Source organism: Geotrypetes seraphini, chromosome 5 (genome assembly GCF_902459505.1).
Source record: "Geotrypetes seraphini chromosome 5, aGeoSer1.1, whole genome shotgun sequence".
Classification (NCBI taxonomy): domain Eukaryota; kingdom Metazoa; phylum Chordata; class Amphibia; order Gymnophiona; family Dermophiidae; genus Geotrypetes; species Geotrypetes seraphini.
Window position 1 is genome coordinate 148220185 of NC_047088.1, and position 144179 is coordinate 148364363.

The window sequence follows — 144179 nt, forward strand, 5'->3', positions numbered from 1 at the left end:
TGTAGAAACTGGTGAAAAGATTCAAGCGTGTTAATCCATATCAAAAATACATCATCGATGTATCGCTTCCAAACGTAAATGTCAGAAACATATGTGGAAGAATAAATATGTGTTTCCTCAAAGTCAGTGACGTAAAGACATGCTAAAGATGGGGCCATGGTTGCCCCCATCGCAGTACCTTTTATTTGCAAAAAAAATTTGGAATCAAACATAAAATAATTATGCTGTAAAGCTATGGTGGCTAAGGTGACTAGAAAGTCTACTCTAGCTACAGATAACTGTAAAGATTCCAGATATTTCCTCACGGTCTCAATCGCACTGGATTGAGGGATGTTGGTGTATAAGGCTTGAATATCTAAAGTAACCAATAAGGCTCCCTGAGGTATGGATTGAGCCTCCTGGAGCCAAGCCAGCATGCTAGTGGTGTCCTTAACATATGACTTCGCGGTGGTGACTAAAGGTTTAAGATATTGGTCCACAAAGGTGGACAGAGGCTCCAAAATGGAGCCAATGCCCGAAACTATGGGACGCCCAGGAGGATTGGTAGCATGTTTGTGTATTTTTGGGACGAAGTATATCACGGGGATGACCGGGTAATTTTGATGAAGATAACGGTACTCCTTCTCAGTGATGATACCTTTTTCCAAGGCCTGTACAAGGACATGCTGAATAAAATCTGCAATGTCCACTGTAGGGTCTCCTGGCAAGGGCTGGTAGTAATGAGGATCACTCAATTGTCTATGAGCTTCCATTATGTAGGAGGAAGTGTCTAAAATCACTATACCACCACCCTTATCAGCTGACCGTATAACGATGTCGGAATCTTGGGCCAAGCTTCGTAACGCCCGGGTCATCTCAAGAGACATATTCCGTCTTATGTAAGACTGCTGTGCCTCTAAAGTAACTATGTCCTTTTCAACCAAATTATAAAACACCGTTAAGTGTGGATCCAAATTGCCTGGAGGATTCCAGGTAGACGGCCTATGAAGACCAGTTAACTCCAGGTCACTGGGTTTATCTTGAAAGAATAATTTTAAATTGCATTTCCTAATGAGTTTATACAGACTTATCCTAGTATCCAATGGATTGTAATTCGTGAAAGGAACGAATGACAGCCCCTTGGATAAAACTGTCAATTCACTGGTAGATAGCCTCCGAGTGGATAGGTTAAACACGTTATTATTGGTCCCTGTCAGGGCTTCGGTGGACGTCTCCCCTTGGCCATCCGGGGGCCTCCTTGTTTGTGGGAGGCCGTCCCTTGAAAATTTACAGTGGCAGAACGGGTTTGTATCGAACCTGATGTTGTGGAAGTGCTAGAGTCAGTGCTAGAATCATCCCCTCCTGACCCACTCGATGTTTGTGTGTACGTGGGTTTTTTTGGCTGGCGGGAACGTTTATTGCGATCCATCCAGGGATAAACATATCCCCGGATGTAATCGCCCTCGTCCCGTCTGAATTTACCTATTTTGGTCTTTTTGATATCTGCTCTGAAAACCTCCATTTCTTTCTTAAAATTATCCATCTTGGTGGTAAATTCCTCTAGTTGTAGTGTACTTTGTACTAAAGCAACTTTCTCTTGAAAGTCAGTGTGGTAAGTATCTAGCTCTTGTTTAGTAGTGTCGATGATCAACAACATTAGATCATGTGAACATTTGTTTAAGATGGCATTCCATTTTTCTAAGAAATGAACATTATCAAGAAACAACCTGGGCTCAGTGCGCATCCGGAGCCCTCTAGGGATGCGTTTGGCTCTACAATATTCAGCCAACGTAGCAGCATGTAATTCAGCTCTAATCGTGCGTTTCTGCAAAAATGCCAATTGATCCCAATCTACAGTGGTGGTAGACACTTCTTCTTGCGTAAACAACTTAAATGATGACAATATATCATCTGCTTGCTGATCAGTGTATGATAATACAGTATCCCAACCGGTAGTCGCCATATGTAACTACCCCAGATAGTAAGTTATTGAAATTCAATATAAACAGCTGGGGAATAAAGTCAAAAATGTGTTCCTAAAGATCCAAATAAGTAATTGCAGCAAATAAAGGAACCAAAAATATGCTTCAGATACCTTATAAACCTTGAGTGGTGCTCAGAAACCAAGATGGCAAATGAAGAACTCAAAACTGGGGACGAACCCCTAAAGAGATTCTTGTGATATCTATCATTGCACCAGTATGTAGTGTAAAGGTACTGAAAAAATGTTATTAAACTGTGTTCATAGCTGGTCATATATCCAAAAATTGAAATAGTCCAATGTAATTTTAAAGAGAAGTAGCTTAACAGCTTAATAAATGAACTTAGCTTGAATGTTCAACCCGCGATGGTTCAGCTGGGTTCTGACGCGTTTCGCCCCTATGGCTTCATCAGAGAACCCGCCTAGCTAAAGATGAACATGAATTCAAAATCAATCCTGAAAAAATGAAACAAGAGAACAAGATGCATGACTGTGTTTGATACTGAAAAACATCTTATAAATGCAAGTAAGCAGCAAAGTTAACGACGCTACCGGTGGAATACCTGTGTTGAAACAATGATTTTCAATTTCCTGTGACGTAAGCAATTCACAGGCTTGGCTTTGGAAACAAGAACAGAGCTTTATTTTTCACTGGCAGACAGTGGCTCCTTCTGGCCTTAATAAAGAAGTGGAGTGGTGGGCGTTCCTCCACTAGGTGATTGACATCTCTCCCTGCATAAAACCGAGCGCTCAGCTGAGCGCTTACGTCACAGGAAATTGAAAATCATTGTTTCAACACAGGTATTCCACCGGTAGCGTCGTTAACTTTGCTGCTTACTTGCATTTATAAGATGTTTTTCAGTATCAAACACAGTCATGCATCTTGTTCTCTTGTTTCATTTTTTCAGGATTGATTTTGAATTCATGTTCATCTTTAGCTAGGCGGGTTCTCTGATGAAGCCATAGGGGCGAAACGCGTCAGAACCCAGCTGAACCATCGCGGGTTGAACATTCAAGCTAAGTTCATTTATTAAGCTGTTAAGCTACTTCTCTTTAAAATTACATTGGACTATTTCAATTTTTGGATATATGACCAGCTATGAACACAGTTTAATAACATTTTTTCAGTACCTTTACACTACATACTGGTGCAATGATAGATATCACAAGAATCTCTTTAGGGGTTCGTCCCCAGTTTTGAGTTCTTCATTTGCCATCTTGGTTTCTGAGCACCACTCAAGGTTTATAAGGTATCTGAAGCATATTTTTGGTTCCTTTATTTGCTGCAATTACTTATTTGGATCTTTAGGAACACATTTTTGACTTTATTCCCCAGCTGTTTATATTGAATTTCAATAACTTACTATCTGGGGTAGTTACATATGGCGACTACCGGTTGGGATACTGTATTATCATACACTGATCAGCAAGCAGATGATATATTGTCATCATTTAAGTTGTTTACGCAAGAAGAAGTGTCTACCACCACTGTAGATTGGGATCAATTGGCATTTTTGCAGAAACGCACGATTAGAGCTGAATTACATGCTGCTACGTTGGCTGAATATTGTAGAGCCAAACGCATCCCTAGAGGGCTCCGGATGCGCACTGAGCCCAGGTTGTTTCTTGATAATGTTCATTTCTTAGAAAAATGGAATGCCATCTTAAACAAATGTTCACATGATCTAATGTTGTTGATCATCGACACTACTAAACAAGAGCTAGATACTTACCACACTGACTTTCAAGAGAAAGTTGCTTTAGTACAAAGTACACTACAACTAGAGGAATTTACCACCAAGATGGATAATTTTAAGAAAGAAATGGAGGTTTTCAGAGCAGATATCAAAAAGACCAAAATAGGTAAATTCAGACGGGACGAGGGCGATTACATCCGGGGATATGTTTATCCCTGGATGGATCGCAATAAACGTTCCCGCCAGCCAAAAAAACCCACGTACACACAAACATCGAGTGGGTCAGGAGGGGATGATTCTAGCACTGACTCTAGCACTTCCACAACATCAGGTTCGATACAAACCCGTTCTGCCACTGTAAATTTTCAAGGGACGGCCTCCCACAAACAAGGAGGCCCCCGGATGGCCAAGGGGAGACGTCCACCGAAGCCCTGACAGGGACCAATAATAACGTGTTTAACCTATCCACTCGGAGGCTATCTACCAGTGAATTGACAGTTTTATCCAAGGGGCTGTCATTCGTTCCTTTCACGAATTACAATCCATTGGATACTAGGATAAGTCTGTATAAACTCATTAGGAAATGCAATTTAAAATTATTCTTTCAAGATAAACCCAGTGACCTGGAGTTAACTGGTCTTCATAGGCCGTCTACCTGGAATCCTCCAGGCAATTTGGATCCACACTTAACGGTGTTTTATAATTTGGTTGAAAAGGACATAGTTACTTTAGAGGCACAGCAGTCTTACATAAGACGGAATATGTCTCTTGAGATGACCCGGGCGTTACGAAGCTTGGCCCAAGATTCCGACATCGTTATACGGTCAGCTGATAAGGGTGGTGGTATAGTGATTTTAGACACTTCCTCCTACATAATGGAAGCTCGTAGACAATTGAGTGATCCTCATTACTACCAGCCCTTGCCAGGAGACCCTACAGTGGACATTTCAGATTTTATTCAGCATGTCCTTGTACAGGCCTTGGAAAAAGGTATCATCACTGAGAAGGAGTACCGTTATCTTCATCAAAATTACCCGGTCATCCCCGTGATATACTTCGTCCCAAAAATACACAAACATGCTACCAATCCTCCTGGGCGTCCCATAGTTTCGGGCATTGGCTCCATTTTGGAGCCTCTGTCCACCTTTGTGGACCAATATCTTAAACCTTTAGTCACCACCGCGAAGTCATATGTTAAGGACACCACTAGCATGCTGGCTTGGCTCCAGGAGGCTCAATCCATACCTCAGGGAGCCTTATTGGTTACTTTAGATATTCAAGCCTTATACACCAACATCCCTCAATCCAGTGCGATTGAGACCGTGAGGAAATATCTGGAATCTTTACAGTTATCTGTAGCTAGAGTAGACTTTCTAGTCACCTTAGCCACCATAGCTTTACAGCATAATTATTTTATGTTTGATTCCAAATTTTTTTTGCAAATAAAAGGTACTGCGATGGGGGCAACCATGGCCCCATCTTTAGCATGTCTTTACGTCACTGACTTTGAGGAAACACATATTTATTCTTCCACATATGTTTCTGACATTTACGTTTGGAAGCGATACATCGATGATGTATTTTTGATATGGATTAACACGCTTGAATCTTTTCACCAGTTTCTACAGTGGCTCAATACATGCAATCCACACTTACAATTCACCTCTTGCACTTCTCACACCCAGATTGCTTTTTTAGACATCAACATCACTCTCACTCAAGGGGTCTTTCATACTTCCATACACCGTAAGAACACTGATAGGAACGCTTTGTTACACTATGACAGTTATCATCCACGTCACTTGAGAGATAATTTACCAGTGGGTCAGTTTTTGAGACTCAGGCGTTTGTGCAGTACCACGGAAGAATTTAAACATCGTTCAGAAGATATGTGGCAACGCTTTAAAGATCGAGGGTACCCTCATGGCACTATCAAAAAAGCCTATAAACGGGCTTTATATGCTCATCGTTCTTATTTATTAAATCAAACTTCTGATCTACCTGAATCACGAATGGTATGCACGTTGCCTTACTCTTATCAAGCATTCAATATCAAAAAAATCATCAGTACCCATTGGCATATATTGCAGACACACACATGCCTTGAACAGCCTCCGCTATTCGCATATTCCAGAGGCAGAAACTTGAGGGATCATATATCCACTTCTTATTTTTTCAGTAAATCAGATGACATTGAGACACCCCCCCCGGGGCATTTTAAATGTGGACAGTGTACGGTGTGTGCGCATGCTTTTGAAACCACCAGTATTCAACATCCCCAGCTATTAAGAAAGCAACATATTTTACAACAGCGCACAGATTGCAACACTCAGGGTGTTGTATATTTGATCTTTTGTCCATGCAACATGTTATATGTAGGACATACTACTAGAAGCATTAAGACCCGTATTATTGAACACCTCAGTAAAATCAGAAGAGGAGACATCAATGCCCCGTTGGTTCAGCATTGGCAATCTTCTTCTCATCAATTACAGGATTTAAAATTTGTAATTTTGAAGGTGGCACACAGTAATAGAGGGGGCAATTCACAGGCTTGGCTTTGGAAACAAGAACAGAGCTTTATTTTTCACTGGCAGACAGTGGCTCCTTCTGGCCTTAATAAAGAAGTGGAGTGGTGGGCGTTCCTCCACTAGGTGATTGACATCTCTCCCTGCATAAAACCGAGCGCTCAGCTGAGCGCTTACGTCACAGGAAATTGAAAATCATTGTTTCAACACAGGTATTCCACCGGTAGCGTCGTTAACTTTGCTGCTTACTTGCATTTATAAGATGTTTTTCAGTATCAAACACAGTCATGCATCTTGTTCTCTTGTTTCATTTTTTCAGGATTGATTTTGAATTCATGTTCATCTTTAGCTAGGCGGGTTCTCTGATGAAGCCATAGGGGCGAAACGCGTCAGAACCCAGCTGAACCATCGCGGGTTGAACATTCAAGCTAAGTTCATTTATTAAGCTGTTAAGCTACTTCTCTTTAAAATTACATTGGACTATTTCAATTTTTGGATATATGACCAGCTATGAACACAGTTTAATAACATTTTTTCAGTACCTTTACACTACATACTGGTGCAATGATAGATATCACAAGAATCTCTTTAGGGGTTCGTCCCCAGTTTTGAGTTCTTCATTTGCCATCTTGGTTTCTGAGCACCACTCAAGGTTTATAAGGTATCTGAAGCATATTTTTGGTTCCTTTATTTGCTGCAATTACTTATTTGGATCTTTAGGAACACATTTTTGACTTTATTCCCCAGCTGTTTATATTGAAGAACATATACATAAGCATGGATTAATGAGAGAAAGCTAGCAAGGATTCAGTCAAGGGAAATCTTGCCTCACCAATCTACTGAATTTCTTTGAAGGGGTGAATGAACATGTGGATAAAGGTGAGCCAGTTGATATTGTGTATTTGGATTTTCAAAAGACATTTGACAAAGTACCTCATAAAAGACTTCTGAGAAAATTAGGAAGTCATGGGATAAAAGGTAATGTCCTATTATGGGTTAATAACTGGTTGTAAAACAGAAAACAGAGAATAGATTTAAATGGTCAATATTCTGAGTGGAGTCAGGTAAATAGTGGGGTTCCCCATGGGTCAGTGCAGGGATTGCTGTTTTTTAATATATTTATTGATGATCTAGAGATGGGAATAACTAGTGAGATAATTAAATTAGCTGATGACACAAAGTTATTCAAAGGTTTTAAATTGCAAGAGGATAGTAAAAGTTTGCAAAAGGACCTTGTGAGGCTGGGAGACTGAACATCAAAATGACAGCTAATGTTTAATGTGAGCAAGTATCAAGTTTAAGTTTCAAGTTTATTAGGTTTTATATATCGCCTATCAAGATTATCTAAGCAGTTTTACAGTCAGGTACTCAAGAATTTTCCCTGTCTGTCCCAGTGGGCTCACAATCTATCTAACGTACCTGGGGCTATAGAGGACTGAGTGATGCATGTGGGAAAGAGGAACCTGATCTATAGCTACATGATGCAAAGTTCTATGTTAGGAGTCCCTGCCCAGGAAAAGGATCTAGGTGTCATTGTTGAGGATACGTTAAAACCCTCAGCTCAATGTGCAGCAGTGGCTAAGAAAGCAAATAGAATGTTAGGAATTATCAGCAAAGGAATGGAAAAGAAAGATGAAAACATTATAATGCTCTTGTTTCGCACTATGGTATGGTCACACCTTGTGCAATTCTGGTAGCCGTATCTCAAAAAAGATATAGCGGAATTAGAAAAGATACAGAGAGGGACAACAAAAATAATAAAAGGGATAGGATAACTTCCCTATGATGGAAAGCTAAAGCTCTTTAGCTAGGGCTTTTCAGCTTGGAAAAGAGACTGCTCAGGGGTGATATGATAGAGGTCTATAAAATACTGAATGCAGTAGAAAGGATAGATGCGGTCTAAGTCACAACGTCCAAATTCCATCAATCCTGTGCGGTATAACTTTCGGTTATACATGCAGTATGACTAAGTCTAAGCCTGCCCACGTCCTGCCCAAATTCCGCCCTTGACACTCCTCCTGAAATGCCTCGTTTACTATGGTCGTTCAGCGGCACTATGAAGGCCTAGGTCATTTAGAAATACGTCCAAAACCCGTTTTTATTATCGGCACTTGGACGTATTTTGACAATGTTCGTCCAAGTGCCGACTTAGGCCGGTTTTGGGATGTTTTTCTCTCTCAATTATGAGCCCCATATTTATTTGTGCTTTTGTAGTTTTATAAATGACATGTGTATTTAGAACAGTGTTTTACATGCCCAAGTAGGTAGCTATGAAATTACCCCCGTGTATACCTGCATAGAAACAGATGCTAGGAAAACAGTGCCTACTTTTATGGGATATAAGCCTGATTTTATGTCTGTGTGAGAAGTCTGAAGAATGCCTATTTTAACTCTTGTTATGATGTTTTTGTGAGGGTCACCAATCAATGTCTCACCCAGATGAATACCAAATCTTAATACCAATCCTAAACACCTCACATCCAATATCCAGTCCCCAGTTCTTTAGAAGTACCACCTGGGCTCACAGATTTTCATTGCCCTAGGCCAGGGGTAGGCAATTCCGGTCCTCAAAAGCCGGAGCCAGGTCAGGTTTTCAGGATATCCCCAATAAATATGTACGAGATAGATTTGCATCTCAAGGAGGAAGTGCATGCAAATCCATCTCGTACATATTCATTGTGGATATCCTGAAAACCTGACCTACCCCTACCCTAGGCTTTAGGTACTATATCTTCACTAGAGCTGAAAACCTGACCTACCCCTGCCCTAGGCTTTAGGTACTATCTCTTCACTAGAACTATTGTTTAACTTTAATGATAAACTTATTCTATTATTTTTATTTTTATAACACCCCTTCGGGCATGCTTAGCTTATAAAAGTACTTAGCTTTTAGTGTGGTCTTCCAGGGATATAGGAGCCAACATGTTTCACCCAAACTGGGTTTTATCAAGGCTTATCATTCCTTATTTAAATTTTTACGCCATCATACCGGACCACAGCTTTATAAAGGCAACATAAACATATGATGGAGTGTATAGGACCGGTCCTTCTTATGCATGCTCTCTCATAGGACCATCTTAATAGGCCAAGCTCTAGAGTGCCCAGCAGAGAGGGCATATAGTTCACCCAAAGGAAATAATAGTCCCGTCCAGAGACAAGTCAGAGAGGTCTAGAGCAGCCCTACTGAATACACCTCCACAACTTATGTGAACCAAAAGGCTAGCCAAAGTAGGAAAGTCCTTATTACAACACTGTGCAGTTTGTGAGCACTGTGGCCTGGCAGGAGCCAGCCTTTTCTTGTTTATTTAATACTGAACTCCAAGCTGATATTCCTGTACACTGTGACTTTTTGTAGCCTGGCAGGAAGCAGTCCCTTTTAATGGTTGGTAGGAACTGAACTGAAAGATGCTTTATGCTTACTCCTGAGTTTCCAGGCCTATAAAGAGAACAAGCATCTGTGTATATTTGTTTCAAACAAGCCATTAAGAGTTTTGCTTTACTTTTACATTGCAGGTTGGCGTTGGCTGTGGCTATGGAAGTTCAATGCTCTGCCCTGCCCAAATTATCACAAAGCACCTATGTGCTTTTGTAAAGCAGAAAGGCCAAGTTACCTTGCTGCAGGCTGGAGATTTTGGCACAGTCCTGGATTCTGACTACCTCATCCTGGTACATTATTGAACTTATAGCATTGATTTGAATGGAAACAATCAGACACTACAAATTCCGTACTGCTTTGGGATGTAAATTCTAAACCAGGACTGGCCAAAAAGTCTCCACCCTGGAACTGGGTAACTTGGCTTCTCTGATTAAAAATTGAATCCCAGGACCAACTTCAACAGAGCACAAATGCTAACACACACATTTACATCTGCTTCAAAAGATCAAAACTCCATTTGAAGTGTCTCCTTGGAACTGTTTCTAGTTAAACAGTTTAGATGCTGAAAGTAAATCCTGCCCTCCCAAGAATCTTTGCCTGAGTTTGTAGGTGCCTAAAACTTAGCTCTGGAATCAAGTGATATCTCCCAGGCTTATAGGTGTCTATAAGGGGTGTGGATGATTAATTCTCATACAATAGTATTTTTCTGACTTTAAGAAAATGGAGCAATATGTAGGGGCAGTTTTAAAACACACATAGCTCAAAATTTCTAACTTCCCTTATCCAAGTATTTCTTCTTCAAGTGTTATAGTTTTCCCTTCTTTACATTTTTAATTACCATACAGTACATTCCTCTGTAGCTGTTATTTCTCATTGCAGAAGGAGTTCCCACTTTGGAAAAGAACTTATATAGATCTTTGACAAAGCCGCGCTAGCCCTTTAAATCTCTATGGGCTTCGGGGCTGTTAGCGCAGCGTGGCTTTGTAAAAGAGGCCGTAAATGTCGGAAAAGGGATTATTGCCACTATACTTGACTTTTATAAGTAAAAATTCCCCCAGATCAGTGCAGGAAAGATATGGTCATAAAATCTGATAAATAGTAGTAGCTTAGAAAAAGCTCTATTAGAGGGGGGGGGGGGACAACCAGAGGGGGGTTCCTGGTTGGAAAAAGTGTTTTATATTTTTAAACTGAAGACAAAATTAATTCATCTACTAGATTTTTCCTTAATTATAAACAAGTTTGAACACATCTACAAATAAAAATATGCTTCAACAGCTTCTGTATATGTTGTATTTTAAATTAAGAGTTCCAAATCTCTGGATTCTCCTAATTTGCGCTGGTCTGGCCATTTGAGAGTTTCTGAAAAGCTGTACAAATAGGCACGGAGTTAACCCATCTGGCAACATTTTACATAATAAAAATTTGATCACTAGGTAATGCTTAGGTTTACCATATGGCTCCAGAAAAAGAAAGATGGATTGAAACATCCTCGTTTTACTTTCATTGAAAGCAATGGAAGTAACACCCAGATGTCTCAATCTGTCCTCCTTACTTCGATTGCTTTCAATGGAAGTATAACCTGGATGTCTCAATCTGTCCTTTTTCTGGAGTCATATGGTCTTTGGACCAGCTCATAATATGACTATAAAGCAGGGGTTTCCAGCATTGCCCCTCAAAGGCCACAAACAAGTCTGGTGTTCAGAATAAGCTAAATAATGTAATAAAGACTAAGGGCCCCTTTTATCAAGCTGCGCTAGAGGTTTTTAGTTCGAGCCAGCACAGTAAATGCTCTGACGCTGACAGACTTCCTATGAGCGTCGGAGCACTTACCTCACCAGCTTGCACTATAAACATTTAGCCAGTTTGATAAAAGGGGTAGGGGGGTAAGACTAATAATATAAATTTAGGGTAAAATTTACTAACACTTTTGTCCAGAATAAGCAACCTCCAGGCAAGCTCTTTTAGAAGGAGGCCCAAAAAGAGCATTGAGCCTTATACAGAAAACAGGCCTCTATTTGCCTGCATTAGTGAATTTCAGGTGAACATACTTTTACTATATTTTAGGATTCTTAATTCACACCAGCCTGGGTGAATTCTCTGAAATGCCCTGCTTTAGCTACCTAGACCAGTGGTTCTTAAACCTATCATGGAGGACCCATGAATATGCATGAGGCAGATTTGCATGCTTGCCACCACTATTATATGCAAATCTGCCTCATGCATATTCTTTAGGGATATCGTGAAAACCTGACTGGATGGGGGGGTCCCCCATGACAGGTGTAAGAACCACTGCCCATAGACTTAACAAATTTGAAACTAATATACTGTATTATTTTGATCTGTCAGTTTCCTGTAAACAGACTTGTAAAAACAACCTGTTCTTTATTGTTACAGATGTCTAAGAATTGAATGAATTGATAATAATATGTTAAAAAATGTTTATATCATAACTGCAATCAGGGTGTAGTGAGGGGAGGAGGCTCCCAGAGCGGTAGCACCTAGCATTGCCAAGCTGAGCCCCCCCCCAACTACCACCACGCCTGCCCTCCCTGCTCCTTCCATGCCATGTGTGCCTCGCCCTCGCAATAGCAAGCAGAATCTCCAACCTGCTTCTCACGATGGCCTCAGCTATCCCTCTGACATCACTTCCTGGTCCTGCAACCAAGAAGTGACATCACAGGGAGAGCCGAACCAGCGCAAACAGCAGGTTGGAGATGCTTCTCACTGCTGCAAGCGAAGATTTCAAAGAAGTAGGGACGGGTAGAGAGAAGAGCCCAGTACCCCTGCCAAGATGTTGCCTGGGGCAGTCCATCCCCCATGCTCCCCCCTACTTACTATGTCACTGGCTGCAATCATTGATGAAAAAGCTCTAAATATATTTGGCTCAAGCATTTCCCAGAAGTTCAATTCAAATTACAAACACAGGTAGGTATTTTCCAGTCCCTTAATCTGCAATCTATGCAGAACTCTGCTGCGTGACTCATCTTCTACCAACATCGCTACGCTCATGCCACCCCTCTCCTTAAGACACTTCACTGGCTCCCTATCTGCCATCACATACAGTTCAAGATCTTATTGCTGACCTACAAGTGTGTTCATTCTGCTGCCCCTCAATATCTCTCCTCGCTTCTCTCTCCTTATATACCTCCCAGAGAACTCCGTTCCTCAGATAAGTCACTCTTAGCATTACCCTTCTCCTCCACTGCCAATTTCAGACTTCGTTCCTTTCCCCTAGCTGCCCCTTATGCCTGGAATAAATTACCCGAGTTTGTCCATCAAGCCCCTTCCCTTCCCTTGTTTAAAAGCAGACTGAAAACCTACCTTTATAATATAGCTTTCAATCCTTAACCCTACTCCTCTACCCAACCCAGCCCCTTAACTGTATCCATGGCATCCTGTTTGTCTGTCTTGCCTGTTTAGATTGTAAGCTCTTTCGAGCAGGGACTGTACAGCACTGCGTGCATCTGATAGCGCTATAGAAACAATTCATAGTAGTAATAGTAGTGTGAAGAGTTTCAGTCTTTGGGAAGCAGAGCTGAGATTGTGATGCCATAATGCTTCATTCCACCAATAAGAGCCAACCTCATTAGTGATGTCACAATGGCTTGATTATTCTGTACTCCCCTCTGCCCTCCAATCCAGCCTGCTGATTAACCATTCCCCTTAACTTTATCCATGACATCCTGTTTGTCTGTCTTGCCTGTTTAGATTGTAAGCTCTTTTGAGCAAGGAATGTTTTCTTACTCTTTGTGACTCTGTGCAGCGCTGTGTGCGTCTGGTAGCGCTATAGAAATAATAGTAGTAGTAGTAGTAATAAAAGGCTCACAATCTAAGTTTGTACCTGAAGCAATAGAAAGTTGAAAGACTTGTCCAAGGTCACAAGGAGCAGTAGTGGGATTTGAACCAGATTTCTGTGGTTCACAGCTTACTGCTCTGACCATTAGACTGCTATTCGATCTCATGATGGTCCAGTCAAACTTAAGAAAATGTCATTTATCTGTCCTGGATTGGGTGTAAGTTGTTGGATACAGGGTTTGATGATGAACATAATGAACTAGAATCATTAAGGGCTCCTTTTACGAAGCCGCATTAGCGGTTTAATGCGCGTAATAGCGCGCGCTAATTTGCCAGCCACGCTAGCCGCTACCGCCTCCTCTTGAGCAAGCGGTAATTTTTCAGTTAGCGCAGGAGTTAGCGCGCGCTAAAAAGTTGCGTGCAATAAAGCCGCTAATGCGGCTTCGTAAAAGGAGCCCTAAATTTTAGGTTTTGGATATATTAACAATTGGACTATTCTAACTCCTTATATGCTGGCATTTCAAATATTCTCATGAAAAGTTTTCAACTTTTGCAGACTGGCTGTTAGATTGTTTTTTGGAAAAAAAAGGTTTGATCATGTTTCTCCGTTGTTGGTTTCTGTTGACTGGCTTCCTATTAAAGCACGAGTCTTGTTTAAATTAGCTTGACTTGTGTTTAAATTTTTACATGGTTTGGTTTCAGAAAGTTTGACTCAGTTAGTGGTATTTCCTTCAGTCAGAAAAGTTTCCATATTATAGATTCCTATCTGTTAATATTTTCATCTTTTAAGATTGTTCAGCATAAAAAGATGTTGGCATTGCCTTTTCATATATAGCTGTTGTGAGCTAGAATGAGCTTCTTTTACATGAAGAAACAGACCTCTTATGATTTTTGCAGAAGTCTTAAAACTCATCCAAAAGTTTTTGAATTAGCATCAATTTTTACATTTTTCATTTATGTAATTATAGCAGTGGTGTAACAAGGGAAGCCAGCATTCACCAACCTTCCCCCTCCCCAGTGGGGATCTCTTAAATTCAGCCACCCAAGTACCTCTTCTAGATGTCACCAATGGCAAGCAGGGTCTCCTATTATCTTCTTGTGCCAGCTGAGTCTACCCTCTGATATCACTTCCTGGTCCCATGAACAGGAAGTGACATCTGAGGGAAGGTTGAGGGAAGGGAATGGGGATTTGTATACCACCATTTTATAGCTTTGGCATTCAATGTGGCAGGGTCACAAGAAGTGGCACTGGGATTTGTTCTCACAACCTCTAGGTACAGAGGCAAAAGCTCTCCCAGTGAGCCACACCTTCCCCTGCACAAGCTGCAGGGAAGAGACCCTATTCACTGTCGGTGACATCTAAAACAGGTTTGGGGGAAGAATGTATTTAAGACACACACCCCTTGTGCGGATGGGATCAAATGGTTTCCGGGGACCGAGCTCACAGGGATGGGGCGAAGATAAAGTTTTTTTATTTCAGTCTTAGCAGTTTGCCGGTCCACAAAATAATTATTTTATTTCCGCCGGTCCATTGGTGTAAAAAGGTTGAAGAACACTGCTCTAGACTCCACCGGCAACCAATGCAATTTGTAATAGAAAGGGGTGATATGCTCCCATTTTTTTTAAACCAAAAATGAGGCAAACAGGCAATTTACAAGAAAAAAAAAGATACATAATACACAATATGATAAATGATGCAGCAACATAAAAAAAAAAGTGAATGAATAAATCAGCCCTGGTGCATGTTTGTTATATGATAAGTAGCACTGCTTCTCCCCTCCAAATTTATAGACTCCGGGAAATATTGTTTGTTTTTATTTTCTTCTATGTATGACAGTTCAGTATTCATATTTTAACATACAAAGGAAAAAAACTAAAATAGTGAAATTACAGGATAGATGATGTGAAGGGCAATTCTATTACAGTGTGTCTATATTTAGGCATCTATGTGATGCCTAGAGGAAAATAAACCATAAAGCTGGTGAAGTACTTGCACTGAAATGCCAGAGATACTAATCCATTCCTTAGTGATATCATGTATTGATTATTGCAATGCCCTTTATAAAGGATAACAAAAAAGAACTAAGACGCCCCCAAATTGTACAAAACACCGCAATAAAAATTATATTTAACGCCAAAAAATACGACCACATTTCCCGCCTCCTGCGCAAAGCACACTGGTTGCCCGTTGAACACAGGATTAGTTACAAAATTGTATTACTTACATTTAAGACACACCAAAGTAACCAACCAGATTTTAACAATAGTTTACTAATTCCCCACTGTCCATCTAAAACACTTCGTTCTATGACACAAAACCATCTTGCAGTTCCATCTCTAAAGCATTTTAGCACAATAAGATCAAATAACTTTGCAGTGACTGCACCATCGCTCTGGAATTCTATTCCTAATTACATCCGTGAAGAAGTATTTCTGCTTCACTTTAAAACAAAGTTAAAAACATTTCTTTTTCAAGACGCATTCGATACCTAGTTGCCCTTGTAAGGGCTAAACACATGTTGACTGCAGATGGCAACATCCTTCCCCTCCCTGTTGTTTTTTCCTTAATTCTCTTTTTAAAAATATTGTAGTTCCTCCCCTTTTCCCATTTGTTTCTGTTTGTCATTGTTTGAATTTATTATGTAGATTTTATTTGCCAAATGTTCACCCCTATTTTATATGACGAAAGCTGTATTTTTATTGTACACCGCTCAGAAGTCTGATTGAGCGGTATAAGAAATTTTAAATAAACTTGAAACTTGTAACTTATAATATTCTATAATTTATGCACATATCTCTGGCATTTACGTGCAAGTCCCAGCTGTGTCCCACCCAGATGTGTATACTTGCTATGTAAGATATGTACATATTTACGGAACAATGTCTATGTAGGAATTGGCATTTACACATGTATGTTCACACTTATATATATCACCACACCATGCACAGTATTCAGTATAGTTTAAGGGTGCTCTATCTAATAAGTGTCCAATCTTAAACTAGATAGTGATCTTTACTATCAGTTTTAGTGCATCCTTATATTTTCTTTTTTTACTGTAAACTTTTTCCAGGAACCTCAGCGCCACCACTCAGAGCTCAAACTCGTTCATTGCTCTAAGCTTTACGTGTTAGCTCCTCATCGGATCCTTTTTACATTTATAAACTCTTTTGCTTTTGTGATATATATTATATTATTTCTTAGCATTTAAGCAATTTAACTTTAAAGCTTAAAACATTAAGCAGTACTTAGCTTTGTATCGTGTGGTCTCTGGCTAGGGGAAACATCTTGCCGACATGTTTCGCTTTACAGCTTTATCAAGGCTTAACCCCTGAAACATAACAAAAGCCAACATCATTTTCTTATTAGCGACACAGCTAGATAAAACTTTACTGCAGTGCCCTGTTTTAACGCTTACCTTGCTAATTTACCGCCAAGACTTGTGACCACTCTATCCACAAATATGGCGGCGGCGTTCTTACTAAGAATTTAAATAGAGCGGGCCCCCATTAGCATAAGCAGCGTCATCACGCAACGTAAGCATCACCGGGCCGCCCCGTCATTGAAGATTTAATATATTAATATAAATAGACAATCATTAATAAGAGAACCTCCTCCTCCAAACTCAAGTTAGATCAAAGAACTCCATTCTAGCTCCGCATTCAAGCCGTGTGGAACTACTGTATTCAGCATATAAATCCAACGCTGTTCTTTATAGTTCAACCATTCTTCACTGTTACCCCCTCAACACTCTCAATTATGCGCCACTGTATCTGTTCTATCGTGTGTTGGTGCTCTAGAACAGTGGTTCCCAACCCTGTCCTGGAGGACCACCAGGCCAATCGGGTTTTCAGGATCACCCTAATGAATATGCATGAGAGATATATGCATATAATGGAAGTGACAGATATGCACATCTGCTCCATGAATATTCATTAGGGCGGTACTGAAAACCCGATTGGCCTGGTGGTCCTCAAGGACAGGGTTGGGAACCACTGCTCTAGAAAATGTTCCACCATCGGTGCTAGAATGTTTTTTGTTTTTAATCGTGATTTATGTTCATTTAGTCTTATATGCATGGGTCGTGAAGTCCGACTCACGTAGACAAGACTGCATGGACACACTATGATATACACAACATGTGTAGATTGACAATTTGTATTCGCTCTAGCTGTAATAATTTTTCATTTTTGAGGATCTTTCCATGTTGTGCCTGTGATAGTGTAAGAGCACCACTGACAGTGTCCGCAACCTGTGTGATCACCTAATATCCTAGTTTTAAAGTTCCCTAATTTCTGTTGAATTAAAACTTGGCCTATAGTTTTTCCTCTCTTAAAGGCAAACATAGGGACCTCGTTAAAAATGGCATGTAATTGCAGCACATGCCAATATGTCTTTATGCATGTTATAAGTTCTTTTGCTGCTTCCGAGTATGGAAGTACACAAATTAGTTTGTCACTTTTCTGTTCTTCCATTTTTTCAGAAATTAACAAGTCCCTATTAGCATATTTTGCCCTTGTATAGGCTTGTTTAATGGATTTCATAGGATATCCCCTAGCTTTGAAACGTTGTTTTAGTTCTTCAGCTGCTTCCATGAAATCACATAGGTTAGACGACACTCTACGCATTCTTAAAAATTGACTAACTGGAATGTTAAATTTTAAGTGATACGGATGGTAGCTGGAGAAGTGAAGAAGAGTATTCCTAGCTACTGATTTTCTATATAGCTTGGTTTTTACCTGTAATTCTTCCTTTATTATTAGTAGATCTAAAAACTCTATTTGATCTTTACTGTAAGAATTGGAGATGGGGATTTTTTGTATTTTTTTGTATTAATCCAATTTAAAAAATCGCGCAGCTCAAATTCAGAACCCTCCCACAAGAAAAAAATGTCATCCAAGAACCTTCTCCATAGAGTTATATATTGAAAATATTTTGAAGTATAGATATGTCTCTTCAAATTTCCCCACATAGAGGGTCGCAACCGATGGAGCTAAAGTAGCTCCCATCGCCACTCCTTGGGTTTGCTGGTAAAATTTCCCTTCAAATTCAAAATAATTTTTCTTTATCACCCACTGAGCTAATTGCACTAAAAATTCAGTGCTGATCCTTTGTGTGCCCTCTCTCTTATGGAGGGCCTCTTGTATGATCTCTAAAGCTCCATTCTGGGGAATATTAGTGTATAGGGAAACTACATCTAAAGTGACTAAAAGGGTATGAGTACTGACATTAATCTCCTGGGACAGAATCCTTAAGAGGTGAGACGAATCTTTCAGGTAGGAAGTAGTTTTTAATGCTTCTTTAGCCAAGAATACATCTATAAATTTGGACAAGGGTTCCAGCAACGATCCTTTAGTATTCACTATGGGCCTGCCTGGAGGATCCTTTAAGGTTTTATGGATTTTCGGTACGAAATATATATTAGGAGTGCTAGGATATTTTTCAAGTAGGAACTGATATTCCTTTTTAGTAAGCATTCCTTTTTCATAGAAAGCAGTCACCCAATCAAAAATCATTTTCATCAATGGACCTACTGGATCATCTGGAATAAGGCTATAAGCAACTGAATCAGATAACTGACGGGCAGCCTCTTTTAAATAATCTTCTCGATCTAAAATGACTGTAGCGACACCCTTGTCTGCTCTTAATATCATACAGTCTCGTTTTTCTTTTAGTTGCATCAGTGCCTGATATTGACAGTAGGTTAAATTATGAGAAGGCCATTGATGAGCAGATGACTTTTCATATGTTGATAACCCGGTCAAAACCAAATTTCGAAATGTTTCTACCGCTGGGTCCATAGGGCCTGGTGGATTCCATCTTGATTCCTTTTTACAAATAGAGCCCTCATCTTCAATCTCCAAACCTTCTTTATCAGAAAAAAATATTTTTAATTATATCTTTCTCAAGAATCTAAAGAAAGACACTCTCAATTGTATATAAGACTAAATGAACATAAATCATGATTAAAAACAAAAAACATTCTAGCACCGATGGTGGAACATTTTCTAGAGCACCAACACACGATAGAACAGATACAGTGGCGCATAATTGAGAGTGTTGAGGGGGTAACAGTGAAGAATGGTTGAACTATAAAGAACAGCGTTGGATTTATATGCTGAATACAGTAGTTCCGTACGGCTTGAATGCGGAGCTAGAATGGGGTTCTTTGATCTAACTTGAGTTTGAAGGAGGAGGTTCTCTTATTAATGATTGTCTATTTATATTAATATATTAAATCTTCAATGACGGGGCGGCCCAGTGATGCTTACGTTGCGTGATGACGCAGCTTATGCTAATGGGGGCCCGCTCTATTTAAATTCTTAGTAAGAACGCCGCCGCCATATTTGTGGATAGAGTGGTCACAAGTCTTGGCGGTAAATTAGCAAGGTAAGCGTTAAAACAGGGCACTGCAGTAAAGTTTTATCTAGCTGTGTCGCTAATAAGAAAATGATGTTGGCTTTTGTTATGTTTCAGGGGTTAAGCCTTGATAAAGCTATAAAGCGAAACATGTCGGCAAGATGTTTCCCCTAGCCAGAGACCACACGATACAAAGCTAAGTACTGCTTAATGTTTTAAGCTTTAAAGTTAAATTGCTTAAACGCTAAGAAATAATATAATATATATCACAAAAGCAAAAGAGTTTATAAATGTAAAAAGGATCCGATGAGGAGCTAACACGTAAAGCTTAGAGCAATGAACGAGTTTGAGCTCTGAGTGGTGGCGCTGAGGTTCCTGGAAAAAGTTTACAGTAAAAAAAGAAAATATAAGGATGCACTAAAACTGATAGTAAAGATCACTATCTAGTTTAAGATTTGACACACTTATATATATGGCATTTTCTAATAATTTATGTGCATATTTGATACATTAATGATAGCGCTCACTTTATAGCATTGCACCTGGAAAGAGCAATTCAATTATCTAGGCACCTACATTTCCATACCTATTGCATACATAAATGTCTAGAATACTAGCACTTACATGAGTAAGTGTACACCAGAGACAGACTGACTGGAGAATCGGGCAATTCCTAAGGCCCACAGCAGTAGGGGGATACTTTTCCCTAACTTCCATCTAAGTTAATCACTTTTAAAAGCTGATTAAGGACCCATGACCCATATTGTCCTAGAGTCCACAACATTGTCAATCCAACCCTGGTGTACACTTAACCAGGGCTTAATTTGCAAAAAAAAAAAAAGGAAGTGAAACTGTGGAACCAGGGAAGGTTTGGGTGGGCCAAGAGCAACAGGAGAAAAGGGAATAGATTAGGGATTACCTTAACTACAGTATGCTCTTCTTTGTTCCAGGATCATAACCTACCCTCCTCTTCTCTAAAGTCAGCTTGGGAGGAAAAAGAACAAAATGCCCTTGCTTCTCTTGAGTCATGCTCTTGAGTCATAAAATAAGTGGTAGAAATGTGTTTCAGGCTATTCCCCCACAAGTTAAGCCCTGCACTTAACTGAAAAAGTGCCAGCATGGCACCTAAGTACTATTTTGTAGCTGTGTGTCTAATTTATGTAACGGGTAAATGTAAGAGAACATACGAACAGGTTCAAAGCGACTTAAAATATAAGGTTTGAGAAGGACAGTTTGAGAAGGACAGAGTTATGAATGGAATAACAGGGAAGAGAGAATAGAAGTTCTGTGACTTGACTGGAGTATGGGATTTAGTGACATTAGGTATTTTGAGTTAGTTGTCTAAGGCAGTGGTTCCCAACCCTGTCCTAGAGGAACACCAGGCCAATTGGGTTTTCAGGCTAGCCCTAATGAATATGCATGAAGCAAATTTGCATGCCTATCACTTCCATCATATGCAAATCTCTCTCATGCATATTCATTAGGGCTAGCCTGAAAACCCGATTGGCCTGGTGTTCCTCCAGGACAGGGTTGGGAATCACTGGTCTAAGGTGTGCATGCTTTCAAAGAAGAGAGTTTTAAAATTTTTTTCGGAATCTGTTATAGAATGTTTCCATCCTGATGTCAGTTGGGAGGTTGTTCCAGGTCTTGGTGCCAAGGTAAATGAAGAGTGAGTCAAATGTGCATTTGTATTTAACCCTCTATTGCTCAAGGTACCATATTTAGATTGTGATCCCACTGGGACAAATAGAGAAAATACTTAGAGCACCTGATCAGATTGTGAACTCTTGTGAATTGCTCAAATGGCTGTGTAAGAAATAAGCTAGGAAACTTGTTGAATTGCCCCTGAGGGTTTAGTGTCAGACTAACAACCCTAGTCATATAAGATACTCTATTAATAAATAGCTTATGTACAACTCTTCATTTTTTAAGTACGGTAATATTTGCTTTGAGGGGAGGGGAGATTCTTCATTTAAGAGGATATTTGATAAACTTCTTTTCCCACAGGTAAACCCTCATTTACCCATGAAAAGGGTTTTCGCAAAATTACCCAAGTGGCTATGTCAATGGTATGTGGTGATATTTATAACAGGGGGATTCAGTAAAAGAGCTAAACAAGGGGTTTTCAGGATTTCCACAATGAATATGCATGAGATTTATTTGTATACAATGGAGGCAGCATATGTAAATAATCTCATGCATATTCACTGGAAAATACTGAAACCCCAACTAGATTGAGGCTCTCGAGGACCAAGGTTGGACACTCCTGTGCTAAACATCATGTTATGTTATATTATATTAATCCGGTTTTCTATTCTGGCTTTACCTATTCAGTTCAAGGTTGTATTATATTATAAGAGGTTGGATCAGTTACCCAGGGAGTTACAATGAACAGATTGACACAGACATTCAATAGAGTTGCTGGTACAGGTAGATCAGTACAACTATTAATGCATTTAGGTAATAGTTTCAAATACATAGTTACAAGTACAGGTAGGTCATTATTGGCTCTTCATTTTGCCCCAGGAGTTGCATTAGACCAGGGGTGCCCAATATGTCGATCGCTATCGGTAGCTCAGGAAGGCAACGTGAGTCGATTGCGGAGCCCATTTCGAGCTCCGTGATAGACTCGTGTTGCCGTCCTGATCTACCGGGCCGATCAGCCTTCCTCTGTGTTCTCCCTAGGGCCTTTTAGCTGGGCGGTCCGCCCAGCTGTCATCTGCTGCTGCCGCTACTGCTGAACATTAAAAAGAAACCCGGCTTGGAGATTTCAGCCCGTAGCGAACTTAAGCTCCGGGCTCTAAAGTGTGCGTGCTGGCTTTTCTTCTCTTCCCTCCGAAACTGGAAGTTATGTCGGGGGGGAGAAGATAAGCCGGCACGCACATGTTGAGAGCCCTGAAGCAAGCGTTGGCTACGGGCTAAGGCGGGAGACAGGTTAGTGAAGCATTTCCTCTTCATGCTGCTGAGTCCTGCCTACTTTCTGTTTCCGCGAAGGCAGGACCCGGCAGCATTTCCCCCAATAGGTCGATCGCGATGCTGGTCGGCCGAAGCAGGGAGAGCTTGGGGCGGCGTCGGCTTTCGGGCCTGTTATTGGTGGCGGTTTGGGTCCTGGTCCCCGATGGCAGTGGCAGTGGCTTGGGGGAGGGTAGGGAGAAAGAAAGAAAAAGGGCAGGCAGGGAGACAGAAGGAAAGAAGAGAAACAGAAAAAAAAGAAAGGGAGGCAGAGAGAAAGAAAGGGCAGGGAGAGAGGAAGGAAAAGTTGGGGGAGGGAATGAGGTCTGGAGGAGAGGAAGCATACAGGCTAAAAGAAGGGAAGAAAGATTGGATGCACAGTCAGAAGAAGAAAGTGCAACCAGAGACTCATGAAATCACCAGACAAGGTAGGAAAAATGATTTTATTTTAAATTTAGTGATCAAAATGTGTCTGAATTTATATCTGCTGTCTATATTTTACACTAAGGTCCCCTTTTACTAAACCGCAATAGAGGTTTTTAGCGCAGGGAGCCTATGAGCGTCGAGAGCAGCGCTGGGCATTCAGCGTAGCTCCCTGCGCTAAAAACTGCTATCGTGGTTTAGTAAAAAGGGAGGGAGGTATATTTGTCTATTTTTGTATGGTTATTACTGAGGTGATAGTGCATAGAGTCATCTGCTTTGACCTCTTTGAAAAACCCTGGAAATAGGAATGATAATTAACATTTTCTATGCGTACAGTGTGCTTTGTGTTTTTTAAAAATTTTATTGTTGGTAGATCATTTTGACTTGGTCATTTTAAAAGTAACTCGCAAGCCCAAAAAGTGTGGGCACCCCTGCATTAGACAGTTTAGAAATGTACTTTTATAATTCCCATTTCAGTTACTTCAGGGTTGGCTCCTTGTAATGGTAAAGAAATGCTTTTTGAACCTGAGGTAGTGGTCACAAGATCATAGTGTAAATGGTAGTTGATTCTAGCATTTTGTTAATTGATATTGGATGGATAAGGTAATTTGCCTGGTAGATTTTATATTTTTGAATGCTAGGAATTTTAAGTAGAAAAGATTTCTGGTGGAATATCTATTGGAGGCACCCTGGAGTAGGACAGTGATCTCTATAAGGTAGTCAAGGGCATTGCCTGTCAGGATCTTAAAGGCAGTGATGCTTAATTTAAACTTGATCCTTGCGGTTTTGGGCAGCCAGTGTAGGTGGTCCAATTTCCATAGTCTTTATAGGAGTCTTACTGCTGCATTTTGAACTAGTTAATACAATACATACCCTTAACCAAGGTTAATGTACTCATTGTTTGTGCTGAACAATGTCATGTCTTGGTCTCTTTCTGAGTCACCTATATCATTTGCTACTACCGTATTTTCGCGGATATAACGCACACCCGTGTAAAACGCGCACACGGGTATAGCGCGCAGAAATCACGATGATATGTACAAAAACTTTTGTATACCGCGCTCACGGGTATACTGCGCATGATGCCCGATGCTCCTTTCGCCCGCCCTGACTTTCCGTGCGCTGTCCCGACTCTCCGTTCACCCCCCCCTGACTTCCGTGCACTGCCCTGACTTTCCGTGCACTGTCCCGACTCTCCGTTCACCCCCCCTGACTTCCGTGCACTGCCCTGACTTTCCGTGCGCTGTCCCGACTCTCCGTTCACCCCCCCTGACTTTCCGTGCACTGTCCCCCCTTGAAGTCCTGTCCCCCCTTGAAGGTCTGTCCCCATCCTGAAAGCCTGATGCCCCCCCCGACGTCCGATACATCCCCCCCCCCGGCAGGACCACTCGCACCCCCACCCCGAAGGACCGCCGACTCCCCAACAATATCGGGCCAGGAGAGAGCCCAAACCCTCCTGGCCACGGCGACCCCCTAACCCCACCCCGCACTACATTACGGGCAGGAGGGATCCCAGGCCCTCCTGCCCTCGACGCAAACCCCCTCCCCCCAACGACCGCCCCCCCCCCAAGAACCTCCGCCCGTCCCCCAGCCGACCCGCGGCCCCCCTGGCCGACCCCCACGACACCCCCACCCGCCTTCCCCGTACCTTTGTGTAGTTGGGCCAGAAGGGAGCCCAAACCCTCCTGGCCACGGCGACCCCCTAACCCCACCCCGCACTACATTACGGGCAGGAGGGATCCCAGGCCCTCCCGCCCCCGACGCAACCCCCCCTCCCCCCCAACGACCGCCCCCCCCCACGACCCTCCGACCGCCCCCCAGCCGACCCGCCGCCCCCCTGGCCGACCCCCACGACCCCCCCACCCCCCTTCCCCGTACCTTTGGTAGTTGGCCGGACAGACGGGAGCCAAACCCGCCTGTCCGGCAGGCAGCCAACGAAGGAATGAGGCCGGATTGGCCCATCCGTCCTAAAGCTCCGCCTACTGGTGGGGCCTAAGGCGCGTGGGCCAATCAGAATAGGCCCTGGAGCCTTAGGTCCCACCTGGGGGCGCGGCCTGAGGCACATGGTCGGGTTGGGCCCATGTGCCTCAGGCCGCGCCCCCAGGTGGGACCTAAGGCTCCTGGGCCTATTCTGATTGGCCTACGCGCCTTAGGCCCCACCAGTAGGCGGAGCTTTAGGACGGATGGGCCAATCCGGCCTCATTCCTTCGTTGGCTGCCTGCCGGACAGGCGGGTTTGGCTCCCGTCTGTCCGGCCAACTACCAAAGGTACGGGGAAGGGGGGTGGGGGGGTCGGCCAGGGGGGTCGCGGGTCGGCTGGGGGGGCGGTCGGAGGTTCTTGGGGGGGGGGCGGTCGTTGGGGGGGGAGGGGGGTTTGCGTCGAGGGCAGGAGGGCCTGGGATCCCTCCTGCCCGTAATGTAGTGCGGGGTGGGGTTAGGGGGTCGCCGTGGCCAGGAGGGTTTGGGCTCCCTTCTGGCCCGATATTGTCGGGAAGTCGGCGGTCCTTCGGGGTGGGGGTGCGAGTGGTCCTGCCTGGGGGGGATGTATCGGACGTCGGGGAGTCGGCCGGGCAAGAGGGCTTGGGCTCCCTCTTGCTCCGATCGTGGGTGCGGGTGCGGGTGGGAGCGCGTGCGAGCGGTCGTTTGGGGTGGGGGTGCGAGCGGTCCTGCTGGGGGGGGTGAATCGGGCGTCGGGCGGGGTGGGAACTTTTGTATACCGCGCTCAGGCATATAACGCGCGAGGGGTATGCGCGGTAGGTAAAAACGCGTATAACGCGCGCGTTATATCCGCGAAAATACGGTACTCCCTTTACACTCCACTCAATATTTTATAGACCTCTCTCCTATCACCCCTGAGCCATCTCTTCTCCAAGCTGAAAAATCCTAGCTATTTTAGCCTTTCCTTATAGGAAAGTCATTCCATCCCTTTAATCATTTTTGTCTCCCTTCTCTGCACCTTTTCTAATTCCGCTATATTTTTTCTGAGATATGGCGAACAGAATTATACAGTTGGGGAGGGAGTTTAGTGGGGAATGGGAGATGTTGGCCACCTGTCTGTGTATGTGTGGAGGGGGGAGGTGGTAAAGAAAGGAAGGAGGATTTATCAACTACAGGAGTGCAATACAGCTGAAAGTTGGACTATGGGGGTGAGGCACTGCTGAAGGTTGGACTACGGGGGTAGGGCCACAAAGTTGGAGGTTCACCTACGGCAGTGGTCTGCCAGATACTATTTTGAGGCCCTCGGTATGTTACCAGTGTTCTGGAATGTTGTCCACCTCACTGCTGTAACCTCACGCAAGCGCTTTCCTGCATCTTTCTGCGTGTTGCACTGCTTTCAGCTGTGTATAGCTGAAATTATCAGAAGCAATTAAGGAAAGATTTGTAAACTATAACGAGTTTTACCTCATGCAAAGTTGTCATTTCTTTAATAAGACATTAACTATTTTTTTCTGTGGCCCTCCAAGTACCTACAAATCCAAAATGTGGCCCTGCAAAGGGTTTGAGTTTGAGACCGCTGACCTAGGGTGTCTGATAGCCTGTATCTCAGGAAAAAGCTGTTTGTGATTTCTCTCTGCTGCTTGAAATTCACTGCACCATCTATTTGATCTGTTATACAAAGTACTCATCTATCCCTATTGAAGCTTTACCAGGAAGTGGCTACAGTTTCTATTCTCAACTCTGTGTGCTTTTAAGAGAATCTAGCTCTTTCGTTTTCCTTACACCTCTATTCAAATCAATTTTCGCTATCACACACAAAAAAACAAAACCCAGCATACCATAAAAAGGTATGTTTGCTGACACTTTATTTACTGACAGGCTTTGAGACCTCATGCACAATTCTTGCTTTGGGTCACTGAGCTGACTCATCACTAACATTAGGAAATTACATCAACGCTTCAATGCTTTTAGGATCACTACAAGGTCAATTAGGTGAGTTCCGAACATGTGGCCTTCTATAAATATCACTCCCATTCTAATTAATTTCCTTTGAGTTAGCTTCTTAGATTCAGGAATATTCTGTTTTTCAGTACTGTGTGTGATGGAACGGAAGCGAAATAGTATAAGGTAGCAGAGCCCTTACTTTGAAAATTTGGATGCAAGAACAGATATTAAGACAAATATAACATATACTGTACGCTTGGGGAATACTGTGCAACTGTATAAGTGTTTATTAGAAAATTGGACCCAGAACACAATTCTTTCTGGCATCGGCACTGGCCTTCCCTTTCCCCCTCCTACTGTACTATTAAATTGTAGTTCCTTCTTTTCCCTTTTCTTACTACTACTACTAAACTAAACTAAAACTTAACTTCATATACCGGGTCTTCAACCAGAGGAAGCTCGACGCAGTTAACAATAAGTTAGAAAATAAGCTAAAATACAAGAGGATTGATTTTCAAAATGTTTAGCAAATAGGAAAGGTTTTAAAGATTTACAGAAAGATTGAAAAGAGCTGGGACACCGCTACTACTACTACTACTACTACTATTACTTATCACTTATATAGCACTGAAAGGTGTACGCAGCACTGTACATTTTGACATTTATAGACGGTCCCTGCTCGGAAGAGCTTACAATCTAACTTGGACAGACAGACATGGCGTATAGGGTTGGGGATGCAGAACCCAAGGTGAGAGGAGTTAGGAGTCAAAAACTCTCGAAGAGGTGGGCTTTTGACTGGGCCTTGAACACCGCCAGAAATGGAGCCTGCCATAGGGATTCAAGCAGCTTGCTCCAAGCATATAGCGCAGCAAGGTAGAAGGGATGGAGTTTGGAGTTGGCAGTTGAAGAGAAGGGCACAGATAGGAGGGACTTACCAGCTGAGCGGAGTTCACGGGGGGAAACATAGGGGGAGATAATTGAAAAGAGATAGTGATAGATATTCTTACAATCCATTTTTTCCCCCTTTACTTTTCACTATTACTGAAATATTGTAACCTGCCTAGAGATCTGAATGATGGGTGGTATATTAAATTTAAATAAACTTGGAAATGATATTCATACTTTGATGTCACTGGAAGCCAGAGAAGCTTTTTCTACCAAACAGAGAAAGGTTTTCTTGTCTGTTATGAAAGTACATTTTCAGACTGTGTCTCTTAGAGCACATAGCTTAGTGTTTAACAATCTCCACTTTCCGACACCCTAATTGGTCTCTTGGGCCATCTGCTGGAGAGGTTCTACCCTACAGTTAGGTTAAAATTAGGGGGTAGGTTTTCTTTGCAGGTAGGAAGGGGATTTGATTATAATGGGAGACTGTAAGAGTGCAGGCCTCCCATAAGCTGATTACTTTATGGATACTTCAAAATCACGGTGGAGAGCTTAGGTAAAGGGTTGTTTTATTTTTGGGGGGGGATCAATATCTGTAGGATTGAGAGGAAGGGGGAGTATATATGAAATTGGACTGGCTTCATCTTTTTTCTTGATTCTCAGCTATTTTGTCCTGTACTGTGCTATAGGGTGATTGTGTATTATTTTATATTGTATGCTCTGTTGGCTTGTTGATAGTTTACTGTATGTGCTGGCTAGTTCAATAAAAATTATTAAAATATAATTCTATCCTGGTGCAGAACTTGGCAGGAGAGAGGGAGAGAGCCAGATCAAATCAGAGAGCAATCGAGTTGGAGAGAGGATCAAGCCAAAGGAAAGGAGAGGGAAAGGGAAAGGACTGGGGAGGACAGTGCTTGGGATAGGAGAGTGATGGTGGGGAATCAAGCCTGAGGACAATGTAGAACCAGGACTTACGATTAAAAAAATAAACTGGCATAATTTGTTGAATATAATTGCATTTTTAAATGATTATATATTAGGATTAATCTTGAATGGCAGCAGTCAAGTATTTTTTAAACACCTGTCACATATATTGTATATATGATGCAATTCTGTGAGTGGGATCCTCCATTTAGGTGTGCCAATGCCACACAGTGAGATTTTATTCTATAACAGCATCTGGGTGCTTATATTCCATTATAGCAATGGTTCTCAACCCAATCCTCAGCACATATCTAGCCAGTCAGGTTTTCAGGATACATACAATGAATATGCATGAGATAAATTTGCATGCACTATCTCCATTGTATGCACATTTATCTCATGTATATTCAGTGCGGGTATCCTGAAAACCTGACTAGCTAGGGGTGTTCCAAGGACTGGCTTGAGAACCCCTGCATTGCAGAATGGTTCAATGCACAGTTACACTAACCCTAGACCTAGTATAATAAGTGCATCAGAGAAGGGCATAGCTTAAGGTATTTACGTGTATGTGTAAGAGTCATGCCCATGTTCCACCTATATGCACGACACCTTGCATTTACATGCTATGCTACTTAGAGTGGCATTATTGAATCACAGCTTCAAGTATTATTGTGAGCATTTTTGTGGGTAACTGTATACTTATGTGTATAAGTGCTAGTATTCTATAAATTTACCCACACAAGAGGTACCTAAATGTGGGTGACCAATTATAGATTTTTCCTCATCAACTTGCAAGACTTTGTTCTTCTAGCCAGGATTTACTGGAAGTTCCTTCTTTTCAGTTCATCAGATTGGAAGCACATAGGAAATCTATGTTCAGAGTAATGGACCCTAAGATGTGCAATTAGTTAACAGCGTCCTGTCAGAAGATTACTTCAAGAAAGAGTTTTAGACAATTCTGCTTGTTCAGTCAAATGTAGTGTGGTTTAGTGACCGGTATGTGAATGAGGTTAGATAGATTTGAAGATGAGATGGTAATGTGGTCCAGTTGTTAGCTTATGAATAAGCCCAAAATAGTCCTGTTTATACCCATATTAAATGATAATGTTGTCTAGTGCATTAACAGGTTACACTGATTAAAAGGGAGTTATTATTTTATTTTAGATTGTACAATTGTTGGATATCATTTCATATCTATGAGGTTCTTAGCATTTAATCCCCCTTTTCCTAAGTAGAGGTTTCTACCACTGCCCATAGTGCTAAATGCTCTAATGCTGCTCCGACGCTCATAGCATCAGTGTCAGAACATTTAGCACTTTGGGCCGCGGTAGAAATCTCCACCATGGCTTAGTAAAGGGAGAGAGGGGATAGTGTGTGCTAATTCTGCTAGCACATGCTCAGCCTTAGTAAAAGAGCCTCTGAATGCAGATGAACAACAAGCCTCAGAAGTGGCAAATGTGGAGCGACTGATGGGTGTACATGCATGAAACTGGGATGTTGTCTTCCTTTAAAAAGAAGTATCTTTCAGATATGTGAAGTTTTTTAGAGTTTTCCAAATGTGAAAAGTTAAGTGAAATGTAGTTTTTTTTTGCTAAGTGGGCATTTAAGAATTGCAAGCTGGGTTTTTTGAAGGGAAACTTTTAAAATAATTGAGTGAGTTTTGAAAATTCAGAAATCTATAAAAAATATTTAAAAGGAAGGTTTTTATGCAAGTGGTTGTAAGATGGGAAGTAGATAAATGCTGTATAGCATCATATGAAAATTTCCCTTCCTCTGAGACTTTTCACATTTGATATTGATAAATATTATTATTAGAGTAGTGAAGGTCTATGTTTTACAGTGGGTTTTTTATGTAGGTTGGTGGAGGGGTTTACCACTGTCCCCAAGGATATTATAATGATTGTATAGATATTATAATGATGCAAGAATTCTGACCATATATTGCTCTCAGTTCTTGAAACTGAGTGATGGTCAATTGGCTGTCAGACTTCCAAAGGGATGGGTTTTAAATTATTGTATAAGTGGTAGTTAATCTTCAGTGGGAAAAAAGATGACTACATTGATTGGATAGGAGCAGGGTTCATTGAAAGAAAGATGCGAGGTATTGAAAGTACTACTACTACTACTACTACTACAGGAGTTCAAGGCAAATACTGACTATAATTAAGGAAGAAACTAAGGATTTTAACACTGATGTTGTTATCCATCTGGGAACAAATGACCTGGCCAACAACTCCACACTTGCAGCACAGAAAGCTTTTCGGGAGTTTAGCTTTTTCTGAAATATTGCCTGCATATGGAAAGGGAGAGCAAAGAATGAAAAACACAGAAAACTTTAATAGATGGCTCAAAGACTGGTGTCATCAAGAAGGCTTCAGGTACATAGGAGGATGGGGAAATACATGGAAGGACAAGGAGCTATATTGCGGAGAAATTTAGACAATATGTTTCTAGGCATTTAAACTAGAAGGTGGTGGTGGTGTATATACAGACCGCCGACTCAATCGCAGCAAATTGATATGGATCTGATTGTGGATATCCAAAAGATTGGAAGGAAAGAGGAGGTTCTGCTGTTGGGAGATTTCATCCTGCTGGATGCAGACTGGAATGTTCCGTGTGTGGAATCGGAAACAAGTAGGGAGATGCTTTTCAAGAGGCTCTGCTCAGATAAATGGTGACAGAACCCGCAAGGGAAAAAGCGATATTGGATCTGGTCCTCACAAATGGAGAGAGTATCTCTAATGTTCGAGTGGGTGCTCATCTGGGAAGAAGCGATCATCAAACAGTTTGGTTTGATATAACGGCTAAAAGTGGAGAGCGGCCGCAAGTTACTTAAAGTTCTAGATTTCAAACGTACAGACTTTAATGAAGAAAGAGCTATTAGGATGGGAGTACATAAGAAAAGTGGAAAGACAGTGGTCTAAGCTGAAAGGAGCGATAAAAATGGCTACGGACCTTTATGTGAAGAAAATCAATAAAAACAAGAGAAAAAGGAAGCCGATATGGTTTTCCAAACTAGTGGCGGAGAAAATAAAGGCGAAAGAGTTGGCGTTCGTGAAATATAAAAAAAACCAAGAAGAGGAGTGCAGAAAGGACTACAGGGTGAAAATGAAAGAAGCCAAGAGAGGTATATGTCTGGCGAAAGCACAGGCAGAAGAACAAATGGCTAAAAATGTAAAAAAGGGAGACAAAAATTTTTTCAGATATATTAGTGAAAGGAGGAAGATGAAAAATGGAATTGCTAAACTAAAAGATGCTGGGAACCGATATGTGGAAAGTGATGAGGAAAAAGCAAATGTGCTAAACAAATACTTCTGTTCTGTGTTCACAGAAGAAAATCCTGGAGAAGGACCAAGGTTGTCTGGCAAAGTTACACGAGAAAATGGAATAGATTCTGCGCCGTTCACGGAGGAGAGTGTTTATGAGCAATTTGAAAAACTGAAGGTGGACGAAGCGATGAGACCAAACGGGATCCATCTCAGGATTCTGAGGGAGCTCAGAGAGGTTCTGGCGAGTCCTATTAAAGACTTGTTCAACAAATCTCTGGAGACAGGAGTGATTCCTGGGGATTGGAGGAGAGTGGATGTGGTCCCTATTCATAAAAGTGGTCACAGGGATGAAGCAGGAAACTACATGCCGGTGAGCCTCACTTCAGTTGTTGGAAAAATAATGGAAGTGTTGCTGAAAGAAAGGATAGTATACTTCCTTGAATCTAATGGGTTACAGGATCCGAGGCAACATGGCTTTACAAAAGTTAAATCATGCCAAACGAACCTGATTGAATTTTTTGATTGGGTGACCAGAGAGCTGGATCGAGGACATATGCTAGATGTAATTTACTTGGATTTCAGCAAAGCCTTTGATACAGTTCCTTATAGGAGGCTGTTGAACAAACTTGAAGGGCTGAAGTTAGGACCCAAAGTGGTGAACTGGGTTAGAAACTGGCTGTCGGACAGACGCCAGAGGGTGGTAGTTAACGGAAGTCGCTCGAAGGAAGGAAAGGTGAGTAGTAGAGTCCCTCAGGGTTCGGTGCTGGGGCCAATCCTGTTCAATATGTTCGTGAGTGACATTGCTGAAGGGTTAGAAGGAAAAGTGTGCCTTTCTGCAGATGATACCAAGATTTGTAACAGAGTAGACACCGAAGAGGGAGTGGAAAATCTGAAAAAGGATCTGCAAAAGTTAGAGGAATAGTCTAATGCCTGGCAACTAAAATTCAATGCAAAGAAATGCAGAGTAATGCATTTGGGGATTAATAATCGGAAGGAACCGTATATGCTGGGAGGAGAGAAGCTGATATGCACGGACGGGGAGAGGGACCTTGGTGATAGTGTCCGAAGATCTAAAGGCGAAAAAACAGTGTGACAAGGCAGTGGCTGCTGCCAGAAGGATGCTGGGCTGTATAAAGATAGGTGTAGCCAGTAGAAGGAAGACGGTGTTGATGCCCCTGTACAGGTCATTGGTAAGACCCACCTGGAGTATTGTGTTCAGTTTTGGAGATCATATCTGGAGAAGGACGTAAGAAGACTTGAAGTGGTCCAGAGGAGGGCGACGAAAATGATAGCAGGCTTGCACCAGAAGATGTATGAGGAGAGACTGGAAGCCCTGAATATGTATACCCTAGAGGAAAGGAGAGACAGGGGAGATCTTATGCTATCTCCGTTTCAAGCGTGCTTACTGACATGACTGCTAGTGCCTATTTGGGAATCTGCTTCTGAGAGTGTGCTATGAGCAGGGGAAGTCTGAGTTGGAAACGGGAGTCATTTCAGAGGACCCAAGATGCTATATGTACATGTCAGATGCTCTCGGCAGACCCTGTGGCGCAACGGTAGCGGGTCTGACTCCCAATCAGAAGGCTGTGTGTTCAAATCACACCTGAGTTATGGCACCTTTTGGTTATATCCCTATTTAGCTGCTAGTTCTGAAAATCTCTTTGTTATTGCCGTTAGCATGTTCGAATATAAAAAAAAAAAAAAAAACAAAGGATGTTTCCCAGTAGCAAGTCCAGAAGGTGAACCCTTCTTAGAAAGAAGTCAGTGGAAGCTGTGGCTAAGAAAATAAAGCATTGAAGTCAGGGCTTCCAGTACTCAACACATACAGGGAGACAGACTTCCCCGATAATGGGGGCAAAATTGCTTTGCAAATAATGTAGCTCACCAGTAGAAATAAAGAGCAGAGATCAATGGAGGAAAACAAACCATCTCAAGACTTAAACAGGTTGATGGAAGTGAAAAAAAGTTTGAAATAACTTTCTGACCATTCTCACCTTGGACATGCAAAATGATGTGGCCCTGTCCTTAAAGAATTACAATAATTACTATTGTGCTGACCTCAAGTGGGTTTAAGTCCTGCCTTCCTCTCTATCCTCTGTAAATGGCTCTGCCGTATCTATCTTGTATTCCTGTGTTTGACTAGAACAAACTCTCTCTCACTCTCTCAGATGCAAGGCAGAGAGGAAGCTGAGGTTGGAATGGCCCTTCTGGCACGCGCCATCCGATTGAACAGCTACAGAAATCTCAAGATGAAAGAACAAACTCTTATAGGATGCAAATCTCCTGTCTGGTGGAATAGAATGCCATTTGAAGGTCAAGCAGCGATTGATTAGATGACTTTGAGGAAAATGCTAAATATTTGAAATCTGGGGAGCCATATAGTGAATTGAAAGAATGATGGGGTAGGTTTTTGCTGTATGTGTTTTTTATGGTTGGGTTGGTCAGGGTAGAGTAGGGTATATTTAGGACTGTGGTTGGTACTATTTCCACCCCCTCCCCTGGCTGTCTAAGGTCTCTGTCCTTTCATGAAATCCAGCCATACCCCCTTTCTCTCTAGTGTTCTATTGGGATTCTTCCAGCCGCACCTTGAATATTTGTGCTCACTGAAGGCAAGCCACTATTTGGCTGTATATTGACTATTTTATTTTATATATATATTGCTCAGCGGAAGTTATCGGCAGTTGCCACTTGCTTGTCTACAAGATGATCTTTTCTATCTTTCTACCTTGATATGACACTGCAAGAAGGTAAGAGAAAAGCATGCTCCAGGTGAGGTTTGAACTCACAGCCTCGGCATGTCTTAGAGCAAGTACTGCCTTATAAGTACCACTCGCTAACCGATTGCGCCACTGGAGGAATGTGCTGAAGTGTCCAATGTGCTTCTGTTTCTTCCTCCCCTTCTCCGCCTTCTCCTTCTTCTTCTTCCCAGGTACCAATGGTTCTCCAGCAGCCGGTGGCAGCTTACTGCTTATTTTCTTGGAAAAGAAGGAAAGACTACATCAAATAAACATATACAGTATCGTAAGTGGCTTACCTGCTAGATCACCCTGGCATCAGTTCAGTTGACCCTAGTTATGACTGGCCCCTTCCAGTCTGACTCTGCTGATATGGATACTTTCCAGCTTCTAGCCACAAAGTATGGCTGGCAATATTCCCCAGCTCACACTCAAACATGGCACAGGAGGGTAGAAAGGTCTGTTAGGTTCTCTCCAGCTAGAGTTTTCCATCACAGCCACATCTTGCCCAGTACTATTCACGGTATCTTTTGGAAACTCTTAGGAGAGTTTCATTTCCTCTGTTTGTGAATTCCCATACCTCTACAATCCATGTTATGCTGTCTCCGTTTCAAGCGTGCTTACTGACATGACTGTTAGTGCCTGTTTGGGAATCTGCTTCTGAGAGTGTGCTATGAGCAGGGGAAGCCTGAGTTGGAAACGGGAGTCATTCCAGAGGAACCAAGATGCTATATGCTCTCGGCAGATGCTCTTGGCAGACCCTGTAGCGCAACGGTAGCGCGTCTGACTTCAGATTAGAAGGCTGTGTGTTCAAATCACACCAGGGTCATGGCACCTTTTGGCAGTGGCGTACCTAGAGTATGTGGCACCCGGGGCCCATAATTTTTTGACACCCCCCCATGTAAAAAAATATTTTTTGTAATAACCAAGAAACTGAATAAATGGTCAAAATAGAAACAGGCAGTGAAAATTTTCTTTTATTGAACCTCATATATGTAACCATTATTCCAAACATACCATAACATAACATAAATTATGTCTGAATTGTCATGACATCAGAAGTACATATGGAGTAGTTGCAGGTGATGCTTGGGACAGTTCTGATTGTGTTAGTTCGGTTTTATGTGTTTTTTGAATAGAAGAGTTTTTATTTTTTTTTTGAAGGTTTTGTAGTTTGTGGTCGAGGTCAATAGGTTGTAGTTGGGGGTCGAGTGTTGCAGCTCGAATGACTAGGAGGTTGTCGAACTGTTTTTTTCTTTTGACGTTTTTGGTTGGAGGGTGTGTGAATGGTGCGTGAGTTCTCCTATGTCTGGTTGAGGTGGATTGAATTATTTAGCTGAAGAAATTAGTTAACCCCCCACCCCATTCCACACACATTAATTCTCTTCCATTTTTGTTCCCATTATAAAAAACAATGATAAGTTCTCAGAAAAAAAAATACATTAAAATAAAAAGTGAAAACAAAGGCACCTACAGATGAGAACATAACATAAGAATAGCCTAACTGGGTCAGTAACCCATCATGCCCAGTAACCCATTCTCATGGAAGCCAATCCAGGTCACTAGTACCTGGTCAAAACCCAAAGAGTAGCAACATTCCATGCTACCGATCCAGGGCAAGCAGATGTTTCCCCCATGTCTTAATAACAGACTATGGGCTTTTCCTCCAGGAATTTGTCCAAACCTTTCTTAAAACCAGCTACGCTATCTGCTTTTACCATAACTTCTGGCCACTTCATTTTTAAGCTGAGATCTTTCCTTCCAAACAGAGACTTTGCTAGATGTCAAATACAGCACAAGGTAACTTCACACGGACTTAGCTGTGCAGGAAATGTGAATCTCCTCATATACCCATCATATAGTGCAAAAATGTGCAAGGGTCTGGTTTTTTCTTTCGATCACTACATAGACTAATGCCACACAAGCAGCGCTGTTACAAACATATTCTAAACTAAACTAAACTAAACTAAACCTTAAGTTTATATACCGCGTCATCTCCACGGAAGTGGAGCTCGACATGGTTTACAGGAATTAAAAACAAAGAAAGGAACTCCAATGGAAGGAAGGAGGGCTTGGTAAACAGGAAGGAGAGAGGGGGAGGGAGGGGGTAGTTACATTTTGGAGAAAAGCCAGGTTTTCAGATGTTTTCTGAAGTGTTGGAGGGAGGTCGAACTCCGAAGATGGGCAGTAAAGCTGTTCCACAGCTCGGTGATCCTGAAGAGGAGGGATGTTCCAAGTTTTCCTGTATGGGAAATGCCATTTAGAGAAGGGAAGGATAGTTTGAATTTCTGAGTGGATCTGGTGGAATGAGTACTCGAGAGCCAAGATAGAGGAAAGAGGAGAGGAAGGATGCCGTGAAGAGATTTGAAGATAAGACAGGCGCATTTGTAGCGAACCCTGAGGTGGACTGGGAGCCAGTGAAGCTTAGACAGAAGCGGGGAGACATGGTCGAATTTGCCTTTTGCGAAGATTAGTTTAGCTGCGGTGTTCTGAATCCGCTGAAGTCTGATAAGACTTTTCTTTGTTAGGCTTAGGTAGATGGAGTTGCAGTAATCAAGTCTGGAAAGAATGATGGATTGGACAAGGACAGCGAAATGTTGTTGGTGGAAGCAGGATCTGACTTTCCTTAACATATGAAGATTGAAAAAGCATTTTTTTACTAGGGAGTTGTTGTGGTCGTTAAAGGACAATGTAGAGTCAATGATGATTCCCAGAACTTTGCTAGAGTGTTCAAGCTGCAGATTGGTGCCCGAGGGAAGTGGGATGAGGGAGGGTAGCTGATCCAATTTCGGGCCAAGCCAAAGAAGTTTTGTTTTGGTCTCATTTAGTTTCATTTGAACAGTGAGAGCCCAGGATTGGAGATTTGTTATGCAAGTTGAGATGTTATCAGAGAGGTTGGTGAGGTTAGAGTCAGTTTCGAGAAGGACAAGGATGTCGTCGGCGTAGGTGTAAAGTGTCTCCGAGGTGGATAGTTGGAGGAGTTTCAGGGAGGACATATAAACATTGAAAAGAACCCTGGGGGACTCCGCAGAACGGTTTCCAAGGGGAGGATGAGGTACCATTCATGTTAACGAAGTAGGAGCGGGAACGTAAGAATTTTGAGAACCAATCTAAGACTGTGGAATTTATGCCAATTTCGGATAGTTGGAGGATTAGTATGTCGTGGTGGACAATGTCGAAAGCTGCAGAGAGGTCGAATTGAAGAAGGATAGCGAACTTGTTGCAGGAGTGAAGTTGTTGGACCTTTGAAATTAAAGAGGCTAAAAGAGATTCAGTGCTGTAGTTGGGTCTGAATCCATGTTGGTAGGGTAGGAGAATGGAGAATCTCTCAAGATAGGATGAGAGTTGGGTGGCTATGATGGATTCCAGCATTTTGGTCAGGAGAGGAATGTTGGCTATTGGGCGATAGCTGGAAGGAGTGGAAGGGTCCAGATCAGCTTTTTTCAAGAGAGGAGATAAGGAAATGTGTCCCATTTCTGTAGAAAATAGGCCTGAGAGCAGGGCGGAGTTTAAGAGTTTGGTGAGAGATGAGATGGCCTGTGGTGGAATGTTCTCGTATAAGTAGGAGGGGAAAGGATCCAAGGTACAGTTGCAAGATTTTAACTTGAGGCAGAGTTTAGAGACTTGGGAGTCGGAAACAAGCTCAAAGGCGGTCCAGGATCTATCGGCTGGGATATGGTTGGCCTCGGTTAGATTAGGGATGGAGGTAGTGAGTACCAGAGAGTTGTAAGCGGGGTTTGGGGGAAAGGAGCATTGTAAGGTAGTCACTTTCTCATTGAAGAATTTTGCTAGATCATTAGCAGATGGAGAAGAGGGGAGTGAGGAGGAATCGTGTTTAGAGGATATGGAACACCAAATGTTGAACAGGGTGTTACTTTGGTTGTTGGAGCTGGAGATTTTGTTGCCGTAGTAGTTCTTCCTTGATTTTTTTAATTCGGTGTTGTAGAACTTAATGGAGGTCCTCCAGGACTGTCTGTCAGTGGGGGATTTGGATTTTTTCCATTTTCATTCTAGTGATCGACATTTCTGTTTTAGTTGTCTGTGGAGGGGAAGGTACCAGGGGGCCTTGCGGATGTAGGAGACCGTTTTAGTGGATAGTGGAGCAAGGGAGTGGTAGGTGGTCTCAGAGAGGGTGATCCAGTTGTGCCAGTTGGCCAACAGCCCCCCCGACGATCGCAGCAGGAGGATATCCAACCCCTCCTGCCAGCTCCCCAACAGCCCCCCTATGATCACTGGTAGGAGGTGCCCAACCCCTCCTGCCGGCACCCCCAACGGCCCCCTATATCGCCAATAGGAGGGTGCCCAACCCCTCCTGCCGGACCCTCCCCCAACAAACCCCGCCATCCCGAAACACCACCCTTAGTCTTACTTTCCAAGTTGGACCGGACAGCTCCTCGCTCGTCTGGCCAGCAGGCCTGCCTCCGTCCAAATGAGGCAGGCCCGCCCCCCCTCCCCTGCCTAACCCACAGGATCCTAGGGCCTGATTGGCCCAAGCACCTAAGGCCCCTCCTATAGCGGGAGTGGCTTTAGGTGCCTAGACCAATCAGGCCCTAGGATCCTGTGGGTTGGGCAGGGTAGGGGCGGGCCCGCCTCATTTGGACGGAGGCAAGCCTGCTGGCCATACGTGTGAGGAGCCGTCCGGTCCAACTTGGAAAGTAAGACTAAGGGGGTTCCGGGGTGGGAGGGTTCGTTGGGGGGGGTCCAGCAGGAGGGGTTGGGTACCCTCCTGCCGGCGATCTTAGGGAGGCCATTGGGAGGACCGGCAGGAGGGGTTGGGTACCCTTCTGCTGCGATTGTCGGGAGGGCCGTTGGGGGGGGTCTACAGGAGGGGTTGGGTGCCCTCCTGCCGTGATCGCTGGGGGGAGGGGAGACTTGCAGCTGTAGCCGCGGTCACTATGCTAATCACGGCAGGGAGATCTCTGCCGCGATTAGGTACAGCGGCCGCATCTACTTACCATGTAGGCTAACATTGTAAGCATTTAAAGTACATGTCGTGTTTGTTTTTGCATTGCTAGCCCCAGGGGTGGTGGAAGATTAGTGATTGAAAAATTGTATGAAAAATAAGTATTTTAAATTTAGTGATCAAAATGTGTCAGTTTTGAGAATTTATATTAATTAATTTTTTCTCTGCGTGTTTTGTTTTTGTATAGTTATATTCAGGGTTTGGAGGGTTGGGGAAGGTGGGAATTAGGTTGAGGAATTTGACCCAGAACAAATCGCTCGCAATTTTTTTCCAGAAGGTAATAGGATTGGGGGAACGAGGGGGGGTTCGAGGTGGGACATGAAAATGGGGAGGCAGAAAGCCCCTAGGAAGTGGTCGGACCAGGGGATGGAGTCCCAGCGAGTGTCGTCGATCGAAGTTTTGTATTCGGTGAGGTCGATGAAGCTGATGATGTCTAACGCATGTCCCTTTTCATGGGTTGGGGAGGGAGCCGGGGGGGAAGCCTAAAGAGGTGAGGAAGTTGATGAGATCAAATGCATCCTTGTTGGTGGTATCGTTTAAGTGAAGATTAATATCCCCAATGATTAGTAATCTTTGAAATCTGAGGAAGGCATTTGTAATGGTCTCAAGGACGAGGTCAGAGTATTTGTTCCAGAGGGATGAAGGTGGGCGATATAAAAGCAGGATACCTAGTGGGTGCGGGTGGAGCTCATCATTGACAGAGGCTAGCATGTATTCTAGGGAAGCCTGGCTACCCTTTTCAAGAAGCTAGATGTCGAAGAATGATTTATGGAGGAGTGCTAGACCACCTCCTTTCCGGTTAATTCTGGGAGAGAAGAGGCCTTGGTAACCGTGAGAGCAGAGTTCATTTTGAGAGAAGAAGTCGTCTTTTGCGATCCAAGTTTCGGTGATGAATAAAAACCGGGATTGAGATCTTCAAGAAGATCCTTCAAAATTTGTGTTTTGTTGCATGCGGATCTGGCGTTGCAGTATAGAGAAGGGACTGGGGTGAGAGTGTCTGAGGTGGGGTTGGGAGGGTTGGCAAAGGGAATGGGCTTTAGGGAGGCTTGATTGATTCTTCGGGGATTTTTTTTGGAGGGGTAGCTTCTGGTGCGCCAAAGTGTGGGGATTTTAGCACCAGGGTAGATAGGGCTGACAGTGATGGGGTTCAGTAAATTAGGGGGGGAGGGTTCAGGCAGAAGGAGGTATTGGAGGATGAACAGATAAGGAGAAGAAGGATCCATAGGTGTGGCTTCATGGTGGGGGTTTGGAGGGCCTTTGGGGGGGTGGGAGGCAAGAGTAGTGGACGGTTTGCAATTGAGGAGAGCAGGACGATTGGGCAGGACTAAAACAATTGGGCAGCACTGGGCAGGACTAAAAAAATTGGGCAGGACTAAAACAATTGAATAGAATCAGGTGGATCTTAGTAATTAGGCAAGGACATAAACAGTTGAGAGGAACCTGGAGGTCCTCAGCAGGGGATAGACAGTTGAATAAAATCTGGGGATCTTTAGCAAACTAAAGCAATAAGTATAATCAATTGAGTAGCAGAGCATAAACAGTTGAAAAGAATCTGGTGATCCTTGGCAGATTTAAACAGTGTATAGAGTCAGGAGAATCTTAGCCGGGATTGTTGACTAAGTCAGGATGGAACTTGACAATTATGAATAAACTTGACAGGAATAAAGACAAAAGTTGAGCCGCAGGAGGGCTTGGGAGGCGGAGCTGGACTCCCACGCGACCCAAGGTTCTCTCTCTGCGGCTGAGGGTCAGTCCCACAATGGGGCAGCTCCCGGTATCAATGGAGCTGTCCTGCCGAGTCACGCTGGAGAGACTGGCTTGCAGGGGGTTTCGGGAGACGGAGCTGGACTCCCACGCGTCCCGAAGCTTCGTCCCTACAGCCGGAGGGTCAGGCAGTGTTGGGGCAGCTCCGGAATCAATGGAGCTGCCCTGAAAAAGTAGAGCAAAACAAAAAAACAAAAAGTTGAGCTGCAGGAGACCTCGGGTGGCGGAGTTGGACTCCCACGCGGCCCGAGGTTCTCTCTCTGTGGCTGAGGGTCAGTCCCACGATGGGGCAGCTCCCGGTATCAATGGAGCTGTCCTGCCGAGTCACGCTGGAGAGACTCTGTAGGTCAGTGCTAAGGTTAACAAAGTTTCCTTCCTTGGACCAGAAGGAGATACTGACAAACCACTGGAAGAGATCCCAAAACAACTACCAAGGAACAACACCCAAAGACCCACTCAGTGTGTGAACCAGTTGAGTGGAGTGGACTAACTGGGGGGTGGAAATGGGCCCAGAGTTTGCTCAGCAGAATTTCCCACATCACCTCTTCTTCTCAACACATTGACACGCTGCCGCCACCACCACTAGGAACACCTCACCGGGTAGGCCAGCAATGCTATAAACTTTATAAAACACATTATTATATTTTCTTATAAAGCACATATTTTAACTGAACTCTCTGACATCCTCAGCCTTTCCATTCACAAAAATAGAAGGAAGAAAAGTTCCATTTTCCTGCTGTCTCATGTCCCCGGCCTATACAATATTTTTCTTCTGCAGAGTGCAGACCCTTCAAAAATCTGACCAAATCCTCATTTCACTTGCATTATAAGGTACTGAGGATGCCATCTCTCCCCAATCCCAGGTCTAAGACAGTAGCGCAAACTAGTGCTGCCAGATTCAGGAAAAAAATTTTCGATTCGATTCAGCCTATTGAATTGGTTTATCGATTCGATTTTCCTGCCCAATTGGGTGTTTTTTTCAAACATCCTGGTGGGTTTATTTTATAGCTTTTTCACCCCCCCCCCCCCCCTTTGGCTTCTCCTAATCACACTGGCGCTGTGGTGTAAATAAAATAAAGAAACAAAAGGACTTTTCCTCTCTCTGTTAAATCCTAGCTCATGTTTGTGGTCTAACACCAGCTCTGGCAGGATACACATTTCAAATCTGACATATTGTAATCACAAAGCAGAAAATAAAATTAGTTTTTCTACCTTTTTGTTATCTGGTTATTTTTCAAATCTTGTTGGTCCAAGGCTCTGGTTGTTCTCTGATAACTTGCTTGCCAGGGTCTCCTTCTTTCTTCTTTCTCCGTGCTAACCATCCATCTGCCATCTCTGTCCTCCCCTTCCGTTTCCCTTCCCTCCCCCGGATGTCTGGCATCTTTCCTTTTTTTGTCTCCCTCCACAGATCCACCTTTTCTTAACTACCCTTTCATCCAGCAGCTCTCTCTCCTTCCCCACCACCCCAGGGTCCACCATCTCTCCCTTTCTTTTCCCAACTACCCTCCTAACCAGTATCTCTATCCCCCCCTCCACACCATCCCTTATGTCCAACTTCTCTCCCTTTCTGTTCCTTCCCTCCCTAAAACCCATGTCTATCATCTCTCTCTCTCTCCTCTATTTTCAGACCCATTATTTCTTCCCACCCAAAGTCCGGCATATGCACGTCTCTTTGAACCCCTCCCCCTTCCCTCCGTGTACTTCTACACCAGGGCCCACCCTCCCCTGAAGGACTGTCCCCACCTTGAAGGCCTGCCTGCCTGCTCCCCTTGAAGGCCTGCCCCCCCCCCGGAAGGCCTGTTCCCCCCCCCCGAAGGCCTGCACCCCCCCCGAAGGCCTGTCCCCCACCTTGAAGGCCTACCTGCCTGTTCCCCTTGAAGGCCTGCCCCCCCGAAGGCCTGTCCCCCCCCTTGAAGGCCTTCACCCCCCCGAAGGCCTACACCCCCCTCAAAGGCCTACACCCCCCTCGAAGGCCTGCCCCCCCCCGAAGGCCTGCACCCCCCCGAAGGCCTGTCCCCCCGAAGGCCTACACCCCCCTCGAAGGCCTGTCCCCCCCTTGAAAGCCTGCCTGCCTGTCCCCCCCTTGAAGGCCTGTGCCCTCCCTGGAAGGCCTGTCCCCCCCCTAAGGCCTGCACCCCCCCCCCCGACAGCCTGTCACCCCCCTCAGAAGGCCTGCCTGTCCCCCTTGAAGGCCTGTCTCCCGCCCTGCACAAGGTCTGCCTGCCCGCCCCACCCTGAAGGCCTGCTGCCCCCCCACTAACCCAAAGGACCGCTCGACCCCACCACCACCACCACGAAGCACTGCTTATTCCCCCAGCCTCCCCGCGTCATTTCCCTGGGGAAACAGCCTGCAGCAAGATCGCGCGATGCCAGCGATCTTTGCTTGCTTCGGCTGTTTCCTCCGCCACGGTCCCGCACCTCCTCTGACGTCAGAGGAGGGGCGGGACCGCGGCGGAGGAAACAGCCGAAGCAAGCAAAGATCGCTGGCATTGCGATCTTGCTGCAGGTTGTTTCCAGACGCGACACCCGGCGCAGGGGGTGAGGAACCGAACCGGACCGGACCAGGAGCACACCCTCAGGGCTAGGCACCCGGGGCGGACTGCCCCCCACGCCCCTCCCCCCCTTGGTACGCCACTGCCTTTTGGTTATATCCCCTATTTAGCTGCATGTTCTGAAAATCTCTTTGTTATTGCCGTTAGCGTGTCCGAATATAAAAACAAAAAAAAACAAAGGATGTTTCCCAGTAGCGAGTCCAGAAGGTGAACCCTTCTTAGAAAGAAGTCGGTGGAAGCTGTTGGTAAGAAAAAAAGCATTGAAGTCAGGGCTGCCAGGACTTAAACACCTACAGAGAGATAGACTCCCCCGATAATGGGGGCAAAATTGCTTTCCAAATAATGTAGCTCACCAGTAGAAATAAAGAGCAGAGATCAATGGAGGAAAACAAACCATCTCAAGACTTAAACAGTTTGATGGAAGAAAAAAAGTTTGAAATAATTTTATGACCATTCTCACCTTGGACATGCAAAATGATGTGGCCCTGTCCTTAAAGAATTACAATAATTACTATTGTGCTGTCCTCACGTGGGTTCAATTCCTGCCTTCCTCTCTGTGCTCTGTAAATGGCTCTGCCGTATTTATCTTGTAGTCCTGTATTTGAGTAGAACAATCTCTCTCTCACTCTCTCAGGTGCAGGGCATAGAGGAAGTTGAGGTTGGAATGGCCCTTCTGGCACGCGCCATCCGATTGAACAGCTACAGAAATCTCGAGATGAAAGAACAAACTCTTATAGGATGCAAATCTCCTGTCTGGTGGAATAGAATGCCATTTGAAGGCCAAGCAACGATTGATTAGATGACTGAGGAAAATGCTAAATATTTGAAATGTGGGGAGGCATATAATGAATTGAAAGGATGATGGGGGTAGGTTTTTGCTGTGTGTGTTTTTCAGGGTTGAGTTGGTCAGAGTAGAGTAGGGTATATTTTGGACTGTGGTTGGTACTTGCTCTATTTCCCACCCCCCTCTCCCCCCGGCTGTCTAAGGTCTCTGTCCTTTCATGAAATCCAGCCATACCCACTTTCTCTCTAGTGTTCTGTTGGGCTTCTTCCAGCAGCGCCTTGAATATTTGTTCTTACTGAAGGCAAGCCACTATTAGGCTGTATATTGGCTGTTTTATTTATATATATTTCTCAGCGGAAGTTATCTACAAGACGATCTTTTCTATCTTTCTACCTTGACATGACACTGCAAGAAGGTAAGAGAAAAGCATGCTCCAGGTGAGCTTTGAACTCACAGCCTCAGCATGTCTTTGAGCAAGTACTGCCTTATAAGTACCGCACGCTAACCGATTGCGACACTGGAGCAATGTGCTGAAGTGTCCAATGTGCTTTTGTTTCTTCTCCTCCCTCCCCTTCTCCTTCTTCTTCTCCCCAGGTACCAATGATTCTCCAGCAGCCGGTGGCAGCTTACTGCTTATTTTCTTAGAAAAGAAGGAAAGACTACATCAACTAAGATATACAGTATCATAAGTGGCTTACCTGCTCGATCACCCTGGCATCAGTTCAGTTGACCCTAGTTATGACCTGCCCCTTCCAGTCTGACTCTGCTGATACGGATACTTTCCAGCTTCTAGCCACAAAGTATGGCTGGCAATATTCTCCGGCTCACACACAAACACGGCACAGGAGGGTAGAAAGGTCTGTTAGGTTCTCTCCAGCTAGAGTTTTCCATCACAGCCACATCTTGCCCAGTACTATTCACGGTATCTTTTGGAAACTCTTAGGAGAGTTTCATTTCCTCTGTTTGTTAATTCCCATACCTCTACAACCCATCTTATGCTGTCTCCGTTTCAAGCGTGCTTACTGACATGACTGTTAGTGCCTGTTTGGGAATCTGCTTCTGAGAGTGTGCTATAAACAGGGGAAGCCTGAGTTGGAAACGGGAGTCATTCCAGAGGAACCAAGATGTTATATGCTCTCGGCAGATGCTCTACGCAGACCCTGTGGCGCAACGGTAGCGCGTCTGACTCCAGATCAGAAGGCTGTGTGTTCAAATCACACCAGGGTCATGGCACCTTTTGTTTATATCCCTATTTAGCTGCTTGTTCTAAAAATCTCTTTGTTATTGCTGTTAGCGTGTCCGAATATAAAACAAAAAAAAACAAAGGATGTTTCCCAGTAGCGAGTCCAGAAGGTGAACCCTTCTTAGAAAGAAGTCGGTTGAAGCTGTGGGTAAGAAAAAAAAGCATTGAAGTCAGGGCTGCCAGGACTCAAACACCTACAGAGAGACAGACTCCCGCGATAATGGGGGCAAAATTGCTTTCCAAATAATGTAGCTCACCAGTAGAAATAAAGAGCAGAGATCAATGGAGGAAAACAAACCATCTCAAGACTTAAACAGGTTGATGGAAGTGAAAAAATGTTTGAAATAATTTTCTGACCATTCTCATCTTGGACATGCAAAATGATGTGGCCCTGTCCTTAAAGAATTACAATAATTACTATTGTGCTGTCCTCAAGTGGGTTCAAGTCTTGCCTTCCTCTCTGTCCTCTGTAAATGGCTCTGCCGTATTTATCTTGTAGTCCTGTATTTGACTAGAACAATCTCTCTCTCACTCTCTCAGGTGCAGGGCATAGAGGAAGCTGAGGTTGGAATGGCCCTTCTGGCACGCGCCATCTGATTGAACAGCTACAGAAATCTCAAGATGAAAGAACAAACTCTTATAGGATGCAAATCTCCTGTCTGGTGGAATAGAATGCCATTTGAAGGTCAAGCAACCATTGATTAGATGACATTGAGGAAAATGCTAAATACTTGAAATCTGGGGAGGCATATAATGAATTGAAAGGATGATGGGGTAGGTGTTTGCTGTGTTTGTTTTTCATGGTTGGGTTGGTCAGGGTAGAGTAGGGTGATTTAGGACTGTGGTTGGTACTGGCTCTATTTCCCACCCCCCCTCTCCCCCCGGCTATCTAAGGTCTCTGTCCTTTCATGAAATCCAGCCATACCCCCTTTCTCTCTAGTGTTCTGTTGGGCTTCTTCCAGCAGCGCCTTGAATATTTGTTCTTACTGAAGGCAAGCCACTATTAGGCTATATATTGACTATTTTATTTTAGATATATTTGCTCAGCGGAAGTTATCGGCAGTTGCCACTTGCTTGACTACAAGACGATCTTTTCTATCTTTCTACCTTGACATGACACTGCAAGAAGATAAGAGACAAGCATGCTCTAGGTGAGATTTGAACTCACAGCCTCGGCATGTCTTTGAGCAAGTACTGCCTTATAAGTACCGCGCGCTAACCGATTGCGCCACTGGAGCAATGTGCTGAAGTGTGCAATGTGCTGAAGTGTCCAATGTGCTTCTGTTAATTCCTCTCCTCCTCCGCCTTCTCCTTCTTCTTCTCCCCAGGTACAAATGGTTCTCCAGCAGCCGGTGGCATCTTACTGCTTCTTTTCTTGGAAAAGAAGGAAAGACTACATCAAATAAAGATATACAGCATCATAAGTGGCTTACCTGCTAGATCACCCTGGCATCAGTTCAGTTGACCCTAGTTATGACTGGCCCCTTCCAGTCTAACTCTGCTGATACGGATACTTTCCAGCTTCTAGGCACAAAGTATGGCTGGCAATATTCCCCGGCTCACACACAAACACGGCACAGGAGGATAGAAAGGTCTGTTAGGTTCTCTCCAGCTAGAGTTTTCCATCACAGCCACATCTTGCCCAGTACTATTCACGGTATCTTTTGGAAACTCATAGGTTAGTTTCATTTCCTCTGTTTGTGAATTCCCATACCTCTACAACCCATCTTATGCTGTCTCTGTTTCAAGCGTGCTTACTGACATGACTGTTAGTGCCTGTTTGGGAATCTGCTTCTGAGAGTGTGCTATAAGCAGGGGAAGCCTGAGTTGGAAACGGGAGTCATTCCAGAGGAACCAAGATGCTCTCGGCTGATGCTCTAGGCAGAACCTGTGGCGCAACGGTAGCGCGTCTGACTCCAGATCAGAAGGCTGTGTGTTCAAATCACACCAGGATCATGGCACCTTTTGGTTATATCCCTATTTAGCTGCTTGTTCTAAAAATCTCTTTGTTATTGCTGTTAGCGTGTCCGAATATAAAAACAAAGGATGTTTCCCAGTAGCGAGTCCAGAAGGTGAACCCTTCTTAGAAAGAAGTCGGTTGAAGCTGTGGGTAAGAAAAAAAAGCATTGAAGTCAGGGCTGCCAGGACTCAAACACCTACAGAGAGACAGACTCCCGCGATAATGGGGGCAAAATTGCTTTCCAAATAATGTAGCTCACCAGTAGAAATAAAGAGCAGAGATCAATGGAGGAAAACAAACCATCTCAAGACTTAAACAGTTTGATGGAAGTGAAAAAAAGTTTGAAATAATTTTCTGACCATTCTCATCTTGGACATGCAAAATGATGTGGCCCTGTCCTTAAAGAATTACAATAATTACTATTGTGCTGTCCTCAAGTCTTGCCTTCCTCTCTGTCCTCTGTAAGTGGCTCTGCCGTATTTATCTTGTAGTCCTGTATTTGACTAGAACAATCTCTCTCTCACTCTCTCAGGTGCAGGGCATAGAGGAAGCTGAGGTTGGAATGGCCCTTCTGGCACGCGCCATCCGATTGAACAGCTACAGAAATCTCAAGATGAAAGAACAAACTCTTATAGGATGCAAATCTCCTGTCTGGTGGAATAGAATGCCATTTGAAGGTCAAGCAACGATTGATTAGATGACTTTGAGGAAAATGCTAAATACTTGAAATCTGGGGAGGCATATAATGAATTGAAAGGATGATGGGGTAGGTGTTTGCTGTGTTTGTTTTTCATGGTTGGTTTGTTCAGGGTAGAGTAGGGTGTATTTAGGACTGTGGTTGGTACTGGCTCTATTTCCCACCCCCCTCTCCCCCCGGCTGTCTAAGGTCTCTGTCCTTTCATGAAATCCAGCCATACCCCCTTTCTCTCTAGTGTTCTGTTGGGCTTCTTCCAGCAACGCCTTGAATATTTGTTCTTACTGAAGGCAAGCCACTATTAGGCTATATATTGACTATTTTATTTTAGATATATTTGCTCAGCGGAAGTTATCGGCAGTTGCCACTTGCTTGTCTACAAGACGATCTTTTCTATCTTTCTACCTTGATATGACACTGCAAGAAGGTAAGAGAAAAGCATGCGCCAGGTGAGGTTTGAACTCACAGCCTCGGCATGTCTTTGAGCAAGTACTGCTTTATAAGTACCGCGTGCTAACCGATTGCACCACTGGAGCAATGTGCTGAAGTGTCCAATGTGCTTCTGTTTCTTCCTGCCCTCCTCCGCCTTCTCCTTCTTCTTCTCCCCAGGTACAAATGGTTCTCCAGCAGCCGGTGGCAGCTTACTGCTTCTTTTCTTGGAAAAGAAGGAAAGACTACATCAAATAAAGATATACAGCATCATAAGTGGCTTACCTGCTAGATCACCCTGGCATCAGTTCAGTTGACCCTAGTTATGACTGGCCCCTTCCAGTCTGACTCTGCTGATACGGATACTTTCCAGCTTCTAGCCACAAAGTATGGCTGGCAATATTCCCCGGCTCACACACAAACACGGTACAGGAGGGTAGAAAGGTCTGTTAGGTTCTCTCCAGCTAGAGTTTTCCATCACAGCCACATCTTGCCCAGTACTATTCACGGTATCTTTTGGAAACTCTTAGGAGAGTTTCATTTCCTCTGTTTGTGAATTCCCATCCCTCTACAACCCATCTTATGCTGTCTCCGTTTCAAGCGTGCTTACTGACATGACTGTTAGTGCCTGTTTGGGAATCTGCTTCTGAGAGTGTGCTATAAACAGGGGAAGCCTGAGTTGGAAACGGGAGTCATTCCAGAGGAACCAAGATGTTATATGCTCTCGGCAGATGCTCTACGCAGACCCTGTGGCGCAACGGTAGCGTGTCTGACTCCAGATCAGAAGGCTGTGTGTTCAAATCACACCAGGGTCATGGTACCTTTTGTTTATATCCCTATTTAGCTGCTTGTTCTAAAAATCTCTTTGTTATTGCTGTTAGCGTGTCCGAATATAAAAACAAAAAAAAACAAAGGATGTTTCCCAGTAGCGAGTCCATAAGGTGAACCCTTCTTAGAAAGAAGTCGGTTGAAGCTGTGGGTAAGAAAAAAAAAGCATTGAAGTCAGGGCTGCCAGGACTCAAACACCTACAGAGAGACAGACTCCCGCGATAATGGGGGCAAAATTGCTTTCCAAATAATGTAGCTCACCAGTAGAAATAAAGAGCAGAGATCAATGGAGGAAAACAAACCATCTCAAGACTTAAACAGGTTGATGGAAGTGAAAAAAAGTTTGAAATAATTTTCTGACCATTCTCATTTTGGACATGCAAAATGATGTGGCCCTGTCCTTAAAGAATTACAATAATTACTATTGTGCTGTCCTCAAGTGGGTTCAAGTCTTGCCTTCCTCTCTGTCCTCTGTAAATGGTTCTGCCGTATTTATCTTGTAGTCCTGTATTTGACTAGAACAATCTCTCTCTCACTCTCTCAGGTGCAGGGCATAGAGGAAGCTGAGGTTGGAATGGCCCTTCTGGCACGCGCCATCCGATTGAACAGCTACAGAAATCTCAAGATGAAAGAACAAACTCTTATAGGATGCAAATCTCCTGTCTGGTGGAATAGAATGCCATTTGAAGGTCAAGCAACGATTGATTAGATGACTTTGAGGAAAATGCTAAATACTTGAAATCTGGGGAGGCATATAATGAATTGAAAGGATGATGGGGTAGGTGTTTGCTGTGTTTGTTTTTCATGGTTGGGTTGGTCAGGGTAGAGTAGGGTGTATTTAGGACTGTGGTTGGTACTGGTTCTATTTCCCACCCACCCCTCTCCCCCCGGCTGTCTAAGGTCTCTGTCCTTTCATGAAATCCAGCCATACCCCCTTTCTCTCTAGTGTTCTGTTGGGCTTCTTCCAGCAGCGCCTTGAATATTTGTTCTTACTGAAGGCAAGCCACTATTAGGCTATATATTGACTATTTTATTTTAGATATATTTGCTCAGCGGAAGTTATCGGCAGTTGCCACTTGCTTGTCTACAAGACGATCTTTTCTATCTTTCTACCTTGATATGACACTGCAAGAAGGTAAGAGAAAAGCATGCTCCAGGTGAGGTTTGAACTCACAGCCTCGGCATGTCTTTGAGCAAGTACTGCTTTATAAGTACCGCGCGCTAACCGATTGCGCCACTGGAGCAATGTGCTGAAGTGTCCAATGTGCTTCTGTTTCTTCCTGCCCTCCTCCGCCTTCTCCTTCTTCTTCTCCCCAGGTACAAATGGTTCTCCAGCAGCCGGTGGCAGCTTACTGCTTCTTTTCTTGGAAAAGAAGGAAAGACTACATCAAATAAAGATATACAGCATCATAAGTGGCTTACCTGCTAGATCACCCTGGCATCAGTTTAGTTGACCCTAGTTATGACTGGCCCCTTCCAGTCTGACTCTGCTGATACGGATACTTTCCAGCTTCTAGCCACAAAGTATGGCTGGCAATATTCCCCGGCTCACACACAAACACGGCACAGGAGGGTAGAAAGGTCTGTTAGGTTCTCTCCAGCTAGAGTTTTCCATCACAGCCACATCTTGCCAGTACTATTCACGGTATCTTTTGGAAACTCTTAGGAGAGTTTCATTTCCTCTGTTTGTTAATTCCCATACCTCTACAACCCATCTTATGCTGTCTCCGTTTCAAGCGTGCTTACTGACATGACTGTTAGTGCCTGTTTGGGAATCTGCTTCTGAGAGTGTGCTATAAACAGGGGAAGCCTGAGTTGGAAACGGGAGTCATTCCAGAGGAACCAAGATGTTATATGCTCTCGGCAGATGCTCTATGCAGACCTGTGGCAACGGTAGCGCGTCTGACTCCAGATCAGAAGGCTGTGTGTTCAAATCACACCAGGGTCATGGCACCTTTTGGTTATATCCCTATTTAGCTGCTTGTTCTAAAAATCTCTTTGTTATTGCTGTTAGCGTGTCCGAATATAAAAACAAAAAAAAAACAAAGGATGTTTCCCAGTAGCGAGTCCAGAAGGTGAACCCTTCTTAGAAAGAAGTCGGTTGAAGCTGTGGGTAAGAAAAAAAAGCATTGAAGTCAGGGCTGCCAGGACTCAAACACCTACAGAGAGACAGACTCCGCGATAATGGGGGCAAAATTGCTTTCCAAATAATGTAGCTCACCAGTAGAAATAAAGAGCAGAGATCAATGGAGGAAAACAAACCATCTCAAGACTTAAACAGGTTGATGGAAGTGAAAAAAAGTTTGAAATAATTTTCTGACCATTCTCATCTTGGACATGCAAAATGATGTGGCCCTGTCCTTAAAGAATTACAATAATTACTATTGTGCTGTCCTCAAGTGGGTTCAAGTCTTGCCTTCCTCTCTGTCCTCTGTAAATGGCTCTGCCGTATTTATCTTGTAGTTCTGTATTTGACTAGAACAATCTCTCTCTCACTCTCTCAGGTGCAGGGCATAGAGGAAGCTGAGGTTGGAATGGCCTTCTGGCACGCGCCATCCGATTGAACAGCTACAGAAATCTCAAGATGAAAGAACAAACTCTTATAGGATGCAAATCTCCTGTCTGGTGGAATAGAATGCCATTTGAAGGTCAAGCAACGATTGATTAGATGACTTTGAGGAAAATGCTAAATACTTGAAATCTGGGGAGGCATATAATGAATTGAAAGGATGATGGGGTAGGTGTTTGCTGTGTTTGTTTTTCATGGTTGGGTTGGTCAGGGTAGAGTAGGGTGATTTAGGACTGTGGTTGGTACTGGCTCTATTTCCCACCCCCCCCTCTCCCCCGGCTGTCTAAGGTCTCTGTCCTTTCATGAAATCCAGCCATACCCCTTTCTCTCTAGTGTTCTGTTGGGCTTCTTCCAGCAGCGCCTTGAATATTTGTTCTTACTGAAGGCAAGCCACTATTAGGCTATATATTGACTATTTTATTTTAGATATATTTGCTCAGCGGAAGTTATCGGCAGTTGCCACTTGCTTGTCTACAAGACGATCTTTTCTATCTTTCTACCTTGATATGACACTGCAAGAAGGTAAGAGAAAAGCATGCTCCAGGTGAGGTTTGAACTCACAGCCTCGGCATGTCTTTGAGCAAGTACTGCTTTATAAGTACCGCGCGCTAACCGATTGCGCCACTGGAGCAATGTGCTGAAGTGTCCAATGTGCTTCTGTTTCTTCCTGCCCTCCTCCGCCTTCTCCTTCTTCTTCTCCCCAGGTACAAATGGTTCTCCAGCAGCCGGTGGCAGCTTACTGCTTCTTTTCTTGAAAAGAAGGAAAGACTACATCAAATAAAGATATACAGCATCATAAGTGGCTTACCTGCTAGATCACCCTGGCATCAGTTCAGTTGACCCTAGTTATGACTGGCCCCTTCCAGTCTGACTCTGCTGATACGGATACTTTCCAGCTTCTAGCCACAAAGTATGGCTGGCAATATTCCCCGGCTCACACACAAACACGGCTACAGGAGGGTAGAAAGGTCTGTTAGGTTCTCTCCAGCTAGAGTTTTCCATCACAGCCACATCTTGCCCAGTACTATTCACGGTATCTTTTTGAAACTCTTAGGAGAGTTTCATTTCCTCTGTTTGTTAATTCCCATACCTCTACAACCCATCTTATGCCGTCTCCGTTTCAAGGCGTGCTTACTGACATGACTGTTAGTGCCTGTTTGGGAATCTGCTTCTGAGAGTGTGCTTTAAACAGGGAAGCCTGAGTTGGAAACGGGAGTCATTCCAGAGGAACCAAGATGTTATATGCTCTCGGCAGATGCTCCACGCAGACCCTGTGGCGCAACGGTAGCGCGTCTGACTCCAGATCAGAAGGCTGTGTGTTCAAATCACACCAGGATCATGGCACCTTTTGGTTATATCCCTATTTAGCTGCTTGTTCTAAAAAATCTCTTTGTTATTGCTGTTAGCGTGTCCGAATATAAAAAACAAAAAAAAACAAAGGATGTTTCCCAGTAGCGAGTCCAGAAGGTGAACCCTCTTAGAAAGAAGTCGGTTGAAGCTGTGGGTAAGAAAAAAAAGCATTGAAGTCAGGGCTGCCAGGACTCAAACACCTACAGAGAGACAGACTCCCGCGATAATGGGGGCAAAATTGCTTTCCAAATAATGTAGCTCACCAGTAGAAATAAAGAGCAGAGATCAATGGAGGAAAACAAACCATCTCAAGACTTAAACAGGTTGATGGAAGTGAAAAAAAGTTTGAATAATTTTTCTGACCATTCTCATTTTGGACATGCAAATGATGTGGCCCTGTCCTTAAGAATTACAATAATTACTATTGTGCTGTCCTCAAGTGGGTTCAAGTCTTGCCTTCCTCTCTGTCCTCTGTAAATGGTTCTGCCGTATTTATCTTGTAGTCCTGTATTTTGACTAGAACAATCTCTCTCTCACTCTCTCAGGTGCAGGGCATAGAGGAAGCTGAGGTTGGAATGGCCCTTCTGGCACGCGCCATCCGATTGAAACAGCTACAGAAATCTCAAGATGAAAGAACAAACTCTTATAGGATGCAAATCTCCTGTCTGGTGGAATAGCATGCCATTTGAAGGTCAAGCAACGATTGATTAGATAACTTTGAGGAAAATAATATAATACTTGAAATCTGGGGAGGCATATAATGAATTGAAAGGATGATGGGGTAGGTGTTTGCTGTGTTTGTTTTTCATGGTTGGGTTGGTCAGGGTAGAGTAGGGTTGTATTTAGGACTGTGGTTGGTACTGGCTCTATTTCCCACCCCCCCGGCTGTCTAAGGTCTCTGTCCTTTCATGAAATCCAGCCATACCCCCTTTCTCTCTAGTTGTTCTGTTGGGCTTCTTCCAGCAGCGCCTTGAAATTTTTGTTCTTACTGAAGGCAAGCCACTATTAGGCTATATATTGACTATTTTATTTTAGATATATTATGCTCAGCGGAAGTTTATCGGCAGTTGCCACTTGCTTGTCTACAAGACGATCTTTTCTATCTTTCTACCTTGATATGACACTGCAAGAAGGTAGAGAAAAGCATGCTTCCAGGTGAGGTTTGAACTCACAGCCTCGGCATGTCTTTGAGCAAGTACTGCTTTATAATGTACCGCGCGCTAACCGATTGCGCCACTGGAGCAATGTGCTGAAGTGTCCAATGTGCTTCTGTTTCTTCCTGCCCTCCTCCGCCTTCTCCTTCTTCTTCTCCCCAGGTACATAATGGTTCTCCAGCAGCCGGTGGCAGCTTACTGCTTCTTTTCTTGGAAAAGAAGGAAAGACTACATCAAATAAAGATATACAGCATCATAAGTGGCTTACCTGCTAGATCACCCCTGGCATCAGTTTAGTTGACCCTAGTTATGACTGGCCCCTTCCAGTCTGACTCTGCTGATACGGATACTTTCCAGCTTCTAGCCACAAAGTATGGCTGGCAATATTCCCCGGCTCACACACAAACACGGCACAGGAGGGTAGAAAAGGTCTGTTAGGTTCTCTCCAGCTAGAGTTTTCCATCACAGCCACATCTTGCCCAGTACTATTCACGGTATCTTTTGGAAACTCTTAGGAGAGTTTCATTTCCTCTGTTTGTTAATTCCCATACCTCTACAACCCATCTTATGCTGTCTCCGTTTCAAGCGTGCTTACTGACATGACTGTTAGTGCCTGTTTTGGGAATCTGCTTCTGAGAGTGTGCTATAAACAGGGGAAGCCTGAGTTGGAAACGGGAGTCATTCCAGAGGAACCAAGATGTTATATGCTCTCGGCAGATGCTCCACGCAGACCCTGTGGCGCAACGGTAGCGCTGTCTGACTCCAGATCAGAAGGCTGTGTGTTCAAATCACACCAGGGATCATGGCACCTTTTGGTTATATCCCTATTTAGCTGCTTGTTCTAAAAATCTCTTTGTTATTGCTGTTAGCGTGTCCGAATATAAAAACAAAAAAAAACAAAGGATGTTTCCCAGTAGCGAGTCCAGAAGGTGAACCCTTCTTAGAAAGAAGTCGGTTGAAGCTGTGGGTAAGAAAAAAAAGCATTGAGTCAGGGCTGCCAGGACTCAATACACCTACAGAGAGACAGACTCCCCGCGATAATGGGGGCAAAATTGCTTTCCAAATAATGTAGCTCACCAGTAGAAATAAAGAGCAGAGATCAATGGAGGAAAACAACCATCTCAAGACTTAAACAGGTTGATGGAAGTGAAAAAAAGTTTGAAATAATTTTCTGACCATTCTCATCTTGGACATGCAAAATGATGTGGCCCTGTCCTTAAAGAATTACAATAATTTACTATTGTGCTGTCCCTCAAGTGGGTTCAAGTCTTGCCTTCCTCTCTGTCCTCTGTAAATGGTTCTTCCTGCCGTATTTATCTTGTAGTCCTGTATTTGACTAGAACAATCTCTCTCTCACTCTCTCAGGTGCAGGGCATAGAGGAAGCTGAGGTTGGAATGGCCCTTCTGGCACGCGCCATCCGATTGAACAGCTACAGAAATCTCAAGATGAAAGAACAAACTCTTATAGGATGCAAATCTCCTGTCTGGTGGAATAGAATGCCATTTGAAGGTCAAGCAACGATTGATTAGATAACTTTGAGGAAAATGCTAAATACTTGAAATCTGGGGAGGCATATAATGAATTGAAAGGATGATGGGGTAGGTGTTTGCTGTGTTTGTTTTTCATGGTTGGGTTGGTCAGGGTAGAGTAGGGTGTATTTAGGACTGTGGTTGGTACTGGCTTCTATTTCCCACCCACCCCTCTCCCCCCGGCTGTCTAAGGTCTCTGTCCTTTCATGAAATCCAGCCATACCCCCTTTCTCTCTAGTGTTCTGTTGGGCTTCTTCCAGCAGCGCCTTGAATATTTGTTCTTACTGAAGGCAAGCCACTATTAGGCTATATATTGACTATTTTATTTTAGATATATTTGCTCAGGCGGAAGTTATCGGCAGTTGCCACTTGCTTGTCTACAAGACGATCTTTTCTATCTTTCTACCTTGATATGACACTGCAAGAAGGTAAGAGAAAAGCATGCTCCAGGTGAGGTTTGAACTCACAGCCTCGGCATGTCTTTGAGCAAGTACTGCTTTATAGTACCCCCGCGCGCTAACCGATTGCGCCACTGGAGCAATGTGCTGAAGTGTCCAATGTGCTTCATGTTTCTTCCTGCCCTCCTCCGCCTTCTCCTTCTTCTTCTCCCCCAGGTACAAATGGGTTCTCCAGCAGCCGGTGGCAGCTTACTGCTTCTTTTCTTGGAAAAGAAGGAAAGACTACATCAAATAAAGATATACAGCATCATAAGTGGCTTACCATGCTAGATCACCCTGGCAATCAGTTTAGTTGACCCTAGTTATGACTGGCCCCTTCCAGTCTGACTCTGCTGATACGGATACTTTCCAGCTTCTAGCCACAAAGTATGGCTGGCAATATTCCCCGGCTCACACACAAACACGGCACAGGAGGGTAGAAAGGTCTGTTAGGTTCTCTCCAGCTAGAGTTTTCCATCACAGCCACATCTTGCCCAGTACTATTCACGGTATCTTTTTGGAAACTCTTAGGAGAGTTTCATTTCCTCTGTTTGTTAATTCCCATACCTCTACAACCCATCTTATGCCGTCTCCGTTTCAAGCGTGCTTACTGACATGACTGTTAGTGCCTGTTTGGGAATCCTGCTTCTGAGAGTGTGCTTTAAATCAGGGGAAGCCTGAGTTGGAAACGGGAGTCATTCCAGAGGAACCAAGAATGTTATATGCTCTCGGCAAGATGCTCTACGCAGACCCTGTGGCGCAACGGTAGCGCGTCTGACTCCAGATCAGAAGGCTGTGTGTTCAAATCACACACCAGGGATCATGGCACCTTTTGGTTATATCCCTATTTAGCTGCTTGTTCTAAAAATCTCTTTGTTATTGCTGTTAGCGTGGTCCGAATATAAAAACAAAAAAAAAAACAAAGGATGTTTCCCAGTAGCGAGTCCAGAAGGTGAACCCTTCTTAGAAAGAAGTCGGTTTGAAGCTGTGGGTAAGAAAAAAAAGCATTGAAGTCAGGGCTGCCAGGACTCAAACACCTACAGAGAGACAGACTCCCGCGATAATGGGGGCAAAAATTGCTTTCCAAATAATGTAGCTCACCAGTAGAAATAAAGAGCAGAGATCAATGGAGGAAAAACAAACCATCTCAAGACTTAAACAGAGTTGATGAAGTGAAAAAAAAGTTTGAAATAATTTTCTGACCATTCTCATCTTGGACATGCAAAATGATGTGGCCCTGTCCTTAAAGAATTACAATAATTACTATTGTGCTGTCCTCAGTGGGTTCAAGTCTTGCCTTCCTCTCTGTCCTCTGTAAATGGCTCTGCCGTATTTATCTTGTAGTCCTGTATTTGACTAGAACAATCTCTCTCTCACTCTCTCAGGTGCAGGGCATAGAGGAAGCTGAGGTTGGAATGGCCCTTCTGGCACGCGCCATCCGATTGAACAGCTACAGAAATCTCAAGATGAAAGAACAAACTCTTATAGGATGCAAATCTCCTGTCTGGTGGAATAGAATGCCAATTTGAAGGTCAAGCAACGATTGATTAGATAACTTTGAGGAAAATGCTAAATACTTGAAATCTGGGGAGGCATATAATGAATTGAAAGGATGATGGGGTAGGTGTTTGCTGTGTTAGTTTTTCATGGTTGGGTTGGTCAGGGTAGAGTAGGGTGTATTTAGGACTGTGGTTGGTACTGGCTCTATTTCCCACCACCCCGGCTTTCTAAGGTCTCTGTCCTTTCATGAAATCCAGCCATACCCCCTTTCTCTCTAGTGTTCTGTTGGGCTTCTTCCAGCAGCGCCTTGAATATTTGTTCTTACTGAAGGCAAGCCACTATTAGGCTATATATTGACTATTTTATTTTAGATATATATTTGCTCAGCGGAAGTTATCGGCAAGTTGCCACTTGCTTGTCTACAAGACGATCTTTTCTATCTTTTCTACCTTGATATGACACTGCAAGAAGGTAGAGAAAATGCATGCTCCAGGTGAGGTTTGAACTCACAGCCTCGGCATGTCTTTGAGCAAGTACTGCTTTATAAGTACCGCGCGCTAACCGATTGCGTCCACTGGAGCAATGTGCTGAAGTGTCCAATGTGCTTCTGTTTCTTCCTGCCCTCCTCCGCCTTCTCCTTCTTCTTCTTCTCCCCAGGTACATATGGTTCTCACAGCAGCCGGTGGCAGCTTACTGCTTCTTTTCTTGAAAAGAAGGAGAAGAACTACATCAAATAAAGATATACAGCATCATAAGTGGCTTACCTGCTAGATCACCCTGGCATCAGTTCAGTTGACCCTAGTTATTACTGGCCCCTTCCAGTCTGACTCTGCTGATACGGATACTTTCCAGCTTCTATGCCCACAAAGTATTGGCTGGCAATATTCCCGGCTCACACACAAACACGGCACAGGAGGGTAGAAAGGTCTGTTAGGTTCTCTCCAGCTAGAGTTTTCCATCACAGCCACATCTTGCCCAGTACTATTCACGGTATCTTTTGGAAACTCTTAGGAGAGTTTCATTTCCCTCTGTTTGTGAATTCCCATCCCTCTACAACCCATCTTATGCTGTCTCCGTTTCAAGCGTGCCTTACTGACATGACTGTTAGTGCCTGTTTGGGAATCTGCTTCTGAGAGTGTGCTATAAACAGGGGGAAGCCTGAGTTGGAAACGGGAGTCATTCCAGAGGAACCAAGATGTTATATGCTCTCGGCAGATGCTCTACGCAGACCCTGTGGCGCAACGGTAGCGCGTCTGACTCCAGATCAGAAGGCTGTAGTGTTCAATCACACCAGGGTCATGGCACCTTTTGTTTATATCCCTATTTAGCTGCTTGTTCTAAAAATCTCTTTGTTATTGCTGTTAGCGTGTCCGAATATAAAAACAAAAAAAAACAAAGGATGTTTCTCCAAGTAGCGAGTCCAGAAGGTGAAACCCTTCTTAGAAAGAAGTCGGTTGAAGCTGTGGGTAAGAAAAAAAAGCATTGAAGTCAGGGCTGCCAGGACTCAAACACCTACAGAGAGACAGACTCCCGCGATAATGGGGGCAAAATTGCTTTCCAAATAATGTAGCTCACCAGTAGAAATAAAGAGCAGAGATCAATGGAGGAAAACAAACCATCTCAAGACTTAAACAGGTTGATGGAAGTGAAAAAAAAGTTTGAAATAATTTTCTGACCATTCTCATCTTGGACATGCAAAATGATGTGGCCCCTGTCCTTAAAGAATTACAATAATTACTATTGTGCTGTCCTTAAGTGGGTTCAAATCCTGCCTTCCTCTCTGTGCTCTGTAAACGGCTCTGCCGTATTTATCTTGTAGTCCTGTATTTGACTAGAACAATCTCTCTCTCACTCTCTCAGGTGCAGGGCATAGAGGAAGCTGAGGTTGGAATGGCCCTTCTGGCACGCGCATCCGATTGAACAGCTAACAGAAATCTCAAGATGAAAGAACAAACTCTTATAGGATGCAAATCTCCTGTCTGGTGGAATAGAATGCCATTTTGAAGGTCAAGCAAACGATTGATTAGATGACTTTGAGGAAAATGCTAAATACTTGAAATCTGGGGAGGCATATAATGAATTGAAAGGATGATGGGGTAGGTGATTTGCTGTGTTTGGTTTTTCATGGTTGGGTTGGTCAGGGTAGAGTAGGGTGTATTTAGGACTGTGGTTGGTACTGGTTCTATTTCCCCACCCACCCCTCTCCCCCCGGCTGTCTAAGGTCTCTGTCCTTTCATGAAATCCAGGCCATACCCCTTTCTCTCTAGTGTTCTGTTGGGCTTCTTCCAGCAGCGCCTTGAATATTTGTTCTTACTGAAGGCAAGCCACTATTAGGCTATATATTGACTATTTTATTTTAGATATATTTGCTCAGCGGAAGTTATCGGCAGTTGCCACTTGCTTGTCTACAAGACGATCTTTTCTATCTTTCTACCTTGATATGACACTGCAAGAAGGTAAGAGAAAAGCATGCTCCCAGGTGAGGTTTGAACTCACAGCCTCGGCATGTCTTTGAGCAAGTACTGCTTTATAAGTACCCCCGCGCGCTAACCGATTGCGCCACTGGAGCAATGTGCTGAAGTGTCCAATGTGCTTCTGTTTTCTTCCTGCCCTCCTCCGCCTTCTCCTTCTTCTTCTCCCCAGGTACAAATGGTTCTCCAGCAGCCGTTGGCAGCTTACTGCTTCTTTTCTGGAAAAGAAGGAAAGACTACATCAAATAAAGATATACAGCATCATAAGTGGCTTACCTGCTAGATCACCCTGGCATCAGTTCAGTTGACCTAGTTATGACTGGCCCCTTCCAGTCTGACTCTGCTGATACGGATACTTTCCAGCTTCTAGCCACAACGTATGGCTGGCAATATTCCCCGGCTCACACACAAACACGGCACAGGAGGGTAGAAAGGTCTGTTAGGTTCTCTCCAGCTAGAGTTTTCCATCACAGCCACATCTTGCCCAGTACTATTCACGGTATCTTTTTGAAACTCTTAGGAGAGTTTCATTTCCTCTGTTTGTTAATTCCCATACCTCTACAACCCATCTTATGCCGTCTCCGTTTCAAGCGTGCTTACTGACATGACTGTTAGTGCCTGTTTGGGAATCTGCTTCTGAGAGTGTGCTTTAAACAGGGGAAGCCTGAGTTAGGAAACGGGAGTCATTCCAGAGGAACCAAGATGTTATATGCTCTCGGCAGATGCGCCACGCAGACCCTGATGGCGCAACGGTAAGCGCGTCTGACTCCAGATCAGAAGGCTGTGTGTTCAAATCACACCAGGATCATGGCACCTTTGGTTATATCCCTATTTAGCTGCTTGTTCTAAAAATCTCTTTGTTATTGCTGTTAGCGTGTCCGAATATAAAAACAAAAAAAAACAAAGGATGTTTCCCAGTAGCGAGTCCAGAAGGTGAACCCTTCTTAGAAAGAAGTCGGTTTGAAGCTGTGGGTAAGAAAAAAAAGCATTGAAGTCAGGGCTGCCAGGACTCAAACACCTACAGAGAGACAGACTCCCGCGATAATGGGGGCAAAAATTGCTTTCCAAATAATGTAGCTCACCAGTAGAAATAAAGAGCAGAGATCAATGGAGGAAAACAAACCATCTCAAGACTTAAAACAGGTTGATGGAAGTGAAAAAAAGTTTGAAATAATTTTCTGACCATTCTCATCTTGGACATGCAAAATGATGTGGCCCTGTCCTTAAAGAATTACAATAATTACTATTGTGCTGTCCTCAAGTGGGTTCAAGTCTTGCCTTCCTCTCTGTCCTCTGTAAACTGGCTCTGCCGTATTTATCTTGTAGTCCTGTATTTGACTAGAACAATCTCTCTCTCACTCTCTCAGGTGCAGGGCATAGAGGAAGCTGAGGTTGGAATGGCCCTTCTGGCACGCGCCATCCGATTGAACAGCTACAGAAATCTCAAGATGAAAAGAACAAACTCTTATAGGATGCAAATCTCCTGTCTGGTGGAATAGAATGCCATTTGAAGGTCAAGCAACGATTGATTAGATAACATTTGAGGAAAATGCTAAATACTTGAAATCTGGGGAGGCATATAATGAATTGAAAGGATGATGGGGTAGGTGTTTGCTGTGTTTGTTTTTTCATGGTTGGGTTGGTCAGGGTAGAGTAGGGTGTATTTAGGACTGTGGTTGGTACTGGATTCTATTTCCCACCCCCCCCCCGGCTGTCTAAGTCTCTGTCCTTTCATGAAATCCAGCCATACCCCCTTTCTCTCTAGTGTTCTGTTGGGCTTCTTCCAGCAGCCGCCTTGAATATTTGTTCTTACTGAAGGCAAGCCACTATTAGGCTATATATTGACTATTTATATTTTAGATATATTTGCTCAAGCGGAAGTTATCGGCAGTTGCCACTTGCTTGTCTACAAGACGATCTTTTCTATCTTTCTACCTTGATATGACACTGCAAGAAGGTAAGAGAAAAAGCTATGCTCCAGGTGAGGTTTGAACTCACAGCTCTCGCATGTCTTTGAGCAAGTACTGCTCTTTATAAGTACCGCGCGCTAAACCGATTGCGCCACTGGAGCAATGTGCTGAAGTAGTCCAATTGTGCTTCTGTTTCTTCCTGCCCTCCTCCGCCTTCTCCTTCTTCTTCTCCCCAGTACAAATGGTTCTCCAGCAGCCGTTGGCAGCTTACTGCTTCTTTTCTTGGAAAGAAGGAAAGACTACATCAAATAAAGATATACAGCATCATAAGTGGCTTACCTGCTAGATCAACCCTGGCATCAGTTCAGTTGACCCTAGTTATTACTGGCCCCGTCCAGTCTGACTCTGCTGATACGGATACTTTCCAGCTTCTAGCCACAAAGTAAGGCTGGCAATATTCCCCGGCTCACACACAAACACGGCACAGGAGGTAGAAAGGTCTGTTAGGTTCTCTCCAGCTAGAGTTTTCCATCACAGCCACATCTTGCCCAGTACTATTCACGGTATCTTTTGGAAACTCTTAGGAGAGTTTCATTTCCTCTGTTTGTTAATTCCCATACCTCTACAACCCATCTTATGCCGTCTCCGTTTCAAGCGTGCTTACTGACATGACTGTTAGTGCCTGTTTGGGAATCTGCTTCTGAGAGTGTGCTTTAAACAGGGGAAGCCTGAGTTGGAAACGGGAGTCATTCCAGAGGAACCAAGATGTTATATGCTCTCGGCAGATGCGCCACGCAGACCCTGTGGCGCAACGGTAGCGCGTCTGACTCCAGATCAGAAGGCTGTGTGTTCAAATCACACCAGGATCATGGCACCTTTTGGTTATATCCCTATTTAGCTGCTTGTTCTAAAAATCTCTTTGTTATTGCTGTTAGCGTGTCCGAATATAAAAACAAAAAAAAAACAAAGGATGTTTCCCAGTAGCGAGTCCAGAAGGTGAACCCTTCTTAGAAAGAAGTCGGTTGAAGCTGTGGGTAAGAAAAAAAAGCATTGAAGTCAGGGCTGCCAGGACTCAAACACCTACAGAGAGACAGACTCCCGCGATAATGGGGGCAAAATTGCTTTCCAAATAATGTAGCTCACCAGTAGAAATAAAGAGCAGAGATCAATGGAGGAAAACAAACCATCTCAAGACTTAAACAGGTTGATGGAAGTGAAAAAAAGTTTGAAATAATTTTCTGACCATTCTCATCTTGGACATGCAAAATGATGTGGCCCTGTCCTTAAAGAATTACAATAATTACTATTGTGCTGTCCTCAAGTGGGTTCAAGTCTTGCCTTCCTCTCTGTCCTCTGTAAATGGCTCTGCCGTATTTATCTTGTAGTCCTGTATTTGACTAGAACAATCTCTCTCTCACACTCTCAGGTGCAGGGCATAGAGGAAGCTGAGGTTGGAATGGCCCTTCTGGCACGCGCCATCCGATTGAACAGCTACAGAAATCTCAAGATGAAAGAACAAACTCTTATAGGATGCAAATCTCCTGTCTGGTGGAATAGAATGCCATTTGAAGGTCAAGCAACGATTGATTAGATAACTTTGAGGAAAATGCTAAATACTTGAAATCTGGGGAGGCATATAATGAATTGAAAGGATGATGGGGTAGGTGTTTGCTGTGTTTGTTTTTCATGGTTGGGTTGGTCAGGGTAGAGTAGGGTGTATTTAGGACTGTGGTTGGTACTGGCTCTATTTCCCACCCCCCCGGCTTTCTAAGGTCTCTGTCCTTTCATGAAATCCAGCCATACCCCCTTTCTCTCTAGTGTTCTGTTGGGCTTCTTCCAGCAGCGCCTTGAATATTTGTTCTTACTGAAGGCAAGCCACTATTAGGCTATATATTGACTATTTTATTTTAGATATATTTGCTCAGCGGAAGTTATCGGCAGTTGCCACTTGCTTGTCTACAAGACGATCTTTTCTATCTTTCTACCTTGATATGACACTGCAAGAAGGTAAGAGAAAAGCATGCTCCAGGTGAGGTTTGAACTCACAGCCTCGGCACGTCTTTGAGCAAGTACTGCTTTATAAGTACCGCGCGCTAACCGATTGCGCCACTGGAGCAATGTGCTGAAGTGTCCAATGTGCTTCTGTTTCTTCCTGCCCTCCTCCGCCTTCTCCTTCTTCTTCTCCCCAGGTACAAATGGTTCTCCAGCAGCCGGTGGCAGCTTACTGCTTCTTTTCTTGGAAAAGAAGGAAAGACTACATCAAATAAAGATATACAGCATCATAAGTGGCTTACCTGCTAGATCACCCTGGCATCAGTTCAGTTGACCCTAGTTATGACTGGCCCCTTCCAGTCTGACTCTGCTGATACGGATACTTTCCAGCTTCTAGCCACAAAGTATGGCTGGCAATATTCCCCGGCTCACACACAAACACGGCACAGGAGGGTAGAAAGGTCTGTTAGGTTCTCTCCAGCTAGAGTTTTCCATCACAGCCACATCTTGCCCAGTACTATTCACGGTATCTTTTGGAAACTCTTAGGAGAGTTTCATTTCCTCTGTTTGTGAATTCCCATACCTCTTCAACCCATCTTATGCTGTCTCCGTTTCAAGCGTGCTTACTGACATGACTGTTAGTGCCTGTTTGGGAATCTGCTTCTGAGAGTGTGCTATAAACAGTGGAAGCCTGAGTTGGAAACGGGAGTCATTCCAGAGGAACCAAGATGTTATATGCTCTCGGTAAATGCTCTACGCAGACCCTGTGGCGCAACGGTAGCGCGTCTGACTCCAGATCAGAAGGCTGTGTGTTCAAATCACACCAGGGTCATGGCACCTTTTGGTTATATCCCTATTTAGCTGCTTGTTCTAAAAATCTCTTTGTTATTGCTGTTAGCGTGTCCGAATATAAAAACAAAAAAAAAACAAAGGATGTTTCCCAGTAGCGAGTCCAGAAGGTGAACCCTTCTTAGAAAGAAGTCGGTTGAAGCTGTGGGTAAGAAAAAATAGCATTGAAGTCAGGGCTGCCAGGACTCAAACACCTACAGAGAGACAGACTCCCGCGATAATGGGGGCAAAATTGCTTTCCAAATAATGTAGCTCACCAGTAGAAATAAAGAGCAGAGATCAATGGAGGAAAACAAACCATCTCAAGACTTAAACAGGTTGATGGAAGTGAAAAAAAGTTTGAAATAATTTTCTGACCATTCTCATCTTGGACATGCAAAATGATGTGGCCCTGTCCTTAAAGAATTACAATAATTACTATTGTGCTGTCCTTAAGTGGGTTCAAATCCTGCCTTCCTCTCTGTGCTCTGTAAACGGCTCTGCCGTATTTATCTTGTAGTCCTGTATTTGACTAGAACAATCTCTCTCTCACTCTCTCAGGTGCAGGGCATAGAGGAAGCTGAGGTTGGAATGGCCCTTCTGGCACGCGCCATCCGATTGAACAGCTACAGAAATCTCAAGATGAAAGAACAAACTCTTATAGGATGCAAATCTCCTGTCTGGTGGAATAGAATGCCATTTGAAGGTCAAGCAACGATTGATTAGATGACTTTGAGGAAAATGCTAAATACTTGAAATCTGGGGAGGCATATAATGAATTGAAAGGATGATGGGGTAGGTGTTTGCTGTGTTTGTTTTTCATGGTTGGGTTGGTCAGGGTAGAGTAGGGTGTATTTAGGACTGTGGTTGGTACTGGTTCTATTTCCCACCCACCCCTCTCCCCCCGGCTGTCTAAGGTCTCTGTCCTTTCATGAACTCCAGCCATACCCCCTTTCTCTCTAGTGTTCTGTTGGGCTTCTTCCAGCAGCGCCTTGAATATTTGTTCTTACTGAAGGCAAGCCACTATTAGGCTATATATTGACTATTTTATTTTAGATATATTTGCTCAGCGGAAGTTATCGGCAGTTGCCACTTGCTTGTCTACAAGACGATCTTTTCTATCTTTCTACCTTGATATGACACTGCAAGAAGGTAAGAGAAAAGCATGCTCCAGGTGAGGTTTGAACTCACAGCCTCGGCATGTCTTTGAGCAAGTACTGCTTTATAAGTACCGCACGCTAACCGATTGCGCCACTGGAGCAATGTGCTGAAGTGTCCAATGTGCTTCTGTTTCTTCATGCCCTCCTCCGCCTTCTCCTTCTTCTTCTCCCCAGGTACAAATGGTTCTCCAGCAGCCGGTGGCAGCTTACTGCTTCTTTTCTTGGAAAAGAAGGAAAGACTACATCAAATAAAGATATACAGCATCATAAGTGGCTTACCTGCTAGATCACCCTGGCATCAGTTCAGTTGACCCTAGTTATTACTGGCCCCTACCAGTCTGACTCTGCTGATACGGATACTTTCCAGCTTCTAGCCACAAAGTATGGCTGGCAATATTCCCCGGCTCACACACAAACACGGCACAGGAGGGTAGAAAGGTCTGTTAGGTTCTCTCCAGCTAGAGTTTTCCATCACAGCCACATCTTGCCCAGTACTATTCACGGTATCTTTTGGAAACTCTTAGGAGAGTTTCATTTCCTCTGTTTGTGAATTCCCATCCCTCTACAACCCATCTTATGCTGTCTCCGTTTCAAGCGTGCTTACTGACATGACTGTTAGTGCCTGTTTGGGAATCTGCTTCTGAGAGTGTGCTATAAACAGGGGAAGCCTGAGTTGGAAACGGGAGTCATTCCAGAGGAACCAAGATGTTATATGCTCTCGGCAGATGCTCTACGCAGACCCTGTGGTGCAACGGTAGCGCGTCTGACTCCAGATCAGAAGGCTGTGTGTTCAAATCACACCAGGGTCATGGCACCTTTTGGTTATATCCCTATTTAGCTGCTTGTTCTAAAAATCTCTTTGTTATTGCTGTTAGCGTGTCCGAATATAAAAACAAAAAAAAAACAAAGGATGTTTCCCAGTAGCGAGTCCAGAAGGTGAACCCTTCTTAGAAAGAAGTCGGTTGAAGCTGTGGGTAAGAAAAAAAAGCATTGAAGTCAGGGCTGCCAGGACTCAAACACCTACAGAGAGACAGACTCCCGCGATAATGGGGGCAAAATTGCTTTCCAAATAATGTAGCTCACCAGTAGAAATAAAGAGCAGAGATCAATGGAGGAAAACAAACCATCTCAAGACTTAAACAGGTTGATGGAAATGAAAAAAAGTTTGAAATAATTTTCTGACCATTCTCATCTTGGACATGCAAAATGATGTGGCCCTGTCCTTAAAGAATTACAATAATTACTATTGTGCTGTCCTCAAGTGGGTTCAAGTCTTGCCTTCCTCTCTGTCCTCTGTAAATGGCTCTGCCGTATTTATCTTGTAGTCCTGTATTTGACTAGAACAATCTCTCTCTCACACTCTCAGGTGCAGGGCATAGAGGAAGCTGAGGTTGGAATGGCCCTTCTGGCACGCGCCATCCGATTGAACAGCTACAGAAATCTCAAGATGAAAGAACAAACTCTTATAGGATGCAAATCTCCTGTCTGGTGGAATAGAATGCCATTTGAAGGTCAAGCAACGATTGATTAGATAACTTTGAGGAAAATGCTAAATACTTGAAATCTGGGGAGGCATATAATGAATTGAAAGGATGATGGGGTAGGTGTTTGCTGTGTTTGTTTTTCATGGTTGGGTTGGTCAGGGTAGAGTAGGGTGTATTTAGGACTGTGGTTGGTACTGGCTCTATTTCCCACCCCCCCGGCTTTCTAAGGTCTCTGTCCTTTCATGAAATCCAGCCATACCCCCTTTCTCTCTAGTGTTCTGTTGGGCTTCTTCCAGCAGCGCCTTGAATATTTGTTCTTACTGAAGGCAAGCCACTATTAGGCTATATATTGACTATTTTATTTTAGATATATTTGCTCAGCGGAAGTTATCGGCAGTTGCCACTTGCTTGTCTACAAGACGATCTTTTCTATCTTTCTACCTTGATATGACACTGCAAGAAGGTAAGAGAAAAGCATGCTCCAGGTGAGGTTTGATCTCACAGCCTCGGCACGTCTTTGAGCAAGTACTGCTTTATAAGTACCGCGCGCTAACCGATTGCGCCACTGGAGCAATGTGCTGAAGTGTCCAATGTGCTTCTGTTTCTTCCTGCCCTCCTCCGCCTTCTCCTTCTTCTTCTCCCCAGGTACAAATGGTTCTCCAGCAGCCGGTGGCAGCTTACTGCTTCTTTTCTTGGAAAAGAAGGAAAGACTACATCAAATAAAGATATACAGCATCATAAGTGGCTTACCTGCTAGATCACCCTGGCATCAGTTCAGTTGACCCTAGTTATGACTGGCCCCTTCCAGTCTGACTCTGCTGATACGGATACTTTCCAGCTTCTAGCCACAAAGTATGGCTGGCAATATTCCACGGCTCACACACAAACACGGCACAGGAGGGTAGAAAGGTCTGTTAGGTTCTCTCCAGCTAGAGTTTTCCATCACAGCCACATCTTGCCCAGTACTATTCACGGTATCTTTTGGAAACTCTTAGGAGAGTTTCATTTCCTCTGTTTGTGAATTCCCATACCTCTTCAACCCATCTTATGCTGTCTCCGTTTCAAGCGTGCTTACTGACATGACTGTTAGTGCCTGTTTGGGAATCTGCTTCTGAGAGTGTGCTATAAACAGTGGAAGCCTGAGTTGGAAACGGGAGTCATTCCAGAGGAACCAAGATGTTATATGCTCTCGGTAAATGCTCTACGCAGACCCTGTGGCGCAACGGTAGCGCGTCTGACTCCAGATCAGAAGGCTGTGTGTTCAAATCACACCAGGGTCATGGCACCTTTTGGTTATATCCCTATTTAGCTGCTTGTTCTAAAAATCTCTTTGTTATTGCTGTTAGCGTGTCCGAATATAAAAACAAAAAAAAACAAAGGATGTTTCCCAGTAGCGAGTCCAGAAGGTGAACCCTTCTTAGAAAGAAGTCGGTTGAAGCTGTGGGTAAGAAAAAATAGCATTGAAGTCAGGGCTGCCAGGACTCAAACACCTACAGAGAGACAGACTCCCGCGATAATGGGGGCAAAATTGCTTTCCAAATAATGTAGCTCACCAGTAGAAATAAAGAGCAGAGATCAATGGAGGAAAACAAACCATCTCAAGACTTAAACAGGTTGATGGAAGTGAAAAAAAGTTTGAAATAATTTTCTGACCATTCTCATCTTGGACATGCAAAATGATGTGGCCCTGTCCTTAAAGAATTACAATAATTACTATTGTGCTGTCCTTAAGTGGGTTCAAATCCTGCCTTCCTCTCTGTGCTCTGTAAACGGCTCTGCCGTATTTATCTTGTAGTCCTGTATTTGACTAGAACAATCTCTCTCTCACTCTCTCAGGTGCAGGGCATAGAGGAAGCTGAGGTTGGAATGGCCCTTCTGGCACGCGCCATCCGATTGAACAGCTACAGAAATCTCAAGATGAAAGAACAAACTCTTATAGGATGCAAATCTCCTGTCTGGTGGAATAGAATGCCATTTGAAGGTCAAGCAACGATTGATTAGATGACTTTGAGGAAAATGCTAAATACTTGAAATCTGGGGAGGCATATAATGAATTGAAAGGATGATGGGGTAGGTGTTTGCTGTGTTTGTTTTTCATGGTTGGGTTGGTCAGGGTAGAGTAGGGTGTATTTAGGACTGTGGTTGGTACTGGTTCTATTTCCCACCCACCCCTCTCCCCCCGGCTGTCTAAGGTCTCTGTCCTTTCATGAAATCCAGCCATACCCCCTTTCTCTCTAGTGTTCTGTTGGGCTTCTTCCAGCAGCGCCTTGAATATTTGTTCTTACTGAAGGCAAGCCACTATTAGGCTATATATTGACTATTTTATTTTAGATATATTTGCTCAGCGGAAGTTATCGGCAGTTGCCACTTGCTTGTCTACAAGACGATCTTTTCTATCTTTCTACCTTGATATGACACTGCAAGAAGGTAAGAGAAAAGCATGCTCCAGGTGAGGTTTGAACTCACAGCCTCGGCATGTCTTTGAGCAAGTACTGCTTTATAAGTACCGCGCGCTAACCAATTGCGCCACTGGAGCAATGTGCTGAAGTGTCCAATGTGCTTCTGTTTCTTCCTGCCCTCCTCCGCCTTCTCCTTCTTCTTCTCCCCAGGTACAAATGGTTCTCCAGCAGCCAGTGGCAGCTTACTGCTTCTTTTCTTGGAAAAGAAGGAAAGACTACATCAAATAAAGATATACAGCATCATAAGTGGCTTACCTGCTAGATCACCCTGGCATCAGTTCAGTTGACCCTAGTTATTACTGGCCCCTTCCAGTCTGACTCTGCTGATATGGATACTTTCCAGCTTCTAGCCACAAAGTATGGCTCACACACACAAACACGGCACAGGAGGGTAGAAAGGTCTGTTAGGTTCTCTCCAGCTAGAGTTTTCCATCACTGCCACATCTTGCCCAGTACTATTCACGGTATCTTTTGGAAACTCTTAGGAGAGTTTCATTTCCTCTGTTTGTTAATTCCCATACCTCTACAACCCATCTTATGCTGTCTCCGTTTCAAGCGTGCTTACTGACATGACTGTTAGTGCCTGTTTGGGAATCTGCTTCTGAGAGTGTGCTTTAAACAGGGGAAGCCTGAGTTGGAAACGGGAGTCATTCCAGAGGAACCAAGATGTTATATGCTCTCGGTAGATGCTCTACGCAGACCCTGTGGCACAACGGTAGCGCGTCTGACTCCAGATCAGAAGGCTGTGTGTTCAAATCACACCAGGGTCATGGCACCTTTTGGTTATATCCCTATTTAGCTGCTTGTTCTAAAAATCTCTTTATTACTGCTGTTAGCGTGTCCGAATATAAAAACAAAAAAAAACAAAGGATGTTTCCCAGTAGCGAGTCCAGAAGGTGAACCCTTCTTAGAAAGAAGTCGGTTGAAGCTGTGGGTAAGAAAAAAAAGCATTGAAGTCAGGGCTGCCAGGACTCAAACACCTACAGAGAGACAGACTCCCGCGATAATGGGGGCAAAATTGCTTTCCAAATAATGTAGCTCACCAGTAGAAATAAAGAGCAGAGATCAATGGAGGAAAACAAACCATCTCAAGACTTAAACAGGTTGATGGAAGTGAAAAAAAGTTTGAAATAATTTTCTGACCATTCTCATCTTGGACATGCAAAATGATGTGGCCCTGTCCTTAAAGAATTACAATAATTACTATTGTGCTGTCCTCAAGTCTTGCCTTCCTCTCTGTCCTCTGTAAGTGGCTCTGCCGTATTTATCTTGTAGTCCTGTATTTGACTAGAACAATCTCTCTCTCACTCTCTCAGGTGCAGGGCATAGAGGAAGCTGAGGTTGGAATGGCCCTTCTGGCACGCGCCATCCGATTGAACAGCTACAGAAATCTCAAGATGAAAGAACAAACTCTTATAGGATGCAAATCTCCTGTCTGGTGGAATAGAATGCCATTTGAAGGTCAAGCAACGATTGATTAGATGACTTTGAGGAAAATGCTAAATACTTGAAATCTGGGGAGGCATATAATGAATTGAAAGGATGATGGGGTAGGTGTTTGCTGTGTTTGTTTTTCATGGTTGGGTTGGTCAGGGTAGAGTAGGGTGTATTTAGGACTGTGGTTGGTACTGGCTCTATTTCCCACCCCCCCGGCTGTCTAAGGTCTCTGTCCTTTCATGAAATCCAGCCATACCCCCTTTCTCTCTAGTGTTCTGTTGGGCTTCTTCCAGCAGCGCCTTGAATATTTGTTCTTACTGAAGGCAAGCCACTATTAGGCTATATATTGACTATTTTATTTTAGATATATTTGCTCAGCGGAAGTTATCGGCAGTTGCCACTTGCTTGTCTACAAGACGATCTTTTCTATCTTTCTACCTTGATATGACACTGCAAGAAGGTAAGAGAAAAGCATGCTCCAGGTGAGGTTTGAACTCACAGCCTCGGCATGTCTTTGAGCAAGTACTGCTTTATAAGTACCGCGCGCTAACCGATTGCGCCACTGGAGCAATGTGCTGAAGTGTCCAATGTGCTTCTGTTTCTTCCTGCCCTCCTCCGCCTTCTCCTTCTTCTTCTCCCCAGGTACAAATGGTTCTCCAGCAGCCGGTGGCAGCTTACTGCTTCTTTTCTTGGAAAAGAAGGAAAGACTACATCAAATAAAGATATACAGCATCATAAGTGGCTTACCTGCTAGATCACCCTGGCATCAGTTCAGTTGACCCTAGTTATGACTGGCCCCTTCCAGTCTGACTCTGCTGATACGGATACTTTCCAGCTTCTAGCCACAAAGTATGGCTGGCAATATTCCACGGCTCACACACAAACACGGCACAGGAGGGTAGAAAGGTCTGTTAGGTTCTCTCCAGCTAGAGTTTTCCATCACAGCCACATCTTGCCCAGTACTATTCACGGTATCTTTTGGAAACTCTTAGGAGAGTTTCATTTCCTCTGTTTGTGAATTCCCATACCTCTACAACCCATCTTATGCTGTCTCCGTTTCAAGCATGCTTACTGACATGACTTTTAGTGCCTGTTTGGGAATCTGCTTCTGAGAGTGTGCTATAAACAGTGGAAGCCTGAGTTGGAAACGGGAGTCATTCCAGAGGAACCAAGATGTTATATGCTCTCGGTAAATGCTCTGCGCAGACCCTGTGGCGCAACGGTAGCGTGTCTGACTCCAGATCAGAAGGCTGTGTGTTCAAATCACACCAGGGTCATGGCACCTTTTGGTTATATCCCTATTTAGCTGCTTGTTCTAAAAATCTCTTTGTTATTGCTGTTAGCGTGTCCGAATATAAAAACAAAAAAAAACAAAGGATGTTTCCCAGTAGCGAGTCCAGAAGGTGAACCCTTCTTAGAAAGAAGTCGGTTGAAGCTGTGGGTAAGAAAAAAAAGCATTGAAGTCAGGGCTGCCAGGACTCAAACACCTACAGAGAGACAGACTCCCGCGATAATGGGGGCAAAATTGCTTTCCAAATAATGTAGCTCACCAGTAGAAATAAAGAGCAGAGATCAATGGAGGAAAACAAACCTTCTCAAGACTTAAACAGGTTGATGGAAGTGAAAAAAAGTTTGAAATAATTTTCTGACCATTCTCATCTTGGACATGCAAAATGATGTGGCCCTGTCCTTAAAGAATTACAATAATTACTATTGTGCTGTCCTCAAGTGGGTTCAAGTCTTGCCTTCCTCTCTGTCCTCTGTAAATGGCTATGCCGTATTTATCTTGTATTCCTGTATTTGACTAGAACAATCTCTCTCTCACTCTCTCAGGTGCAGGGCATAGAGGAAGCTGAGGTTGGAATGGCCCTTCTTCACGCGCCATCCGATTGAACAGCTACAGAAATCTCAAGATGAAAGAACAAACTCTTACAGGATGCGAATCTCCTGTCTGGTGGAATAGAATGCCATTTGAAGGTCAAGCAACGATTGATTAGATAACTTTGAGGAAAATGCTAAATACTTGAAATCTGGGGAGACATATAATGAATTGAAAGGATGATGGGGTAGGTGTTTGCTGTGTTTGTTTTTCATGGTTGGGTTGGTCAGGGTAGAGTAGGGTGTATTTAGGACTGTGGTTGGTACTGGCTCTATTTCCCACCCCCCCGGCTGTCTAAGGTCTCTGTCCTTTCATGAAATCCAGCCATACCCCCTTTCTCTCTAGTGTTCTGTTGGGCTTCTTCCAGCAGCGCCTTGAATATTTGTTCTTACTGAAGGCAAGCCACTATTAGGCTATATATTGACTATTTTATTTTAGATATATTTGCTCAGCGGAAGTTATCGGCAGTTGCCACTTGCTTGTCTACAAGACGATCTTTTCTATCTTTCTACCTTGACATGACACTGTAAGAAGGTTAGAGAAAAGCATGCTCCAGGTGAGGTTTGAACTCACAGTCTCGGCATGTCTTTGAGCAAGTACTGCATTATAAGTATCAAGCGCTAACTGATTGCGCCACTGGAGCAATATGCTGAAGTATCCAATGTGCTTCTGTTTCTTCTTCACCTCCTCCGCCTTCTTCTTCTTCTTCTCCCCAAGTACCAATGGTTCTCCAGAAGCTGGTGGCAGGTTACTGCTTATTTTCTTTGAAAAGAAGGAAAGACTACATCAGATAAAGATTTACAGTATCATAAGTGGCTTACCTGCTAGATCACCCCGGCATCAGTTCAGTTGACCCTAGTTATGACTAGCCCCTTCCAGTCTGACTCTGCTGATATGGATACTTTCCAGCTTCTAGCCACAAAGTGTGGCTGTCTATATTCGTACACACTAACGGCAATAACAAAGAGATTTTCAGAACAAGCAGCTAAATAGGGATATAACCAAAAGGTACCATGACCCAGGTATGATTTGAACACACAGCCATTATCACCTTGGACATGCAAAATGATGTGGCCCTGTCCTTAAATAATTACAATAATGACTATTGTGCTGCCTCAAGTGGGTTCAAGTCCTGCCTTCCTCTCTGTCCTCTGTAAATGTCTCTGCCGTATCTATCTTGTAGTCCTGTATTTGACTAGAACAATCTCTCTCTCACTCTCTCAGATGCAGGGCTGATAGGATATGAATCGTCAACCCTCCCTTCATGCTGTTTTTCCAGCCCTTCTCCCTCCATCCATCCCTCCATGCTGTTTCTCCAACCCCATCCCTCCCTTCATGCTGTTTCTCTAGCTCTCCCTCCATGTTGCATTTCTAGCCCTCTCCCTCTCTCCCTTCATGCTGTTTTCCAGCCCGCCCTCCCTTCCTTCCTTCATGATGTTTATTCATCCCCTGCCCTCCCTTATTTCATGCTGTTTCTCCAGCCCTCCCTCCCTTCCTTCTCTCCAATGCTGCTCTCTAATTCCCGACTCCCCCGCCTACCTCTTCCCCAGGCCAGCCGCTGTAACTGAATCATTGGGCAGCCAGCAGTAGCAGCGAGGAAAACTTGCTGCCGCCAGCCTGCCCCGAAAGATGTCTCTCTGTAGAGCCTTCCTGTTCCTACATAGGTAGGACTTACAGAGAGGCAGCTTTCAGGGATTGCCAGCTGATATATTTATCTTAAGTCCAGCATTGGATAATCTGGAGGAGGCTTTGAGATTTGTTCAAAGGGATATTAGTGGATAATTGGACAGCTAATAATTTCTTACAGCTGAATAAACAAAAAATTAATTCCCCCCCCCCCTTTTTTTACAAATCCACAGAAGATGTTTTTAGAGCTGGCCAGTACGCTGAATGCTCTGCGCTGTTCTGACAACTCAGAGTTTCTATGAGCATTGAAGGAGCACAGAGCATTCAGTGTACTGGCCGGCGCTAAAAACTTCTTGCATGGTTTTGTAAAAGGGGGGGGAGATAAATTAGTTTGTTTTGGTAATTCAAGTGGGATTATTGGTCAGAAAATAGTACTGAGTACTGGAGAAATTCTTACAATAGAAAAAAATCTAGGATTTTGGGAATTATTTTGGATTGTGTTTTGACGTTTGAAAATCAAATGAATGGACTGGTAAAGAGTCTTTTTTCATTTGTGCCAATTACGGGCAATATGTTCTGTTTAAACTTTAAAGAGTTTTCAGATGTGATAATAGCTATTGTATTCCCTCAGTTGGATTACTATAATCATCAAAATCTTTTTTCATATCACGCAGCATTATGTGGTAAGGATTTAGAACAATTGCTTTTGCTTACTCATACTTATGGGGAATTTAGGAAACATTTAAAAACATATCTGTTTTTGAAGTATTTAGGCAGCTAATTCGTAAAAATTTTATTATGCACTATTTTGATTATTTTAGTGTCTCTAATTATTGGCTTTTAACTTTTTTAGTTCTATTCAACTTCTTTTATTGTTTAACTATTGTAAATCACATAGAACTTTACCGCCTTGCAGTATATAAACTGATTATTATTATTATTATTATTATTAATTCTTTATATTGTGGTGCTACACTGAATTTTAAAGAAAGGCTGCAATTGCTTCAAAATACAACTGTGCATTTGATTTGTAGAGCAATAAAATATGATCGGGTTGCTCCTCTTCTGAATCAATTACATTGGCTGAAGATTGAGAAGAGAGTAAATTTTAAATTGGTTATACTTATATATAAATTGTTGCAGGGAATGAGACCAGAAGTTCTAATGAAGTATATAAACAGTGATTGAGGCTTGGATATTCTATAAATTCATACGGTCATTTGAAATCTTTGAAGAACAAATCTTTTGAGTTTATAGGAACAAAGCTTTGGAATGATCTTAAAACTGCACTAAGAAAAATTTCGTATTATATCTTCAGAAAATTGTTTAAAACTTTTTGGGCTCCTTGTACTGAGGTGCGCTAGCATTTTTAGCGCGCGCTGAAGATTAGCGTACGCAAAACCGTGCGATAGACAAAAATGCTAATGCAAGCTTTATGGAGGCGTTAGCATCTAGCGCATGCAGCATTTTAGCGCGTGCTACTCCACGCGCTAATGTCCTAACACATAAGAACATAAGAGTTGCCTCTGTCGGGTCAGACCGGAGGTCCATCATGCCCGGCAGTCTGCTCACGCGGCGGCCCCTCAGGTCCAGGACCTGATAGTGCTCCTACCCTAAAACTCACATACGCTTTTCGCTTTTGTCCTGTAGAGTAACCTTCTATCTATACCCTGCAATCCCCTTCGCTTCCAGGAAGTCATCCAGTCCCTTTTTGAAACCCAGTATTGTACTCTGTCCTATTACCTCCTTTGGAAGCGTGTTCCAGGTGTCCACCACCCTCTGAGTGAAGAAAAACTTCCTTGCATTCGTTTTGAATCCGTCCCCTCTCAGTTTTTCCGAGTGACCTCTTGTTTTTGTTGTCCCTGCTAGTCTGAAAAATCTGTCCCTCTCCACCCTCTCTATGCCTTTCATGATTTTATATGTCTGTATCATGTCTCCTCTCAGTCTCCTCTTTTCCAGGGTAAAGAGCCCCAGTTTGTCTAACCTTTCGGCATATGAAAGGTTCTCCATTCCTTTTATCATCCTAGTTGCTCTCCTCTGGACCCTCTCAAGTATCGCCATGTCTTTCTTAAGGTACGGTGACCAGTATTGGACACAGTATTCCAGATGTGGTCGCACCATTGCTCGATACAATGTCAGGATAACCTCCTTCGTTCTGGTAGTGATACCTTTTTTGATAATGCCCAGCATTCTATTCGCTTTCTTTGAGGCCGCTGCACATTGCGCCGCTAGCTTCATTGTTGTATCCACCAAAACCCCCAGGTCTTTTTCTAGGGTGCCTTTCCCCATCACCCTTCCTCCCATCGTATAGCTGTACATGGGGTTCCCTTTCCCCATGTGCAAGACCTTACATTTCTCCACATTGAAGCTCATCTGCCATCTTTTTGCCCACTCACACAGTTTGTTCAGGTCTCTCTGCAGTTCTTTGCATTCCTCAACAGTTTTGACCCTGTTGGAGAGTTTTGTATCGTCCGCGAACTTGATAACTTCGCACTTCGTGCCCGTTTCCAGATCGTTAATGAATATATTGAAAAGCAGCGGTCCCAGCACTGACCCCTGCGGGACACCACTCGTGACCCCTTTCCAGTCAGAGTAGTGTCCTTTTACTACTACCCTCTGCTTCCTATCCGCCAGCCAATTTTGGATCCATCTGTGGATGTCCCTTCCACCCCGTGGTTCCACAGTTTCTTCAGCAGACGCTCATGGGGTACCTTGTCGAAGGCTTTTTGGAAATCCAGATAAACTATGTCAATGGGGTTACCTTGGTCCAAATGTTTGCTTATCCCCTCAAAGAAATTCGTTTGGCATGATCGTCCTTTATAGAAACCGTGCTGGCTTGTTCTCATCAGTTTATTTTTTTCTATATGCTCATTGATACCTTCCCTGATCAGTGATTCGACCATCTTCCCGGGAACTGAGGTCAAGCTCACCGGTCTATAGTTCCCCGGGTCGCCTCTCGATCCTTTTTTGAAGATTGGTGTAACATTTGCTATCCTCCAATCTTCCGGGATTATCCCTGTTCTCAAGGATAGGTTGCAAATATGCCTGAGTAACTCCGCTATTTCGTCTCTGAGCTCTTTCAGTATTCTCGGGTGGATCCCATCTGGGCCAGGAGATTTGTCAATTTTTAATCTATCTATCTCCCTTAGAACGTCTTCGAGGCTTACCTCCATGCATAATAATATACCCTCCTGATCCCCCTTGAAGATTTTTTCCGGTTCCGGCACGTTGGATGTGTCTTCTTTTGTAAAGACCGACGCAAAGAACTTGTTTAGTCTATCAGCCACCTCTTTTTCCTCCTTCCCCACTCCTTTCTTGTCTCCCTCATCCAGAGGTCCCACCTCCTCCCTCGCTGGCTGTTTCCCTTTTACATATCTGAAAAATGGTTTAAAATTTCTTGCTTCCTTGGCTAGTCTCTCCTCGTATTCTTTCTTGGCTTTTCTGACCACTCGGTGACATTCTTTCTGATGCTTCCTGTGCTCTTTCCAATTTCCTTCAGTTTTGTCCTTCTTCCACTTCCGAAATGATGTTTTCTTGTCTCCTATCACTGTCTTTACTTCATTGTTTATCCATGCTGGGTCTTTAGTCTGATTCTTTTTGCATCCTTTCCTAAATCTGGGTACATATAGGTTTTGTGCCTCGCTTACCGTGTCCTTGAGTAGGGACCAGGCTTGCTCCACAGACAGAGCTTTCTTGAAGCTGTTTCTGAGCTTCTTCCTCACCATTTGTCTCATGGCATCATAGTTCCCTTTCCTGAAGTTAAACGCTGTTCCCTTTGATCTCTTCCCCTTTGGTAATCCTACTTCCACTTGGAACAGAATCGTGTTGTGGTCACTGTTTCCTAGCGGTCCCATTACTTCCACTCCCTTTGCAGGTCCTTTAAGCCCATTGAGGATCAGATCCAGGATCGCTGCCCCTCTCGTTGGAGTCTGGACAAGTTGTTCCATGAAACAGTCTTGGACGGCTTCCAGGAACTCCGTTTACTTCGTACATTTTGAATTTCCAAGATGCCTGTCTATCCCGGGATAGTTGAAATCTCCCATAACTATAGTGTTAGCGTTCTTGCATTCCCTCCTCAGCTCGGCTACCATTTCTGTATCCACTGCTTCAGATTGCCCAGGTAGACGGTAGATCAGTCCCATCTTTATCTCAGATCCGTTTTTTCCTGGTATTTTAACACACAATGACTCTAGTTGTCCATTTTCTGCTGCTGTATCCACACTAGTTGAGTAGATGGTTTCCCTTATGTACAATGCTATTCCTCCTCCTTTTTGATAAGTCCTATCTTTTCAGTAGAGTTTATACCCTGGCAGTACTATGTCCCATTTGTTTTCCTCGTTCCACCATGTTTCTGTGATCCCTATGACGTCTAGGTTCTCATTTTTGGCCATGACTTCCAATTCCCTCATTTTGTTCCTTAGGCTCCTTGCATTAGTGTACATGCAGTTTAAGTCCTGGCATTTAGTCTTCTTGCTGTTTCCCCATGTGCTTCAGTCTTCTTTCTGTTCTCTTCCTGGCCAGCCAACTCCTGCATTTTATCTCCTTTGTCCTCCCTTTGTGGTATGTTTCTATTGCCTTGCCCATGTGGCATGTTTGTATTTTCTTCTTCCTGTGCCTTCCCATCTTCCCGTTTCTTTTTGACTTCCCCTTGTAGTATGTTTATCATGTCCTCCTCTCTCTTCTTTTGTCTCCCTTGTTTTTCCATAACCTGTTGCTGTCCACATGTGTCTGCCCAGCATTTTTCCCCCTCAGTACCTTCACTGGGTACTGTCTCCCGAACCGTCGATATCAGGTCGACTGTCGGCTTTCCCCTTCCTTTCTTACTAAAAGGAGCCCTTTATTTTTAATGATTTTAAATGAATAATTTTGTATGGACACAATATTTTTTTAAATTCTTATTATCCACCTAGAATCTTTTATAAGAATAGTACAGAATATAAATAAATAAGAATAGAATACAATAGAACTATCTTTATAGATTTTCCCTCTAAATGCATTTTATTTAAAAAAAATCCAATTTAAATAAAGAAATCTGATTTTTTTTAAAAAATCATTGAGTTTATCCACCCTGCATAGAACAGTAAACTGCTTTCCTAAATATGCCTGGTTATTCAGGTACCACACTGAATATCAAGAGGTGCCGAGTGCCCAGATATTAAGGCCCCGATTCTGTAAACTGCGCCTAACTTTCGGCGTAGTTTAGGTGTTTGATTTAAGTGGTTAACGAGTGATTTAAGGGTCTTAACAAACGTTAATTGGGACTTAGATGGAGTTAGATGTCAGGAAAGCGTTGTCAGGAGATAGACACTAGGTAGATGCGAGTTTTTGGAAAAGTCGCATCCAAGTATGTAGACGTGGGTGTAACGAGGGTGTTACCTGGGCGTGGTTAAGGATAGGTACCAGATAGATGCTATGTCGGTGGCAGACCGCGTCTAAACATCGTGGAAATTGTAGGCGAATGAAAAGCTGGTCTAATTATGGTTTCTGCTTGGCCTGAACTCTGGTTTCAATGGACGGAACATAGACATGCTTTGGGCTTCTGAAATGATATTTTCTACATAGACTTCAGGAATGTTTTTTTTCCTCTTTTTCCCCTCCTAATAGATATAATAAGCCACCATATCAATAGAGCACATCAATATAAACATATTGCATGGAAAACATAGTACTTTTCTGCCCAAACAGTAATATGATTTACTCATTACACCACCTTTGGCTTTCCTGCTTAAAAAGAACCCCCTTTTTTCTCACCAGTGCTGCAATCAGTTTTCTTGAGAACAAAGAAAGAACTGAAAAAGATATCATTATTGCACACATTACTTCATTTCTCAGCGCTTAAAAATAGAAAAACCAGATACAGACCTTAACATGCATTTTCCTTCCTTGAAAATGGAGGTGTGCAACTGCACAAAGCTGACCTCATTGTGAAATCATCAAGATGCACCTTCAAGGTAGACTGCCACAATTAAAAGATGCGCTGGGTGTTGAATTCACAATTTCTGTACGATCAGTATAGCATTTTAACACATTGAGCTACATCAGCTTCTACTCAGGTGGATCTTACTGCCCTGTCATATCATAGTTGACTGACCTGCCTATGTATCATATGCTTAGGAATGATATCAAAATCACCATAAAGAAAGCATTTGTGGCTCATCAAGTTAATGTGCCTTGTTGCATCATATCTATCTTCTCAAGCTCACCGGTTCAAAACCCACCTTCACTAATTTTAACAGCTTCCTATTAGCTGTCATAAGAGGTGTCAAAGTCCCTCCTTAAGGGCCGCAATCCAGTCTGGTTTTCAGGATTTCCCCAATGAATATGCATGATATCTATTAGCATACAATGAAAGCAGTGCATGCAAATAGATCTCATGCATATTTATTGGGGAAATCCTGAAAATCTGACTGGATTTCGGCCCTTGAGGAGGGACTTTGACACCCCTGGTCTAGATGGTGGACTTTTGCTGTTTTTATCAGCACATTTCCCTTTCTAGGCAAACTTATTTTCACCTTCCTAGGATATCCTAAACTGTCATGGGAGGAACCTTCTCCGCTGACAGAGCAAAGCTATTTGTGGCTCACCAAGTTAAAGTGCCTTGTTGCATCTTGTCTATCCTTTCCAGTTCACCAATTCAAATCCCCCCCTCATCTTCACTCATATTAACAGCTCTCATAAGTGATAGACTTTGCTGTTTTTCATCAGCATTCTGCAGTTTGCAGGCACAAGTGCATCAGAGACATTCATTTGCTCTCAGCTACAAGCCATTGTGGTAGGAATTGATTTCTTTTTATGCAATATCTGCACAGGGCAACAGGTATGAGTTTACTAAAACTTCAGAGGGCTTGGACAAGTATTGAAGGAAGGTACATGTTTTTTAGATGTATCTTAGAGACATTCCCGTTGGTAAATTCAGCTTGGCTGGTTGTGGTTTCATGCCTGAGGAGTATATGTTGGGGTGGGGGAGAGGGTTTAGGATGAGAGAGAACAGGCTGCTGAGAATTGCTGCAGATCATTTTAAATATCAACTCAAATATGTTTAAGCAAAGGAATGGCTAAAGAGTTTGAAGGTTTTCTGGTAGAAAAATGAATATCAAATATTTTCTAACCGCGCTCAAGACTTAAACCCCTGACGTATTGAAGATAAAAGCAATGCCTTAAGGCATAGAGCTATAGAAGGAACTTCATTTAGAATTTGGTAACAGAGCCTCTACAGACTAAGCCGATGACAAATAGCTTCTTGTCAAAGCTTTGAGAAGTGAAAGAAACGATTAAAAGTCAGTATAGCTGTGTTTGCCCAAACCACACCCAAAGCACGCCCAATCAGAGATGAAAGTTTTCTGGCGGGAAGTCCTAACGATAACTATGACATCAGACGCTACTTAGGCATGCTTAGTATAAGAAGGCCCATCAGAGCAGTGTTTTCTCTTATAGGACTCCTATTCTGTGTTATTGCTTATGCTGATTTCTGATACTTTACTTTTCTTGATTAACTTTTAACTTTTTCATTCCTATATCTGCCACAACTCTCTCCATTTCACAGGCCCATTAGTAGCTATAGTAATTTGAAATTTTGATGTCTTTCAATCTTTTTCATCTTTCCAGGTGACTATGCACCTATGCAAAAAACTCCTTGCTAGTAGCTCAGATACCAAATCCAGGTGATAATGATATATTGCTAGCTCCTTAGATGTCTTTATTAGATAAAAGCTCAGGCAGAACTGATTTCTTCTTTTGGACTCCCATTTTGTGTTATTGCTTATGGTGATTCTCCATTAACTTTTTGTCCCCCTGATATCTGCCACAACTCTCTCCATTCCACAGGGTCATTAGCAGGTCTGAGAATTAGTGATAATAAAAATTGGTTCCAGGAGTATGGGCTGAAAAAAATCCCATGCTGTTTGAAACTTTGGTGCCAGCAAAATGGATATTCAAGTTACATGAATATGTGAAACCTATAGCAGTGCTTTTCCTCATAGAGCTAAAGGTAAATCTTTTTAGAGTCATAATTGTTAGGCATCCTTATTATAAAAAAAGGAACAGTGTTAGTGCTTCTGTTCATTCTAGCTATTATTCTGAGACTGTGCTGTGACATATTCTCCCATGACTTCTGCTTTTTATTTTTGTCACAGATGTCTAACATTGCCCCCCTTTTCTCCTGATTTCAGGTTCCCAGAGTGGCTAATGACTCCCCTTGTGTTTCCCAGAGGCCAGAGCAGGTCTGTTCAAACTGGGTTCAGCACACCAGCTTGCACCTGGCCAAAGCTCAATACTTTGGATTCCTAAATCACGGAGAGGCGCTACAAAGACTACAGGGACCTGACAGACTACACATGACCAAGAGAGGCAAGAACGTATTTGAACATCGACCAGCCCGCCTACTTCAGAGGGCTTTAAACTAGGTAAGTTGGGAGAGGGTACATACTCACATTCCAGAGCAGCAAGGATCCACCCTGAGGAAGCAAGTAGCACTCACACTTCTGAGCTTAAGGTAAGTACCCATAATATACACAAAAAAGTAGGAGCCACACTAACACGGAAGGGCATCTCTTCACAGGTATGGAGAGCTATGTATGTTAATGCACACAGCTTGGGCAACAAAATCCTGGAATTAGAAACTGAGATAATGAATGCCGACCTTGACGTGGTAGCGATCTCCAAGACCTGGTTCACAGACTCGCATGGGTGGGATATGGTTATACCAGGCTACAATCTACTTCGTCGGGACAGAGAGGGCAAGTTAAGAGGAGGGGTAGCACTATACACTAAGGAAAACATCAAAACTACCAGAATCACAGAGGTTAGATACACAGGGGAATCCCTCTGGGTGAACCTGGCCAGAGGGAATGAAAAATGCCTTTACCTCGGTGTGGTATATAGACCTCCAAGACAACAGGAAGACAAAGACACGGAATTGATTGAAGACATAGAGAACATCACTTTGTGCGGGGACACAGTACTGTTAGGGGACTTCAACATGCCAGATGCAGATTGGAACACACTCTCCGCGACTACATGTGGTAGCAGAAGAATATTAACATCCATTAAGGGTGCACGACTCAAACAAATGGTATCAGAGCCCACTAGGGAACAGGCAATACTGGACCTGGCACTCACCAACGGAGACAGTGTCTCGGAGGTATCAGTAGGAGACACGCTGGCCTCCAGTGACCATAACATGGTATGGCTCAACCTCAGGAAAGGTTTCTCTAAATCAAACTCAGCGACGAGGGTCCTTAACTTTAGAGGTGCAGACTTCGACCACATGAGAGATTTTGTCCATCGGGAGCTGCATAACCAAGCAAAAACTGACAATCCGGAAACTATGTGGTCAACTCTGAAATCCACCTTGAACAAAGCAACAAACCGCTACATAAAAACAGTAAGCAAGCGCCAGAGAAACAAAAAGCCACAATGGTTCAGTACCGAAATTTCGGACCTCATTAAAAAGAAAAAAGAAGCATTTATCACCTACAAACATCTTGGGAAGAGGGAGGCAAAAGAAGACTATCTGGTCAGATCTAAAGCTGTCAAAAAGGCAGTCAGAGAGGCCAAGCTCAGAACAGAAGAAGATCTAGCACGGATCATTAAAAAAGGGGATAAATCCTTCTTCAGGTATATTAGTGACAGGAAGAGAAACAAAGATGGGATAGAACGCCTTAGGCAATCAGACAGAAAATACGCAGAATCTGATTCTACAGTATTCACCTGTGAGGTGCCGGGAGCTGGTCCACAACTACAGACTAGAGACAGCCAAAATGACCTGTTTCAAGATTTCGAGTTTACGCCCAGTAGCGTCTACTATGAACTTTCAAGACTCAAAGTAAACAAAGCCATGGGACCAGACAACCTACACCCCAGAGTGCTCAGAGAGCTGTGTGAAGTTCTGGCAGAACCACTATCCGTGCTCTTCAATCTTTCCCTAAGCACGGGAAGAGTCCCCCTGGATTGGAAAATGGCTAACATAATTCCACTCCACAAAAAGGGCTGCAGGACAGAGACAGCAAATTACAGACCGGTGAGTCTCACATCCATAGTGAGCAAACTCATGGAAACACTGATCAAACAGAAACTCGACAAAATCCTAGATGAGGAAAATCTACATGATCCCCACCAACACGAATTTACCAGGGGCAGGTCCTGCCAATCTAGTCTAATTGGCTTCTTTGACTGGGTCACTAGACAACTGGATGCTGGGGAGTCCCTGGACGTGATATATTTGGACTTCAGCAAAGCTTTTGATAGCTTACTGCATGGGTTAGGGATTGGCTAAGCGGTAGACTTCAGAGGGTGATGGTAAATGGTATCCCCTCCAAAACATCAGCCGTGATGAGTGAAGTACCACAAGGCTCCGTCTTGGGCTCGATTTTATTCAATTTATTCATAGGAAATATGACCCAAGGGCTTAGAGGAAAAGTATCACTGTTTGCCGACAACGCCAAACTATGCAACATAGTAAGTAAAAGCAGTGAACCTGACAGTATGACACAGGACCTACTACTACTGGAACAGTGGTCATCGACTTGGCAGCTAAGCTTCAATGCTAAAAAATGTAAAGTGATGCACCTAGGTAAAAAAAATCCATGCAGAACTTACACACTAAATGGTGAGACCTTGGAACGTGGTTTAGGAGTGATCATTAGTGATGATATGAAGGCTGCCAATCACGTGGAGAAGGCTTCCTCCAAGGCAAGACAAATGATTGGCTGCATCCGTAGGGGTTTTGTTAGCAGAAGACCTGAAGTCATAATGCCGCTGTACAGATCCATGGTAAGACCTCATCTGGAGTATTGTGTTCAATTCTGGAGACCACACTACTGGAAGGATGTGTTGCGAATTGAGTCGGTTCAGTGAATGGTCACCAGGATGGTCTTGGGGCTCAGGGATCTCACGTATGAAGAAAGGCTAAATAAATTACAGCTGTACTCACTGGAGGAACGAAGAGAGAGGGGAGACATGATTGAGACGTTTAAGTATATCACGGGATGTATAGAGGTGGAAGATGATATCTTCTGTCTTACAGGGCCCTCAACCACCAGAGGTCACTCGCTGAAAGTCAGGGGAGAGAAGTTTCATGGTGATGCCAGGAAGTACTTCTTCACCGAAAGGGTGGTCGATCATTGGAACAAGCTACCTCAGCAGGTGATTGAGGCCAACAGCGTGTCAGATTTTAAGAGAAAATGGGATATTCACGTGGGATCTCTAGGGGAGTAAAGTCAGGGAGTGGGTCATTGGTATGGGCAGACTTGATGGGCTATGGCCCTTTTCTGCCGTCATTTTCTATGTTTCTATGTTTCAAAACAGAAAGAATAAGTAAGAATGATATACTGCAACCTTTGTTTGCCCTTGTGAAGAATTATATACATTTTCACAATACATGTTTCACACTTTTTTTCCTTCAGAAAGGTGTAGTTATTGATGATTTTCTGAGAGAATAGTAAATTGGTGAGTTTTAGGCTTTCTTTTACATAGGTACGCTAAATCAACGCATGCACTGTTAATGCATCCAAAGGACAACATGCACATATTAACATTTACCGCTTGCTTAAAATGGTACCATTTAGGGTGCCGTTAGTGAGTGCTAAATGTTATCCTATGGACGCATTAGCAGTTAGAACATGGGTTGATTTAGCGCACCTTTATAAAAGAGCCAAAAACTCACCAATAAAGTCTTAATTTGGCATAATCCATCTTCCTTTTTTCTATAGCTTGCCTTCTCCTACCAGGAACATATTAAGGGACCTTAACAATTCTACCACAGTAAAAACTTGGACCTAGGAGTGGCTTACTCTGCATACCTGTCATCCATCTCATCGAACTGCAATTGCCTGATATTACACTTGCATGCTGCTTTCCTAGACTGTGCAATAAAAATCTTAAACCATTTGTCACCTTATTTACATTGAGTAACAGCCAGGCATTAGTGTTTCCTTAATAAGCACCACATCAGCTAATTCGTCACATTGACCTTTGTCTTATCTAGTGTTCCATGAGGCCCAGGCTGCAAAGGAGAGAAGTGGGGAGGCCTTTAGGGGGTGGCAAACAGGTAGCTGGCATGTCTCCTGCCTCACAGCCTGCAACCAGCATAATATTTGAGAAAATGAGATTATATGAGAGCTGGAGAAGATGAAAAAGTGCAATGAGGTGCCTTAACTTGGCGAGCCAGAAATGGCTTCTTTCAGTCAGGGGAGAGGTTTCCTACCCTGACAGCTTGAGATATGCTTAACTGCAGCCGATACAGCGTGCGTCGGGCGCTCCGCTATAGAGCCGCAAGCACGCCGTAGATACTGCCTTAAAGATGCCTAAATGGAACAGTATAATCAAACCAGAATTGCTATGATTTTATGGTTTATTGTGTAGCATAGTGGTTAGAATGAAGGTTGGGGTGTGAGCCTGGTCTGGGTTTAACTCCCTCATGTATTTCAGCTGACACAACACTCATTTTAGTAAAAAAATTATAAGCTAAAGTACAGACCAATCAAATCTAATTTTCATCTCAAACAGCACAACATTAACAATACTAGAAGCAATCTATTCCAAAAGTGGTGTTTGCATTTGATAAAAACAGCAATATTTGACTCCATGTCACATTTATTGAACCATACTTGAGATTCTGGCTTTTGGGACAATGAAAGCATGCTTTAAGCCATTGAGCTACCAGTCTTTTGTCTCAGCTAGCTGTGATATGATAGCTAAGCAGATGATACATGGGCAGGTCAGTAAGCTATGATATGACAGGGGAATCAGAAAACTTGGAATGGAAGGTGGTGTAGCTCAATGAGTTAAAGCTCTGTGCTGATCTTGCAGAGGTTGTGAGTTCAACTCCTGGTCTGTGTTTTACTTGTAGCAGGTGCACCTTGATGATGTCACAATGAGGTCAGCATTGTGCAGCTGCACACCTCCCTTTGCAATGAACTAGAAGCTACATTCAGGTCTGTTCTGTGTTTTATTCTGTTTTTAAGCTTGGCCAAATAAAGTTAAGGGCTTTCTCTTTGCTTTGAAGAATGAGCTTATTGTAGCAATGTTTCATGAGAAAGAGAATGTTATTTAGAGCAAAGAATCCTTGAACTGTATTTAAAAGATCACTTTGGAATCGTCTAAAAACATTTCTCAAATATAACGTCTATGGAATGCCCAGAGAAAGCTCATTGGATGACCTAGGCTACCTAAATAGCATGTATCCTGCTAAAGCCTTTCTGGAGCTTAAACCACATTTATCTAAAGCCTCTACGATGCTCAAACTCCTATGCTTTACACTTCTTATAGGAGCTAATCTTACCATTACTATACAAGTTTCTGTGTAGCACAGGAGTGAAGCTTCTACACTTCTATGCTGATGTTTCCAGTTCACTTCCCAATCAGTACCTCTCAATCAAAAGTAATATTATACTTATCCTTTTAAACATGGCATACTTTGTGACCTTTTTTGTTTGTTTTTATACTGTTGAAGTATACAATTCTGAAATAATGAAGAAAAAGGATAAAACAGGGCAGTGATATCTACCTTCTTCTGTCTCCTAGCGGAATTAACTGCCATTCATTACCTATAAGGAGCAGTATAATCAAATTAAAATTCCTATTTTTGTAAAGCTCATTGTCTAGCACAGAAGATTAGAGTGAAAGTTAGTGTGTAAGCATGTTACATTTCTTCAAAATTCACACTGATGTTCCCAGTTCAACTCCCACTGAAACTAATCTATATATATAAAATCGAAGGTATGTATGTGTGTATGTGTGTGTGTATGTGTGTATGTGCCGCGATCACGCAAAAACGGCTTGACCGATTTGAACGAAACTTGGTATGCAGATCCCTCACTACCTGGGATGATATGTTCTGGGGGTCTCGCGGCCCACCTGTAAACGTGGGCGGAGCTACAAACAGAAAATCAGATTTCACCCATTCATGTCAATGGAAAAAATGTAAAAAGCTGTCAACGCAAAAACGGCTTGCCCGATTTGAACGAAACTTGGTAAGGAGATCCCTCACTACCTGGGGTGATATGTTCTGGGGGTCTTGCGGCCCACCTGCACACGTGGGCGGAGCTACAAACAGAAAATCAGATTTTACCCATTCACGTCAATGGAAAAAATGTAAAAAGCTGTGGGACCGATTTGAATGAAACTTGATATGCAGATCCCTCACTACCTGGGGTGATATGTTCTGGGGGTCTCGCGGCCCACCTGCACACATGGGCGGAGCTACAAACAGAAAATCAGAATTCACCCATTCAAGTCAATGGAAAAAATGTAAAAAGCTGTGGGACCGATTTGAACGCAAAATGGTATGCAGATCCCTCACTACCTGGGGTGATATGTTCTGGGGGTCTCGCGGCCCACCTGCACACGTGGGTGGAGCTACAAACAGAAAATCAGATTTTACCCATTCACGTCAATGGAAAAAATGTAAAAAGCTGTGGGACCGATTTGAATGAAACTTGATATGCAGATCCCTCACTACCTGGGGTGATATGTTCTGGGGGTCTCGCGGCCCACCTGCACACATGGGCGGAGCTACAAACAGAAAATCAGATTTCACCCATTCAAGTCAATGGAAAAAAATATAAAAAGCTGTGGGACCGATTTGAACGAAACTTGGTATGCAGATCCCTCACTACCTGGGGTGATATGTTCTGGGGGTCTCGCGGCCCACCTGCACACATGGGCGGAGCTACAAACAGAAAATCTGATTTCACCCATTCAAGTCAATGGAAAAAATGTAAAAAGCTGTGGGACCGATTTCAACAAAACTTGGTATGCAGATCCCTCACTACCTGGGGTGATATGTTCTGGGGGTCTCGCGGCCCACCTGCACACATGGGTGGAGCTACAAACAGAAAATCAGATTTCACCCATTCAAGTCAATGGAAAAAATGTAAAAAGCTGTGGGACTGATTTGAACGAAACTTGGTATGCAGATCCCTCACTACCTGGGGTGATATGTTCTGGGGGTCTCGCGGCCCACCTGCACACATGGGCGGAGCTACAAACAGAAAATCTGATTTCACCCATTCAAGTCAATGGGAAAAATGTAAAAAGCTGTGAGACCGATTTGAACGAAACTTGATATGCAGATCCCTCACTACCTGGGGTGATATGTTCTGGGGTTCTCGCAGCCCACCTGCACACGTGGGCAGAGCTACAAACAGAAAATCATATTTCACCCATTCATGTCAATGGAAAAAATGTAAAGAGCTGCCATTCTCACAGTAATTGAAAAACGGCTTGACCGATTTGACCGAAACTTGGTATGCAGATCCCTCACTACCTGGGGTGATATGTTCTGGGGGTCTCGCAGCCCACCTGCACACGTGGGCGGTGCTACAAACAGAAAATCAGATTTCACCCATTTATGTCAATGGAAAAAATGTAAAAAGCTGCCATTCTCACATTAATTCAAACTACCTGGGGTGATATGTTCTGGGGGTCTCACGGCCCACCTGCACACGTGGGCGGAGCTACAAACAGAAAATCAGATTTCACCCATTCATGTCAATGGAAAAAATGTAAAAAGCTGTCAACGCAAAAACGGCTTGCCCGATTTGAACGAAACTTGGTAAGGAGATCCCTCACTACCTGGGGTGATATGTTCTGGGGGTCTTGCGGCCCACCTGCACATGTGGGCGGAGCTACAAACAGAAAATCAGATTTTACCCATTCACGTCAATGGAAAAAATGTAAAAAGCTGTGGGACCGATTTGAATGAAACTTGATATGCAGATCCCTCACTACCTGGGGTGATATGTTCTGGGGGTCTCGCGGCCCACCTGCACACATGGGCAGAGCTACAAACAGAAAATCAGATTTCACACATTCAAGTCAATGGAAAAAATGTAAAAAGCTGTGGGACCGATTTGAACGCAAAATGGTATGCAGATCCCTCACTACCTGGGGTGATATGTTCTGGGGGTCTCGCGGCCCACCTGCACACGTGGGTGGAGCTACAAACAGAAAATCAGATTTTACCCATTCACGTCAATGGAAAAAATGTAAAAAGCTGTGGGACCGATTTGAATGAAACTTGATATGCAGATCCCTCACTACCTGGGGTGATATGTTCTGGGGGTCTCGCGGCCCACCTGCACACATGGGCGGAGCTACAAACAGAAAATCAGATTTCACCCATTCAAGTCAATGGAAAAAATGTAAAAAGCTGTGGGACCGATTTGAACGAAACTTGGTATGCAGATCCCTCACTACCTGGGGTGATATGTTCTGGGGGTCTCGCGGCCCACCTGCACACATGGGCGGAGCTACAAACAGAAAATCAGATTTCACCCATTCAAGTCAATGGAAAAAATGTAAAAAGCTGTGGGACCGATTTGAACGAAACTTGGTATGCAGATCCCTCACTACCTGGGGTGATATGTTCTGGGGGTCTCGCGGCCCACCTGCACACATGGGCAGAGCTACAAACAGAAAATCTGATTTCACCCATTCAAGTCAATGGGAAAAATGTAAAAAGCTGTGAGACCGATTTGAACGAAACTTGATATGCAGATCCCTCACTACCTGGGGTGATATGTTCTGGGGGTCTCGCGGCCCACCTGCACACGTGGGCAGAGCTACAAACAGAAAATCATATTTCACCCATTCATGTCAATGGAAAAAATGTAAAGAGCTGCCATTCTCACAGTAATTGAAAAACGGCTTGACCGATTTGACCGAAACTTGGTATGCAGATCCCTCACTACCTGGGGTGATATGTTCTGGGGGTCTCGCAGCCCACCTGCACACGTGGGCGGTGCTACAAACAGAAAATCAGATTTCACCCATTTATGTCAATGGAAAAAATGTAAAAAGCTGCCATTCTCACAGTAATTCAAACTACCTGGGGTGATATGTTCTGGGGGTCTCACGGCCCACCTGCACACGTGGGCGGAGCTACAAACAGAAAATCATATTTCACCCATTCATGTCAATGGAAAAAATGTAAAGAGCTGCCATTCTCACAGTAATTGAAAAACGGCTTGACCGATTTGACCGAAACTTGGTATGCAGATCCCTCACTACCTGGGGTGATATGTTCTGGGGGTCTCGCAGCCCACCTGCACACGAGGGCGGTGCTACAAACAGAACATCAGATTTCACCCATTCATGTCAATGGAAAAAATGTAAACAGCTGCCATTCTCACAGTAAATCTAAAACGGCTTGACCGATTTGAATGAAACTTGGTATGCAGATCCCTCACTAACTGGGTTGATATGTTCTGGGGGTCTCTTCACCCAAGAATTTATATGTTCTTGCTCCTGGAGGTGAAACTAAAAATGTTGTTTATAATCAAGTTTTGTGTTAGTTGTATTGTATTCATTTTGTAAATATTTCACATTATAATTTGTATGTTGTACTTTTTATAAAGCTGTAAAAAAATAATTTCATTCACCACTATAAAGTATCTTTATTTGAATCCATTTACAGTGTTATTGCTATAATTAAATACCCGTGCAACGCCGGGGCATCAGCTAGTATATTATAAATATCCTTTTAAATATGGTATACTATGTTTTTATTATCCTTTTAATGATGGTATACTTTGGGTTTATTATATTAAAGTTTACAATCCTGAAATAATGATAACAAATCAGTAAAAAAACCACAATTTTATATATAACTAACATCATAGGGCCGTCTATCTGGCATCTACATCAGAAAAATTGTGATTTTTGGTAACAGGCATCGGATGCCTAGCTGACACCTATGTAACGCTGATTGCACTTTGCGCCACGCAGACATCTAAAGCACAGTTTACAGAATCAGGGCCTAAGTGCCAATACCCAGGTATGGTCCAGCACTGAATACTTGGGACTAAATTAGCCTGTAGTGATCAGCATTTCGAAAAACTGAACATAATAAGAACATAAGCATTGCCTCTGCCAGTCAGACCAGGGGTCCATCGTGCCCAGGAGTCCGCTCCCACGGCGGCCCCCCAGGTCCATGACCTGTAAGTGATCCTTTACCTAAATCATTCATTCCCTAATCATATTATCCTGTGTAGTAACCCTCTATCTATACCCTTCAATCCCATTTTCTGTCAGGAAGCCATCCAATCCCTTTTTGAAACCCAATATTGTACTCTATCCTCTCACCTCTTCTGGAAGGGCATTCCAGGTGTCCACCACCCTCTGAGTGAAGAAGAACTTCCTAGCATTCATTTTGAATCTGTCTCCTTTCAAGTTTTCAACTGATGAAGAACACAGGCAGGAATATTAGGCGGCTTGTTTTTACTTTTTTTTTTTTTTTGTATTGTCTGTTGTTTTTAATTTGGTTTTAGCATTTATGTTCTAATGTAACACTGCCTAGAATGTATTACTGACTGGTGAGATCTAAATGTTTCAAAATAAATAAATGGCCCCTAACAAAGAGGTTGATATTTAGCCTCAGTACTCAAACTCTGATGTGGGGAATGCTGTCTCTCCTGAGGTACTTCTGCTATCTTATTGCAAGGTACACTGCTTCACCACAGTCTTTCTGCTCTGCAAGTTTGAGAAACTCTCCCCTGGGGTCTTTTTTGCTCTGTATCTGCCTGTTCTCTGTGTTATTAGTGCAGGGCTGCCTTTTTACAATCTCTCTGCTCAGTGGTGTGGGGAGCGCTCGCTCGTTCTCTCCTGGTCCAATTATATCCATTTGAAAGGAATTGCTTGTTGGAGCCATTCATGCAATTAGTATAAACCATAATGACTCTCTCTGGTGTTACACAATGCTGAGAAATTCAATCATACTTTAAATAAGTAACCAAATACGAAAAGGTCCCAAATAAGACAAATTACAAAATGTTTCTCACTACATAATAACTCTTAATATGAGTAGTCATCTACTTTTCAGTATAAGAGATGCTTTCAAAAGAAAACCCAAAGACCCCAGTGTTCTATGGTCTTTTATATAAAAAACTAGCTGATGCCCCGGCGTTGCACGGGTATTTAATTATACCAATAACACTGTAAATGGATTCAAATAAAGATACTTTATAGTGGTGAATGAAATTATTTTTTTACAGCTTTATAAAAAGTACAATATTCAAATTATAATGTGAAATATTTGACAAAATGAATACAATACAACTAACACAAAACTTGATTATAAACAACATTTTTAGTTTCACCTCCAGGAGCAAGAACATATAAATTCTTGGGTGAAGAGACCCCCAGAACATATCACCCCAGTTAGTGAGGGATCTGCATACCAAGTTTCGTTCAAATCGGTCAAGCCGTTTTAGATTTACTGTGAGAATGGCAGCTGTTTACATTTTTTCCATTGACATGAATGGGTGAAATCTGATGTTCTGTTTGTAGCTCCGCCCACGTGTGCAGGTGGGCCGCGAGACCCCCAGGACATATTACCCCAGATAGTTGGAATTACTGTGAGAATGGCAGCTTTTTACATTTTTTCCATTGACATAAATGGGTGAAATCTGATTTTCTGATTGTAGTTCCGCCCATGTGTGCAGGTGGGCCGTGAGACCCCCAGAACATATCACCCCAGGTAGTGTGGGATCTGCATACCAAGTTTCGTTCAAATCGGTCAAGCCGGTTTTGAATTACTGTGAAAATGGCAGCTTTTTACTTTTTTTCCATTGACATGAATGGGTGAAATCTGATGTTCTGTTTGTAGCTCCGCCCACGTGTGCAGGTGGGCCGCGAGACCCCCAGAACATATCACCCCAGGTAGTTGGAATTACTGTGAGAATGGCAGCTCTTTACATTTTTTCCATTGACATGAATGGGTGAAATATGATTTTCTGTTTGTAGCTCCGCCCACGTGTGCAGGTGGGCTGCAAGACCCCAGAACATATCATCCCAGCTAGTGAGGGATCTGCATATCAAGTTTCGTTCAAATCGGTCCCACAGCTTTTTACATTTTTCCCATTGACTTGAATGGGTGAAATCAGATTTTCTGTTTGTAGCTCTGCCCATGTGTGCAGGTGGTTCCACGAGACCCCCAGAATATATCACCCCAGGTAGTGAGAAATCTGCATACCAAGTTTCGTTCAAATCGGTCCCACAGCTTTTTACAATTTTTCCATTGACGTGAATGGGTGAAATCTGATTTTCTGTTTGTAGCTCCGCCCATGTGTGCAGGTGGGCCGCGAGACCCCCAGAACATATCACCCCAGGTAGTGAGGGATCTGCATACCAAGTTTCGTTCAAATCGATCCCACAGCTTTTTACATTTTTTCCATTGACTTGAATGGGTGAAATCAGATTTTCTGTTTGTAGCTCCGCCCACGTGTGCAGGTGGGCCGCGAGACCCACAGAACATATCACCCCAGGTAGTGAGGGATCAGCATAGCAAGTTTCGTTCAAATCGGGCAAGCCGTTTTTGCGTTGGCAGCTTTTTACATTTTTTCCATTGACATGAATGGGTGAAATCTGATTTTCTGTTTGTAGCTCCGCCCACGTGTGCAGGTGGCCCACGAGACCCCCAGAACATATCACCCCAGGTAGTGAGGGATCTGCATACCAAGTTTCGTTCAATTTGGTCAAGCCGTTTTTTGCGTGATCGCGGCACATACACACATACACACACACATACACACATACATACCTCCGATTTTATATATATAGACGAGCTGATGCCCCGGCGTTGCACGGGTATTTAATTATAACAATAACACTGTAAATGGATTCAAATAAAGATACTTTATAGTGGTGAATGAAATTATTTTTTTACAGCTTTATAAAAAGTACAATATTCAAATTATAATGTGAAATATTTGATAAAATGAATACAATACAACTAACACAAAACTTGATTATAAACAAACATTTTTAGTTTCACCTCCAGGAGCAAGAACATATAAATTCTTGGGTGAAGAGACCCCCAGAACATATCACCCCAGTTAGTGAGGGATCTGCATACCAAGTTTCGTTCAAATCGGTCAAGCCGTTTTAGATTTACTGTGAGAATGGCAGCTGTTTACATTTTTTCCATTGACATGAATGGGTGAAATCTGATGTTCTGTTTGTAGCTCCGCCCACGTGTGCAGGTGGGCCGCGAGACCCCCATGACATATCACCCCAGGTAGTTGGAATTACTGTGAGAATGGCAGATTTTTACAGTTTTTTCCATTGACATGAATGGGTGAAATATGATTTTCTGTTTGTAGCTCCGCCCACGTGTGCAGGTGGGCGGCGAGAACCCCAGAACATATCACCCCAGGTAGTGAGGGATCTGCATATCAAGTTTCGTTCAAATCGGTCCCACAGCTTTTTATATTTTTTCCATTGAATTGAATGGGTGAAATCAGATTTTCTGTTTGTAGCTCCACCCACGTGTGCAGGTGGGCCGCGAGACCCACAGAACATATCACCCCAGGTAGTGAGGGATCTGCATACAAAGTTTCGTTCAAATCGGTCCCACAGCTTTTTACATTTTTTCCATTGACGTGAATGGATGAAATCTGATTTTCTGTTTGTAGCTCCGCCCACGTGTGCAGGTGGGCCGCGAGACCCCCAGAACATATCACCCCAGGTAGTGAGGGATCTGCATACCAATTTGCGTTCAAATCGGTCCCACAGCTTTTTACATTTTTTACATTAACTTGAATGGGTGAAATATGATTTTCTGTTTGTAGCTCCGCCCACATGTGCAGGTGGGCCGCGAGACCCCCAGAACATATCACCCCAGGTAGTGAGGGATCTGCATACCAAGTTTCGTTCAAATCGGTCACACAGCTTTTTACATTTTTCCATTGACTTGAATGAGTGAAATCAGATTTTCTGTTTGTAGCTCCGCCCACATGTGCAGGTGGGCTGCGAGACCCACAGAACATATCACCCCAGGTAGTGAGGGATCAGCATAGCAAGTTTCGTTCAAATCGGGCAAGCCTTTTCTGCATGATCGCGGCACATACACACATACACACATACATACCTCGGATTTTATATATATAGACTAGCTGATGCCCCGGCGTTGCACGGGTATTTAATTATAGCAATAACACTGTAAATGGATTCAAATAAAGATACTTTATAGTGGTGAATGAAATTATTTTTTTACAGCTTTATAAAAAGTACAATATTCAAATTATAATGTGAAATATTTGACAAAATGAATGCAATACAACTAACACAAAACTTGATTATAAACAAACATTTTTAGTTTCACCTCCAGGAGCAACAACATATAAATTCTTGGGTGAAGAGACCCCCAGAACATATCACCCCAGTTAGTGGGGGATCTGCATACCAAGTTTCGTTCAAATCGGTCAAGCCGTTTTAGATTTACTGTGAGAATGGCAGCTGTTTACATTTTTTCCATTGACATGAATGGGTGAAATCTGATGTTCTGTTTGTAGCTCCGCCCACGTGTGCAGGTGGGCCGCGAGACCCCCAGAGCATATCACCCCAGGTAGTTGGAATTACTGTGAGAATGGCAGCTTTTTACATTTTTTCCATTGACATAAATGGGTGAAATCTGATTTTCTGTTTGTAGCTCCGCCCACGTGTGCCTGTGGGCCGCGAGACCCCCAGAACATATCACCCCAGGTAGTGAGGGATCTGCATACCAAGTTTCAGTCAAATCGGTCAAGCCGTTTTTGAATTACTGTGAGAATGGCAGCTCTTTACATTTTTTCCATTGACATGAATGGGTGAAATATGATTTTCTGTTTGTAGCTCCGCCCACGTGTGCAGGTGGGCCGCGAGACCCCCAGAACATATCACTCCAGGTAGTGAGGGATCTGCATATCAAGTTTCATTCAAATCGGTCCAACAGCTTTTTACATTTTTTCCATTGACTTGAATGGGTGAAATCTGATTTTCTGTTTGTAGCTCCGCCCACGTGTGCAGGTGGGCAGCGAGACCCCTAGAATATATCACCCCAGGTAGTGAGGGATCTGCATACCAAGTTTCGTTCAAATCGGTCCCACAGCTTTTTACATTTTTTCCATTGACGTGAATGGGTGAAATCTGATTTTCTGTTTGTAGCTCTGCCCACGTGTGCAGGTGGGCCACGAGACCCCCAGAACATATCACCCCAGGTAGTGAGGGATCTGCATACCAATTTGCGTTCAAATCGGTCCCACAGCTTTTTACATTTTTTCCATTGACTTGAATGGGTGAAATATGATTTTCTGTTTGTAGCTCTGCCCACGTGTGCAGGTGGGCCGCGAGACCCCCAGAACATATCACCCCAGGTAGTGAGGGATCTGCATACCAAGTTTCGTTCAAATCGGTCCCACAGCTTTTTACATTTTTTCCATTGACTTGAATGGGTGAAATCAGATTTTCTGTTTGTAGCTCCACCCACGTGTGCAGGTGGGCCGCGAGACCCCCAGAACATATCACCCCAGGTAGTGAGGGATCTGCATACCAAGTTTCGTTCAAATCGGGCAAGACGTTTTTGCGTTGGCAGCTTTTTACATTTTTTCCATTGACATGAATGGGTGAAATCTGATTTTCTGTTTGTAGCTCCGCCCACGTGTGCAGGTGGGCCGCGAGACCCCCAGAGCATATCACCCCAGGTAGTTGGAATTACTGTGAGAATGGCAGCTTTTTACATTTTTTCCATTGACATAAATGGGTGAAATCTGATTTTCTGTTTGTAGCTCCGCCCACGTGTGCCTGTGGGCCGCGAGACCCCCAGAACATATCACCCCAGGTAGTGAGGGATCTGCATACCAAGTTTCAGTCAAATCGGTCAAGCCGTTTTTGAATTACTGTGAGAATGGCAGCTCTTTACATTTTTTCCATTGACATGAATGGGTGAAATATGATTTTCTGTTTGAAGCTCCGCCCACGTGTGCAGGTGGGCCGCGAGACCCCCAGAACATATCACTCCAGGTAGTGAGGGATCTGCATATCAAGTTTCGTTCAAATCGGTCCCACAGCTTTTTACATTTTTTCCATTGACTTGAATGGGTGAAATCAGATTTTCTGTTTGTAGCTCTGCCCACGTGTGCAGGTGGGCCGCGAGACCTCCAGAGCATATCATGCCAGGTAGTGAGGGATCTGCATACCAAGTTTCGTTCAAATCGGTCCCACAGCTTTTTACATTTTTTCCATTGACTTGAATGGGTGAAATCTGATTTTCTGTTTGTAGCTCCGCCCACGTGTGCAGGTGGGCAGCGAGACCCCTAGAATATATCACCCCAGGTAGTGAGGGATCTGCATACCAAGTTTCGTTCAAATCGGTCCCACAGCTTTTTACATTTTTTCCATTGACGTGAATGGGTGAAATCTGATTTTCTGTTTGTAGCTCTGCCCACGTGTGCAGGTGGGCCACGAGACCCCCAGAACATATCACCCCAGGTAGTGAGGGATCTGCATACCAATTTGCGTTCAAATCGGTCCCACAGCTTTTTACATTTTTTCCATTGACTTGAATGGGTGAAATATGATTTTCTGTTTGTAGCTCTGCCCACGTGTGCAGGTGGGCCGCGAGACCCCCAGAACATATCACCCCAGGTAGTGAGGGATCTGCATACCAAGTTTCGTTCAAATCGGTCCCACAGCTTTTTACATTTTTTCCATTGACTTGAATGGGTGAAATCAGATTTTCTGTTTGTAGCTCCGCCCACGTGTGCAGGTGGGCCGCGAGACCCCCAGAACATATCACCCCAGGTAGTGAGGGATCTGCATACCAAGTTTCGTTCAAATTGGGCAAGATGTTTTTGCGTTGGCAGCTTTTTACATTTTTTCCATTGACATGAATGGGTGAAATCTGATTTTCTGTTTGTAGCTCCGCCCACGTGTGCAGGTGGGCCGCGAGACCCCCAGAACATATCACCCCAGGTAGTGAGGGATCTGCATACCAAGTTTCGTTCAAATCGGGCAAGCCGTTTTTGCGTGATCGCGGCACATACACACATACACACGCACATACACACATACATACCTCCGATTTTATATACATAGATAAAGACGTTTCCACCAAACAAAAAATGAGGTAAAAAGAACTGACAGAGAACAAAGTTCTGAAAGATTAGCTTTCAAAAAGAACTGATTATAGTTTTGTTCTTTGAGGACCTTACCAAGTTTGGAAGAAATGTAACAATTTGTGACAAAAAAAATGTTCAATCTTCCTGTCTGTGCATGTTTAGCCAAATAGGCTCGGGTTAACCCATCTTGCAACATTTTACGTACTAGAAATTCCATCACTTAGAAATGCTTTCTTTTGGCCAGCTCATAATAAGGCCCTAAATCAGGGGTACTTAACTCTGCTCCTCATAGGCCACAAACAGGATATCTCAATTCATGCAATGTTTACATTTTTTGGTAAATAGAAAACATGATGACAGATAAGACCAAATGACCCATCCAGTTTGCCTATCCACAGAATCCACTGTCTCCTCCTCTCCCTAAGAGATTCCATGTGCCTGTTCCATGCTTTCTTCAATTCAGACACAGCTTTTGTCTCCACCACTTCTATCGGGAGACTATTTCACGCATCTACCATCCTTTCTGTACAAAAGTACTTTCTTAGATTATGCCCTCTCATTTCAAAGCTTTCTTTCAAATGAAAGAGACTCACCTCATGCACATTTATGCCAAAGTATACATATTGAGATCTTTAAGTCTGTCCCCATATGCCTTATAACGAAGACCACCAACTATTTTAGTAGCCTTCCTCTGGACTAACTCCATCCTTTTTATATTTTTTGAATGTGCCGTCTCCAGCCTTGTACATAATATTCTAAATGAGGTCTCATCAGAGTCTTATACCTCTTTTTTCCTAATGGCCATATCTCTCCCTATACACCCAAGCATCCTTCCAGCTTTCACCTTCGCCTTTTCAACCTGTTCGGTCACCTTAAGATCATCACATACTATCACACCCAAGCCCTACTCCTCTTTCATGTACAAATGTTCTTCACACCCTAAACTGTACCATTCTCTTGGGTTTTTGCAGCCCAAATGCATGACCTTGTATTAATTCATCATAATGTTGCAGGCATAATTTAAATCAAGTATTTCTGACTAGTGATTTAAATCAAATCCACCCTGATTCTATGTGCCTGGTTAGTTATCTGGGCACCACCACTGATGAACATGTGAAATGACCAGCTCTCATGACTATGCTAACTCCACCCTCAGACCATCCCAGCAGTAGTGCAGCAGTGGTTTTCCTGGGTTTTCTGTGGTACTATCTAGGTATGTGGTGTTGAAAATATCGGGATTGTGCAGGAGCCTCTTTTGGCTTCTGTATTTTGCTCAATGAATTAATAAAGCAAAGTATATACTGTAAATGAAACTACAATATTATAATCTTCCTACAAATGCCTGTGTAAAGCAACATGTTTCAACATTCCTCCCAAAATCAATCAGAAGCAAATGATTTTGGACCTGAAACAGACAGCATGCTATTATAAATTCTACCCCATAAGTGTTATTGAACCATCTTTAGGCTTAAATGTGGCCTGGTTCAGTACAGAAATATAGGAATTTGCTTACTTCCTTGCTGCTCTCACAATTTGCACATGCACAATAAACAAACATGCAGGTGATGTCTTCTGGCAAAACTTCACTCTTTTTGTGGCTCATTATATAAGTAGGGTTTCACAGTGATTCTAGACAGATTTCTTGACCCCTGAGGATATATATGGAAATTTGTTTCTTTGAGGTATTTGGAATAAACTCTTTTGTATTTTGAGACTTTTACGGTTCTAGATCAGTTGTTCATCCCCAGTTCTTTTTTGCTCCAACAAGAAATTCCTTTCAAATGGATATAAATATGTGTGCATTGTTATAAAATAGCCCCCAAATGGCTATGGCAAGCTGCTAATAAGTTATGTTATATTTCTAGACTACCGATCTTTAAAGAACTTTCAACCCAAGTAAACATTTTTTTATTATTTGGTTTCTTATGTTGGTGATATTCACTTCCCTCTGCTAGCTTAGATTTGAGAGGTTGTATGGACTGCATTAGCAACATTTCTTTACTCTTGTTTTCTAACATCCTATGAACTGTAGACCTGATTCTATAAATGGTGCCTACATCAGTAGATGCCTGTGAAAATGTCATTTACTACATGTCATTCAAATTTAGGCTCCATTTATAGAATCATGCTTAATGTGACATAAGCAGTACTGGGTAGTAACTAGTTGCAGTAACACTACTTATATTACATTGCATTAGAGCTTTCTATTCCGCCATTGCCTTGCGGTTCAAGGCGGATTACAAAAGAATTACAAAAAACGTATTACAAGAAAATAAAGAGTAGATGAGGTTGCTTTGGGGAATCGGGAAGGTATGGGGATGTTGGGGGGGAGAGCCCAGGAATGTTGGGGGGACATGGGGGGGAGATGTCAGGCAATGTCGGGATGTGAGGGGGAATGTGGGGGGATGTCGGGATGAAGGGCTCTGCAACACAGCTGATCCTGGCAAGGGAAATCCCTATCAGCTGAGCTACCAGGAATCCCTGAAACTGACTCAGCTGATGGGGATTCCTTCTGCCGCGATCAGCTGATGGAAAGCCTGCATGTTTGTTTTTTTTTGGCTTTTTGGGTGGTGGGAGGGGGTCATGATCACTGGAGATGTAAGGGGGGGTGTCATGCCGTAAATCCTTTAGTGGTCTTCTTGTCAGTTTGGACTCCTTTCTGGAACATAAGAACATAAGCTGTGCCTCTGCTGGGTCAGACCAGAGGTCCATCATGTCCAGCAGTCCGCTTACACGGTGGCCCATCAGGTCCAGGACCTGTTTAGTAATCATCTATCTATACCCTTCTATCCCCTTTTCCTTCATGAAATCATCTAATCCCTTCTTGAAACCCAATAGCGTACTCTGTTCTATCACACCCTCTGGAAGCGCATTCCAGGTGCACACCACTCTTTGGGTGAAGAAGAACTTCCTAGCTTTGGTTCTGAATCCGTCCCCTCTTAATTTTTCCGAATGCCCTCTCGTTCTTGTGGTTTTCAAAAGTTTGAAGAATCTGTCCCTCTCCACTTTCTCTTTGCCCTTCATGATCTTGTAAGTCTCTATCATGTCCCCTCTAAGTCTCCACTTTTCCAGGGAAAACTCGGCCACTTAGACGTAACTCAAACGGGTCTAACTGCGAAGGTCTAAGTTCTGTCTAGGAAAGCTTTGATTATGGCTGGGATACGTCCAGGTTGAAACCCCCCCCCCCTCCCATTTTGCTCTTTGGAAGCACAGCAGCTTAGAAGTTCTGCTGCACATCCAGAAATTTGGTTTTGACGGCACTTGGCATCCTTTATACAATGTTCACAGTAGTGCCCTCTAAGGTGCCTGGCTGCTTTGTTGGCATTTCAATATGGTCAGACCATTACAATATTGGCCTTTCTCATGTCCAAATGGTCGGGATTTGGATGTTTTGAACTTGGATTTTTTTGTGGTTGAAAATGGCGAAAAAAGTTAGGCAACCTAAGGTTGGACGCCTTGCTGACCAAGATGTCCAAATAGGTCATTTTAAAAGAAAAATTTAGATGTCTAGCGGTTTCAAAAATGGATATTTCCCCATCCCGACTTTTGGATATCTTACAGAATATGTCCAAAGTCTTAGATGTCCTATCAAAAATGTCCCTCTACTTCTCCTTTAAGACTTCTTTAAAAGCATTGCCTCTCAGTCACAGGGAATCTATGAAGGTGACAATCTAAAGCAGAATTGGGCAACTCCTGTCATCTAAGGCCGTAATCCAATTGGGTTTTTCCAGGATTTCCTGAAAATGCATTGAAATATGAATATGCATTGAAAGCAGTGCATGCAAATAGATCTCATGCATATTCATTGGGGAAATCCTGAAAACCCGATTGGATTCCGGCCCTCGAGGACCGGATTTGCCCATGTCTGACCTAAAGTCTCAGAAACTTTAAAAGCCATCATAAACTAAATGTGATCGTTTTGGTAAGTTACTCTGGGCATAATTGAACACACATATACACAGCAATTCTTCAACATTCCCAGCTTTTACTCTTTGACCTTCAAAAAGAATGTCCAAAAGAATGATCTGAATAAATGTAGATTTTCTGAAAATAGCCCAGGATTTTTTTTTATTTTTTACATTAAAAGATGATTTCTTACTGGCATGAGCTTTTAATAGAAATGGAAAGGAATTAAACTAGAAATTAAAAATGCTCTTCTTGGCTATCTTCCAACTGATGTAACTGATACAACCTTAACATACTCCCTTTGGTCCCCTGGGGCCTATAATGTGTGAGCTCCATAATTTGCTATAGCATGTTAAGATCATTTGGGGGAGTTAGTGCTATTTGTGGTGATAGCTTTTTGAAACCTAATGGTATAATCCTACAGCCCAGGTTGCCATGGTAACAGTGAAGCAATATCCTGTATGTTCACTGCAGGCTTTCTACTCAGAGATGCACTTCAAAGCATTTTCCCCACAAAATTAAAAGGCTGAAAAAGTTCACTCTGGTCCGTGAAGCTCAAATAGAGAAAAAAAAAAAAAAAAGAATATGTTGCCTCTCCTGCGCTTCTGAAGAGTGCATGAGGGGTTGTAAAATAAATTTATAGGAAAGTGCACCTCTATTTGATCAGCCCAGGCACAATCTGTTAGATCATCTAATTAGTTTTCAAACTTTTATTTGAAGGACTATATCCGTTCCTTGCAAAATCAAATAAATTCAAGAAGGTCTACTAGAAAATTAACTCAAAATCTGGTCTGGATTCCTGTAAATTAGTGGCACTCCTCAGATCCACTAAAACTTGCAATTTAGATTTAAAATAATTAATTAACATAGTGGAAGTGTTGCATTCCACCATGTGAGAGACCTAGCCTTAATTCCTGTACCTTGACACTTAAATGTTATAAATACAGGGATCCCAGCCCCCAAGGAAGAAATCTAGTTATTGCAAAACAGTGGCTATGCAGGCTCAGACCTCAATGCACAGAAGTTCCAGCACTGCCTGGAAAACACCAGGTTACAGAGAGATGTTTAATTTACTGAGCGATGTTAATTTACTGAGATAATGCAAATTATAAGCGTTCTGTTTGTGTTGAGAATCCACAGTAAAAGGGAGAGGAATGTGCATGGCACCTGCGCACAAGATCTGAGTGTTAGGCACAGCTCTTGTGTGCAGGCCAAGTAGAGTGCAGGGCTGTGATTACTGGAGCTCTGAATAAGAGGCAAGCAGCAGCAAGGACTTTAAAAAAAACCTCCATTTGAAGTTGTAGCCTCTTGTGCTATGGCAGAGTTTGGAAGGTGTTTTTTCGAGTACCGTGTCAATTGTGTATGGAGCTGTTAGGCGTGGGACACACCTGCACACAAAACACGCATATGGCCACACTTGCAGACTTTTTAAAATTCAAGCAAACTGCTCCTAGAAGTCACCCTCATGCTACGAGAGCTCCAGACCTGCCAGAAAATTTTGCATGCTGAAAGATGGACGTCTTTGCTGAATATTACCTAGAGTGCTCATTTTAACACTAATGAGCTCCTTGTAATGCATTTGCATAGGATTCTTGGTGGCTGCTATCACAATCAGTAAAAGCCACCAAGAATAGCAATGAGAGTCTTTTTAGTGAGGGGCCACAGCATGTCTACTGTGATCAATGTAAGCAGTCAGCTCTTTGGGACAACTGGAGGAGAGGGAAAAAGTTCAGGGTACTCCATAAAGAGTCATGTCTTCTAGAAGGAAGTAGAATTGCAAGCAAGATTAGCTCTTGATAGGAAGGAGCCTCCACCCCCAGAAGAGATAGAACTTCTGGAGAAAGAGAGAGCTCCTGGTACTTTCTCTTTGAAAATACCAAAACTTTAGCTGTAGGGGAAGGATGGTTTACAGCAGAAAGTCCAGGAAAGGAGGCATGTCGTGGAAGAGGTGGAGCCCAGGCGAGGGGTGCTCACGGGCATAACATTCCCCCGCCCTTCCAATCAGAGCAGCTGTGGGATGTTTCCATTGTCTGAGCAACCAGTGTAAGAGTGTGGTAGATCTTCCTCTCTGGAAAAGACCCCAGTAAATGTTATAGCCTAGGAGGGCAAGGAAGAGAGCAACAAGGAGGATCCCTATTTACAGAAGAACATAAGAAGTTGCCTCCACTGGGTCAGACCAGAGGTCCATCGCGCCCAGCGGTCCGCTCCCGCGGTGGCCCATCAGGTCTATGACCTGTGAAGTGGTTCCTGACTATTTCTATAACCTACCTCTACTTCTATCTGTACCCCTCAATCCCCTTATCCTTTAGGAACCTATCTAAACCTTCCTTGAACCCCTGTAATGTGCTCTGGCCTATCACAACCTCCGGAAGCGCGTTCCATGTGTCAACCACCCTCTGGGTAAAAAAGAACTTCCTAGCATTTGTTCTAAACCTGTCCCCTCTCAGTTTCTCCGAGTGACCCCTTGTACTTGTGGTTCCCCACAGTCTGAAGAATCTGTCCCTGTCTACCTTCTCTATGCCCCTCAGGATTTTGAAGATTTCTATCATGTCTCCCCTAAGTCTCCGCTTTTCTAGGGAGAACAGCCCCAGCATTTTCAACCTGTCAGCGTATGAAAAGTTTTCCATACCTTTTATCAGTTTAGTCGCTCTTCTCTGGACCCCCTCAAGTACTGCTATGTCCTTCTTGAGGTACGGCGACCAGTACTGGACACAGTACTCCAGATGTGGACGCACCATTGTACGATACAGCGGCATGATGACTTCCTTCGTCCTGGTTGTGATGCCCTTTTTAATGATACCCAGCATTCTGTTCGCTTTCTTTGAGGCTGTCGCACACTGTGCTGATGCTTTCAGTGTTCAATGCAACAACCAGCCTGGAGGAGCAATCCATGGAAATTACTCCAGCAGGAATTGATGTTCCAACCTTAGAAAAAGATGCTATGGAATGAGAAAGTCATGCTTACATTAATTAAGAAAGCAGGGAAAAGAAAGAGAGAACCACTATGCTTTGACATCCCTGACTTGAGAATCTGAGGGTGAATTCTGCCCTACCAACAGCAATACCTTCCATCATGCAAGACTACTAAAGCTGTAGTCCAGATTTTATCCTGAGGTATCCACAAGACTTTATCTCTTTCTAAAGTAATTTAGAAAGAGAGTGGATCTGAAGGAACAGATTAACTCAATATATGTTATGGTTCTGGAGTCTGTAGTGCAGACGGTCTTATCAAAGAAGATGTGAGCATCCTTTGCCCCCCTCTCTTCTCTCTAAACTTCTGCATATATTCTTGCACACAGGTGTTTTGTAGCATAACCTTTGCAGTCGAGCCTCACTTTGTTCTCCCGTCTTGTCAAATTTCCGGGTAATGCATAACACCAAATAGAAACCTAGTTGCATGAACAGCTCTACCAGCATTTGCTGTAAAAATGATCAAATTAGGACCCCTTCTGGTTGGCTTTGAATTAGGATTCATATTTTAAAAGTGGAAAGACTGTGAACTCCGGGTAGTAAAAAATATATATATTTTACTCTTGAAATAAAGTTACAGTAACTCTCTCTGGCTAATAATGTACAACTTCTCTGGAACTCCTGAATACAGTTGCATAGTAAGGGGGGCTGGTCTGCCCCAGGCACTGGGCAGCACAGGGACCCGCTTTCCTCTCTGCCCCCCCCCCCCCCCACACACACACACACACTTCCGTGTGTGCGTGCCACTTCCCTGTACCTCTGTACCATTCCTGGCAGTAACAGCAACCCCCAACCTGCTGTCGCGCAAGCATCAGCTCTTCCTCTGATGTCACTTCTTGGACCCATATCTAGGAAGAAACATCACAGAAGAGCCGACGCTGGCGCAACAGCAAGTTGGGGGTTGTTGCTCGCACCATTAATGTTACAGAGGTATGGCGGAAGGGAAGCCGTGCGTGTACAGCAGGAGGGGGCAGGGAAGGAGCATGTGGGGGGGCGCAACCACACCAGACACCTCTCATCCTCGCTATAACACTGCCTAGATAACATAAAGAAAGAGAGGCTTTAACAGTACACTAAGTGGAAATCATCAACTTGGACTATCGTCAAGATGTGTTATTTTGCTGTTAACCTCAGTTATTCGTCACTAGAGCTTATTGTTTAAAATGAGACCTGTGCTAAAATAGCGCAAGTTATGGTAAAAATAACACATCTTAATGGTGGCCCACTATGCCCCTAAATTGTTAAATTGGAAGTTTGGCCATTATACAACAACTTCATTGGCTTTGTTACTATTATTGTTCTATAGATCATTTGAGTGTCAAAATTTTTCTAATAAAATTCACTATTGCCCAGGAAGACAGAATGCACTGTAACATAGTAATCTGCCTAACATGGTGGCTAGAGCTGCATCCGCCATTCTGTTTGGACCCCATATGTAAATGCTGGTTGTAAAGTCTCCACCATGTCAACCATTATAGCCAAACATGATGGGGATGATACATGTTTATAACTACAGTAAGAAGTTTGAAGACCTAAGAGAGATACAGTACTCCCCCGATATTTCCGGGTGTTCAATTCCAGGAACCCCCGCGAATCTTGAAAAACCACAAATACAGTTTTTTGTGGGGGAGACTGGAGAGGGCAGTGGGAGAGGCAGGAGAGAGCAGCCGGAGCGCCGACGAGTGAAGGAAATCACTCGCTGTATGCTCCGACCGCCTCTTCCTGCACTAAAGTCGGGCCTTACCAATCAGGAGCTTCTGATTAGTAAGGCCCGACTATAGTGCAGGAAGAGGCGGTCGAAGCTTACAGCGAGTGATTTATTTCACTCGCCGGCGCTCCGGCTGCCTCTTCTTGCCTCTCCAGCTGTCCTCTCTTGGTCGGTGGTTCGTGGTCAGAAAATACCGTGAATGACCAGGACCGCAAACCGCCAACCGCGAATGACCGGGAGAAAACACTGTATATCATGCTCTTAATATAAGTAATTTTATTTAGTCGTATTTAGTCCCACTCCAAGGCTAAGAAACAGATAAGGAGGAAAAGCAACTTCATATACACACCAGCACAACTCTTGTACATTAATTCTGTTGTAACAAATGGTATTTCTTAAGATTTATGGGGCACCTGCCCATAAAAAATGTTCCAAGTGACTTATAGTCAACATATATAACATTCTATAAACACAAAACTAATTAACAATGCAGCATGCCTCTTACTGTATATCAAAATATAAAACATAATAACATAATACGAGGGAGTGCTGAAAAGTTCTCAGCCAGCCCAACCAACCAACTACCAAAATTCTGAGCATTATTTTACCACTGTAGCTGAAAAGAATGTTATCTTATTTCGTTAAGTGCCAATTCTATGTTTTGACATTGTTTCAGATCATTTGGGCTCAGAACTTTTCAGCACACCCTCATACAAAAAAAAAAAACCACACATGGTAAAACACTCCCTAATATCATAATAGTTAAAATGATTTAACCAGCCACAAATGGACACTGAGGGCTGGATTCTGTGTATAGGATGCCTGGTCTCAGAAGCCAACGGATTTCCTATACAGAATTGTGCCTACAGTGAACCCGATTCTCTAACCGACGTCCATTTTACAGATACTGGTTAGAGAATCAGGTTCACTGTAGGCGCGGCCACTGAGCTTATCGAGACAAGGGAGCTCCATGTCGTGATAAGTTTAGCGGTCGCGCCTGTGGTCACCAGTTCCCCCCCAATCGAATGCAGCAGAAGGGATGCCATAAACGTATCAGGAGGGATGCCCAAACCCTCCTGCCCGAAGCACCCCCCACCCGCACCTGAAGATCGCCAGCAGGAAGGTGCCCAATCCCTCCTGCTGGGACACCCCCCTTGAAGATCGCGACAGGGGGGATGTTCAATTCCTCCTGCCGAGATACCCACCCACCCCCGTCCCCCCACTTGAAGATCGCTGGCAGGAGGGTGCCCAATCTCTCCTGCTGGAACACCCACACACACACACACCGGCAGGAGGTGCCTAGTCCCTCCTGCCAGAAACCCCCACCAGAGATATCCCAATACCAGGGGCCCTCCAAACACGCCCTCCATGTGCAGACCCCCCATCCCTCCTAACTCCTCCCCGTACCCTCCTCTAACCTTTTAATGTTGGCACGCTTCCGTCAAAATTAGGCAGACCTACCCTTCCCGGTGCACCAGGTAGGGGCCTAAGGCCCTGCCTATGGGCGGAGCCAAAGCCACATGTATCAACCTAAGATTCCGGTCGGTGCATCGGCTTTAGGTGCCTGGGCCAATCAGGCTTTAGGACCTTCCCAGTGCATCCTACAATGCACCGGGAAGGGGCAGGCCCAGTGGCGTACCTAGGGTATGTGGCACCCGGGGCCCATCATTTTTTGACACCCCCCCCCCCATGTAAAAATTTTTTTTTTTTTTTTTTTGCAATAACCATGAAATGGAATAAATGGTCAGAATAGAAACAGGCAGTGAAAATTTTCTTTTATTGAACCTCATATATGTAACCATTATTCCAAACATAACATAACATAAATTATGTCTAAATTGTCATGACATTAGAAGTACATATGGAGTAGTTGCAGGTGATGCTTGGGACAGTTCTGATTGTGTTAGTTCGGTTTTATGTGTTTTTTGAATAGAAGGGTTTTTATTTCTTTTTGAAGGTTTTGCAGTCTGTGGTTGATATCAATTGGTTGTAGAGTTGGGGGTCGAGTGTTGCAGCTCGAATGGCTAGGAGGTTGTCGAACAGTTTTTTTCTTTTGACGTTTTTGGTTGGAGGGTGTGTGAATGGTGCACAAGTTCTCCTATGTCTGTTTGAAGTGGATTGAATTATTTAGCTGAAGAAATTAGTTACCCCCCCATTCCACACACATTAATTCTCTTCCATTTTTGTTCCCATTATAAAAAACACTGATAAGTTCCCAGAAAAAAAATACATTAAAATAAGAAGTGAAAACAAAGGCCCCTACAGATGAGAACATAACATAAGAATAGCCTAACTGGGTCAGACCAATGGTCCATCATGCCCAGTAGCCCATTCTCATGGTAGCCAATCCAGGACACTAATACCTGGTCAAAACCCAAAGAGTAGCAACATTCCATGTTACCGATCCAGGGCAAGCAGACACTTCCCCCATGTCTTAATAACAGATTATGGACTTTTCCTCCAGGAATTTGTCCAAATCTTTCTTAAAACCAGCTACACTATCTGCTTTTACCATAACTTCTGGCCACTTCATTTTTAAGTTTAGATCTTTCCTTTCAAACAGAGACCTTGCTAGATGTCAAATACAGCACAAGGTAACTTCACATGGACTTAGCTGTGCAGGAAATGTGAATCTCCTCATACACCCACCATATAGTGCAAAAATGTGCAAAGGTCTGTTTTTTTCTTTCAATCACTACATAGCCTAATGCCACACAAGCAGCGCTGTTACAAACATATTCTGTAGGTCAATGCTAAGGATAACAAAGTTTCCTTCCTTGGACCAGAAGGAGATAAACCACTGGAAGAGATCCCAAAACAACACCCAAAGACCCACTCAGTGTGTGAATCAGTTGAGTGGAGTGGACTAACTGGGGGGTGGAAATGGGCCCGGAGTTTGCTCAGCAGAATTTCCCAGACCACCTCTTCCTCTCAACACATTGACACGCTGCCACCATCACCACTAGGAACACCTCACTGAGTAGGCCAGCTATGCTATAAACTTTATAAAACACATTATTATATTTTCTTATAAAGCACATATTTTAACTGACCTCTCTGACATCCTCAGCCTTTCCATTCACAAAAATAGAAGGAAGAAAAGTTCCCATTTCCTGCTGTCTCATGTCCCCGGCCTATACAATATTTTTTTTCTGCAGACCCTTCAAAAGTCTGACCAAATCCTCGTTTCACTTGCATTATAAAGTACTGAGGATGCCATCTCTCCCCAATCCCAGGTCCTAAAGTCTAAGACAGTAGCGCAAACTAATGCTGCCAGATACAGGAAAAAAAAATTTTGATTCGATTCAGCCCTATTGAATTGGTTTTTCAATTCGATTTTCCTGCCCAGTTGGGTGATTTTTTTCAAAACTACTGGTGGGTTTTATAGCTTTTTCACCCCCTTTGGCTTCTCCTAACCACACTGGCGCTGTGGTGTAAATAAAATAAAGAAACAAAAAGGACTTTTCCTCTTTCTGTTAAATCCTAGCTCACGTTTGCAGTCCAACACCAGCTCTGGCAGGATACACATTTCAAATCTGACATGTTATAATCACAAAACAGAAAATAAAATTAATTTTTCTACCTTTTGTTGTCTGGTTATATTTCAAATCTTGTTGGTCCAAGGCTCTGGTTTTCTTCTGATAACTTGCTTGCCAGGGTCTCCTTCTTTCTGCATGCTAACCATCCATCTGCCAACTCTGTCCTCCCTTTCCATTTCCCTTCCCTTCCCAAGAAGTCTGGTATCTTTCCTTTTTTTCATCTCCCTCCACAGATCCACCTTTTCTTAAATACCCTTTCATCCGGCATCTCTCCCTCCTTCCCCACCATCCCAGAGTCCACCATCTCTCCCTTTCTTTTCCTAATTACCCTCCTATCCAGTATCTCTATCCCTCCTCCACACCATCCCTTGTGTCCAATTTCTCTCCCTTTCTGTTCCTTCCCTCCCTAAATCCCATGGTCCATCATCTCTCTCCCTCTCCTCTGTTTTCAGACCCATTATTTCTTCCCCCCCCAAAGTTTGGCATATGCATGTCTCTTTGAACACCCCCTTCCCTCCGTGTACTTCTAAATCATGGTCCCCCCCCAAAGGCCTGTCCCCCCTTAAAGGTCTGCCTGTCCCACCTTGAAGGCCTGCACCTCCCTTGAAGGCCTGCACCCCTCTTGAAGGCCTGCACCCCCCCTTGAAGGCCTGTCCCCCCCTTGTAGGCCTGTCCCCCCCTTGAAGGCCTGTCCCCCCCTTGAAGGCCTGTCTCCCCCTTGAAGGCCTGCACCCCCCTTGAAGGCCTGCACCCCCCCTTGAAGGCCTGTCCCCCACCCTTGTAGGCCTGTCCCCCCCCCCTTGTAGGCCTGTCCCCCCTTTAAGGCCTGCCTGCCTGCCTTTCCCCCCCTTGAAGGCCTGTCTCCCCCTTGAAGGCCTGTCTCCCCCTTGAAGGCCTGCACCCCCCTTGAAGGCCTGCCCCCCCCCTTGAAGGCCTGTCCCCCCCCCTTGTAGGCCTGTCCCCCCCCCTTGAAGGCCTGTCTCCCCCTTGAAGGCCTGCACCCCCCTTGAAGGCCTGCACCCCCCCTTGAAGGCCTGTCCCCCCCCCTTGTAGGCCTGTCCCCCCCCTTGTAGGCCTGTCCCCCCCCTTGAAGGCCTGCCTGCCTTTCCCCCCTTGAAGGCCTGTTCCCCCCCTTGAAGGCCTGCACCCCCTTGAAGGTCTGCACCCCCCCAAAGGCCTACACCCCCCCGAAGGCCTGCACCCCCCTGAAGGCCTGCCTGCCCCCCTTGAAGGCCTGCACCCCTTGAAGGTCTGCACCCCCCCCGAAGGCCTGTCCCCCCTTGAAGGCCTGCCTGCCTGCCTGTCACCCCCTCCCCCTTGAAAGCCTGCTTGCCTGCCCGCCCGCCCCACCCTGAAGGCCTGATGCCCCGACCCACCCCGAAGGACCGCTCGCCCCCCTGGCCTCCCCGCACCACCTATGAAGCAGCCGCAGCAGGATCGCGAAGTCAGCGTCAGCGATCCCTGCGCTGCTTCCTGCGCCACGGTCCCGCCCCTCCTCTGACGTCAGAGGAGGGGCGGGATCGCGGCGCAGGAAGCAGCGCAGGGATGCTGACGCTGACTTCGCGATCCTGCTGCGGGCTGCTTCACAGGTGGAGCAGGAAGGTCAGTGGGGCGAGCGGTCCTTCGGGGGTGGCGGGGGACTGAACGGCAAGGCCGGGAACACCCCCTTAGGGCTGGCACCCGGGGCGGCCCGCCTCCCCCCCCGCCCCCCCCTAGGTACGCCACTGGGCAGGCCCGCCTCATTTTCTGGTGAGAAAACGCGGCCAGCTGGCTAACATTAAAAGGGGCCCCCGTGCATGTGGGGGCGCACATGGGGGGCCCCTGGTATCAGGATATCTACGGTGGGGGGTTTCCAGCAGGAGCGATTGGGAACCCCCCTCCAGAGATCTTTAAGGGGGGGCAGGGTGTGAGGGGTGCTTCAGGCAGTAGGGATTGGGCATACTAACTAAACTAAACTAAATCTTAGGTTTGCATACCACCTGCCATGTTAGTTTGGGAGGGGACTAGCGGCCACAGGTGCGGTCGCTAAACTTATCGCGGCAGAGAGATCCCTTGTCGCGATAAGCCTAGCAGCCACATCTACTTACAATATAGGCCAGAATTTTGCTAGCTTACACTGTAAATGTCTCCCACTGGACTAGGGAGACGCGTACAGCCAACTAGGTTCGCCTAAGGCAACCTCCAGGGCAAACCACGCCCATGGCTAGCCTTAGGCGAGTTTAGTCGGTCTTGCGGGCCTCCCTAGGCTCCCAGGGGTGCCTCCAATGTAGGTGGCCTGCCTCAGGAGCTTTTTTTCTAAAAACGTGTGTCCGAATTGGCTGGTTAGACAGCAGTAGGACGCCTACCGCTGCCTACAATCAGGACGCAGTTTATAGAATCAGGGCCTGATTGGTTAAATCATTTGTTCAGGACTATCTGCTAATTTTCAAAAGGCACTTAAGCAGTTACAGTATCTTTTCTGAAAATTAATTATACCTACCGGTAAGTACAATTTGCCTATTTGGGGGGGCATTCCAGCACTTAATCATTTATGTGCCAATATTTAGCACTTAAGTACATTACCATTTATATTCCACCAAAGCACTTTTGAGTTCATAGCGGATCACAATGAATTCAACTACTGGAAACAGACCCAGTTAAACAAAGTATACTACCAAATTCCTTAAAATACAATAAACACAAATCATATAATTTCAAGATAGAAATTTCTTAAATAAAAATGTTTTTAAAGACTTCCTGGAAACCATATAATGAACTTATGATCTAATTAAAAACAGTAAATAATTCCAGATTAGAGGTGCCTGATAATAATAAGATGCATTTTATTGTGTAAGTGACCTAATTTGTTTTGGGGAGGGAAATTGAAAGTAAAACTGCTCCCTTAAAGCATGTCCTGATCTACCTACTGATAAAGAGACTAATTACAGCAGATACGTTGGTCCTTGACCATATAAAATATTAAAAATTGTCACACAAAGCTTAAAATTAATCCTATCATGATAATTTTGTGCAGGCATGTGGGTTGAGAGATGGCGGATTCTTCATTTTAGGGCTCCTTTTACTAAGGTGTGCTAGCGATTTTAGCGCATGCAGGATATTACCATGCGCTACACTCCACGCTGCATGGCTAGAACTAACGCCAGCTCAATGCTGGCGTTAAGGTCTAGCGTGCGTGGCAATTCAGTGTACGCTATTCTGCGTGTTAATGCCCAAACGCAGCTTAGTAAAAGGAGCCCATAATGATCGTGAATTTTCCTTTTGTTCACATGTTCATAAATTATTTTCAAGAATTGATTATATTTTTGTTTCGGATCATTTAAGTCAACAGGTTACAAGTGCAAGCATAGATCCAATCGTTTTGACGGATCATGCTGGAATTTGGATAAATTATCAGTTTTCTGAGAAAGATTCTACTAGACCTGTGTGGAGATTTAACAATACATAGCTTGCAGACTCAACTTTTCTTGAAAAAAATTCAGATTAAAATGAACAAATATTTTCAATTCAACTTCTCAGAGGAAATCTCTTTGGAAACTATTTGGGATGCTTTCAAAGCTATATTGAGAGGGCAAATCATTTCATATTCGGCGCATATTAGGAAAATGCTAAAATTAGAATTTTCCAATTTGGAACAAATTATTTTGACTTTAGAGTCACAATTAGCCTCGAAATAGGAACAAAGTACTTTGCAGGCCCTTTTGAAAGCTAAATATAAATATAATGATATAAAATGCTCACAATTGGCTAGGAAATAAATATAATGCTCACAACTGGCTAGGAAAGATTTGTTTTCTCAGCAGGCTCTGTATTATGGAAACTCGAATAAAGCGGGAAGATTATTGGCTAATTATCTCAAAGCAAAAAAAAAAAGAAAAGTAAAGATTGCGGCTATTAAAGATGAGAAAGGTAAAATTCATACTCAAATTGGAAATATTTTAAAACACTTTTTGGACTAGTCAAATAAAGAAACTGAGGGATTAGAATTTTTAAAATTAATTCAAGAGCCAAAAATTTGCGAACATATAAAATGAAATCTTGAAGCACCTATATCACTTAAGGAACTCCAGGCAGCATTGAAGTCCCTCAGAGTTGGATCCACTCTGGGTAGTGATGGATTCACAGTGGAGTTTCTCAAATCATTTCAAATTACACTTTTACTTTATCTTCTAAATTTATATCAGTCACAACTAAGGGTTGTAATTCAGGTACTATGGCTGAATCTTTAACTATTGTTTTGCCGAAGCCAAACAAAAATCCCATGTTGGTTTCAAACTACAGGCATATTTCTTTAATTAATGTGGATGGAAAACTCCTGGCTAAGTTATTGGCTCTAAGACTAGCCAAGGCTCTCCCTTATATGATCAGTATGCACCAAACGGATTTCGTTGCTCAAAGACATTACATAGAAACATAGGAATAGATGGCAGATATGGGCCACGGCCCATCTAGTCTGCCCTAGAGAATGACACGGGGAGCGATCCCCGCAGGGAGCTGCGGCGTGGCTGCGGTTTGGCTGCGGGTTATGGAGACTCCAAAGCCAAATCGCCGCAGACACGGGGACAAAAGTTTTCACCGTCCGCAAAAACGGTGAAAAGATTTGTCCCCGCAGGCCAATGTTCCCCCTTCTAGGAACCGCTATTTACCTGTGTTTCACCGTGTTCGTGACCGGGTGTTTGATGTCTCCGCCATGTTGTCTGTCTCCTCCAACTCTCGATCCAACTTGCACGTTGCCGCATTGACTCCGCCCCCCAATATACTGGCTCCTCATTTGTCAGATCAACCCTTCCTGCCAATAGAACCCGCCCCCCCCCGACGATCGCTGGCAGGAAGGTGCTCAGCCCTTCATGCTGACAGAACCAGCCCTCCCCAACGATCGCGGCAGGAGGGTACCCATCCCCTCCTGCCTACCCCAACAGCCCCCCCGACGATCGCAGCAGGAGGATATCCAACCCTCCTGCCAGCTCCCCAACAGCCCCCCTATGATCACTGGTAGGAGGGTGCCCAACCCCTCCTGCCGGACCCTCCCCCAACAAACCCCGCCATCCCGAAACACCACCCTTAGTCTTACTTTCCAAGTTGGACCGGACAGCTCCTCGCTCATCTGGCCAGCAGGCCTGCCTCCGTCCAAATGAGGCGGGCCTGCCCCTCCCCTCCCCTGCCTAACCCACAGGATCCTAGGGCCTGATTGGCCCAAGCACCTAAGGCCCCTCCTATAGCGGGAGTGGCTTTAGGTGCCTAGACCAATCAGGCCCTAGGATCCTGTGGGTTGGGCAGGGTAGGGGCGGGCCCGCCTCATTTGGACGGAGGCAAGCCTGCTGACCATACGTGTGAGGAGCCGTCCGGTCCAACTTGGAAAGTAAGACTAAGGGGGTTCCGGGGTGGGAGGGTTCGTTGGGGGGGGGTCCAGCAGGAGGGGTTGGGCACCCTCCTGCCGGCGATCTTAGGGGAGGCCATTGAAAGGACCGGCAGGAGGGGTTGGGTACCCTTCTGCTGCGATTGTCGGGAGGGCCGTTGGGGGGGGTCTACAGGAGGGGTTGGGTGCCCTCCTGCCGTGATCGCTGGGGGGAGGGGAGACTTGCAGTCGTCTACTTACCATGTAGGCTAACATTGTAAGCATTAAAAATACATGTCGTGTTTGTTTTTGTATAGCTATCTAATATAATAAAATGGTAGACGCGCATGCGCACTAAAAAAATCGTGTTCCCTGAGCTGTCCCATTTTTTTTTAGTGCGCATGCGCGGGTTGTACGTCACCAGTCAATCCCCTCCACAGGTGCAGTGCTGAGGTCCCGCCTCCGCCCTACACGGCGCCGCCTGACCCGGCCCTACACTGAGATCCGCGATCGGGTTGCCATGGAAACCCCGCCGCAGCCTCGCGGCTAGGTAGGGGGACAACAATCGCGCTTATGTTCAAGCCGCCGCCACGACTCCTCTCTCGAACCGCACCAGGATCGAGAGAGGAGCTGCGGCGGGGGCTTGAGCATAAGCGCCATTGTTGTCCCCCTACCTAGCAGGCGGCCTTCCTCACCCGGCCCCACTGTTCCTTCCCTTCAGTTCATTTCCGCCTATGTTAAAAGGAGCTGCTTTGAAATTGGAGCCCTGCCGCCATCGTAACACGTTCCCTTTGCCGCGGTCCCATATGTCAGAGAAGGAGCGGGACCAAGGCAGAGGGGAATGTGCTACGGCAGTGGCAGGCCTCCGATTTCGACGCGGCTCCTTTTAACATTGGTGGAGCTGCACTGCACTTGATGGAGGGAGGGAAGGAAAGGTGGTTGTGCGCTGTTGAGCCCCTCTTTGCCCTCAGACCCTCTCCTAACTGCTCCCTCCTGTCTCAGACCACTGGGGGGAGGTGCCTGTCTTCAGCTGCCGGGATGGAGGGAGGGAAGAAGAAAGAAGGGGCCCTGGCAAGCGAGTTATCAAAAGCCAACCATAGCCTGGGACCCCTACATGATATGAATAATGACCAGACAACAAAAGGTAAGAAAAATAATTTTATTTTCTGTTTTGTGATTACAATATGTCAGATTTGAAATGTGTCTTGAGGGAGGCTGCTGCCACGGCTTTGGACAGAGGGGTACCATTTTCGTGGGAGCCGGTCTTCGGAGAGGCTTGGGACATGGGGACGGATGCGGGAGGGGCTGCCGCTGCGAAGGGCTTTGGTGGGGGAGCCAGCCAGACTGCAAGTGTGGGGACGTTGTAAGCGCGGATTGGTCAAGGAGCTGCCGCTGCTTAGGCTTTGAAATTGCTTTCCCACCGTCACTCCCTCCCGCCCCGGCTCTGCCTCTGCCCCTGCCCAAGTTCAAAAGCAGGAGACATCTAGCACCCGTTAATCTAACGGGCTTAAACACTAGTTAACTAATATTTAACTAAGTTTTAAAGTTTTAAAGAATGTTTCCTTTATACATAAATAAAGAAAAGTATATAAAATCGTACCCGTTTGAGGCTTTTATGTATGCAGCGGTGACGGTGACGGGGCGGTGAATGGGGTTGCAGTGGCGGTGACGGGGCGGTGAATGGGGTGGCAGTGGCGGTGACGGGGTGGTGAAGGGAATGGCGGTGACGGGGCGGTGCAGAGGATGGTGAGACGGGGACGGGGCGGTGACGGGGACCAATTTTTTCACCGTGTCATTCTCTAGTCTGCCCACCTTAATGACCTTCCCCTACCTTTTCTCTGTGAATAGATCCCACATGTTGATCCCATTTTGCCTTAAAATCAGGCACACTGCTGGCCTCAATCACCTGAAGTAGAAGACTATTCCAGCGATCAACCACCTCTTCAGTGAAAAAAAATTTCCTGGTGTCGCCGTGCAGTTTCCCGCCCCTGATTTTCCACGGATGCCCTCTTGTTGCCATGGGACCCTTAAAAAAGAAGATATCTTCTTCCACCTCGATGCGGCCCGTGAGATACTTGAACGTCTCGATCATGTCTCCCCTCTCTCTGCGTTCCTCGAGTGAGTATAGCTGTAATTTATCTAGCTGTTTCTCGTACGGGAGATCCTTGAGTCCCGAGACCATCTGGATGGCCATTCTCTGGACCAACTCCAGTCTCAGCACATCCTTGCGATAATGCGGCCTCCAGAATTGCACACAGTATTCCAGGTGGGGTCTCACCATGGATCTATACAACGGCATAATGACTTCAGGCTTACGGCTAACGAAACTCCTGCGTATGCAACCTATGATTTGTCTTGCTTTGGATGAAGCTTGCTCCACTTGATTGGCAGCCTTCATGTCCTCACTGTCGATCACCCCTAAGTCTCATTCTGCTACAGTTCTTGTTAGGATCTCGCCATTAAGGGTGTAAGTCTTGCATGGATTTTGGCTGCCCAGGTGCATGACTTTGCATTTTTTGGCATTGAAGCTGAGTTGCCAGGTCCTAGACCAGCGCTCCAGTAGGAGTAGGTCGTGCATCATGTTGTCTGGCATTGAATTTTTGTCCGTTGTGCTTTTGACCATCGGCGAATAATGTTATTTTACCTCAGAGCCCTTCTGCCAAGTCTCTTATAAAGATGTTGAATAGGATCGGGCCCAGGACCGAGCCCTGCGGTACTCCACTGATTACCTCCGTCATTTCGGAGGGGGTGCCGTTCACCACTACCCTCTGAAGCCTACCTTCAAGCCAGTTCCCAACCCATATCGTCAATGTGTCGCCCAATCCTATAGAACTCATCTTGCTCAGCAACCTGTGGTGTGGTACGCTATCAAATGCTTTGCTAAAGTCTAAGTATACGATGTCCAGGACTCCCCAACATCCAGCTTCCCAGTCACCCAGTCAAAGAAGCTGATCAGGTTGGATTGGCAGGATCTCCCTTTAGTAAATCCATGTTGTCGGGGATCCCGTAGATTCTCCTCATCCAGGATCTTATCTAATTGGTGTTTGATTAGAGTTTCCATTAGTTTGCTCACTATCGATGTTAGACTCACTGGTCTGTAGTTTGCTGCCTCCATGACGTTAGCCGTTTTCCAGTCCAACGGGACGCTGCCTGTACTAAGGGAGAGATTGAAGAGCGCGGATAGCAATTCCGCCAAGATATCACTCAACTCCCTGAGCACCCTGGGGTGTAGGTTGTCAGGCCCCATTGCCTTGTTAACCTTGAGCTTTGACAGCTCGCAGTAGACACTGCTGGGCATAAACTCGAAATTACTACCAGATTGGATGCGGAGAAGGCCTTTGATCATGTAGAAATGACTTTTATGTATCAAGCTATGGATTGGTTTGGTATAGGATCCAGATTTATACTTCATGTATAGTTCCCCCTCAGTCAGACTATATATTAATAATACTTTTTTGGAGCATTTCTGTCTGAAGAGGGGAATTAGACAAGGATGTCCCTTATCTCCTTTGCTTTTTGACATTGTTCTGGAAACCTTGTTGTTGGCTATTCAGCAGGCAAAGGAGATAGAGTGAATTCCATATGCCAGTCGGGAATATAAGATCTCTGCTTATGCAGATGATATCTTGCTTCATTTGAAGAATCCTGAATCTACTATTCCATGTTTACTGGAATTGATTGATCAATTTGGCAAATTTTCTGGGTACAAAATAAATTGGAGCAAATCGAAGGTTCTTCCGTTAAATGTGCATTGCATAAAAGGATTATTTGATCCATTCCCATTCCTTTGGAAGGAAGAGGGTATAAAATATTTGGGTAGTATGATTCAAAGAACTTTGAAAGATACAATGACCACAAGAGGTCATCCGCTGAAAATCAAAGGCAGGCAATTTCATGGTGACACCAGGAAGTATTTCTTCACCGAAAGGGTGGTCGATCATTGGAATGGACTTCCACTGCAGGTGATTAACGCCAGCAGCGTGCTAGATTTTTAAAAGAAATGGGATATGCATGTGGGATCTCTAGCGGGATAAAGTCTGAGGGTGGGTCACTAGGTGGGCAGACTTGATGGGCTATAGCCCTTTTCTGCCTTCATAGTCTATGTTTCTATGTTTCTAATGACAGTAAATGGAAAATCTTTATTGCTGAAAGTCAAAGAAATGTGTGAGCATTGGAACCCATCTTTCTTGGTGGGGGAGAGTCCAAAATATCAAAATGATGATTTTGCCTGTTGTTTGCTACCAAATGAGTATGTTGCCGGTTTATTTTCAAGGGTCTTTTTATAAGAAATTGAATGGGATCCTTCCCAAATTTGTTTGGCTGGGTAAAACTGCCAGAATAGCTGTAGTATCTTTGCAAAAACCACAATCGATGGGGGGGCGGGGTATATTTTCCAAATTTCTATAGATACCATCAAGCTTTCATTATGCAGTAGGGTATGTAATGGATCCTTCCTGAAGTCTTGGAGCATCTTCCGGACTGGCTTATTTTAGAATGGCAACTTATGTCCCTATTACTTTTAATCAAATAAACTTAGCACCAACTAGCTCCAGAAATCTTATCGTGTCAATTCTATTATAGAGCTATATGATGTCCGCTCAAACTTCGCGGCATCACATAGAAAGATAACAGGATATTTTTTCGTATGTAGATATAACTTTTTATGTATATATAAATTTTTGTATGGACCTTCAGAATGTAGCTGAACCATCCTACAAAAGGTTAGACGCGCATGTGCACTCCTATTTGCGTGCTTCCATGATCAGTAGGTCTGTGGTCGTAGGAGTGTGCATGCGCGCTTATACATCACCAGCCCCGATCGCCTCCACAAGCCGGGACTACAGCTATCCGCCGATCTCCGTTCCTCCAGCGGGGGGGGAGGGATCTGGGAGAAGAGGGATCGCGGCCGCTCAGTACCCCCACCGAGGAGCCCAGCAACTTTCCGCTGCCCGGGACACGAGTCCTTTGCCGCCCCCCCCTTCCCTTCCCGCAGGCCCGACTGGCGATTTAAGCAGCGTGTGCAGCAGTCTTCACATGCTGCTTCGGGCCCTTCTACTGCCCTGATTTGCTCTGCCACATCTCTGATGATGTCATCAGGGTCGTGCCAGAGTAAATCAGGCCAGTAGAAGGACCCGAAGCAGCATGTGAAGACTGCTGCACACGCTGCTTGAATCGCCACGTGTAGTCGGGCCCGCGGGAAGGGAAAGGGGGGGCGGCAAAGGACTCGGGATCGTGATTGTAGTCGGGACTGCGGGAAGAGAAAAGGGGTAGAGGAAACGCTAATGCTGTTGCACAGGGAACTGGTGTGGGGGGAAGGGAAATGGAGGAGGAGGGAATGCTGCTTTGGACAGACAAACAGAGGGAGGAAGGGAGACAGAAAGAAAAGAAGAAAGACACAGGGGCAGGTGCACAGGGAACTGGTGTGGGGGGAGGGAAATTGAGGGGGAGGGAATGCTACTTTGGACAGACAGACAGAGGGAGGAAGGGAGACAGAAAGAAAAGAAGAAAGACACATGGGCAGGGAGATACACAGAAAGACAAGTTTCCAAGTTTATTCAATATTTGATTAATCGCTTATTCAACATTCAAAGCGATGTACATAGTATAATAATAACAAAAGTTAATGGGGGGAGACTGACAATTTCATGTTAAAAAAATGAAAACAAAACACTTGAGACGAACATGAAGTATAAAGGGGAAGGAGAAGGGAAAGAAATACAATTTTGAAAAGGCTAAAGAAAACATTTATGGTAAACAACATTAGGAAAGGAAGAACAAATGGAGGCTAAAATAGTACATATGTGATCTATAAAAAACTTTGGTCGGGTCATACGTACTGGTTATCTCAGCTGTCAAATGCATCTTTAAAAAGAAAACATTTGAGCTTACTTTTAAATTTGACCAAATCTAATTCATCACGAATATTGATTGGAAGTAAATTCCAGGTTTGAGGTGCTGTGACAGACAGACAGACAAAGGGGGCCAGGGACAGAGACAGTCAGAAAGAAAGACAGCGGGAGTCGCGTCAGGAGGGGTGCGGGATGCGGCAGAGGGAACTTTTCCAATGGGTGCAACTGGGCGGCTGTCGGGATCGAGAACCTCTGATCAGGAGCAGAGCAAGGTAAGTGTATCATAGGGATAAGAAGGAGGGGGGGGGAGAAAAAGGAAGGGACGCCTACTGCTGGACAGGGGGAGAAGGAAAGAGGTGCTGATGGACAGGGGGGTGAAGAAAAAGGAACGGAGGCCTAATGTTGGACAGGGGGAAAAGGAAAGAGGTAATGCTGGACAGGGGGGAGGTAAAACAAAGGGAGAAGGAGAGCATAAGGAGCATAAGGAGAGCAGTGAAGGGGTGGTGGTGGACACAGGGGACGTAAAAGGAAGGGACAATGGACAGGGGGAGCAGGCAAGGGGTGGACAGCCAAGGAAAAAGAAAGACAGAAAGAAAGAAAGGGGCTAAGGAGAGAGAGAGAAAGAAATAAAGACAGACACACACACATATATTCTAGCACCCGTTAATGTAACGGGCTATAAGACTAGTATGTTATAACTAGCTACCACATGTCTTCATTAGTCCACTTTATTGTTTATTTCTACCAAATCTTTAAAATCAGTTCTTAGCTTCAAAAATTCATCATAAATTTCATTCAAACTTCAATTATGTTTTCTTTCACTTCAATTTCAATTTTTCCATTTAAATTCTGTTTAATTCATTTCATTTCATTTTGTTGTTCTTGTCATAAACTTGACCACAATTATTTAGCTACTTAGCTTTGAGGTTAGCTCTCAGATTTCATCAATGCCACCTCTCCCGACATGCATGTTTAAAACAAAAATTTTCTTCAGGGTCGAGGGGAACCATCAAGGGAGCAGTCATCAGTTACAACTGCACTAATGCATGCTTACTGCAGGTGATAAAGCACTACTACGGGGCACACTCAGGCATTCTGCAATAGTTTTTATGTACATGCTATCCATGCACTAAAGATAAAATTTATTTTTAGTGCTGGTGGTGTGTTTGGAGACAGAGAGTAGATATGGCTATGCTAATTGGTTGTGGGCTTTGCCATGTGCTAATCCCTTACCGCCTACAAAATAAATGTCAGTAAGGGCTCGTGCGCTAAGGGCCAAGCACTGAATGGGAAATTAGAACATGGTCATTATCAGAAAAATTGAAAAATCTGTCTTTTATTGGCGGTACTAAAAGTGGGCTCAGCATGCAGGAAAGAACTATACTGGAGCTACCACATACCACTTTGTAGTGCTGCTTGGCAAAGGGCCCCTAAATTTATTCGGAGCATTTAGCAGTCAGAGCACTTAGATCATTTTCCTTTGAGGATTTTAGCCCCAGTGATAGACTCTTGTGTTCAGAATCATTCAGATTATTGGGATACATGATGCAGTTGTTTGCACTGAAACATGGCACTGTGTCAAGTCCTTGAACACCTACTATTGTGAGGAATTTGCTTTATGTAGACCTGGCAACTTGTTTTTTTATTATTACTATTTCTTATTATAATCGCAAGGTAGCCTTTTTCTGCGTTTTGCCAGTCCTCCTCTACAGCCTTTTCTTCTGTATTTTCCCTAGGGAATTTTTTCTCTTTTTGGGTGTTTGCAGATTTCTGAACCATCCATAATACATGTGTCGACAAAACTGTCTCCCCCTCCCAAATATACCCCCTCTTTTATCGAGCTGTCCCGCCAAGCAGCCCATTTTGTTCCTATGGGTGGTTCAGCATTTATCTCACGCTTCTCAGCTCTGAATTGACTCACCCAGACATTAGTAGCAGTATAGAAGCTTTCAATAAACATAATTATAAAAGAGGGGGATAATGAATTATAAATTGTTCAAAAATCATCCCTTCACAAGTAAATAATTCAGCCACCTAACAAGTATAAACTTAAACTAAGAATTATTCAACATAATCCTGATCTACGGTATTTTTCGCTCTATAAGGCGCACCTGACCATAAGATGCACCTAGGTTTAGATGAGGAAAACAAGAAAAAAATATCTGTACCAAATGGTGTACTAATATATTTTATAAAATATAGCAAAATAATATTTCAACCATGTAAAATCAACAGCGGTATTAAGAACCATCATCACTGTCATTAACAAATGAGGAGAGACTTTAAGGTTCAAGCACTCTTCTAGTTTTCTAGGCTCTGCACTCAACCCTTTCCCTGCCAGTCTCTGAATCCAGCCCCCTTCCCTCCCTTCCCTACCAAGCTCTGCACCCAGCCCCCCTCACTCCCTGCCAGGCTCTGCACCCTGTACCCCCTCCCTGCTAGGCTCTGTACCCTGTCCTACCTCCCTGCCCTGTACCCTGTCCCCCCTCTAGTGGTCTAGAGGTAGGCCGGGACAGGAGAGATCTATCCCAGCTGACTAACAATTTTTTACCCCCCACCCTGGTACTTTTTTTTACCTTTTTAAATCCTGGTGGTCCAGTGGTGTATCGGCAGGAGCGAGCTTTCTGTGCTCCTGCCCTGCGCTGAGCCCCTCCCTCGCTGGATGGCTGCCTCAGATCTCGTAGCGAGCAGCGCACAAGGCAGGAGCGAGCTTTTCGCACTCCAGCCTGGGCCTGTGCCGTTCCCTGAATGGCTGCTGTCCGTTCTTGCGGGACTTGCAAGTTATCCTGGCAGACAGCCGGGCACTCGTCTAAAATAGCCGGGCAAAGCACCTGGCTAAAAGACACTTGGGGGAACACTGCACATCTGCAACACAATATTTGCTCCATAACACGCACATACATTTCTACCCACTTTTGGCGAAAAAAAGTGTGTCTTATGGAGTGAAAAATACGGTAGTTCACCCACACCTATTGAGTAAAGGTGGAATATGTGTTTCAAATTAAATCAATAGGGAAGGAAAAGAAAATATGCATATGAATGCATATTTGAAAAGATTCTGATGCTCTCATATCCACATTCACAGCAAAGAAGCTGAAGATTAACACACACACACAAAAAAAAATAATGAGTCACCGCTACTGGGAATTATTTGAATTATGGATTTTTTTATTTTTTTTTTACCAGTAAACCATCTTTCCATTCAGCTATGTCTTACAGTACAGGTAAAGAGAAACTTGCAAATCATGCCAAAGTACCACATAAATTGAAGTGACATCTTATGGATCAAGCACCCACCTCTTGCTAACAAGGACACAAATTGCAAATGTTTGAAGGATCAAAATGAAAAACACATGCTGAGGATGAAAGATAATAGAAGGGTGTCTGATAACACATTGAAAGCATGCACCTAGATGCTGAGCTTGTTACAAAGGCAAAATAACCACATACAATTATTGGATTCTTTATGTTCTCCAGCATGTAAAGATAATGAGCAATGTTAGGTTCAAATGCAGTAAAAGAAATTGCAAAGACTCTCATGTCAAGCAATACAATAAGTCACCCTGTTAATGACATATCTGCTGAGAGTTAGATTGTTCAAGAAAAAATAAAATCTAGTGGAAAATTTGCATTGCAGCTTGCTGAGTCAACAGAATTCAGAGTCATGCTCAACCCTTAATGTCAAGTTTGTTGTTGGAAGTTAGATGCTTGCAAAATAGAGCCATTTCTTTCATATATATTAGGTTATTCAACTGTAATCATCTTCAGAGTGACAGGTATAGATGTGAATCACTTGTTTACGGTACTCTTTCCAAAAATACTGGGACTAGGGGGCATGCAATGAAGCTATTAAGTAGTGGATGTAAAACAAACCAGAGAAAATATTTATTCACATAACGTGCAATTAAATTCTGGAATTCATTGCTGGAGAATGTATCGAAATCAGTTAGCTTAGCAGGGCTTAAAAAAAAGATTTGGATAGTTTCCTAGAAAAGAAGTTCATAGGCCATTGTTGAGATGGCTTGGGGAAACCCACTGCTTATTCCTAGGTTAAGCAGCATAAAATCTCTTTCACGACTTGGGATCTAGCTATGTACTTGGGACCTGGGTTGGCCAGTGTTGGAAACAGGATAAAGGGCTTGATGGACCTTTGGTCTGTCCCAGAATGGCAATTCTTATGTAGTTTGGTTGTGGGTTTTTTTAAGGAAAAACTACCTGAGTATTTTCACCGATGAGGCTACTCCAGTGATGGAGCAGCTAAAAGGATTTGTAAGCCAAAGCACAACCAGAAGCTCAATATGGAATGTTGCTACTCTTTGAGTTTTGGCCAGGTACTAGTGGCCTGGATTGGCCACCGTGAGAATGGGCTACTGGGCTAGATGGACCATTGGTCTGACCCACTAAGACTATTCTTATGTTCTTATGCTCGTGACCCACTATTTCCTGCAGTACTTGAAGCTAGTAGTATTCTCTTTAGCACTGGAGGTAGCAATAAAGATTGTGAACTCCATGTAAAGTATAGCCGTCAATAAGTCATCTTTTTACCTTGTCATGAGACAAAAGCAGAACAGTAAAGTATGTCTTTGCACAGAAAAAAACACACTGGCTTTCCAATGAAGAGGGTGAAAGAACACAAATAAAAGAAAAACAAAAGAGAATGCAACTGGCCACAAGAAGGGACGTTAAAGGCAAAACAAGACACAAAGTTCTATTGATGAGGAAGTAATTCTTTATTGTGGCAAATGACCCAACATGGCTAATGATCCCTGTGCCAGGGATCTACAATATATAAACTAACAAGATCAAAACATAAATATACTGTATACATATTCATAAATATGTTCTAAAATATAAATCAAATAAACAGAAAAGAGTGTGAAACAAATTGATATCAAACATAGCATATAAAACTACAATGGTAAAAACTAAAGTATAGATAAATTATATTGACAGGTACCATATGGAAATTTTACTGTGAAGCTGATTCCTAGATGGACAGTACATAAAAGCATTCTAGTAGGTAGAAATTCAGTAAAACACAAGGATATTAGAGTTACAAAACTTCAATAAAAATAGACTTCCATAAACTACCCAGCCTGCACTCCTCAGGGCAGTGGTCTTACAAGGCCTGTGAGACAATGGCAGCCCTCGGGGACCTTTGGGGCAGCCTGTGCCATTGCTGGGTTTGTTTGTTTTTTCAGTTACAGTAATTTATTCTCCTCACCCACTATCCCCCTGTTCTGCCAGGTCAGGTCCCATCTAGACTTTCCCGGCCTCCTCTCTCTCTACCCTTCAGTAGGTCTGGCTCTCTCCCTGCCTGCCATTCACAGCACCTGGCAGTCTTACAAAGTTGATTCATCCACTCTTCTTCCAACACCTCAGGAACCTTCCCTTTGTGTGTCCTCCCATGTGGCAACATGAGGTTACAGCAGAGTGAAGGCCCCCGGGGTGGCCAGAAGAAGCCAGATGAATCAGACCTGCTGAAGGGGAAAGGAGGCCAGGACAGATCAGATGGTACCAGGCAGAAAAGAAGCAGAGTTGCCAGAATCAGACAGGAACCAGAGTGAGCAACTGAGATTTTGTCTGGGGAAAGTAGGCAGAAATAGCAGATCTACAAAGTGGGAAGAAAGGAAGCTTGGAAAAGAGACTAGATTGAACCAGGCAAAGGAGAAGAGTCATCAGACTCGAGAAGGAAGGGCTATAGAGAGAGATGGGGATGGGGGATGAGGAGTACACGAGGAAGGAAATGAAGCTGGACACAGAGAGGGAAAGAGACAGAGCAACAAAATGCTGAAGAAGGATGGAACAGTTCTGGAAAAGGGAGGAATGGAGATACAGAGATGTGATACTGGATGGAAGAGAAGACAGAGGGAGGAAATGGTACACATGGATAGAGGGGAAGAGAAGAAAGACAAGATTTTGCACATGAATGGAGGACAGGGAATGGGAAAGAGCTTGGGGTGATGTGCACATGGATGGAAAGCAGGGGAGGCGAAGAGAGAGGGAAAAGATGATACACATGGATAGAGAGGAAGGGAAAAGATGGTGCACATGGATGTAGGGCAGGGAAAATAGGAGAGTGGGAAGAGATGGTGCACATAGGTGGAGAATGGAGAAGGGAAGAGAGTGGGAAGAAATGGTGCACATGGGTGGAGAACGGGGAAGGGAAGAGAGCGGGAGGAGATGGTGCACTTGGATTAAGAGGAAGGAAAGAGAGCAGCAGGAGATGGTGCACATGGACAGATAGCAGAGGAAGGGAAAGAAAGAGAGGGGAGGCGATGGAAAAGTAGATAGATTTTGAAGAGGCAGAAAAATGGAGAAAAATAAAAAGCTGTATGTGAAAAATCAGTACCAAAGACCGATGTTAGGCAAAAACTTAAGAAAGGAAAGGAAAAAAGAGTAAATGGGCAGGAGGCCCTGGAAACAGAATTAAGAGCACAGAAAGAGGGAAGCACATGTAGAGACCGAGAACAAAATGATTAGAAAAATGAAATCACCAAATAAAAAAAAAGGTAGGAAAAATAATTATACAGTATTTTCAGTCTATTCACAGTGAATGAAATATGTGCATTTTGAATATTTACCGTACATCTGCTGTCTTTGTATTGTGGATTGTACACAAAGAAATATATATTTTCTACTTCTCGGGTGGTACAGTGCATTCAGAGTATGGCATCATAGGACCTGTTTCCAGGTCGCTTCGCACCTTTCTAAGGGTTTGGTTTGTCTGCATTAGTTCTTTTAGTTTGTGGTCACTTATTCTATATTTGTAGAGGAACTGTTTGTGTGACCGAGACCAGGTATTCTGGTGGGATTGGATGGCTACATGTATTGGTCGAAGTCATGGTCCCATATGGAAAGATATATGTCGGCTCTCCTTCAGCCATTCTGGACCTAAAATGGCCCCAGCTTAAAAATTTGCGAAAACCACTGCCTTGGGTTAAAAGCCTTTAAATGTTATATGATGATATTATTTGAAAAACTTGCCCAGTATTGATGAGAGTAGGGTCTTTTGTGTTTTGTTCTATTTTGGGTTAACATTAGGCAACTTTATAAAAAAGGAAACAACCTCTAAAAAGTAAAATAACCTTCAGTACATAAGCTCCTGCTTTACTATACATGGGGGAAGCCACTGTTTGCCCTGGATTAATACCATGGAATGCTGCTACTCTTTGGGTTTTTGCCAAGTGCTAGTGACCTGGATTGGCCACCGGGATGGTGGGCTATTGGGCTTGATGGATCATCAGTCTGACCCAGTAAGGCTATTCTTATGTTCTTATTTACACTAAATCCAATTATATTACTTCTAATATATCCACTCTTCCATATAAGTCTGTAATTTTTAATAAACTGTATATTGTAATTCGCTGCATTTTAAGATTCTGCATACTGTAATTCACTGATTATCTGCATATTGTAACTCGCTGATTGTCCAGCTCTCTTCAATGTGAACCGCTTAGATTATGGCGGTATAGAAGAATAAAGTGTTTTTTGGTTTTTTTAAAATCATATTTATTATTATTATTATTATTAATATCAGATATGCTTAGCTACCACAATTATATAACCATAGAATAGTGAATAACTCTCAACTGGTGAAAATAAAATTCCTCTCTCCATTAAAAAGCCCAGTTAGTTTACAGATGTTACTAATATATATATAAATAAACAATATTGTACTCTTGTGCCAAATGAAGAGGTAATATTGGTAAAAACTTATATTGTCATTCAAAAAGCAACAAATAGTGCACAAAGGACCTCATTTTCAAAAAGGAAACATATCCAAAAACTGGCATAAAGGGACAGAGAGTGGTTTTTCTTGCCAAATCTTTCTAGTTTGCTATTTTTTTTGAAACATTTTCTAGACAGATTTCTATGATTGTCATCCACAGTTCATCTAAATCTCAAAGGGGATGCTAAATTCATGGTGTGGGTGGGTCTAGGGCAGTCTTATGAACTTGATGTTTTTCTGCCATAATAGAAAATTTAAGAATATGCCCATGGCACTGGGGCTAGACCTGTTTTAACAATGAATAAATGCCAAAAAGGTGCCCAAATTAACACAGTGACCACTGGGCTGTAAGCATGGTCCTACACTGCTCCAAAGATGTAAATGAAATAGTACATGCCTGCCTATATGACAGCTTCAGATGTTCTGGGCAGTCCTATTAGAGCAGTAATCAAGTCTCTGGAGTAGCCTGGTGGTCAATGCAATGGAATGCAGAGAAGAGGACCCAGGCTCATAGCCTACTGTAACTACTACACTTGTAGTTAAGCATGTGAGCCCACCAAAAAAAAACCAAACCTAATGAAGGGCTATCGCTATGGTGCATAGTTTAGTCCTGTAGGACTTGAGTGGGTTTCGGAGGGCTCACCACACAATATAAAAGGGTTACAGTGAGATGTGTACCTGGGACCTTTTATATGAAGTTCGCTGCAGTGCTTCATTGGTCTGCTGCGATGACTGTGTGGCCAGTCTACTGTAATGCTGGTCCCTCCTAGATCCCAATGGTTTATTTTGAGCATTTTTTCTTTTAACATAGAAACATGATGACAGATAAAGGCCAAATGACCCATCCAGTCTGCCCATCCGCAGTAACCATTATCTCTTCCTCTCTCTAAGAGATCCCACGTGCCTTTCTCAGATGTGGTTTTTGGTTGTTTTTTTTCAAAACTGATTCAAAAAAGACAGATGCACATCTGCAAAATGGCAATTTTCTATAAAACACTGTAGACATTTTGCAGTTTTGAAAATGAGTATGTTTGGTCCTGGATTTTCTTGTGTCTTCCGCAAAAAGTCTGAACTCAGATTTAGACGTAATTTCGATAATGCCCATCAAAGTGTATCAACTTGGAAGGAAGAGGGTATAAAATATTTAGGTATTTGGATACAAAAAACGTTGGAAGAGACGATGAAAGTAAATGAAAAATCTTTATTGCTGAAGGTTACAGAAATGTGTGAGCAATGGAACCCTTTACATCTGTCTTGGTGGGGGAGAGTTCAAACAGTTAAGATGATGATTTTACCTGTGGTTTGCTACCAAATGGGTATATTGCCAGTGTTTTTTCAGGGGTTCTTTTAAAGAAGTTAAATGGTATTCTTACTAAATTTATTTGGCTGGGTAAAACTGAGAATTGCTTTAGTATCTTAACAAAAACCAATTGCGGCAGGTGGGGTAAATTTTCCCAATTTTTATTGGTACCATCAGGCCTATATACTGCGTCACGGTATGTATTGGATCCTTCTCGAGCTCATGGAAAATCTTCCAGACTGGTTTTGGTTGGAATGGCAACTCCTGTCTCCATTGAGATTTTGTCACATTTTAAGTATCAAGTAACTTAGGATGTATAAGGACAATAGAATTTTATTAGCTACTTGGCAGACATTAAAATTTATTAATAATTTAACACCTATTCCGATTCATAAATCCACCTGTCAGTCCCTTTGACTGAACTCCAAGATACAAATTGGAGGGTTTAAGATCCTCTGGAAGCATTGGATGCAGGCGGGCATACGTACTCTGGATGATGTAGTATCAGAGGGAAAGCTACTTGACTTTTCATGATTGCAACAAACATTTGGTATTGCTAAGTCTCAAAATTATAAGTGATTGCAGTTGAAGCAAGCCATTCAGAAGGGGTTCCCTGATTGGCGAAATCTTAAAAATCTGTGTAGTTTGCCGGTCATATGCTTCCAGACAGATTTCCTAGGGCATCAGGCCACCCAGTGGTACAAATTAATATCTGAATTTTTGAATAAGAAACCAAAGACTGGTCTTCATGACATTTGGAGCATTGAGATAAAGCAGTAGATTTCTGCATCTCAATGGCCACAAATTTGGACTTGGAGGATGAGATGTATGGTGTCTGCATCTATGAGACACACATGGTTGTTTTTGTTACATAGATCTTTTTGGACCCCTGTTCGTTTACAGAAATTGGATAGTTTTCAGTCTAACAGATGCTGGCACTGTCATCTCAATGTAGGGACATTGGATCATCTACTGCTCTATTGTCCCTTGATACTTAAATATTGGAGATCCATTTGGGGTCAAGTGAATAAAATATTGGAAAATCCAGTGGCATTGACATACCCTGCTATTTGGCACGTTAATGAGGGCTAAAAGCCCAATATCTTCCCATAATAATAAACTTCTCTTTATTATGACGGGAGTTGCCATACAACTCATTTTGAAAGACTGGAAAAACTGAGATCGGTTAAATTATAATTTCTGGTGGGAATCTTTATGTCACATTTTTAAAATGGAACATATGATTGCCATACAGCAGGGACATTATAGGAAATTTAAGGATGTTTGGGAGCCATTGACAAGATTCTGTAAGGAGTGATTGTTGATTTTTGCCCTTTGAACATACACGTCCAGGGTGGGAAAATACTTTTAATTTGAGTGCAATTGCTGGATATGAAGAAGGGGGGGTGATATATGTATTTGTCATGAAATATAAGTTGATAAAATTTAAGTGCTGTTGAAGTATAAAATGTCTGAATAATATGTTACACTTATTGTTGGCTTTAAAATGAATAAAGATTTAAAATACAAAAAATGAACCAATGAACCAATGAATTCATTTCTGTGACCTACCCAAGAACACGTCTTCCACGCCTCCTTTCATTGCTCCCCCCCCCCCCACACACACATACACACACAAAGATGTTTATGTTTATTTAAAATTTGATATATCGCTCCTGCATTTTACTGACCTAAGCGGTTTATAAAGTATCAAAATAAAATGAAATTAGGTACTTGAGAAAAACTACCCTATCTGTCCCAAAGGCTCATAATCTAGCTAAAGTACCTGATAAACTAAAAATATGTAATAACAACATATAGGGCTCCTTTTACGAAGCCGCGTTAGCAGTTTAATGCCCATAATAACGCGCGCTAAACTGCTGACCACGCTAGCCGCTACTGCCTCCTCTTGAGCAGGCGGTAGTTTTTCAGCTAGTGCGGGGGTTAGTGAGTGATAAAAAGTCACGTGCCCTAAAGCCACTAACGCGGCTTCGTAAAAGGAGCCCATAATACATTTCCAAAATCAAAGAAATAGGAAATAGAAATAATGAAATAAGATAAAAAATAAAACAAATTTAAGAGAGAAAAGTCTCTGAAGCGGCCTGATAGCAAACAGTCATATTTTAGTGCAGATCTTAATACAACTCCCGGCATAGCACACTTCACAGATCCGCCACTGACAGAGCTTGAAAGCATCAAAGAAATTAACATTTCTAAAACATATCCACTAAAACTGTTATATGAAATAAATAAATCCAAATCCAAAGATAAGGATGAAAAGGGAAAAAGTGGCACTTTCTAACACAATACTACCCCCAACAGAGATGATGCTCAGCAGCCCCCAACATTACATTTTCTACCTTTACTAGAACAACAGGAGCTCAAGAACCCCATCATAACATTTTCTACTTTAATTAGGCAAAAACGCAGACTATTTAGTCCTATCTCCTGTGGCCTTCTGCATCTTTCTTTCTCTCTTTCTCCATCCCTGGGACTCTGCTGCTCTTCTCTGGCCATTCTGTTTGGGAGGTGAATTCAGTGGTGGAAAAAGGTGTAGCAGAGCTTCTCCAGGTCATGAATTCTGTGGTGAACCCGCACAATCTTCACCGGCAGGAGAGATGTCCAATATCTCCTGCCGGACAACCCCCCCCTGAACCCGTGCGATCACAATCTTCATCTGCAGGAGGGATGCCCAGTCCCTCCAACCAGACACCCCCCTCCAACCCCCTGCTGAACTGCCCAGCTCACTCCCCAGACCCCCCCACCAACTGCACCTGAAACCAGGGGGTGGTCTGGGTGATCTGGCAGGGGGTGGGGGGGGGAGGGACTGATTATTCCTCCTGCTGGTGAAAATTGCAGTCACGTAGGTTCGGGGTGGATGTCCATCAGGAGAGATTGGGCATCTCTCCTGCCGCAATGTGTCAGGGGGGTCACGGTGGGTGGCAGCAGGAGAGATTGGGCATCTCTCCTGCCACAATTGTTGCGGGTGCAGTGGGATGGGTTGCCTGGGCTGCTGAGCTGATTGCGGTAGCTGCGATCAGCTCAGCAGCCTGATTCGGTATGGGAGCCAGTAAGGAAACCGCTCAGCACCGAGAAGCAACACCAAATCGCGCTGCTGCTCATGCCGCTGAGATGAACAAAGTGGATCCACGCAGATGGTTAGCAGCAGGGCAGGAGTTCAGAAAGCTTGCTCCTGCCCGCTGCACCTTCACCAGAGATCGGCAGAGGACCCGCTGCACCTCCACCAGGGATCAGCACAGGTATAGTAGGGCAGGGAGGAGGAAGGAGGGCAGAGGTCAGAGCCTGGGAGGGAGAATACAGAGTCTGACAGGGGAAGGAAGGAAGGGTGCTGGGTGCCCTTTTCACTCTGGGTATACAGCAGAACTGAAAACGCCTAAGCTGGTTTTAGATATCTTAAACCAGTTTTGATTGGAAAACCTGTCTTTTTGATTATCTAGCCCTTTATTGTCCAGGAACAAAAATCGTATTACTTGGTGTAATCAAAAGGTGACAGGCAGAAGAACTTTATGGATCAGAAGAGTCACAGAAGGGGCTGGCAGATCTAATATCATGCAAAAATGAAAGGAAGAGAACAATGGAGAATTAAAAAAAAAAATGAGCACAACACATGGCAAGTATAATCTAGGCTGCTTGCTAATGCTGCTACAGCACTGAAGCCAGACACAGAAGGAAAGATGAATACACAAACCTGTATCTATTTGAGTTCTCCTGAGGACACCCACTGAACACACAGGAAAAACACCACCAGCCTTCAATAGGGGCAAGCTTAGAAGCTGGTGATGAAAACAATTTTTAAGAAACAAAAAGGGACTTGTATACTGCCTTTTTGTAGTTTTATAACCACACTCAAAGTGGTTTACACACAGGTACTTCAAGTATTTTCCCTATCTGTCCTGGTGGACTCACCGTCTATCTAATGTACCTGGGGCAGGGGAGGATTAAGTGACTTGCCCAGGGTCAGAAGGAGCAGCACGGAGTTTGAACCCACAACCTCAGAGTGTAGCTCTAACCACTAAGCCGCACTCTCCTCCTTAAAAATGTAAGCTCAATGCAAATGTTGTATTAAGTTTTCATTTTACGCTCATCTACATGCCAATAATTATGGTCATTTACTTTAAGATTAGCTACATGTGTTGAGCAATGATTCCCCATCTTGCATGGGCTCATCTTTATGGCCCAAGGAGAGCTGTTACTATTGGAAGAAGCAGAATCAGCCTGATAGGAAAGCTTTAAAATTCTCTCAAAATCAGACAATGCTGCAGAGAAATGGCCGTATGTACCAAAACAGCTGCATAAAAGCATATACTTGGTTTTCCACGATAACAGGCTTACTTCTTGAAATATGTTTTAGGAAAACCAGATTCAGATACATTTTTTAATTGCTCTGGGTCCCCAGGGGTGGTAGAATACAGTACATGTAGCACTGAAATGCAAAACAGAACAAAGAGCACAGCAATTACACCAGTTTCTACCTCATTTTGGCATATATAGGGCTCCTTTTACGAAGGTGCGCTAGTGGTTTTAGTGTACGCTTAGCCCATGCTACAGTGCCACATGCGCTGGACTTTAACACCTCCATAGAGCTGGTGTTAGTATTTTCTGTGTCGCGCGGGGTTAGCGCGCACGGCATTGTAGCGCGCGCTAAAAACGCTAGCGCACCTTCGTAAAAGGAGCCCTTAGGTAATGATCCAACAGGAGCGCGTAGCACGCTAGGCACAAGCTGACTGAAAGGAAGCAAGTCAAAGTGTGAAAATGTTTTGACTTAATTTTGAATTTATTTCAGGTCAGTACTGATGCCCCTCTCGTAGCATTTGAAAACACAGTTTGCCAGTCAGTTTTCTGACACTGGACAAGACACAATTTGGGCGAGTGGAGTGTCTGTGCCTCTCAGCTATCCTTATTCAAAATATAGTACAATTTAGCACATTTTTGCGATACTATCAATTTTAAGGTATTAGAGAAATGGAAATATATATATACCTGATGGAAATATATATGTCTGATGGCTGCCATTTGCTGTTTCTCTTGAGAATGGATAAATAAACATTGCTCGCTGTTTTGGTTGAAAAATCAAGGTTTCATTTTGAGATTATCTGAATTTTTATCTCAGTTAAACACAAGGGATCAGTGCTTACAATTCAAAATGCAGTATGATAGACAGGAGATTCCATATCTTGATATATTGATTAAAAGAGACAAGATACAGTTTTGTTACTTCTATTCATAGGAAGCCTGCTGACAAAAATTAATATCTACACTTTACAAGCTTCCAAAATAGGAGCCTAAAAAATAACTTACTCTTTTGCCAGTTTGTACATCTTTGTAGATTAAATACTAATTTAGATGAATTTGAGTTGTAATTAAAAAATTATGGTGCAATGTGTGTCTACGAGCCTACAGAAAGCAAGGGCTGGGTGCAGAGAGGCTCTTTTTGTTAATGGACCTCCTAGAAACAAGCCTGACAGCATAAGTACACTTAGATTTTCATATTTTGCTAATGAGTTCCAGAAGATGATAAAAAATTACATTGGAATATTTTGATGCCACATGCATGTTTTAAGGATTTAAAAAAAAAAAACCAAAACCTATCATTGCATACACTTGCAATAGGATCATTAAGGAATGGTTGGTACAATCCACTTTTCCTGCTCTACCTCAAGTTGCTAACAACAATATAGGGCATTCTGAATGTGGCATCTGCTCTACTGTATTACAACAACTGTTTTTATTCATCCCATAAGAGTTACCATACTGGGTTAGGCCGAAGGTTCGTCAAGCCCAGTATCCTGTTTCCAACAGTAGCCAACCCAGGTCACAAATAAACTGGTAAGTTTCCAACAAGAAACATATTTTATGCTGCTTATCCTAGGAATAAGCAGTGAATTTTCCCAACTCCAAATAATGGCTTATGGAAGTTAGCCAAATCTTTTTAAAACCCTGCTGCGCTAACTGCTTGTACTACATTCTTAAGGCAATGAAATCTAGAGTTTAATTACATGTTGAGTAAAGAAATATTTTCTCTGGATTGTTTTAAATCTACCACTTAGAGGAGCATTTTTGATATGACATCCAAATATGAGTTTGCATATTTTGCAGAACACGCTCAAAAATCCAGTAACAAATATGACAATTTTTTCAGATGTGTTTGTCCTCGGTGTGTCTATCTTTTTGAACCATTTTCAATAAAAACATTCAAAAGAAAAACACACCATTGGGAGTTAGCATTTTTAGTAAACTGGCACCCTAGGGGGCACTGCAGTGAATTTCATATAAAAAGGCCCAGGTACACATTTCACCATAATGCACTTATAGTGTATGGTGAGCCCCCAATCATAACCTACTGGACCCAACTGTCCACCATATTAATAGCCCTTGTGCTTGCAGGTATCACCTATATGTAGGTACAGTGGGATTTGGGTGGGTTTTGGAAGGCTCATATATTCCACCATAAGTGTAGTAGTTAAAGTAGGGTTTAAACCTGAGTCCTCATCTCTTTAATACACTGCACCACCCCCTAGGCTACTCTGAGAACCTGCTTGCTGCTCTACTAGAACTGGCCATAACATCTGAAAATATGATACAGGCAGGTATGTGCTTTTTCATTCATATATTTGGGGGGTGGGAAGGGGTCAGTGACCACTAGCAGAGTATGGGGGATCATGCTTTCATCCCTCCAGTGGTCATCTGGTCAGTCTGGGTACCTTAAAAGGGAGAGCCGCGGAGAACATCCGACACCAGGCAGATTGCCTCTGTGAGTTGCTGCCTTGTTATTGCTCTGCGTTAGAATTTGCAGGAGGGGAAAGGCTACAGGAGACTGTAGGCTGCGTGGGGAAGGCGAGAGTTAGCTCCGCCCACCCCCTGCGCGTTACCAGCAGCGCGACCCGGCTCCCCCCTTAAAAGGGGGAGGGCCAACGGCACGCAGCCGTTCAGCGCGCGGCAAAGGCGCTCGCCTTAGCGAGAGCGCCTTTGCGAAGACGCCTTAAGAAAGCGCCAGGAAGCAAGTCCAACAAACTAGAAATTCCAAACCGTAAGTTGTAAACTGTTATACACACACATTCAGGTAAAAGGGGTTCACATATAAAGCACAAGCAGCTCGGAGGAGGAAACAGGTTATGAGCACCCACGGAAGTCATATGATGAACTCTCCAGTCTTCTGCACCAGCTGCATTATGTATGACTACCTCCCCTCAGGGACTACGGCATACATTTGCAGTCGGTGCAGGGAGCTGGAAAGCCTGAAACAGCAAGTCTGGTTGCTGGAGGGAACCGTGAAGGAACTCGAAGAACTTCTCAGTCATAAGGAGGAAAAGCACAAGCAAGAGAGGTTGACTGTGGAATCCAGCACCAGTGAAGTGATTGAGGAATTAGAGAGATACATCGAAGATGCCCACCAACAGATTGTGGAAATCCCAGGGCTGGAGATCAGAAACCAAGCAACCAGGGAGGATGTGGAAATCCCAAGGCTTGAGATCAGAAACCAAACAACCCAGGAGGATGTACTAATCGATGCAGAAAGAGGAACCAATCCGATCAGAGGAGATGATAGACCATCTGGGGATGAGCCACAGAAGAAGGAAGACAGGATTTACACTATGGATACGGACATAAGACCCCCGAGGAACCTTCAACTAAAGAAGATTGGGATCATAGTTGGAGATTCCATCATAAGAAATGTGGACAGCCACACTGCGGGAGGAAGAGAGGATAGACTGGTAACCTGCCTGCCTGGTGCAAGAGTGAGGGATGTGGCCAGCAGGATCACCAGGATCATAGACAGAGCAGGAAGAAAGGATACCGCCGTACTTATCCACGTGGGAACCAACGATGTTAGCGGACGGAAATATGATAGGGAAGTAATGAAGGACCAGCTCGGATCACTCGGAAGGAAATTAAAGGTCAGAGATGTGAAGGTGGCTTTTTCGGATATCCTCCCGGTGCCGAGAGCGGACGCAATGCGACAGGATGAATTGAGAGAAGTTAACACCTGGATGAGGCGATGGTGTGAAGAGGAGGGTTTCGACTTCGTGCGAAACTGGACAACATTCTGGGGAAAAAGCAGGTACTTTAGAAAGGACGGTCTACACCTCACCAAGCAGGGAGCGAGAGTCCTAGCTGAGAACATGAAGAAGTTCATTGAAAAGGCTTTAAACTAATGATCAGGGGAGAGCCGACAGTCGGCAAACAGTCGATGGCCCGGACAACAGGATATCCTGAAGAGGTAACTTCAAACAATCACACAGATATAGAGGAAGAACAAGAAGAAACTACAGGAGGCAATGAAAACGAAAAAGATCAAATGAATACAAAAAGGGATGTGAGGACCACTAAATCCAGGAAATTACCATGAACAGATCTTAAATGTATGTACACAAATGCCAGAAGCTTAAGAAACAAAATGGGTGAACTGGAAGAACTAGCAAGGAGTAAACAACTGGATATCATAGGAATAACAGAAACATGGTGGAATGAAGAAAATGAATGGGACACGGCATTGCAAGGATATAAACTATACAGAAGAGATAGGATTGGGCAAAAAGGGGGAGGCATTGCCCTGTACGTCCAGGAGGAAATAGAGTCTGTTAGAGAGGGGGAGATGGAAGCAAATGGTAAACTAGAGTCCCTCTGGATAAAGATTCCTGGACAAAAAGAAGCAGATATACAAATTGGCCTCTATTATCGACCACCGGGACAGACTGAGGAAACAGACAAAGAAATGATGGAGGAAATTAACAGTGGATGTAAATCAGGAAATGTAACAATCATGGGGGACTTCAACTTTCCGGGGATAGACTGGAAACTGGGAACTTCAGTCTGCGGCAGGGAGACAAAATTCCTGGAGATGATAGGAGATTGCTTCCTTGAACAAATGGTGGGAGAACCGACAAGAGGAAACGCAATCCTGGATTTGGTTATAAATGGCATTACTGGAAGGACAGCAGATGTAGAGGTTAAGGCCCCGCTGGGGACAAGTGATCACAACATGATCAATTTTACCATTGGTATCGGAAAGGGGAAACCAATCAAGACTAAAGCCACAACCTTTAACTTCAAAAGAGGGAATTACGACGGCATGAGAACCATGGTTAGAAAACGACTCAAGAAGGGCACAGCAGAAATCCAAACAGTTGATCAAGCATGGTCCCTACTGAAAAACACCATCATTGAAGCACAGAATCTTTACATACCGAGGATATCAAAAGGAAGGCGGAAAAAGAGCAAAGGTGAACCAGCTTGGCTATCCAAAGAGGTGAAGGTTGCAGTAAAGGAAAAGAGGAACTCGTTTAAACAATGGAAGAGGGAAAAAATGACGGAGGCCTGGAACCGTCACAAAATCGACCAGAAAAAGTGTCATAAAGCGGTAAGAGAAGCCAAAAAAGTCTATGAAGAAAAGATAGCGCAAGAAAACAAAAACTTTAATCCCTTTTTTAGATATATAAAAGGAAAGAAATCAGCAAGAGAAACAGTGGGCCCTCTCAATGACCAAGGAAAAATAGGGTCAATAAAAGAAGACAACAGGTTGCCGATAGGTTAAATTCATTCTTTGCCTCTGTCTTCACAAACGAGGACACTACAACAATGCCAGACACTGGGAGGGCATTCACCGGAGCCATAGAGGAGAGCCTAACAACAATAAATGTGGAATTGGACATGATTTACTTTCAGATTGACAGACTAAAAAGTGATAAATCCCCTGGACCGGATGGAATCCACCCGAGAGTATTGAAGGAACTTAAGATAGAAATTGGGGAAACTATTACAATGCTTAGCTAACATGTCAATTAGAACCGGGCAAATACCAGACGACTGGAGGATAGCAAATGTCATCCCAATTTTCAAAAAAGGATCAAGAGGTGAACCAGGAAACTACAGACCGGTGAGTCTCACATCGGTTCCTGGGAAGATAATCGAAGCACTAATTAAAGATTGCATTGTACAACACTTGGATAAGCACAACCTAATAAGAGCTAGTCAACACGGCTTCAGGAAAGGGAGGTCATGCTTGACAAATTTACTTCAATTCTTTGAGAAGGTGAACAAGCAAATAGATAGTGGAGATCCAGTGGACATAATTTACTTGGACTTCCAAAAAGCGTTTGACAAGGTTCCACACGCAAGGCTTATGAGTAAACTACTAAGTCATGGAATAGGAGGAGAAGTGCAAGGATGGATCGGAAATTGGCTAGAGAACAGAACGCAGAGGGTAACCATAAATGGGAAATTCTCGGACTGGGAAAAGGTGACCAGCGGTGTGCCCCAGGGCTCGGTTCTTGGGCCCATCTTTTTCAATATTTTTATAAATGACCTGGAAGAGGAAACATCATGCAATATAATCAAGTTTGCAGATGATACAAAACTATGTTGGGTAGTTGGCTCTCAAAGGGACTATGAGGATCTTCAGAAGGATCTAAACGAGCTGGAAACGTGGGCGATTAAATGGCAGATGAATTTTAACATAGACAAATGCAAGGTGATGCATCTGGGAAAGAAAAACAAGGAACATGATTACAAGATGTCCGGGGTGACTTTAGCCAAATGCGAACAAGAAAGGGATTTGGGGGTGCTGATAAACAGAACCCTAAAGCCATCAGCTCAATGCGCGGCGGCAGCAAAGAAAGCAAATAGGATGTTAGGCATAATCAAGAAGGGGATCACGAGTAGGTCAGAAGATGTTATAATGCCACTTTATAGAACAATGGTCAGACCACACTTGGAATACTGTGTCCAACACTGGTCTCCATACCTTAAGAAGGATAAAATTCTGCTGGAGAGGGTGCAGAGGCGAGCCACGAAACTGGTCAAAGGCATGGAGAATTTAAGCTACAAGGAACGCCTCGGGAAACTGGGACTGTTCACCCTCGAAAAGAGAAGATTGCGTGGGGATCTGATAGAGACTTTTAAAATATTAAAAGGATTTGACCAAATTGACCAGGAAGCAGCATTACTGACATTTTCAGATGTGACAAGGACAAGAGGTCATAGCCTGAAACTGAGTGGCAGCAGGTTCAGGACAAATGTCAGGAAGTTCTGTTTCACACAACGAGTGGTGGGCGCTTGGAATGCTCTCCCGGAGGAGGTGGTGGCAGAGGCTACTGTTCTGGGTTTCAAACGCAAGTTGGATGCACACCTTCTTGCAAAACATATTCAGGGATACAGGAAATCC

At 43.7% G+C, this 144179-nt stretch overlaps 21 non-coding genes across 21 annotated transcripts; 13 read left to right on the plus strand and 8 right to left on the minus strand.

Annotated features, from left to right (window-relative positions):
• The first annotated feature begins 33587 nt into the window (after nt 1-33587).
• Nucleotides 33588-33659, plus strand: TRNAG-CCC. The gene has a single exon. It is a non-coding gene; the product is annotated as a tRNA-Gly (tRNA).
• A 1881-nt stretch (nt 33660-35540) lies between these two features.
• Nucleotides 35541-35612, plus strand: TRNASTOP-UCA. Its single transcript has one exon. It is a non-coding gene; the product is annotated as a tRNA-Sec (tRNA).
• A 10390-nt stretch (nt 35613-46002) lies between these two features.
• Nucleotides 46003-46074, plus strand: TRNAW-CCA. The gene has a single exon. It is a non-coding gene; the product is annotated as a tRNA-Trp (tRNA).
• A 1158-nt stretch (nt 46075-47232) lies between these two features.
• Nucleotides 47233-47327, minus strand: TRNAI-UAU. Its single transcript has 2 exons — nt 47290-47327; nt 47233-47268 (listed from the first exon to the last, which is right to left on the minus strand). It is a non-coding gene; the product is annotated as a tRNA-Ile (tRNA).
• A 646-nt stretch (nt 47328-47973) lies between these two features.
• Nucleotides 47974-48045, plus strand: TRNAW-CCA. Its single transcript has one exon. It is a non-coding gene; the product is annotated as a tRNA-Trp (tRNA).
• A 1139-nt stretch (nt 48046-49184) lies between these two features.
• TRNAI-UAU lies at nt 49185-49279 on the minus strand. Its single transcript has 2 exons — nt 49242-49279; nt 49185-49220 (listed from the first exon to the last, which is right to left on the minus strand). It is a non-coding gene; the product is annotated as a tRNA-Ile (tRNA).
• Nucleotides 49280-49915: 636 nt separating this feature from the next.
• TRNAW-CCA lies at nt 49916-49987 on the plus strand. The gene has a single exon. It is a non-coding gene; the product is annotated as a tRNA-Trp (tRNA).
• A 1162-nt stretch (nt 49988-51149) lies between these two features.
• Nucleotides 51150-51244, minus strand: TRNAI-UAU. The gene is made up of 2 exons: nt 51207-51244; nt 51150-51185 (listed from the first exon to the last, which is right to left on the minus strand). It is a non-coding gene; the product is annotated as a tRNA-Ile (tRNA).
• Nucleotides 51245-53105: 1861 nt separating this feature from the next.
• TRNAI-UAU lies at nt 53106-53200 on the minus strand. Its single transcript has 2 exons — nt 53163-53200; nt 53106-53141 (listed from the first exon to the last, which is right to left on the minus strand). It is a non-coding gene; the product is annotated as a tRNA-Ile (tRNA).
• Nucleotides 53201-53836: 636 nt separating this feature from the next.
• On the plus strand, nt 53837-53908 carry TRNAW-CCA. Its single transcript has one exon. It is a non-coding gene; the product is annotated as a tRNA-Trp (tRNA).
• Nucleotides 53909-59767: 5859 nt separating this feature from the next.
• Nucleotides 59768-59839, plus strand: TRNAW-CCA. The gene has a single exon. It is a non-coding gene; the product is annotated as a tRNA-Trp (tRNA).
• A 3879-nt stretch (nt 59840-63718) lies between these two features.
• Nucleotides 63719-63790, plus strand: TRNAW-CCA. The gene has a single exon. It is a non-coding gene; the product is annotated as a tRNA-Trp (tRNA).
• A 1152-nt stretch (nt 63791-64942) lies between these two features.
• On the minus strand, nt 64943-65037 carry TRNAI-UAU. Its single transcript has 2 exons — nt 65000-65037; nt 64943-64978 (listed from the first exon to the last, which is right to left on the minus strand). It is a non-coding gene; the product is annotated as a tRNA-Ile (tRNA).
• Nucleotides 65038-65673: 636 nt separating this feature from the next.
• TRNAW-CCA lies at nt 65674-65745 on the plus strand. Its single transcript has one exon. It is a non-coding gene; the product is annotated as a tRNA-Trp (tRNA).
• Nucleotides 65746-66907: 1162 nt separating this feature from the next.
• On the minus strand, nt 66908-67002 carry TRNAI-UAU. The gene is made up of 2 exons: nt 66965-67002; nt 66908-66943 (listed from the first exon to the last, which is right to left on the minus strand). It is a non-coding gene; the product is annotated as a tRNA-Ile (tRNA).
• A 636-nt stretch (nt 67003-67638) lies between these two features.
• Nucleotides 67639-67710, plus strand: TRNAW-CCA. Its single transcript has one exon. It is a non-coding gene; the product is annotated as a tRNA-Trp (tRNA).
• A 1883-nt stretch (nt 67711-69593) lies between these two features.
• On the plus strand, nt 69594-69665 carry TRNAW-CCA. The gene has a single exon. It is a non-coding gene; the product is annotated as a tRNA-Trp (tRNA).
• Nucleotides 69666-70826: 1161 nt separating this feature from the next.
• On the minus strand, nt 70827-70921 carry TRNAI-UAU. The gene is made up of 2 exons: nt 70884-70921; nt 70827-70862 (listed from the first exon to the last, which is right to left on the minus strand). It is a non-coding gene; the product is annotated as a tRNA-Ile (tRNA).
• Nucleotides 70922-71542: 621 nt separating this feature from the next.
• TRNAW-CCA lies at nt 71543-71614 on the plus strand. The gene has a single exon. It is a non-coding gene; the product is annotated as a tRNA-Trp (tRNA).
• Nucleotides 71615-72755: 1141 nt separating this feature from the next.
• TRNAI-UAU lies at nt 72756-72850 on the minus strand. Its single transcript has 2 exons — nt 72813-72850; nt 72756-72791 (listed from the first exon to the last, which is right to left on the minus strand). It is a non-coding gene; the product is annotated as a tRNA-Ile (tRNA).
• A 636-nt stretch (nt 72851-73486) lies between these two features.
• TRNAW-CCA lies at nt 73487-73558 on the plus strand. Its single transcript has one exon. It is a non-coding gene; the product is annotated as a tRNA-Trp (tRNA).
• Nucleotides 73559-144179: the final 70621 nt, after the last annotated feature.